General features: G+C 36.0%; 2 protein-coding genes across 2 annotated transcripts; both read right to left on the reverse strand.

Annotated features, from left to right (window-relative positions):
- Positions 1–53,086: 53,086 nt before the first annotated feature.
- Positions 53,087–94,364, reverse strand: ubash3bb (ubiquitin associated and SH3 domain containing Bb). Its single transcript, XM_056474405.1, has 14 exons — positions 93,868–94,364; positions 65,305–65,358; positions 63,507–63,693; positions 63,221–63,419; positions 60,074–60,243; positions 59,744–59,952; positions 57,752–57,896; positions 56,272–56,392; positions 56,074–56,196; positions 55,896–55,988; positions 54,972–55,116; positions 54,781–54,887; positions 54,582–54,691; positions 53,087–53,714 (listed from the first exon to the last, which is right to left on the reverse strand). The coding sequence occupies exons 1-14, from the start codon at positions 93,993–93,995 to the stop codon at positions 53,577–53,579; spliced, it is 1,929 nt and encodes a 642-aa protein (XP_056330380.1). The 5' UTR covers positions 93,996–94,364; the 3' UTR covers positions 53,087–53,576.
- A 771-nt stretch (positions 94,365–95,135) lies between these two features.
- On the reverse strand, positions 95,136–121,117 carry LOC130242143 (uncharacterized). The gene is given in 22 exon segments (XM_056474163.1): positions 95,136–95,410; positions 95,761–95,832; positions 95,977–96,040; positions 99,540–99,608; positions 99,743–99,800; positions 99,870–99,951; positions 99,953–99,984; positions 100,837–100,897; positions 100,975–101,067; positions 101,153–101,172; positions 101,175–101,209; positions 101,371–101,387; positions 101,492–101,552; positions 102,784–102,852; positions 103,004–103,079; positions 103,657–103,766; positions 103,845–103,936; positions 104,353–104,430; positions 104,519–104,549; positions 104,551–104,673; positions 114,830–115,042; positions 120,990–121,117. Coding segments are annotated over 22 exon segments (1,671 nt in total). The 3' UTR covers positions 95,136–95,323.
- Between the last annotated feature and the right edge of the window lie 779 nt (positions 121,118–121,896).

Raw genomic sequence — 121,896 nt, forward strand, 5'->3', positions numbered from 1 at the left:
TTGCATTATTTCAACTTATTTTAAACAGTGGCTAATATCTGGTGAACTGGGAGTTACGGTGAGTAAATAGTGCCAAAAGAGCTTGCAAGGCTTGTCCATTCCCGTGATCCATTGCATATTAAGTGATCACATCTTAAATGCTTTCATTATACATTTGTATCTATAACTGTTTGGTTTTAAGTCAGACAGTCCACAGACTAGAGCCAGATGTTCATTTAACCTGCTTTAAGATCATGACTATTTGATTCATTATCCATACAGTAGGTAGCTTAATAATACAGGGCTAAAACAGAAACCGGTAACCATTGACTTCCATTATTTTGCCTACTGTGGAAGTCAATGGTTACAGGTTTCTAACATTTTTAAAATATCTTCTTTTGTGATCAGAATAAAAAGGAACACATGGGAGATCTCTTTTAGCCAAGTGCCTTAATTAAGAGTCCTGGAGCACTGTCTTTTCCCAGCCCGTTACTATTAGTCTATTCTCATTTACTTTCTAGAATTTTTTTTTTTATGTGTAAGATATAGATTTTAAATATAACTTATGAATCTTTAAATCTGTTAATCAATGGTATGTGCTTCTGATAAAGCCACCTGTTTGCATTATTTCAACTTATTTTGAACGTGTATCAGATTGAGACTGATACATGGGAGGAAAGCCTCAGTAGAAGTCGACCTACCATTTCCCCTACATGTGACCGCTGTAAGTCTGCTGAAGGCTCCCTGACCCATCTCTTTTGGACGTGTCCAAAACTTTATGATTTCTGGTGTGACATATTTAAATCAGAATCAGAAAGAGCTTTATTGCCAGGTATGTTCACATATACGAGGAATTTGTTTTGGTGACAGAGCTTCTACAGTGCAACAGGATCACAGAGACAGGACAAAAAACAGATAATAAATATATATTTTAAAAAATAGAAGTAAGTAGTGAATGCAAGTATACAAATTGACAAGTGTATGTACGTGTTTATTACTATATACAACGTTATATGAGCAGCTGTTATGTGCAAATTGGCATGTAAAGTGTGTTGTTAAATAAGTGTATATGTGTATAAAAGTGTATAGCAAGTAGTGATGTTGGTTCCGCAATTATTATCATCAAGTGTTCATGAGATGGATTGCCTAAGGGACGAAACTGTTTCTGTGTCGGGCTGTTCTGGTGCGCAGTGCTCTGTAGCGTCGACCAGAAGGTAAAAGTTCAAAGAGGCAGTGTGCTGGGTGTGAGGGGTCCAGAGTGATTTTGGCGGCCCTTCTGCTCGCTCTGGATAAGTACAGTTCTTGGGGAGTAGGAAGGGTTGTACCAGTGATTCGCTCAGCAGTCCGAAATGGTTTTCTGATATGTAAAGTATGGTTTTACCCTTACACCCGACCCAGAAATTGCTATATTTGGGTTCTCTCGTTCTCTGCTGGATTATAATGTGTCCATACAAAGCACCATAATTTATGGAGTGATTATTGCTAAGAGTGTCATTCTAAAACTGTGGAAATCATATTCTATTCCTCAATTTAACACATGGCTAACTCACTCAAATATTGCACATGGAAAGGGTCAGTTTTACAATATAGTTTTACAATATATGTCAACCATTTCTTAATCCCCTGGACCTATATAATGTAGATATTGAGCAGTGTCACTTAATATGCTCACTATTGACTGCCTCTTTGTACTTTCATTGAAACCGTTTATATGCCCTAATTGTTTTTTAATAATAACTTAATTTTAATATTATTAATATTATTATCAATTTTTCTTTATTTTAATTATTATTACCATTATTGTCTTTGTATTATCATGCTTATTTCTTATATTTTTTATTGTTGTTGTGTTGTTTGGTAACTATTAAAAATTCATTTGTGGTGTAGGTAATCGATAAAGTAATTGAGTAACTTTTTGAATGAAGTAACTAGTAACTGTAGCTAGCTACTATTTTTCAGTAACTAACACAACATTGTTCCCCTCACAGCCACAACTTGATTCATGTCCTGTAGCATTTTAACAAAACCTGAAAATCCCTCCAGGAAAACCGAACGGAAAAAATGACTTCCGTACCTAACACTGCTGTAAAAGTGGGCGTGTGCTAATGCATCTATACTGCATCAAATCACTCAACGTGTGCTCTGAGTGGACAGAGCCGGGCTGACGAGCATCGCCTCAGATTTTGGTCAAAACTGCGTGTCTGGACGGCTCAGACCGAAGCCTGACACATCTCATCAGAGCTCAGACGCACTAGAGGCTGCTCTAAAAGCATCTGGAGCAAGAGAGAGGAGGTCAAACATTCATTTTACACTGCCTTTACACACACTGACAGATGCTGTCTGCTTTGATCTATCTTTAGCCAATCAGCTCCTGTCTGCGGGCCTCTGTCCGGAAAGCCGCTTAGAACTTGCTGCCTGCCCTATGCCCAATGGCACGGCGTGGTCGAGGGAGCGGGGGGGAAGGGTGATTGGAATTCATTCAAACCAACAGTGCCCGTAGGCGACATCGCCAGGCTTGAAGGCAAATGTGGCGGGCATAAATGGATGAATGCGTGCAGATGCATGCGTAGAGGCAGCGCTGCAGCTAGTGTGCATAATAGCTGCAGCAGCCACAGAGAGAGCAGGAAGAAATCTGGCAGCATGTGTGTGTATGTGTGTGCGCGCGCAGCCTCTCGGAGCACAGCGCGGCCAGGCTGAACCGAATGAACTGCAGAAGAGCGTTTGCTGTGAGGTCAGAGAGTCCAACATTCCTCTAGAGCTGTGTGTTTACACTGCTCTGAGAGAGGGGGATGGCAAGGGGGAGTCAGAGGGGCTTACAGGAAGGGAAACAAATCAAGTCCCGGCCGCTCTCTATGCGCTTCTACCTGCCGCCAGCCCCGTTATATCCATGCTGGACCCCATCACTTATTAAATCACTATAGGCGCTCATCTGCTTGGCCAGCCGGGACGGCACGTACAGTATATCACAGCCTAGTTTTCCGTAATCTTATCCTGCACTTTAAACATGGGAGTCGAGTGTAATTCACGGTAGCTCGATACATTTGCTGACAACAAAGGAGTGCGCATAAAACATGGAGATCTCAAGACGTTTGCTTAGGGTTTTTTTAAATCTAAAAAAAATAAGTATGTATTTTTCAGAAGTGCTTTTGTTCTTTTTGTACTGTCTATATGCAGTCAAAATTAAAGAAATTATTTCAGATACAATTTAAATGAATCATTAAACCCCACAAATCAGAAGTGTTTTTCTCGATGGCTTCTGAACTATCCAGATCATTTCCAGGCTCAAAGGCTTACTGTTGGGAACGGATTAGATTTTTATCTTTATTACATTAGCATTATTCTGCCAGGTTAATGAGATAAAAGGAAACTGTTCTGTCTTTTGTGCTGGTTAAAAGGCAGGCAGCCAACTAACAGAAATGATTCCTGCCCAAAGCGATACTAGCTTTTTAACAAGATATCCAATATAAGACATGATTAATCCTCAGGATCACATTTGCCAAATTTTGGATTAAAAAGATGCTCTACACAGATACTGGCTGACTAATCATAATCATTACGTTAACTGTATATATAATTAAATACATTCATTTTTATCAATACAATTACATGACATTTATTTTTTAATAAAAACAGTGGCATATTTTAGCTTTATCATCTGTAATTCACAAATGTAATGGATCTCTCCATAAAAAAATAGATGAACTAAGATGAAAAGCTACAATCAATAATTAACTGTTGTTTGAATTCAGACATAAATATGCAGAGAAGACTAAGCAACCTGCTTCATTATATCTGAACCTTCATATCATATATATATATATATATATATATATATATATATATATATATATATATATATATATAACAAAAGAAATCAATCTGGATCTGAATTTACTAGTATACCTCAGAGCCAGAGGCTGGTGGGTTTCCAATATGAAAAGATGTTCAGTTTCCTCCCTCTCCTGGCCAAAGATGAAAACTGCACAATGACCATGTGAAATCTAAGTGGTCATCCTGTTTTACACCGAATAATCTGCATATCTTCAGATTTGAACTCGTTTTGTGAGATGATGGGATCATGTTAATTATAAAAAAATGAAGTGAGACACATCTAAACTTCTGTGTGCCAAATACTACATTGCAACTACTAGTTCCTGGATTGCACAAGTCTACTAGTAAAGAAAAACATTTATAAAAATGCTTCAGGTACCTCTGAAGAAATCCATGCAGTCACAATAATTATAATACAGAATTATTTGCGTTTTAATTGACAGAATTCCAGTCTATTTACCCTCCTCTACCCACTGTTTTATAAAATAAAGTGACAATGTCTACTGCCATAACATCTACCTAAATAAAGAGATCTCATAGCCACATTTTTGTCCACCTTCTATCTGGTGCAAATGAGAGAATAAAGTCAACACTAAACAACAATCTTTTACCTGTAAAATTAGTTCTGGTCTTGGTATGACAGGTGGTCTGGGAGATAGAATGTTGGCCAAAATAGAACTGATATCACGTAGACTTTAAAGATGCAGTTCATCAAAAAAATATGAATTCTGTCATTTACATTCTTTCATTTTGCAAAACAAAAACAAAACAAAAAAAAACACAGAATTTTGAAAAATATCTGCAATATTCATCAGTTTGGGCAACCCTAACTTTCACTGTACAAAACAGTCAGAAAACAGTTAGAAAAACCTTTCAGTTTCAGTTTCAAAGCAAGCAGTAAATCAGGTGTGGATCAACATGAAGAGCAGCACTGAAAATCTATCATGAATAATCTATAATGGCATTAAGTTTAAAAATATAACTACCACACAACCCCACCACAAAGTGTGTATTCACCTCTTCCCTAATAAATTGGTCTGAAAAGTTCTGCTGTCTTGATCTCGGTTGAGTCCTTAAAACTTTCTAACTTGTACATATACTTACTTTAATCTATAGACACATTTAGTTCATATTTCTCAAACATTTCTTTAAAAAAAATAGTCTGTAATAGACACAAAGACCTCACACGACCCCCAGATTAATATGCAGTCAGTGTGGTATCTGACAGTCTAGCTTGGTGTCTGAAAAGAGGCAAGATCCAAATACGTCTACCGACTGGATGGACAGTAATAGGATGAAAGAGCGGAAGAACTGAGCAGAAGAAAAAAAAGGTTTTCACAGTGTGGCGCAGCTCTGTTAGTTGTGCTCAGAGCTGGACGGCACCCCGACTCGCAGGACGAGGTGCAGCGGAGCAGCTGCCGTACCTCCGTGCCGCAACCGCTCAACCTCTCTCCATCTGCAGTTTTGGGGCTCAGAGAGACAGAGAGGCCCAGTTTTGGGGGGCAGTGGGCTGGACATGAACACAATAGCTAGCTGTGGCTTTGACAATGGCTTCATCCAGCTCCCGCCCATTCAGTGCAGAGACCTTTGCTCTCTCTCCATGACACCCGCATTCAGCCGGCCAGACAGACAGACAAGGAGGACAAGGACAAAGGCAAGTGCAAAAAAAGAGAAGGGGTGGGGGGTACAAAAGCGTGAACTAGCAAGGGATGATGAAGAAAAAAGGATAAATGGAATGGGTAGATCGACGGACTACGCTCACCTTTTGTCCCGTCTCTCACTCTCTTTTTACGCGTCTCATTCATCGGCAGATTATTTTTCTCCCCTCTTTCATAGTAATCCATCAGGAAGTTTGAAGGACAGAGCAGGCGCTGAGAACACTTTTATCTGCCTGCCTCGCACTCGCTTCTCAGTTTCGGACAGTGTGTGTCCCTCGCGGAGCACTCGGTCCAGTCCAGCCTCGCATTGCCATTCAAGAGACGAGCGCGGCATGGAAAGTCAGCTGTGAGTGTTTTGGTGTTGTATCTGCACTCCTTTAGATATCCCTCCTGCTCATGTACACAGTCGTACCACACATTTATACATCCCCCCCACCTCCCATAACACCACTGGCATTAAAAAAAAAGTATAAAGAACAGAAGTGGCGTATGTGTAGGGTGTGTAGGTGTCCTTGCAAGTGAACTACAAGTGCATGATTCTTTACAGACACAATTCAGGTATGTTCGGCTGCCTGTGTTTGTGTGAACCTGACTTTTCTCGATGTCTCATTAGTAAGGGCATTTTTAGAAGCTCATTAACGGTTCTAACACTAATCTACCCAAGCAATTCAGAAGACAAAAAGGTGGAATGAATGTGTGACAGAAGAGACGCACTTCTCTTAGTGCAGTGCCGCAGGACATTATTAGTCCGTCTCTGCCAGTGACTCACCCATTCGGTCTGATAATGGTTTGTGTGCCGCCTGATGCTGGCGGACTGAGAGAGTGTGCCGCACAAAAATGGCTGAAGGTGAACCTAAATAAACGGACCTAATGACAAAAAGGGTGCAGAATGCTTAATCAGGTTGAGACACAGGAAATGACTTACTGGCAGTGGTTTTAGTAACCAATTACAAATATACTCAAATGACTGTAATTGTGTTTACTTTTTTAGTGCTGTATCGTTACTTTTACTCCACTGTTTTCCTTCAACATGCAGTCACTATTTTTTCCTGTCTACAGGGATTAGACAAATCTGTCCTGTAATTTCTGTCCAATCAAATCGCACATAGAAAGTAAATCGCATCGTAATGAACAACCTCAAGACATTGGGCGATTTATAAATGCAGCAAACTGTTTGAGAGCATTAAAAGTGTTCAAGAAGGTGTAAAAAATCTTTACATGCAATGACCGAGACTCTTTAGACTGCATGTGATGATGAGAAGATGACGGGTGTTTACTGGCTGATGACTGAAATGACCTTAAACAATAACTAAATGCACTACAGGATGTTACACACACAAATTGCTTGTAAACGCATCAGCTTTTTACAGCGTATACTCACTACTCTTGAGTACTTTTAAAAGGGCTAATTTTTACTCTTACTTTGAGTAATATTTATAGTAGATACTTTTACTCTACTTGCACTACATTTTTGGGCAAGTAAGACTTTTACTTGAGTATAATTTTTAGTAGAATTTCCACCACAGAACAGACCGAATCTGCAGACATTTTTTGGGATTTCTGCACAGAATTTTGTAGAAAAATCTGCAGATTTATGCGGAATGATTTTTGGAGTATTTTAACAAAAAAGAAGTAAAATCTTAAATAAAAATAACACCTTTTTAACTTTTAATTAATGTTTACAACGCAAGTCCAATTAGATCCACTTATTTGGTAAACAAAGCAAGTCTATTATAATATCTCATTTCACGAGTTCACACTTGCAATAGTTTCAGAATAAAGCGTATTTGGCGTGCTGTCCGGGAAGATGGGCTCTGAGCTCGGGGAAGACACCCAAACTCGAGTTATTCCTCTTATCAGGAAACAGAGAGGAATTGGGATTCGAGCGAAGTATCTAGCCCGACCCCAGAACGCTCCCCCTGGGATTGTAATGCTTAAGAGGTGAGGTGACGGGGTGGTGGAGAGATGCTAAAGTCGTAAGATGCTGCAGGTAAGACAGCTTTGGTATATATAGGGGTTTGGTCAAGAACTGATTGGATAATAGAATAATTGTCAATGACGTATTTGATACTGAAACTTCTGCGCGTGCTCCTCCCGAAATTTGTTTATAAAACATCACTTAGTAATCTAATGAAAGACAGGAAATATTACTTTACAAACTGTATTGTAAACTTGTGGAGCTGCGCATCGATGGATTTTCTCTTCAGTATTTCAGTGTTTGCTTTTCAGCACTATAGAAATAAACATGAATTGAATTGAATTACTTTACAAACTGTGTGGTAAATAAATCATATGAACATTTTCATATTAGTCAATAATGTTACTGAAATTAATTTAAAAACTGAATAAATATAAATTTGCACACATTTACACAGTAAATAAATAGACTCAATGGGCTAAAAATCTGCGTATTTCTGCAGTGTGGGCCTACTTATTGGGTATAGACAATGTCAAATGACAATGACTGCAATGAGAAAGAATGAATACTGTATATGCGAGTAAGTGTTTGTGAGTATAAGTCACACATGAAGCACAGTTAAATATTTGAATGATTTAACACATGGAGCAGACAAAATATCTTTTGAAGAAAATACACCAAGGCCAGCTGAAGTCTGATTAACCTGAACCCACATTCTTGAGGCAGTCAAGTTAAAGTCGCATTATATCTATGGTATATTTTTAATTTGTCTTCACGAAAAAAGAAGATAAAAAACAACCAAATAATTCAGGGGGCAAATAATTCTGACTTCAACTGTATACAAACTTGCACATATTTGATCTCTTCTAATCCCAGGAGCTAAGCGAGGGTTTGCCGTTTAAGTACTCATATGAACTGATCATTTTAAGATCCGCTTTTATTAGCCTTAATTAAAGATCTACAAACAATTTGTTAATACAACTTGGCTTTGTTGATTTGAATAGTTACAGAATACTTGAATAATTAGTAATAAGTAATAAGATTTGAATAATTACAGAATTTAACCCCCTAAATATTACACTTCAACACGTCACTGTACGTGTATATATTTCATGAGTCTTGTTCTGGGAGACGTGCTATTTCTTTTCTAAGATAAAAACAGCAATCCCTTACAGACTTATAGTGAAGAACTCAAGCCATACTGTTTCAAGAGAGCCGAATATGATAGAAAATGTATGTTTTGACTTGAGCCTGAACCACACAGAACAACCCAGAAACTACAATGTGCATGCTTTCCATTGTATTGAACAACCTTAGTAGCCACACAGCAATGTCCTGGCAACCACGTACAACATTGCAGCATTTTGCCGTACAAAACCCCTTATTTTCCCACAGAAAAGATCAAAATAAATCTTTCAAATAATCATTATGTCCAACAATATTGTGGTCATAACTTTTTAATGTTATGTTTACGAAAATCTAAATGAGGAGGGAAAGAAAAAAGGACGGAGTGAATGGAGAAGGAGGGCATTTAATAGACGATAGGGGAGGGGAGGAAGAAACAGCATGCAATGAGGTGTCTGAAGCACATACCCACAGGAATGGTGCTGCTCGATACTTCTAAAGCTTTCAGTTGTACTAAATGCATTATTCATCTCCCCTCTGCAGTTTGAGATTGAGACGTACCCCTGTTTCGCGGCAGCTACAGAGACAAGCATGATACCGAGGAGCCATTCGGAAAGCACTGAACCTACACAGATGCCTTGCTCTTGCGTAGCACATCATTTATTTCAAGTCAGTCAAATTATTAGTCGTCCATCAACTGATCATCTCATTTCACCCATGTAAATCAGCAAAAAAAATGCAATGGAATAAAAGACGAATATGATGATCAATATGTATTTAACAGATATACCAGTTCCAAATTAAACAAAATAGTTATGCACAATATATATTTTACAATTTAATGATCACTTACTGTAATTTAAAAAATGCTGATAATTCAGTATTGCTGTAATCCTTTATTTCAAAGATCATTTCATAAGCAATGCTAAGGTCATGGGTAGGGCCAGACAGAATCTGCTGACATTTTTTGCTATTTCTGCTGAGAATTTAGTAAAAAATCTGCTGATTTATGCGGAATGATTTTGCGAGTATCGTAACCACAAACTTTATATATGAAGTAAAAAAATAATACATTTTTACCTTTTATTTAATGTTAACAATGCAAATCCAATTAGATCCACTTATTTGGTAAACAAAGCAAGTCTCTCATATAATATATATTTCAATTAAATGCAAGTTGCTTTGGATAGAACTGTTCAGTCATTGTCAAACGTTCCACTGCTGTGATGCCTGTGATGCTGTGATGCTGTGACACTGATTTTAATTTTAATTTATGCATGTAATTTAACTTTTTATTTTTTAAATTTTTCTCAAATCTATAATTTAATGGGATAGCTCACCCAAAAATGAAAATTATGTCATCATTTACTCACTTTCCATTCTTTTTTCTTCTTCTGTCAAACACAAAAGAAGAACCAACAGCAATTGACTTACATATAGGCATAGGTCAGTATAAGTTTCTGACGGTATGATAACCTTTGGATAAAAATACCACGTTTTAACCAAGCGGCAACATACCGCAACAAACATGGGGCTGGCTCTAGGAACTTCAGATGATAACTGACTGCAATGCTAAATTGGCCATTTTTACAGCTGATAAAAAACATGTTTACAGCCTGGTACAAAAGATGGTTTTGATGCATATAGCTAATATTACCCTTCATGACAACTGTGAGGGGGTGAATTTTTTTAACTCATCCGTTTTGTTTATATTAAGTTATATTAAGTTTGCATAATTAAGGGCGTGACCACTTGAGTGACAGCTATAGGTCTCGCTGTTCGCTGTCTCATCACCTCAGCTGATTCCAGCTGATTAGCCTCTGCGCTCGGCATATACATTGTTGTATTTTTGTTTTTTCAATTGCCTTTTGGAGATATTTCCTACAATTATCAGATAATATGGCATGCTGTGTGCACTTAATTGTGCTCACAAACCATTCAAGTTGCCTCCATTTCCCAGGTGAGTGAAATTTTTATATACTTATTATATCATGTTTTATTTAAGATAATTTATCATTTATAATTTTCTTTAGAACATGTACTCCACAATCTGACAGATTGATTAGCTATAGGCTATAAAACAATCATCTGAAATGTTGTCATACAGTTTTATGCCTGGATTTTATAAATAGGCTTGAATTTACTAACACAGACGATTTTTGAAGTATTTGGAAGTAATTTGCGTTTTCCTCCTGTAGACAAATGCCATAAGAACAATGTTTAGTGGCTTAGTTTTTTAAGACTAAAGACTTTATTGATATATTATACAGCCAAGCACGTGTGGTCAGAACACAAACAAATCACAGGTAATGAAGTATTCTCAAAGGAAAGACTGTCTAATCAAAATGCTAGCAGGTATCTGTACCTCCACCTGCCTCTTTGCCCTTTTATGGTAACCCCCGGTCTGTGTGATGATGCGCAAACAAAATGGTGATGGTTGGCCACGCCTACTTGTAGCTTAATTTGAGCTTTTCAGAAACATATGGGGACGTCACGGGTACTACGTTTATATCCTTTACAGTCTATGGTTTTTACGTTTGTGATTGCTCTAAAATAAGTTCTTTTTAAATGTCTGGAGAAAAAAAAAACTTTCCCCTTTGAACACAATTTATTTTGTTTTAAAAAAACATTTATAATATTTCGAAACAGCAAACATGTCAGGCTAAATAGTTTAAATAAATCATTGACTTCTGCTCTCTTTTTTAGTTTCAAAAAACTGATTTTTTTATGACACATCAAAAAAACTTGCATATACTTTGGGAAAAGTATAAAAGAACATTTTAGCATTTAGAATTTTTGCTCCTACTATTTATGTCAATGAATACTTGTTTACAGCATTCTTCAGAATATATTGTATTGCGTTCAACACAAGAAAGAAAACATTAAAAACATTAAATCACAAGCCATAATAGCATTTCAGATTGTGTGACATTAGCACACTCTTAGCACTTCTGCACTACATGACTTCCATTTAATTATAATATCATAAAATGGTTTCTTTCACTACAGTATATGCAACATGGTAAAAGTTCATTAACAAATAAATGAGCAATTCTTATCATTTCTGTCAGAAACACTGGAGAAATAGCAGAATAAACCCAAACCAACATAATCACAACAATAGCCGTCCAACTAAACTAAAACAACATAATGAGTAACTAAACAAGACACAGGTGAGCATAATCAACGAACGAATGCATAACCGTAAAACTAAACTCAAAACAGGAACTAACATTGTCAAAACAAACTAAACTAAACAAATGAAATGTCCAGAGAACAGAAACCAGACACGATCACATGTCATAAATAAATCTCCAATGTACACAGTGTGGACTTTTGTCCAGTTGCAGTGATTATCATGAAAGCAACAAGGCTTTCGCACAGAGACAAGGTTGGATTCTAATTATCGAGATCTCTGCAACTGAAATGGTGTAACGGGGCAGCGTGTTAAATGTTGATCTCAGCAGGGCTGATGTGGGCTGCACAGCTTTAAGTGTCAGCAGTGGGTGAATGACTGATATTTGTGGCCGAGCCGTAGAAAGACGCCAAGCATATCACAGCCCCGTGCTTCCGCTCCATGAAGCCATCAGTCAAACGCCGGTGTCTGGGCTGAACATAAACGAGCAAACTCAGACACACACAGTTACACACGTCACTGCAATGAGATCGATGGAAGAGAAAGAGCAGACTGGCCTTTTCAGAACATTTTCTGCACCTCTCCCTGGAGGAGATTTGTATTGCTTAGAGGTTGCCATATTGGTTGGAGTTGCCATTAGTGAAGTCAGCGCAGTGATATCTTCTACAAATTAAAAAGTTTGAAATCAAACTAAAGTCAGATTATTGCAGTAAATAATGAGCCTGACATCTAAGGGCTGCTTTGCCCTATATAATACAGTATTACTTGGTTTCTTTTTCATCACCCCAGGGTTCTACCATGGTACTAGAGCAAGTACACACATACACATTCTCCAAAAACTACTCTTAAAAAGCTAAAAAAAAAAAAAAAAAAAGTGAACGTGTGGTTTGGGATAACATATCTAGATTGTATTCGATGGTAGCTTGCTTATTATTTGGTATGATTCTACTTCTTTGTCATTGTAACCACCTTTTTAACCCTTATGTGCTGTTGGGGATGTTTTCATTTATTCTGGTGTGATTTTGAGTCTTAATTTGGCCATAAATTTTTCTATATTTCAGCTAGGGGAATGATTTTTGGTGACAAGTCTATATTTAGAGACATATTTTGGAAAAATGCTTTGAAATTTAAAAAAACTCAACAATACACTCTGAGCAATTTTACTACCCTTGGTGTTGTATTAGGGATGAAAACATAGACTAAATTAAACTGCTGTAAAATGCATCAGATTCTTTTTTTTTTTTTTTGCATAAATCTGTTAATAAACCACAGCCCTGAATAAAACTACTGAATTGTTTAGAAAATTACATGATTTTAAGTCTTTAATTGACAAATTCATAAATGATGTCACTGATTTGGTGAAAAAAAAAAAACACACACACAAAATTACTTATTTTTAATATAAAAAGTAGTTGTGGACTGAATTTATATTTACGTTTTATCACAGTCTAAGAAGTGAAAGATTAGTAACAACATTGCCTTTGATGCATTGTTAGTTTTTGTACAGCATAAGATTTTCATTTTTTCTCTCTAATTTACAGTTTTTGCCCACTGACTTCCATTATAACTACATTTTTTGATTGCAAAACCATGAAACCTTATAATCATGCATGTTTGATTGTTGGTGGTTTTCCCTGTTGGGCAGAGGTAAAATTTGTAAATTTTACTGTTGATCATCAGTTGGCACCATTAACGTTTTAGATAGGCCTGTGCAAAAAAGCTTAGTTTTTGGTTTTTATATTGAGTTATATGAAGTATAACAGCAAGTTAAAGTGTGTACATGTGTATCTATGAGTGTGGGAGAGCCCCCTTTATGTACTTATCTTGATGCGTCTTAGAAAATCAAAATATGCATCTCGGCTCTCAGAACTATATGGATTAAACAAAAACAAAGACTGTATTTACGCACCACCTACTTTTGATGTTGAGAAGTGTGGTCAGCCTCTTTTTGAAATGCTTGTGTGACAAAGGTTAACCATTTGTGCATGGGTTTTCAAAAAAAAAAATGAAATTGGTCAAGGTTTTTACAGCATGTTTTTTTAAAATAATTACACTTCTAACTACCTATATCCTGCACTTGCTGCTATTGCACTCCTTGTTAGACCTGAACTGCATTTCATTGCCTTGTACATGTATATGAGTAATGACAATAAAGTTGAATCTATCTATCTATCTATCTATCTATCTATCTATCTATCTATCTATCTATCTATCTATCTATCTATCTATCTATCTATCTATCTATCTATCTATCTATCTATCTATCTATCTATCTATCTATCTAGGGTTAAGAAGAGACTGGTCGTCAACATTTGAAATGGATCAAAAATGATTATCAATTGTCCACTGACAAGAACGTGTGTTGTTTGATAATTTTAAGGCAACTTTGGGGAAAGGATTTTATCCACTGGAAATGTTGACTACTGTATGCTTCTGAATGTAGTTTCAACAGCACAAGTTGGTGATGTAGTTAGCAAATTGTCACTGGAACTGTGTATTTTTTCAGGAACACCAAATCAATGGACTACGTTGGAACCGGAGACTATAACTGGCTTTTAGAAAACATACCATAGTCAGAAATGTTACTATTTTCTTAATATCTGACTGGTTTGACCTTGAACATAAAATGTTGAAAGATGAGAGAATTTGGTTGCATGGATCATTTCGAATGTCCTCGGTAATTTACATATGGTCCTACAGTATATGCTCTTGTTAAATCATAGCTACTAAGATCAGACCAGCCACCTCTGAATGGTGAATAAGTTTACACCCTCATCAGCACAGTATTTTTTTTTATAATCAAAAATTCTGTGAATTTCCCCCCCAACAATTTTAGCATGCTCAAGAGAGATTTGAAATATCATTTTTCTTCAACTTTTAAGTCAACATCTGGGTAGTGTATTGCTCAGGAATGGAAACACAACCCTTATGGGTGATTTACGCCGCTGGGCAAATGGAGGACCTGAGCCACTTATATTACAGCATAGAGTAGACACGTTTTAGAACAAAACTTCTATTCAGTTATGTTTCTGTGAAAGTCAGTAGGGCAGGAGATGAGATGTGCTCATTGAAATGTCTGGACTTATTACTTCATCACGCTCCTGAAACAGACACCACATCAAACCGGGGGCCTACTTAGTGTTATGAACTAACGTGACATTTAATTTTAACATTAAAACATAAAATGCTTCACTGATCACATCATTAGAGAATATTTGTTCAGTTTAACGTAATGACAGTTGGTTTCTATGAATTCTTGAAAAATCATTTAGTTCTACACTTTTCGACTCAATTTCCCTTTCACAGCGAAAATCAAGATGAATCGAGACAAAGCAATCTTTCTTCAGTGCGGGGTGCCCATGATCCTTTGCAGAGGGATCTATACTTTGTTAAATCCGAGCCGACTGTAGGATCTCAGCGCCAGTCAGGACTCATCCCACACCTGGTTTCCTGCACTAATCTCTGTGTGACAGAGCTGCCCCACATAAGCTGCCTGCTCTGCTTACACAGCTCTTTACTATAGTTCAAGAGTAAAGAATGAAATATGAAAGGTTTAAAGAAAGGATGAAAGAAAACAAGCAAAAAAACGTCAGCACAAATGCAAAAAGTGATATTGGTTACCTTCAATAAATAATTGTGAGCTTTTAGACACAATATGGTTAATATTGTCCTTTGGAAAATGGAATTAATGGATTGTTTAGGGTTAAAACAATGATTCAATTATCATTCATAAATCACAAATGTTCTATATAATATGAAGGTAATCCAAACAACATAATTTTGCCATTATGTGATCTAAATTTGTCACTGCTGGATAGTTATAGGAACTTGCCACTAGGCCGGTCCCCTGAGAACTTTTCCTCTCCTTCCATTTTCCTGGTTGGATTAACACCTTCACAAGCAACATTAGAATGATGTATGTCTGCTGACAGTGACATCAAGCAAGGCATTTAATAATAGGGACGTATACTACTAATATAGGTTTAGTAACTAGTCTAAAAGCATAAATCCAGCAAAAGAAAAAACTCTGTGGGTGTGTACAAAAACCTACATTTAAAAAAATTATCTATTAAGAACAGTAAAATTTCCATTATCCAAAGCAGATAATATTAACAATATTGTGTTTAGAAGCTCACAACCCTTTTTTTATTAACCTTTTTTTATTCAGTGATTCCTCTGCCTGCCACTAGAAGGAAGTCTGCATAGTGAGATCCACTGCTGTAAAAGATTAAGAACTCTGCACTTCTGAATATCAAGAATGGTATCACTTTATTTTGACGGTCCCTTTAATGCATTTTGTTGAATTTAAGTTATATTGCATCTAAATGCCAACTAATTCTTATTAGATTATTCGTAGACTGTTAGGTTGGGGTTAATGAGAATTAATTGGCATGTAAATGCAATACAACTTTTAGTCAATTGTACAATATGTACAATAGGGACCATCCAAATAAAGGCCCAATCCCAATTCTACCCCTTAGCCCTTCCCCTTAGTTTTACATGAAGGGGTAGGGGTGTCCCAATTCTCTTTAGCGTGAAGGCGTAGGGCTAAGGAGAAGGGCTAAATAACCCTTCGAACAGAGATTTTTTAGGACCACACTCGAAACCAAGAGGTACAGTAAGAAAATTTCCCAGAATACACCAGCCACAACGGCAGCATAGCTGCACCCGGAAATAAGGAGATCCACAAATTATAATTTTTTTGGCATTATTACGAATTTTTGCCTTCTTTATGCCTTCAGTGATTTCCTGAAGATAAATACCAAAATATACCACAACTGGAATAATTACAGCAGGCGTGATCGTAAATCTCATATGAAGCAAGAGATCGATGACATATGATGACATGTGCAGGTGCTGTAGTGGTGTTCCATTTTTTAGGGGTAAAATTTGTAGCCCTTCCCCTTCACACTCTGTTTCAAGGGCCAAGGGGAAAGGAAAGGGGTAGGGTACAAAAATAGAATTGGGATTGGGCCAAAGTCTTACCTCAAGAACTATTCTAAATAAACTAAGTTTATTGTAAGTTGTAAGTGCTTAAAAGGTTGGGAGGGTATTCCACAATTTTGGGCACACCACTGCAAAAGAGCGATAACCCCATTGCTCATAGCTGGATCTGGAGACCTCCAGCAACAATTGGCTCAGTTTAGAAGATTGACCACAGTAAGCCCCCAAAAGTGTGGCTACATTTTGTAAAAAACAATGACAAAGCTAAGTGTAATGCTTGCTATAAAATAATATGTTGAAAGCATGGTACATATAAGGTTGATATACAGCATTAAATTGAGATAATGCACCGTGTTTGATTCATTGTGCATCTCAAGTGGTGAGAGCCCTTGTTGCAACATAGGCTCATTCTGAAAACGTAGCCCTATATACATTTCTGGAGATCACAAATTATATAGCCAGAAGTACGTATGGTTGCATTACGTCTTTAAAACAAATGCTACGAGGCGGTATGTCGCCGTTCCTTTTCGCGCTTACCAGCTAACCATATGAACGGCTTTCCAGTATTACCAGTTTGTCCAATAGCTCGCCATGTATGTCGGTGGACTTGAGACTGGGTCGATCGGTGCTTTTGAAAACTCTTTTGGTTGGGTTTAAGGAAGGAGGACGGTGGGTCAGTCGATCGATCAGTCATTCAGTCAGTCGACAGCGGCCTCTGGTGGATTTACGCGAGAACAGCATAGCACTTGCGATAGAAATTTCCAAAAGGCGTACACAGCGGCCTCTGGTGGATTTGCGATAACAAAAACGGCAAAAAACATAGTTCCTGTGACGCATTTGCCACTCTCCAGAAATGTATATAGTGGTACATTTTCAAAATGAGCCTGGGTTGCCTTGATTAGCTTCTCTGTTGTCGAGTCATTATCGTTTTAGTAGGTGTTACATTATTAGCTACTGTTTATTCCCAGGGAGATATCAAGGGCGCTCAAACCTAAATACACACTCCTTTCTAGGTCCAGCAGCTAAGTGCTGGCTTTTGTTCATTACTTGTGATAAACATAATTGCACAGAAAATAAACATGTTTGATATACCAAAATTTGCGTGTTTTATTGTTTATTTGTTTTTTAAAAAACTAAATCAAATCAACAGAATCAAAATCGATAAAATTCAAGTGATCGAAAAATCCAACCCTACCTGTCGCCCTACATAGGTCAAGCGAATAGATTTATAGATATGTGGAAAATTGTTGTGAAGTCAAAATAGAAAAAAAAATATGGGGAGCACAAAAAGTCAAAAGAGAGACTAAAACAGAAATACAAGAAAAAAGCTTCTCCTAAAGTTCTGCCCAAGTCCTCGGTGGTCAGAGCTCATCTGCAATGTGCACCTGTCCCCACTCGAGCACCAGGAGCTCAGCTTTATAGTGTGTAAGGAAACCCGATCGGGAAAACAAGGTGAGGCTGTCAGATGTGAGGCTGCAGTCTGTCCTCAGTAAATAAAGTCCTGTTGATTCAGCTTTCACAACTCATCTTACAGCCACAGGGAGCCACTCACACAAAGCCTAGCCTGACCAGAGTCTTTCAACATAGCACAGCTAAATCTAGAATGGGGATGGTCTAGAATGCTTTAGTCAGCAGCTATTTTCAAACATTTCCAGCTTACAATCACATTTAAATTAGATTTCAGATTTCACATCACATAGAAAGAAAGACCAATTTACAGACCTGGCTGTTCTCTCCAGATGCTTGATCCTTCAGAATATGGAGCTGCAAAAACTGGCGAGGGTGAAAAACAAACCCCATCTCCACCTACAAAAGCCACTGTCCTCTAACCAACACTCTTGACTGTCCTGCTCGTGTCATAAAACAGCAGGTAAAGATGCTCACTGCCACAGACAGCGGACATTTCCAGCAGGAAGAGAAGAGGAGGAAAGGGATGCTGAAGGCCAAACAGCTGAAAGCACTGGCCCATATTCCTCTTGCTTTATCTGGGGCGGCTGAACAGAAAGTCATTTGGCAGAAAGGCCCAGAGAGAGCAAGAGAGAGAGAGAGAGTGTGAGAGTGAGAGCTCTGGGTGCCAACACCAGGACTAAAATAATTACCTGTCACACTCGTAACAGTGTGAGCGGCAGACACATTTTGCCCTGTGAAATAATACAGAAAGATTAATAGTTCCCTACTTTCCAACTTTCTCCACTCTACTGGACCTCTTTCGCTCTCTCTACATAACATTGTCCACACAGGAATACTGGTAACACTTTAAAATAATGGTCCATTAACATGAACAAACTGTTAGTAATACATTTAATATGGGATTTATTCATCTTTGTTAAAGTTGTCATATACTGCATTGGCTTAAAAGTTAAATAGTTCTCTGATATCTATATATTAGCTTTATGGCTTAAGTAAGTAAAAAAAAACTCCAGAAATAGTTTTATAAGCTCATTTATTACTCCATAGAATCAGAAGGTACATGATTGACCATATATGGCTCGTGTCATGAATATTAATGAGCTCTGCTTTGACGTGCAGCTCTTGCAGACAAACACACATAGCATGATGTACGCTGAACACAGACATTTATAAACCCAATCAGAGTAACGTTAACCTATTATGCTCACCAGATCTGTTGTGGATAAAGGCTAAATTATAACTAAACTTGACAAAAGAGAGTGATAGAGATGTATGGCATTGTATTTTGAAGCTACAGTCAAAGAAAACACAGCCAGGAATTATTATCAACCTCTGCATAAACAGATGACATTTGAGCAGAGTGTTTGCTGAAACATGCGCATCAAATTTTACAATAAACATGATATATTAACAAAAGATGTAACTAAACATACCTTATGCCTCTTCAGAGTAGAGATGAATAAATGTATAATCTGTAAATCTTGCATTTACTGTTAGTTCATGTTAACTCACTGTGCATTAAATAATATTAACAAGCTTTACACAAAGCTTTTACAAACTTTAATAATTTTAATAATGCATTAGTTAATGTTGAACTATGATTAATAAATGCCTGACAAGATTATTTATGCTTAGTCAATGTTAGCAAACTAATGTACCATTATTCTAAAGTGTTATTGAAATACTGAACATATATTTATTTCAAGTTGAAAAACAGGCACAATAAGACTAAAACTACTGTGGACCTTGAGGATAAAGAATGCAGATAGAGAGCATTGATTATCAGCAAGGACATGCAGATAAAACAGGTTCCAAAGGAGATTTGGAAACAATGTATTAATATAAAAAAGAAATATATGAAATATTTCTTAAAAATTATTCAATTCATCTTATTGTGATAAAAGTTTAATTATTGTATTAAAAATAAAAATATTCTGAAAACTGTGAAGAAAAAAAAATGTTGCCAGATTTAGCTAAGATTAAACATTTGTGTCCATGTGTGCACACATGTGCTTTGATTTTATAAAGTTGAACCTATTTTTACTAGAATTATAACTTTTGCTGCTAAATTATCACTAATTAAATGATCACTAGTTTATAGCTTACAAATACCATTTTATACTTGAATTCATTAGTTGTTTTTCTATATAATGAAGTACTGCGTATTTAGAGAGAGCAAGTAAACAGCAATGGAGAAAAACAACACTTATTTATTGGCGCCATGTGCACTTCTTATTATGTTTCCGAACACTACATAAAAATGAAGCATATCCTAGATCCCTGCTGTCAGGAGCTTTACATGTAAGATGAAAACACATGGAATATTTTGCAATCACTGTGCACGGCTGCTTATGTATATTTAAAAAAAAAGAAAGTGAAGCGGGTGTTGCTGGAGGCGAGTTTAGCTGGGCTGAGCTGAGGTGTGGTGTTCAGAGCAGCTGTGGGGCCCGACCGCAATCATTCTTCAACTCCCTCTGAGACACGTTCAGCCATCACACCCCGTGACAAAACAAACAAGATCTGTGATGATTGGAGCACGGCCAGCTTTTAGGGGAAAAAACAATAAATAAATCGCCCTCCATCAGCCCTCGTCATCCTGCCTAAAAGCTATTAGGGCCCAGAAGAGACGCGCACCCTCTGACTCCTTTCATGGAGGGCTGGCAAATTAAATTAATAAACAGATCACAGGGGGCAGGGTTGGACTCAGGCCCTTCGACCTATTGGACAGTATGTGCCCCCTTCTACCGAGCCTACAGTCATATAATTGTTGCCATATTTCGACAGAGGTTGCGGTGAAATCTCTCTGTCCAGCTTGTAATGCATTCTGGTCATTCGTGTCTCAGGAGAATTCTGGGTAATATGAGTGATTAAAAAAAAAGTTTTGCATAGTAAATGAGAAACAGCTGTTCTGCTATGGACAAATGTGAGGATTGAGATACTATACTAGCATAGCCTGAATGTAACCAAAGAACTATATATTTGGATACAGTATTTTACACTACTACCAGAAGGTTTGAGGTCAGTAAGGTAAAATATACATATACATTCATTTATTTACAACACACAAACGTTTAGGTAACAATTTACAATGAGTATCAATTAGTTAACGTTACAGTAGTTGATGTATTTATTAACATGAACAAACAATGAACAGTGTTTCCAGATACTTTTCCAGACCAAAAGCTGTCCAAAACCCACCCAAACGTACAAAAAAACCACCCAAAATATTAGATTAATATTTCATTTAATTTTAATAGATTTAAATCTAAATTAACCCAGTTACTTTAACTGTCATTATTTTTAACCATACAGCAACCAACACCAGCAGTCACAAAACCACACTCCCACAACATAACCGGATACCATCGAAACACTGCCCCTGTCAACCACACCCTGCACTACCTCGAGTGTGTTTTACTTTCGATATGGGGTATAAATTCGTCCCATCTGCCGTTTTAAATTGTTTTGAACATAATTAGGTGCTGCTTGGCAATCAGACAACGCTTCTATGTTTGTTCTTGCTGTCAGTTAGAAAAAATTATCGATAAAATTGTCATGATAGACCGCTAAGTTTAACTGCATGAGCTGCGTGATGTGCGTGCACGTGAAGGGGAGTCAGATTTGTCCAGGGGTTAAATTTTGATACAACTTTCCTTCACCTCCTCTTGCGGGTGGGTCCACACGGTTCACTACTAACTGAATAGAGTAGGAGCACACAGTTATGTTTTGTTAAATAAGTTGCATTTAAAATGTACATTTCAAGACCACCCAGTTTTTGTCCACCAGCCAATACTATTTTTTACCTAGCAAAATCAATTTCAAAACTGCCTAATTGGGCGGGAAACCACCCAATCTGGCAACACCATAAATGAACAATACATTTATTACAGTAATATTTAACAAGTGCTAACTTAAAATACTGTTGTTCATTGTTAGTTCATGTTCACTCAGAGTGCATTAAATAAGGTTAACAAGCTTTCTTTATAACATAACAAAACATTAAAACAATTGTTAATTTCTTTTACAGAGCGACAGCATACGCAAGCCTTTAAAACTGTTTTTAAAGTACGTTTGCTGTAAAATAAACAGCTGATAAACTGATCAAAAAAAAAAAACATTAGCGGATTATGTTTATTATTGAGGTGATAAATTACTATGTTCGCTAAAATCATGATGGCACGAGCTGATTTGAAGTAGCTGCCAACAAAATGTTCAGGAGAAGTTCACAATGCATGCTATTAATTACTGGCTTATTACCTGCCTATTACTGAGATTTTAACTGTTCAGTAGTAGTTATAAAGTATGATTTTATTCTGCATCCCTAATCCTACCCAAAACCTAAAGCCAACTTCAAGCTTACTAACTATTAATAAACAGCTAATTAGCAGTTTATTAAGCTAGCAGTGTTAATTAATTGTTTGTTAATACCATGTATTGTGACCTAAACTAAAGTGTTTTTGGTTTTTGGTTCGTTTGCTGGATCTGAAAATTTGCATCTAATCCAAAGACATTTTGAAGTCTGGTATAAACCAGATCTGTCCAAATTGATTCTGGGGACACTGTTTAATCAATCCAGACTGTGATATCTTAGGATCTCTGACCAAGCTAACGTAACATCACTCATAACATCTGAGACACTGTGGCCTGATATGTGAGCATGCAACAGAATTCCAGGGTCTGAAGGTGACGACTAACAGTATAAGCAGCATTTAGTCTTGTGTTCTGCGGTTGGGCATTCCCGTCAGTGTCTAAAAAGCACCATTTTCCATTTCTCAGTCTTTACACAAACACAGACCAGGCGGAAAATATGATGAACAACTAAATTTAAGACAATTATCCCAGCAGAGGAAGCAACCGCACACTCAAGTGGGTCTCATGCTAAATTGTAATCGCATAAATCTATCCTTCACTTCCTGCTCTGGCCGGTCACAAAGTGGTACATATATTTCATTTATTTCAGGCAGTGGGTGACAAGAATAATAAACATATAGACCTATACTGTACAATTATCACACATTTCTCCAAATTGCTCATAATTGCAGGCTCCAGTTGTTATTTTAAGCCTGATCCCGTGTTTTTGTAAGTCACACCTATTGAAGTCAAAGGGAAAAAAGGCAATATTAATCATTAAAGGCCCAATTGTGTGCACACTCTGCCTCGGCAAGCACCGAAGATTTGTGGTTGCCATAGAGATTGCACATCATGACAGTAACCCCTGAAAATGTGGCCTCTCTTTGTACGGGGACTGCAAATATGTCATTAAAGGGATAGTTCACCCAAAAAATGACAATTTACTCACTCTTTACTTGTTTCAAACCTGTCTCTTGAGTTTCTTTCTTCTGTTTATCACAAAAGAAGATTATTTTGAAGAATACTGGAAACCACAGCCTATTACTTGCATAATATTCAAACCATAGTTGGGTTTAACGCGTTCCACGGTAACTGTTACTGTATTAGTAATGTAATGAATTACTTTTTAAATTTGTGTAATTTGATTACAATTACTAAAGTCAATGTAATTGCACTACTTACATTACAAATATAGTCTTTAGAAGAAAAAATGCTTTTATAAATCACGTTTTCCACTTTAAAGTCAGTTAATAAGCATGCGCTTTTAAATTGCTAGAGAACGCAATTTAACACACAACAATTTAACTTCAACAATACTCGTCACTAAGGAAGACACTGGCTCCCAAAAACACAGCGGCCCAACTCAGCCAAAACAGGCAAAACTGGATTTTTGTGCAGGATCAGGATGGAAGGTATCTTCTGAATGTGAAGAGAAGCGTATAGCTGCTTATGAGGTCATTCACATCTCGAGTCTTTTTGTCATGTGAAAAGGACTGACCGATCAGCTTCGTACTTCGACAGATTTTGTTAGACTAATTACCTCAGACTATCACAGACCAGCCAAACACTGCAGTGCTTTTTAATACTATGGATGCTAATGGTTATAGGCATGGTACAAGTACAGGTATAATGGTTACAAAAAAAAAGACAAACAAGTTTGGAACAAGTGAATGATTAAGTTTTGGCTGAACTCTTTAAGTCTTTTGAATATGTCAAGTTGCTGTGATCAACCCATTGCTATGAATATGAAAAGAGCTGAAGTTTATTTTGTAGTTTTTATAGATATATTTTATATGTTTTAAAAGTAACTTCAAAGTAAACTGATTACTTTTGACATGAAGTAATTAGTAATGTAATCAGATTACAATTTTCCAGTAGTAGTCAGTAATTTGTAATCTATTACTTTTTTAAAGTAACTTACCCAACACTAATTCCAACATTTAAGTGGACATGGCAGCATTTAATAAAGTGCACTATGCAACAGTCTACCAAATGTTAGTATACAAAGATACCTCTATATTTAATGGCTGAGATAAAACTGACCATTTAGGAATATAAAATGTAAAAGAACTTAAAAATTGCGATTTAAGAATTAGTTTCATATTAGTTTCATTTCCCATATTCTATATGAATGGAGACTTTGCCTCTAATGAAAAACATTTAGACATATTGAAGTCTGGCATAAGAATTCAAATTCCTTTTGGGGCCACGGTTTTAATTGGGGACACTAATCCAGACATAATATACAGACAAATCAGGATTTTACGGAATTCTCTCTGGTATTTATGTTGCTTTAAAGTCATGTCAGATAAATTGTATTCAGAAGATGAAGACGCATGAACAACACTATAAAATCACAATTGCTAGTGTGAAACTCAACGTGTTTTTTTCTCAAAGCCCTGAATTTCTAAGTTTGGGTCGTGTCTGTTAGAAAACATGTCAGACATAATAGATGGAGCATCTGTAGAGAAATTTTTTTTGTCATTTACAAAAAAAAAAAAATAGTTCAATTTGTACCTAAAAAAACTTAGTTTTTTCTTCCAGTTATGATATATAGATTAGAATATATAGTAATATATAATAATTTAATAATATATTAGAATATATGGTAATTCAGAAAATAAGGCAAAACCACTCTTTTTATTGTACATTTAGTAGAGGTATATTTAAAAAATAGTGTTATTAAGAATTCATTAAGAATTTTATTTGTAAAATGAACACTGTTGTCTTGTTCTGATGAATGTGACTTGAACGAACCTTCCAATTTGCCAATTCAGAAATAGAAAATTCTCGTAAGGACTTACGTATTTTTGTCACTCCTATAACTTTGCAGGTCAAGATATTTTAAAAAAATGTTTTATCTAGATCCATTGTACGAAAAACTAAAACACTTTCAAAATGGCTTCATCACACATAATCATCACACAGGTCTGGAATGACATGACATGAATAAGTGATGACAGATATATAATATATCCAGAAATAGCTATATTTGAGTTCTCTTATTCTCTGCTGGATTATAATGTGTCCATACAAAGCACCATAATTTATGGAGTGATTATTGCTGAGTGTCATTCTAAAACTGTGGAAATCATATTCTATTCCTCAATTTAAGACATGGTTAACTCACTCAAATATTGCACATGGAAAGAGTCCATTATGGAGTTATTGATAATCTTGATAAGTTTTACAATATATGGCAACCATCACTTGGACCAATATAATGTGGATTCTGAGCAGCAGTGCTGTGCTTAATTTAAATAAATAAATAATTTATTTTTGATTATTATTATTACCATTATTTTCTTTGTGTTATCATGCATATTTCATGTAATTTTTATTGTTATTGTGTTGTTTAATAATTATTGAAAATAATGTAAAACTGATAAAAAAAAACTTGTTAAAAACAAATATAATAATAAATATACAATAAGTATCACTGTATTGCCCTTTTAAATGCTGCTATGTTAAATTAAAAGCATTTGTGTGCTCTTAAGTGAATCTGGGTAAAACACCAGACTCTGACTTCAAACATTTTAAGTTGTACAGTATGAACTTAAATAGTTAAACAATACCATGGGCATGCAGGGTATGAGTGGGGGTGAGGTCCCATTTGCTAATAATCACCCATAGAAAGGCATTGATCAGTAGACCAGGAACTGACCACAGGTAAGATTAAAGAAGCACACAGAAATGCCTCAGGTCCCCTAGGAGGGCACGGAACGCTACAGTGGGCATCTCACATTTATCCAATATCAGCAGCTGCTGGACCGCCCATGCCCTCCCCTTCACTCCCCTCCCCATCCCGCTGGGGCATTCAGCAGATTTTAATTTCACTTCTAGCTTCTGTTCTGCAGCTTGTGCTTTAGGCACACAAAAGCCTGAGTTTCAAGTTGAACGTGAGAACCACCTCATCTCCTGAACTCTATTAGCATATGAATCCTCCAGCAAAATGATGGAACGGAAAGAGGGATGGAAGGACATAAGAGAGTGACTGAACAGGAGGCAAAGTGTGCCTACAACCCAGTTAAAATCTCTTGTCTTTTTTTTTTGACAAGAAGCCACGAATATGGATCTTTTGTTCTTTTTCAAATATCCTTGGATTACTTAGCGATTCCTTCTGAAAGGTTTACAAGCTTACGACAAGGAATGCTGCCTTTTAAAATGTCCTCTTATGAACAGTTTCCATTTGAAAAAAAGAGATGCTTGAACTCGACCTTAGCGCACTCCTAGTCTGTGCAGGTAAACAAAATGTGCCCATCTGGAATGATCTGTAGCTCTGAAAGGGTTTTCAAAGAAGGTTAGAACTGCTATTTGGCCTGGGTTTCATCCTCACAGATCATTTATTGCCCGAGCAGCTAATCTGCCGGCAAACCCAAGATTGACCCCATTCTTCAGGGTTGATCTGATGGGTCTAGCCGGGGGATATAAGGATGGGGGGGTGGTGGTAGAAATGACAACAGTTGCACTGACCCGATCCGTCTCTCTCAGCATGGCAACAAAGGGCCCCATACTTCTTGTTCTCCTCTCCAGCTGCGGACAGAGAAACACCGCTGTCAGCAGAGCAGAACAGGAGAAAATACACACAGAACAAATTGATGTGGACCCTTGTGACACTCAAATGATTCATGACTGACAGGACACATGGTTTAAAGTGAGCGTGTGAATAAAATGCCCTTCATAAATCCACTGAGCAGGTCAAGCAGTCAAGGACATCCAGAAGAAAAAAAGAATATAGTGAGCCATCTTGAATGAAGCTCCAGCTTTATCATGTTCAGATCAGCATCTGGCAGTATCCCTGCACCCTCAGGCATTTAAAGCTGCACTTTTTTTTATTTTACAGTGATGGTCTCCAGTAACAGGAGGTTAAGACTAACGCATACTCTAGTTTTTGCACCTATGTTAGTGTATCTGTCCGTGGGCAAGTTCAAATTGTATTATAATTCTGCACTTCTGTTTTAAGCCATGCACATTTTGCCTAAAAACATGCACTGTTTTGTCCAAAAGCTTACAAGACTGGTCAAGTCCTTTGTTTCACGGTTGAAAAAGAAACAGGACAATGTTTGGCTTCCCAGCTTTGGAAAAAGTTAAGATCATTTCAAAGTTATTATTGGTTCTTTGGATTTGTCATTTGTATGTACACTCAATGTTAATTTGAGTTGAATTAATGAACTAGTGATGGGTCGGTCTTGAAAGATTCGTTCATTTTGACTCGAGAAAGATGGGAGTGATTCGTTCATTCGCGGATGCGCACATTTGTTCAGGTGGAGTAGAAGATTAGTTCATTTTTCAAGTCTTTTATCAGGTTTGACTCGTCCGTTCATCACGAGAAAGACAGAAGCCAATCATATTTATTTAGAGCCGGAAAAAGATTTGATCCGTTCATCTCTTGAGTCCTCGTTTTGAGTCGTTTGCTCATCACATGAAAGACAGAAGCCAATCATACGCAGTCAGAGCCAGAAAAAGATTTGATCTGTTCATCTCTTGAGTTCTCAGTTTGAGTCGTTCGCTCATCACGTGAAAGACAGAAGCCAATCATACGCAGTCAGAGCCAGAAAAAGATTTGATCTGTTCATCTCTTGCGTTCTTGGTTTGAGTCGTTCGCACATCACGTGAAAGACAGAAGCCAATCATACGCAGTCAGAGCCGGAAAAAGAATTGATATGTTCATTTCTTGAGTCCTCGGTTTGAGTCGTTCGCTCATCAAGAGAAAGACAGAATCTAATCATATGCAGTCAGAGCCGGAAAAAGATTTGATGCGTTCATCTTGAGTCCTTGGTTTGAGTCCTTCGTTCATCGGGTGAAAGACAGAAGTCAATCATATGTATTTTAAGCCGGAAAAAGATATGATCCATTCATTTCTTGAGTCCTCGGATTTGAATCATCTCTTTACATGCTGTCATGTGATGAACGAACAACTCAAAAACCCGAAGACTCGAAATCTAAACTAATCAGGGGTGTTTCCCGCTCAGACTGTACACATTGGTTAAGCTTATATGGGACTGTCAGTGTCAGGTGAACGAACGACTAAAATTTGAAGACATGCCAGAAGAGGTGATCAGAGTTAATCAAAACACAAGGTAAAAAATGAATGATTATTTTCTTTTTTTAGTATAGTAGCATTCTGGACTTGTTTGAAGTATGATCAACATTTGGGCTAGTTGTAGATGTGTTTTGAAGCATCTCGTAACATTTTAATGTTATTTTGGCGAATTAAACAAAATGGTTTGAAAAAAAGATTTGTTCGTTTCGATGAACGAGACTCAAAGATCCGAGTCAGTAAAATGACTCAAACTTCCCATCACTATAATGAACTACTGAAAATGTGATTAAAATGTGAAGATTTAAATCTAAAATATTTTCAAAACTAAGAAAATTTGTCAAAAACATTTAAATTCATGTTTTTTGTAAAGCGCTTTGTACAATAATTATTGTTTAAAAGTAGCTTTACAAAAGGTGCATATTATTGCATTACAATCAAATTAAGTTACAGTTACAATCAAATATAAGTTTTATAATGCAGTTCACCTTTCGCAGTCTTGCAGTTTCGCTGATTTTTTGTGTGCAATTTGACATGCTTTTTTTCTACAGTGCATTGTGTTCCACGTTCTGATTAGCTGTAGACCATTGTCAATCAATCTCTTCCATGCCGTGTCTCCTGTACAGTACAGAATGCGTTTAGCTTGCTAAATTTACATAAATCTTTGATCACTAGCAGTGTGACTCTGTAATGCTGTAATGTATGTTTGCAAATTTTCTTTCCAACAAACCACATAACGTCTACGAAACATTCAATAGTTTAATAATTCCAAAAACTCAGCTCATCTCTAGATCTCCTGCTGGAGAAGGGAGATGGCCAACAGCTGGGCGGGAGAATGATTTCATGGACATTCAAAATCACAGAGTAAAAGAGAAACAGCTTAACTTTCTTTTCACAAGATAAACTACGAACATAAAAACTGTCACAATAGCATGAATAATAAATGACACGGGTAATACCAAATCTAATCTGAAGCTAGATTAGATCTGCATCGTAACAGTAATGCTGTGAAAAGACATCTATAGAGAAAGATGTTTCACAGCACAAATGACAAACTATGTAGATGGCTAAATGTTAGATTTAAAGGGAAGACAAACTAAAGATCTTTGGATGGATTGATGGATGGATAAATTTACATAAATCTTTGATCTCTTGCAGTGTGACTCTGTAATGCTGTAATGTATGTTTGCAAATTTTCTCCCCAACAAACCACATAACATCTACAAAACATTCTGTACTGTCAAAGGCACCCACGGTAGCACCCAAAAGACGTAAGATGCTAACCATCGCACAAAAAGTTGAACTTCTGGACATGCTAAGAAAAGGGTAGAAGCTACACAAGTGTTTAAACAAGAGAAAAAGTTGTGAAAATGGTAATGCCTATCAGAGAAAATAGTGTAGTGTGGGGATTTACATCCTTCAAATATCTATAATAATTGTAAAAAATTAAGCTAACTATTTTGCGGATTTCACCTATTGTGGGCTATTATTAGAATGTAACTCCCACGATTAACAAGGGACCACTGTATATATAAACATAGTTAACCTGCAGTTTTATAGCATATGGGTGATGTCTATGTGTACATGTTTAATGAAGTACATTTGTGTGAAGTGTAATAGCGTTGAAGTGGTCTCTTAATTTTTCAGAGCTGTATACACAATTTTTTGGTTAAAAATGAAGGTATACTCTTGGCTTTACAAAATAAGCTAAAAGACATTTGAAAGAAAAAAAAAAAGAATATATTGGCCAGTTGGAGGCCACTTGCACAATTTATACTACAAAATGGCGTAGAATAGTGCATAAGTATACGATTTGGGATGCACTAGGGCTGGGCGGTATATCGAGTTCTGGGGATATATCGATATGACTCCCCAACGCGATGCGGGATTATCCAATATCTTTCATATCGATATGGTTAGAGGTCACACGTGCGCATTCTGTGCAAAACAGACTACTCCAAGGTAGCACGTGAGCTCCACTTGCACAAATGTGCACATGCGCAAATTAATGATTCACTCCCTGAGTCATACAAAAGATTTGTTAAAAATGAACGAATCTTTTAAGAACGACCCATCGCTACACGCGACATTGAGGAACATGCAGTGCGGGTGTTGAATCGAAATCTGACTCCCTGGACAAATCTGACTCCCCCTCGCGTGCACGCACGTCACACAGCACCTGCAGCTGTTACAGCGGATTATCAGAAACCTTTTATCCATCATTTCTTCCACAACTGACAGCAAGAACGAACATAGAAGCCTCGTCAAATTGAAAAGCAGCACCTGAATGTGTTTAAAAGGTTTAAAAACACCAAAATGGGAAGAATTTATACCGCATTTTGTTCAGTATTTACACGACAGTCTTTTCTTTATATTTACGTTATAACACATTTAGCTCTGCGTTCCGGTCTGTTATTGAATATTGATTTAATTCCGATTATATTCTAATCATTGTATTTATTATTTATTTTTTTTATTTATTGTATTTATTTAATTAATTATTTATTTATTTATTATGTTTAATGGATTTATTTATTTTAGCCCCTTAACTGGAATATGTGATTTGATTTGTGTGTGCGCCTACTGTACAAACGGTTGGTGGCTTAAACGATTATTAAAACTTTTTAAAAAATTATTATTTTAAAAACATGCATTTGTCTACCAAAATTTGTTTCTTTTTTAATATCTCACGTTTGGCTACTCTTTCAACAAATAACCACATACAGTAAGAATGACAATTATAACAATGATAATAACAGGGAGGGAAACCTCTGTGTTTGAATTATATTTTGCTCAAAAACTGTTTAATACAGTTTTAATAAAGGCTTTAACTCTCAAGTAACCATTTATGGGAAAATACCGGATAAATATCATTTGCAGTCATTCCTCCTAAAAATACAGTGATATGATTTTTTGCTCATATCGCCCTAGGACACACTAGGAAACGAACCACAAGAACCAAAGGAAACAAATAAAAAGGCCACAAATATAATACAAATGTTAAAATATAGCAACAAATAAGCATTCATTTCTTAAATACACATTTGTTATGCTCTCAAGAGATAAGCAATGGCATCATCCACTGAAAACCCTACATTGTTCAGCCACTTCTAAGGGGTCAGGGAATATACCGAATGAATCCAATAAATGTGAGACAGCACACATAAAATTGTTGTACCAAGCAGATAGTTGTAGATTTATGATCTGTTATTTTTATCATTGGTGGTCTGCTGGACCATTACACAACACAAAGCGGCATCAATCTCCACTTCTGTCAGGCCATTAATGACGGTGGCGGCCGCTTCCCCTCTCTCTCTCTCTCTCCGCCCGAGTCCGATCAGCCTTTTTGTTCCCTCTTATTTTATAGTGATGAACGACTGATGTTATCGCTGACTGGGAGACGGGCTTTTACAAGCATGGCTTACTTCTGTACATGACCAAAAACTACCACAATATAAGAGGCAGGGAGCATTAGATCAAAGCTCATAGCCTTAAAGCTCTTCATTGTGACGGCAGTCTAGATAAGCACTGCACGTGTAGGAGGATCATATCGTCTAATGTCATCCACAGGACATAATTTATAAAATTTTATATGTCTTTCTCTGTGCGTTCGGAGAGGACTGGGGATGCAGGAGTACAAGACATGAGCAAGGCTCCGAGCAGCTGCCTGTGCCATTATTGCTCTGCACAGCTTTTATCATTCCCATAAATCTGGTTCTGCAGAGCCCCATAAAATGGCAACCTGTGAGTGTCTGGCACTCCGAACACCCCATGGAGAGAGGGAGAGAGAGAGAGAGAGATAGAAAGAGAGAAGGAGGACCGCGGGAGCTGTTAACCTGACTAATGGCAAACTCCACTTGTGCAAAAACCCAGCAGACTCCATGACCGCATTTACAGCTGCTACTGATGAGTAAACAGAGGTGAAAATACAGAAACTTGGGATAATCAGTTTCACAAATGATGACAACAGCACACACTCACACAAGAAACTCAAATGCAGAATAAGTGCTGAGTAGTTTGGACTGGAAAGTTACTACAGGAAAGTTACAAGCACAGTGTTATAACCAGGCACAAAAAAAGGAAAATCAGTTTTTGTTCTAGCCTGATTGTAAATATTTTGTCAATAGCATCCTTCTTTTGACTTAATGTTGATTCATTTATGTGCAGTTCAGTCAAAAACATCTATTTTGTCTATACGGTCCTCAAATTAAACGATCTAATCATTAAAGGTGTAAAGGTCATAACTTAAACTCCAAAGGTTGTGGATTATGTTAATGCATGCAACCCGTCATCTATTATTTTGCAGAGCACACTCTTTCATCTCATCACCTTCAGTTCATTCTGTAATTCTGTAAATTGTGATTAATTAATGCAAAACGCATTTGAGGTCATTTTGATCAAGAAGAGACTCAAAAGATGATAAATGCTGCATAATTTTGCAAACATTTAAATACACACAATTATTATTATTATTTCTCTATTCACATTTTTTACCTTATTTATTTGAACAATTTCACATGTTTAGCTTTTCAATTCACATTTTTAGTCATTTCAGAGCAGATATGTGTGGGGAACCTTTAAGTATTAACAATACTATTGGTTATTGTTTTTGTAAGTGATAGTGTCAGAAAGCTTTTGTAAAATAAATGTAATCTTTTCACCAGATCTAACATGAACTAATAATGAACAATACTTATACAGCATTTATTAATCATAGTTCAACATTTACTAATGCATTATTAACATCTAAATTCATGCTTGTTAACATAAGTTAATGCACTGTGAGTTAACAATAACAATAAACAACTGTATTTTAGTTAGCTAACATTAATAAATACTGCAATAAATGTATTGTTCATTGGTTGTTCATGTCAGTAATTGCATTAATTTACATTAACTAAAACAACTTTATTGTAAAGTCGTACAAATTGTAATGATAAACATGAATAATGTGTGCATCTTGACAAACCATTGTGGAATGAAAAATCCCTTTTTTCATCTAAAGGTGAAAATGTAAATGACAGATCTCTCATCAGTTTTGGTAAAAATCATAGTTTGTTTTGACGTGGTTCATCAAATTTTTTATATTTATTTATTTATTTATTTAAAAATATCTAATATATATATATATATTATTTATTTTTTATTATAATTTTTTATAATAAAAATATAATAATATAACATAATATAATATAATAATTTTAACATTCGATTATTAATGAGATGCTGCTGATCACACACAATATGGCATTATTTAACCACAGCAAAGACATAAACCCACATTTTCACATTTACAGCTTAAGCCTTGTGCTGACATAACTTGTACTGACTGTTTTAAATTATCTTGGTTTTGTTACAAGATGGACACCAGTATTTTTTTTCTAAGGTACATGTATAAAAAAGGTTCTAAGGTACATTGAATTAAAAGTCCTAATAACTAAACTATATCTTAATCCTGGCTTAGTCTGAGCTCTGTCTCTGTGAAACCAGGCCAAACTGTTCAAAACAACACCTAAGGTCCAATATCAACAGAAACACTGCTGCCAGTAGTTGGCCATGTGCTCACACATATGAACAAATCCGGCTTCCACTACAGCATACGCTGTTTTTATCAGCTGATCTCATTTCACACTCAGCCTTCAAATCCATCACAGCGACAGGTAAGATTGCTGAGAAAACAAAGAGCTCAGGAATAATAATGTTTCCAAGAGTAACCACAGCATTTCTATTGTGGGAAAGGAAACACCTCATATAATATTCAGGACATTCTTGAAAATAGGAAAATGACTGCTTTCCTTCAAGGCTCAGTGGCCTTCTGTTGTAGCTTTTAGCGTTGTGTTAACAACTGAACTCTCCCACCCCACACTCAAAACACACAGCTGATGTCAGTGCGATAGCGTTGCGTGAGCAATGACGTGAGTCTGCCAGACCAAACAAAAGATCTAACACATTCAATGTACTTTGGCCCAAAGCGGAGAGAGCTAAGACATCATAACAACAGGTTCAGCCTGCAACCTAATTTTGAAAAAAGAAAAAGAAAAATAATGTTATGCAATGTTATGCTATTCATTAAACGCTGCTTTTCTGCAGAAAAATGCTAAATATTTAATATTAACTCTTCAATACACCAACATCTAGAGGAAAATGTTGATACTACAGGTATGTCTTTTTTTTTTCCAAAAAGAGTACAATATCAATTTCATTAAAATATAGATATTTTCAAATCAAAAGTGAACACTTACAAATCAGAATCTAATTGAATCAGGACATTTGAATCAACTACCACCACTAGCAGTGGCATCCTGGTGAAAACTAGTTGAATGAAGCCTTCATTACAAAATTGTCTAAATCAACAGTTTTCAAATTCAAAATGTTTATTGGACACTGAGTGACCCAACGTATAAATAATAATTTAATTTAATTATATAAATAATTAGCCAAAAAATGACATAATAAAATGTATACAAATAAAAAAGCACAGTTATTATTATTATTAAAATCTCATCAGTTAAAATACTGTAGTAATCAAAATTTGAAGTGGAATAATACCTATTAGTGAGGACAACTTTTTGATCCACTTCAAATGTAGATTACTGCAAAAGACAGGACAAACACAATTCATTTTAATTAATATGTAATGTAATATGAAACGTGTTCGTGTTTATCGAGGGCGAATGCATGTAATACAATATTTCCTTCCTTCAGACCCATTCCTTCATAATGTCTTAGTTTCCACCCATTTAATGCTATAATTTATCATTTAAATTCATAAATATTTTTATGATTGAATAAATTCACCTTTTGGTGGTTGAAAAAGTTTGAATTGTTTTAAATGTAAGTTTTTAATTAGGTCTTAATTTCAGTGTGTTCATCTTTTTTCCCCAGTTATAAGAGTTAGCTTTCTAAAATTGGGATTTATACATAACTGAATAAACAAGCTTTCCATGTATAGTTTGTTATGACAGGCCAATATTTGGTCGAAACGCAACTATTGGAAAATTTGGAATCTGAGTGCTCCAAAAAATCGAATTATTGAGAAAATCACTTTAAAACTGTCAAAATTAAGTTTATAACAGTGCACATTACTAATCAAAAATTGAGTTCTTGTATATTTAGAGTATGAAATTTACCAAAATGTCTTCATGGAACACAGTCTTTACTTTATTTAAAAAAAAATCAACAATTTTCTATTGTATTTTTTGCTATTGCTGTTCCCAAACATTTACCTGTGCAACATAAGACTGGCTATGTTTGTCAGGTTCACAAATGTATATTTAAGAAAGTGTGCTATCCAACAGAAATATACCTGCAGTATTATTTGTGACAAGTGATGTTTTATAAGCAAATTTCGGGAGGAGCACGCGCAGAAGTTTCAGTATCAAATACGTCATTGACAATTATTCTATTATCCAATCAGTTCTTGACCAAACCCCTATATATACCAAAGCTGTCTTACCTGCAGCATCTTACGACTTTAGCATCCCTCCACCACCCCGTCACCTCACCTCTTAAGCATTACAATCCCGGGGGGAGCATTCTGGGGCCGGGCTAGACACTTCGCTCGAATCACAATTCCTCTCTGTTTCCTGATAAGAGGAATAACTCGAGTTTGGGTGTCTTCCCCGAGCTCAGAGCCCTCTCCCCAGACAGCACGCCAAATACGCTTTATTCTGAAACGATTGCAAGTGTGAACTCGTGAACTATTTTAGTTTTATTTAATACAAACAAAATCACTGTCCACTAAATCAGTGTTTGCCCATGAAATAAACACACTCTCCATCATAAGAAAACTCATAAACTCAAAGCAATAAATGTGTATAATGATCTTAGTGCTAGAACAAGTGTTTAAATATGCTTTTTATATGTAGCATTGCATAACAGTTACTTACAAACTGTCCCAAAGGGTGCATTGAAAAGAAAACATATTATAATGTTGTGGGATTTTTTAAGCTGTTGTTTGTTACCAAGCAGCACTTCCCAGATGTGAATTACCAGCATAAAAACATGGGAGGGAGTGTGTCTGATGGGTCTCTATGGCAAAAACAAACAATAGTTTAATAATTCCAAAAACTCAGCTCATCTCTAGATCTCCTGCTGGAGAAGGGAGATGGCCAACAGCTGGGCGGGAAAATGATTTCATGGACATTAAAAAAGACAGAGTAAAAGAGAAACAGCTTTACTTTCTTTTCACAAGATAAACGACAAACATAAAAACACAATAGCATGAATAATAAATGACACGGGTAATACCAAATCTAATCTGAAGCTAGATTAGATCTGCATCGTGACAGTAATGCTGTGAAAAGACATCTATAGAGAAAGATGTTTCACAGCACAGATGACAAACTATGTAGATGGCTAAATGTTAGATTTAAAGGGAAGACAAACTAAAGATCTCTGGATGGATCAAATTCATCATTAAAGTGTCTTTAAGTTCTTCCGTCTATGATTTAACAAATAGAAATAATCTGTGGTCACAAGGAAGTATCAATGGAAATGTTTGGAGAAAATATCTTTGATCTTTAGATAAATTGATAATAATAATAATGAAAAACATTTTCCGTTGAAAAAAGATAAAGTGAAGAAAGCTGAAAACCTGAAATCACTGACTTCCATAGTAATAAAAACAAATTCTATGAAAGTCAATGGTTACAGGTTTTCAACTAGGGCCGGTATAAAGTTCTAACCGTATGATAACCTAAGAAATATCACGGTTTGACAGTGTTGTGATTACTGCTCTAAATTATATTCTTTTTAAATGTCTGTGTAAAAAAACAACTACTTTTTCCCTCTTTGAACACAATATATTTTATTTTGTGAAACATTTAAAATATTTTCAAGCAGTAAACATGCCAGGTCAAATAAATCATTAATTTCAAAAACAGACTTCTTTAAAATTTAATATGGCATCTTTGGATATATTTTCTGTTTGAAATACAGTTGTCCTAAAAAAAAGAAATCCAAAATCTTACACATTAGGAACGGTAAAGCAGAAAAGTTTGCCAGTTTTAAAAGCTTGACTTTTCCAAACCGCGGTATACCTTGAAAACGGTTATCGTCCCATGCCTATTTTCAACATTTTTCAAAATAACTTACTTTGTACACAACAGAAAAGAGAAACTCAACCAGGTGTGTGACAAGAGATGAGTGAGTAAATGATGACAGAATTACAGGGTTCATACACATTTTTACTACTAAAATTCCATGACTTTTCCATGATTTTTTCAAGACTTTCAAGTAAATTTTGATTAGTCTTTGGACTGTGGGGGAAACTGGAGCACCAGGAGGAAACACACGCGAACGCAGGGAGAACATGCAAACTCCACACAGAAATGCCAACTGACCCAACCAAGGCTCAAACCAGTGACCTTCTTGCTGTGAGGCAATTGTGCTACCCACTGCACCACCGTGATGCCAAATTTATATTTATATATAAAATTTATATTGATAATGCTTACACTGCACTAATAATGTGAGAGTATGTGATTGGACAAGGACAGAAAAAAAGTAAAGACAACTAACCTATATTCAAGTATACAGATATCGGTTTTCCATGATTTTTCCAAAACTGTGTGGGTTTTTCCTGTTTTTCCCAAACTTTTCCAGGCTTGGAAAATGCCATGTCAAAATTCCAGGACTATTCCAGGTTTTCCATGCCCGCATAAACCCTGGAATTATCAGTTTTGGGTGAACTATCCCTTCACTATAATTAGACTCTTTAAGTGTAATGAAATCACTTAAATAAAAATAACAAGCAATATAAAGGTGAACTAAAACTACCCATTTAGTTTTATTACTGCCTAAAAAATTCTTGCTGCCTTGCATTATTACTTCAGATGCAGCAGGTGACACATCCGTCAGTGTTCATCACTGCTCAAAACCCCATTCAAACCTTCACAAAATAAGCAAAGACAGCAATCAAACTTGTAAGTGCTAAGAAATCCCAAAAATACAATACAAACTCACACCACTACAAAAACAGACGTTGTGGAACAAATTCAGGCAAAAAAGCACCACATGAACAGCACAGCACTTTGTTAAATCTGCTTTTTTTTCTCCCCTCAACATACCCACGTGGCCACATTCAAGACAAATCCCTTCCGCCCTCCTGTCACAGATATTCAGGCTGAATCACAACAGCCACACATCAAGAGAAAATAAGATGCTTCTCAAGCAGCTAAAACTCAAGAGCTCTCAGAACGCGCACACGTGTGTTCTCACAACATTGCACAAGACCAAACCTCCTATAACCCATAAACAGCAGGCAAACATCCCTCCTGACCTTTCTCTCATACTGCACTGGCTGCCGGCCTGAAGCAAACAAGTCCATTATATCAATCTGAGCTCAACAACACTTTCTTTGACCTCGAATTCTCATACAAGCTTACTTAAAGGACAGAATGCACACAAACACACACACACACACACAAACTAATAAAAAGAGCACGCACTCATCTGTCAATGCCGTCCATCTTTTCCAGCATAATCCACGTTCACCTTTTCCACCGTAGAGTCATGCTGGATAACCAGACACAGAGGAGTACAGCACGAGAATCAGAGCTGAAACTTCCCCAGTTCAAATTTGGGGGCTGGATTTGACGGCAGCCAAGCTCTGAAAGCAAAGGCACACTTTTATACGCACACGACAAGTGATTTCCAGTCCCTCCTCCGCTCCACATCCTCCCTCCTTTCTGTCTGCGAGCTCTACAGAACCCAGGAATGCAACTCAGACCAAAGTCCGGCCTCCATCAGGAGGAGAGGAGTGAAATAGAGCACCCACACACACCCGCCCCCCTTCCAGCCGGATCAATAACCAGTCCAGATGCCCGAGGCCAGTGCTGAAGTTTACCGGCTGCTTGCTTTTCTTTATTGGAGGCAGGTGGCTAAATGGCAAGAGGTCTGCACTGCAAATGGAAGGGAGCTTGTTCCCAGTGCCGGGAGGACGACACCTCACTAACCCCTTGACCCCTTCATCTGGCCCGGGGCATGCCAAAATCACTGGCTTCCCCAACAAAGTGGTTTGTCTACAAAGAAAGGGAATGGGTGAGGTAAAAAGACACCTGAGCAGAAAAAAAAAGCGTTGGACTGGTTAAGTAAGATGTGAAATGCGTACTAGTGTTACCGCTCTACTTACGTTCTCACAAAGAGTCACGCCTCCCTCGGTCAACCCCATGACCTCTACTGAAACTTTAACAGCTTTTAAATTATTGCTTTTTGAGCTACTGAGAAATGTTTGAAAGAAGTCTTCTGTGCTCACAAAGGCTTCACTGAAAAAACTGATGAATGACAATTTATTTGGGCTGAATTTCAACAAACTAATTAAGTTGAACATTACTAAATTTAATTTTTGCAGAATGATTTTTTTCAATGTACACGAATTTGATCAAAAAGGCACTAAAACTGTAAAATTGTTGACAATGTTATTTTTTATTTCTAGTTATTTTATTATTTATTATCATTTCAGTTTTTTATTGTTACATGATCATTTTATCTCAATCTAATGGGCTGATTTAATGATCAAGAAACATGAAACATGTTAGGATAAATGTTAAAAATGGCTGCTGCTTCATATTTTTGTGAAAATTACATTCAAAACTACTTTAAAAGTATTATTTTTATTAATTAAGAGAACATTAAATGAATTAAACATGAAAGTAAAGCTGTTTATGTTACAACAGATTTAAGTTCAAATAAATGCTGTTAAATTGGGTTTTATAGTCAAAGAATAAAATGAATCACAAGTTCACACAAAATATAAAGCATAAAAATATTCACTTAATCAGGACCATTTTTACTGATTGAGAACCACTATTGATTGTTCACAACAGAGCAACAAATCATCATATTAGAATATTTCTGAAGGATTGTGTGACACTAAAGACTTCAGCAATGATAAAATTTCAGGTTTGAATCACAGGAATAAAATACATTTCAAAATATATTCAAATATTTAAAATTGTAAAGCTATAATGTTGCAATACATAATTTTTTTTTTACAGAACATAACATTTTTTTCCTTTATTTAAGATTTATTTAACTATTACATTGTTTAAAAGGATAGTTCATCCAATATTCTGTCTCCAGTTATTGACTTAAATTGTTCCAAATTGTTTTCTTTCCTTTGCTGAATAGAAACAAATAGTCATTCATTCATTTTATTTTCGGCTTAGTCACTTTATTAATATGGGGTCGTTACAGCGGAATGAACCGCCAACTTATCCAGCATATGTTTTACGAAGCCGATGCCCTTCCAGCTGCAACCCAAAACTGGGAAACATCCATACACTCTCACATGCACACACATACACCACAGCCAATTTAGCTTATTCAATTCACCATGTCTTTAGGCTGTGGGGAAAACTGGAGCACCCGGAGAAAACCCACGCTAACATGGGGAGAACATGTAAACTCTACACAGAAATGCCAACTGGCCCCGCCGTGATTCGAACCAGCGACATTCTTGCTGTGAGGCGACAGTGCTAACCACTGTCACTCTTATTTCAAATAAATGCTGTTAATTTGGATTTTATAGTAAAAGAATGAAATGAATCATAAATTCACACAAAATATAAAGCATAAAAATATTCACTTCGCGTGGGTTTCCTCCAGGTGCTTCGGTTTCCCCGACAGTCCAAAGACATTTGGTATAGGTGAACTGAATAAGGTAAAATTGTCCGTAGTGCATGTGTGTGAATGCAAGAGTGTATAGATGTTTGCCAGTGTTGGGTTGCAGCTGGAAGGGCATCCGCTGCGTAAAACATACGCTGGATAAGTTGGTGGTTCATTCCGCTGTGGCGACCCCTGATAAATAAAGGGACTAAGCTGAAAAGAAAATAATTGAATGAATGAATATTCACTTAACACTGCTGATAATCGGGACCATTTTTACTGATTGAGTACAAATAATAATTGTTTATAACAGAGCAACAAATCATATTATTAGAATATTTCCGAAGGATCGCGTGACACTAAACACTTGGTAATGATGATAAAATTTCAGGTTTGAATCACAGGAATAAAATACATTTCACAATATATTGCATTTTATAATTTTACAATATGACTTTATTGTGTTTTTGACCAAGCAAATGCAGTCTTGGTGAACATTACAGTTTTATTTTTATTTCCTATTTTTTGTACTATTCCATTGTTTAAAAGGATAGTTCACTCAAAATTCTGTCATAATAGTTAATATTTTACAATTACTATTTACCCTTCAATGGTTCCAAACTTGTTTTTAATTTTAATTCATTTGTTGAACCGAAAAAAGCATATTTTGAAGAAATCTAGAAACTTGTATGATAATGTGATTTCAGGTCCATTTTCATTTACATACCAAGTAGCCATGCAATAAATGCTATAATGTCATTAACTAAAAAGTAACTTAAGATGACACAAGAACTCAAAATCCTAACAGGGTTTATTTTAAAACCATCCGACTGTACAGTGCCCCTTACATAATCACACAGACTTAATTTCAAGTGCAACACAAAACATGAAAGAGAAATAAGTCACAAAATGGAGCAATTAATTTGTCAAATTATGACTAATTGTTTGCCATCTCAGACTGAATTCTAGTAAAACTCTAGCACTGCTATCATTTACAGTATGCTTTTTTATGCATATCCACCCAAGGGAAGAATGAGACACACCTCCCATGGTGTTTTCCAGCATGCTTTCGCTCTTCTATCTGTGTGCCACTGTCTGGATAACTCTGATAAGAGCCTTGTCTCAGCCTCCATGCAGCTCTATTTGCCGTTTCACTGATCAACCGGATGAGACTTTTTTTGCTCACAGAATGTAGCAAAACAAACCGTTGCTTTCACACATGCATGCACACTTATCACAGACTGTACTATCACAGACAAAAACACGCACGACCCATGGAATCACTGCTTATATTCTCCACAAACACACGCTGAGCTGATAAGAACGAAGAGCAAATAGACTAATTCTAGAAAACATGCTTTACTGGAACAAGCCTCTATTCAGAGAAAATGACAAAACAAATCAAAAAGGGTTTCATTAAATCATAAAAAAATAACACAGGCTGATCGTAAATCTGATAAATACTGCTAAAATCTAAATTTGTCTAAAAAGATTGTGATGAAAAGTGTGCAGGGTGCTTCTGTCGTGCTCGGGCGATTCTCTCTCCTGCCCCAATTTCTCAGAGAATCTGTCTGCATTCAAACCAGGTTGTACAATGAGGACATTAGTCCTTTGAGACATTCTCTCAGCCTCCCTCCAGCTCTCTTTCACACACTCTTTCACTTTTTCTCCCTCCACTCACTTTTTTTTTCTGCCTTTGCTTGATTGTCATCTTACAATGAGAACCCTACCCCATTCTCTGTTATTTCTCTTCCTTTTTAGTACCTGTCCATCATGCAATGTCCCTAGGCACCAAACAAATGCAGGGTTAACGTCTTACCTCCAACACTTTTGGTTTATTTCCTAAAAAGCTGTAAAATTTGCAATTTAAATGGGTTTAAATATACAACATCCTTCATACTTTGGTCAAAAATTAAGTCATAAAATACAAATTTTAGTTGATCAGATGTGGCGCTACACAACTCATTAGATTTTTTTTAGATTAGATTCAACTTTATTGTCATTACACATGTACAAGTACAAGGCAACGAAATGCAGTAAAATAGTGACTGAATATTATCACAATATAAAGTCTGCATGTCTATTTCAATAAATAGTGATATTTTATTATTTTTTTATATTTTATTATATATATATATATATATATATATATACATACAGTGGTGTAGTCCTTGCTATACTCACGTATACTCAGTATGCCTACTTTTTTCCATGACCTGTTTGGGTATTACGACTTATGAGGATCATACACTCGGTATACTCACTTGTTTTGGTGACTAAACATCCCTAATTTATGTGTATTCGCTTCTCCTTTAACGGTACACCAAATGTTTTTTAACTCACATCTTTATTTGTTGCAGTTGGTGCATTTTTGTTTAACTTGCAGTCATTGCGTATAAAAAATTTGTTCCTATTATAACTTATATTATGATAGTGAAATATGTAAATTAGCCTTTAAGTTTTTAATATGTTTATATTTATGCTATTATGCATTATTATTGGCAGTTTTATTTAATACCTGGATAAAAATGTACTTGAGTATAGGCTAGTATTTTTAAATATATATATATATATATATATATATATATATATATATATATATATATATATATATATATATATATATATATATATATATTTTTTTTTTTTTTTTTTTTTTTAAATATATATATATATATATATATATATATATATATATATATATATATATATATATATATATATATAGGCTCATATACATTTAAATACAGCTCAATATACTCAGCCAATCTCCGGGTCTGCTGGGGTCACTATTACCTAAGAATAAATAATTGAATTGGGATTCAAATGAATAAATTTGTTTAAATATTTGTCCTTTTTAAATGAATAGTTCACCCAAAAAAATGAAAATTGTCATTATTTACTCAATCTTTACTTGTTCCAAACCGGTTTGTCTGTTTTATTACGTTGAACACAAAAGAAGATATTTCGAAGAAAGCTGGAAACCTGTTACCATACCTTTTTTTGGAAGTCAATAGTTACAGGTAACTGATGTTTAGTATATATATATATATATATATATATATATATATATATATATATATATATATATATATATATATATATATATATATATATATATATATAGCTAATGAATCAAAGAAACATTGACATTCACTGTTTCTTTGCCTACATTTAAAATTTGTATTGGGTGCGAAATAGTACACCACCTTTTTTTTTAGGACTACACCACTGATATATATATATATATATATATATATATATATATATATATATATATATATATATATATATATATATATATATATATATATATATATATACACACACAATACCTGAATACACACACTGCTGCAAAATCGGGGTTTTTTATCAGTCTTTGTGTTTTATTAGGGATCACCACAATGAAATGAAGCGCCAATTATGCTGGCATAACGAATAAGGTAGAATAAGAAAATTGTACAAGATTTTTTACAACCCAGTGATGGGCAATATTTGGATTTAAAACTATATCACAATATTTTCTGGTATTTAAAGTGATAACTATTTTAATGATGATCATTCATATTTATTACATGGCCTGTAGTAATTCTGATTGGTAGGAAGGTGCGCAATAAAATCATTTAATGCACATGTAATTCCAGTCAGTTTTGACACACACAGCTCGATATAAATGTGCTTCTGTTAAACATTAGTAGTGACAATAGCAACTCGATGACAGTCGCCAAAGCCTTCATTCATCTGTGTGATCTGCAGGACACTGACATGTGCTTCACCATGGAGCCGATGTGGTTCATCCAACAGACAAAAGGCTCAAAAATATTTGAGAAGTGTTAGCTAGCACATGTTATTATGAGCTGTAAGATATGCCCATTTTTTGACTTGCACACAGGTGATCTCTCTCACAGACGCAGTTTTGCTCTCTATATCCGCCTAATGACTGATTCAACAGTGCTGGCAGCACAGTGGCTCAGAGGTTAGCACTGTCGCCTAACAGCCAGAAGGTCGCTGGTTCGAGTCCTGGCTGGCCCATGTGGCATTTCTGTGTGGAGTTTGCATGTTCTCCCCGTGTTCGTGTGGGTTTCCTCTGGGTTTCACCCACAGTCCAAAGACATGCAGTAAAAGTAAATTGAGTAAACAAAATTGGCCGTATAGTGTATGAGTCCGTGTATAAATGTGAGAATGTATGGGTGTTTCCCAGTACTGGGTTGCGGCTGGAAGGGCATTCACTGCGTAAAACATGTGTCAGAAAAGTTGGCGATTCATTCCGCTGTGGAGACAGATAAAAAAGGGACAAAGCCAAAGGAAAATGAATAAATGTAGGAATGATTCAAAAGTGGGAGACCTATGGAGAAATTATGTCAAGTATTGTGCTGCCATGAGAATTGGGACTAGCAGGATAATCAATGGCTTCCTGCGCATTAAAGATTTTAAATGCACTCAGCTTCATGTCGGGTGTTTCCTTGTCTCTGTGTCATGCATTTAATTTCCTTTAGCAAACAACAATCCATTATGGTGAATCCATTAGCATGATTATGCTTTACATATCAAGACAAAAAGTACCATATCTTTAGAGAAAAGTTTTATTTTTTATTTTTACAAAAAAAAAAACATACTGCAAGCCAACAAGGTAATATCTGTTTCATTCTTACTGGACACTAAAAGTGGCCCTCATGCATTAGCAACACATATGCATCACGGAAGCCAAGACATCAACTATCCAGATTGCTGTGGAAATTTGAATACAATAAACAACTGTGGCAATATATAGTTTATTTGTGTTTTTAAAGCCATTCTGGGCATTTTTTATATAAATAAGGTATATTTTTAAGTTTATTGATCTGTATTAAATACGATAAAATAGTATGATTTCTTCCTGATTTCTGCTGTGTCATGAAACCATGTCTGGTCACAAAAAGGAGCTGTTTCAAACACTCGACTGATGTTATGAAATGAATTTAGAGTGTTGCAAGTGTGTTACTGTAGTACATTTACTCTTTGCACAGATCACTTGTGGGTTTTTTTTTTAAGTAAATTCGTATTATGGGCAGCAAGGTGGCGCCGTGGGTAGCACGATCGCCTTACATCAAGAAGGTTGCTGGTTCAAGCCCCGGCTGGGCCAGTTGGCATTTCTGTGTGGAGTTCTCCCCATGTTGGTGTGCTCTGGTTTCCCCCACAGTCCAAAGACATGCGCTATAGGAGAAGCTAAATTGGATGTAGTGTATGTGTGTGAATGCAGACGTGTATGGGTGTTTCCCAGTGTTGGGTTGTGGCTGAAAGGGCATCCGCTGCGTAAAACATTTGCTGGATATGTTGGCAGGTCATTCTGCTGTGGCATTACCTACCGCTACAACAAACCACATTTTTGTTAAACTCAAAAGAAATCCATGGTAAAGGGCACCTATTTTACCCCATTAAAAAGATGTAAGATAAGCCTTTGGTATCTCCAGAATGTGTCTGTAAAGTTTTAACTCAAAATACCCATCAGATTATTTATTATAGCTTCCAGAATCTGCCCATTTTGGTGTCTGAGTACATTGTAGCTGTTTTTGTAGCCTGTGGCTTTAAATGTAAATGAGCTGCATTCATTTGCCCACCATTCCCACGTGTGTCTACTTCTGCGTTACATTCGATAAACAGCACAGTGACAGAGACAGACAGTGAAATACAACTCATTAGTCAAAAGTATAATTTTTTGTTTATTTCTTGTATTTGTGGAGTTTAGTCAAGTCACACACACACACACACACACACACACACATTAGTGTTTACTGACACCATGCAGCCATGGGGATTATAGCGATTAAGAGTTACATAGCTATGTTACTGTCTTTATTACAAACATGCTGTTTTAAAAACGTTGTTACGTCTTTGTTTTGTCACATTGCAGTGGGCCTCAAAATCACTGAAATTTGGATCCTATTTTAACATCAGGAAATTTAAAAAAGAGACTTGTTGTGTTTCTATCACTCCAATATGACAGTGTACAGACTATACCTACACAAAGTTCTGTCCAAACAGCTTACTACAGTTGATTTTCATCATAGGTGCCATTTAAATGAAATAAATGTCATTTGAATTTACTGGATACACTTTTTGATTGCTAAAAATAAATAAGAACTGGAGACCAGAAAGAAAAATTGAATTCTAATATTATTGCTGCTCTTTCGAAACAACCTGCTTTTCCTCAGGTTAGCACATACACACATATTTTGTTTATACTGTATGTATCTGTGTATTTTGTTGCAAGGATTTGGTAAGTGTATATACAGGGTTCATACACATTTTTACTACTAAAATTCCATGAATTTTTCATGATTTTTCCAAGAATTTCAAGCATTTTTATGACCTAATGTTTCATGCAATGTCTACATTTGTGTGGTAAAAAATAATAAATGTTAAAATTTATCACAGCATATCGTAAAACATGCAACAATCTATTTAGTTTAAACTTATATGTATATCTATGTCAAATTTATTAAGTTAATGCTTACACCGCACAAATAATGTGAGAGTATGTGATTGGCCAAAGACAGAACAGAAGTAAAGAGACAACTAACCTATATTCAAGTATACAGATATCTGTATTCCATGACTTTTCCAAAACTTTGTGGGTTTTTCTGTTTTTCTAAAACTTTTCCAGGTTTGAAAAATGCCATGTCAAAATTCCAGGAATTTTCCAGGTTTTCCATGACCATATGAATCCTGTATATAGTTCTTTAAAAAAATGCTGAATAAAAAAATTGATGACAAAAAAATGGAATTCAGAAAAACTATAAGGGAAATTTGTCATTTTTAAACAATTATAATTTAAAAAATCTGAATAAAACTGAATTGGTTGGGTGAGGGTGGATTTAAAGGGCCTTAATTTAGGAATACGTTATCTCTTCTTATCTCACAACATACAAAACACCTCACAAATCTAACATATTTCAAAAGTGTATGTTACGTTGTTTATTCCATTTAAAACTAGTTCATTTGAATTTTAAATTAATTAGCTAATATTACTACCACAATTTCAAAAGTGTTTACACAAAATGTCAGTGTTTTGTCTAAATGAATAGCCTGATTAGTGTAGTGGGTGTCAGAGTGACAACAAAGGAGGGAATTAAACAGGGGAGGACTGCTCCAGATGATTGCAGATCAGTCTTAAAGGTCAAAGGTTATGGGAAAAGGGAGGTAAAATGAGCACTCGCGCTGAGGTGAAGGTGCTTGTCTGACTGGGCAAGAACAAAACGTTGATCTGAGGTGCAGAAAAGGGGGAGGAAGATTGTCATTACCGAGACCACAATAAAAGGTTTAAGCCTATGACCCTTCAAAGCCAAAATAATGCCAATTAAGCTTAAAGAGACCCTAGCATGGGTTCAGCCAGTGGCTCTTAGACCTGCTTTAATGACCACTTCAGCCAGTCAAATAGCTCTTATTGTCCGTACATGAAAAACTACATCAAGAACAAAGGCGGTACATTTAGTGGTTTTCTCAGGTCACGCCTTACCATAACACAGCCGCACTGACCGGCAAGTCAATACCCTGACCCTATGACTTTACCAAGAGAAAGCAAATAAGAGAGTGGTTTAATTCTGAAATGCCTGAAAGACAGCTGTTGCCTGTCTCATTGATGCTGAAAAGCATGTGGTTGTCTGTGCATCATGTGTAAATAAATACAAAGAAAAGACATATTTAAACAGCTAAATCTCAACAAATAAAGTGTGGACTATTTCCATGTTAAGTAAATAAGAGAATAATCCCATTTGTGTGCATTTGCAAAGCCATTAATAACCACAAGAGCCTGCAACAAAGATCTGTGTAAACAGCAGCAGCATTTAACATTCGTTCTGCAAGCAGAAATAATAATATGTATCACATTCAACATATCTGCATTATGGGAAAATAATGATGCTCATTTAAAAAGCTGAAAACAGGGCAGTGTTACCCTCATTGCTATTAGAAATTTATTAAATAAAAATGTATTTATATAGAATTTGTCTCTTTTTTAATATTAATCTGAATGTTTGAAGTCATATTTTAATGTATTCCAGCTGTCGATAAAAAGAAACTGCAATTGTTCCTCACAGTATTTTTTATCTAAAAGACTAGGAGCACCTGCACAACCCCACAATAGACCTTTTGTGTGCAAGTCTGTGTCTAAAAACTGCCCTTGAACTAAATGAGCTTCACAACAAGCGAAAAGTAGAAAACTCACAGGTTCTACATTGTTGCTGCGTGAACCAATGAAGCCGCCGGTTGCATCTCGCCACATGAAGCTCTCCTGCCTCCTGTTGGAAATAAAAGGAAGTTCCTCATGTTTGATTTCATTTAGCTTGATTGGTTTTGTGGTTATTTTCATTCCCTATCGCATTCAGAGACTTTTTGAACACATTTTGAATTCTGAAAAGTAGACAATAATCCCATTTCAAGACCCATATTATAGAATTAATGTATATAACAGAAAAACATTTTCCTTTTCTTGTCTAATAAAGTTTTATTTTATTTTATCTGCTCAACATCTTCACAAAAACAAATACATAAATTAATTAAATGAATAAAAACATAATTTTAAAAAATCACCACATGAAAAATAATTAAATATATATACAAACAAATCATCTACTGTATGTATCCCAACCTGAACATTAATTTAGAAAAAATGACAGACTTACCTGAAATGTCCCGGTCAAAACATAATAAATAATAATCTGTACCTAATTTGCATAAAAATTTCCACTTAAAAGACTACCAAGCCTTTCCATTTCCACATAGTGTGGCAAGCTACGAATGAATAGTGAACAAGCAAATAAAACTATATCAACACTGAGAAGACAGCGTTATTCCAGTGAGACTTCTGTTGGCTCATAAATGGAGAGCCAGCAGCTCAGTGTCTTTACATCCTCTCTCTCTCTCTCTCTGTATGTGTGTGTGTGCGCGTGCTCCTTTCACTCCACGTATGCCTTAGCCATCGGCATTACACTAATATATGTCTTGTCTTTAAGAGGGCACTTCCCTTTTTTCTCTCTTTTTGACTGGAACTGAAATCAATGGTCACGCAATTACAGAATGTGGATTTGTCAAGCGATGTCTGGCTGCTAAAGTGCGTGTGGGGAGCACTATACAAATACCCAATAAGGAGTTCAATAAGAGCAGTAACACTGCTGATTGCCGACTACGGGCCCATCAAAACCAGACGGCCAGTTCCAGGTGTTTTATTCTGTGGAGAGGCAATATTGCATATTGGCAAAGAACATCAATGTTCACTCAGACGTCTCACAGCGGCCTATCGACTCTCCACCAGGGAGCAGAGTCAACCGTTTGGAAGTTATAGCTCCTTTCAAACTGTTTTAAGATAGGAACAAACGTTCAGAGCTGGAAAGTGCTGTCTCGAGAGGCTCCGTCACCGATAATTAGTGATCAATCACGAATTAGTTTAAAAGCTTGAAAAGAACACTGAGAGCATTATTAGATTGCAGAGATTCACTGCTCTCCAATAATGACTTGGATTTTTAGAGGAATGAAACCCTCCAATCGTTTGTCAGTCTCCTCTATTGCCAATCAGGCCCATTAATCAGAAGAAGGTCCAACCGGTCCACATCTGAAAGATTGCAGGTGCCAAACAGAAAGAAAGGGGGGGAAAGGCTGCTTTTACAGCTTGTGTAATTAGAGAACATTAACACACGGAGTCAACTCCTTCAGGTCCTTCTTTGTGTGCTAAGTATACGTTAAGTATTTAATATTGCATTCACTGAGTCATGAAATGCTACCAGGGCTTGAAAGAGTCATCAGGGAGTCATTTACGTCAACTCTGCCACTGGAAGCTAAACAAAAAGGTATTTGCCAATATTGTTTTCACATATTACACTTTAATTTTCAAAGCATACTTACTAGTTTGTGTAGAGGTTTATAATTATGCTTATTTAATGTAACATGTCTAGGATACTTCTATGTCTGAGGACTGAAACACTCAATTTCGAAAGGAGCTGACCTGAATTACCGACTCGCTGTAATTGAACAAATGCATCAATGGAGCATTTATTCAATCTAATTTCAGGATGCTACTAGAGGGGATATTTATCGAAGAGAACAAATATGTCTAATAGGTCTGATTAGGCTACAAATCACAGGTCAAATGAAGACGCCTTACACCAAAGGTTAAACCTGGACTTAAATGAAAGGTTTACTAACGCTGTCCTAAAAAACCCAAACACCCTTTGCTTTTACTTGGTGTCTTGGGGTGCCTTGCTGATTGGGCCATACAGATTCAGTCAGCCATTATATATATATATATATATATATATATATATATATATATATATATATATATATATATATATATATATAACTTTTCAGTTATAACTGTTATTATTAACCCAAAGCCTTCTAAACTTGTTAACATGATGACAGTTTGCTATTGATACACAGACATACACAAACTTTAATGTACTACTGAAAATTGTGACGTAATTGATAAAGGCGCGAAACAACCAAGTAAAGTGTTAACTGTGAATGAGATTCATGATTAAAGGTATCAATTAAGATAAGATTATGGTCTCTTCTGTACTTTAATTTTCAGTGTTTTTAAAGCAGATTTTCTTATGTCCCAAAATGGCTCTTGACTTGATTTAATGGGCTAACTTTACAATATGGAATTATTACCTCATTATAGCATTCGGGGTGATCAATGTGCACTAAAGTTAATGTTTTAAACTCATTTGGTCGCTTTCAGTTTTAAAAGCCACTGAGGTGTTTTGTCGGACATATTATCCAAAGTAAAAACAGACATTAACTTCAATTCTGTGTAGAAACAAACTGTGATGCTCGACTTTTGTCCTGAAGACATTAATGAACCCATCCGTACTTTTAAGTCTGATGAATAACAAATGCCTGGACAAACCATGTCAGGACTAACATAGTGATACATTAAACATCAAATTGGTTGTGACAGGCTGTTATTAAACGGCATTAAGTTGCATTTTGTTGACAGTCATATCGCTATCACTTACCGTCCTTCCCGCGGTGTTTAAAATGAAGTGTAGGGTAATAGTAAACAACGCTAGTTTCCTCCTCTTCTCTGTTATTGGTCGAAAAACATACGCCCCGCCTTAAACTCCCGCCATTAGTTTAGCCATATAGTCAATTTAGCACTAACTTAACAACCCTTAAGCAGCAATATCAAATATTTTTAAAATGAATTTATCAACTTTGAAAAAAAACTCAAAACAATTAAAAGGCAAAAACAGCAAACCATTTAACAGCTAGACTTATACTATATTGTGCTTTAGCAGTAGGCATGATATGAATAAAGTTGCTAGTTGAAATTGCTGAACCGTAATTAAAAAAGCATTAAATACTCTAAAATAGTACAAACCCATATGAATATGGAATATGGATGAAAATGTCAATATTAACAGCTACTTTGCATTAGGTAACTATATGCAGTTAAAGGTTTTCTGTTCGATGTGAGACATATTTGTAACTGAAATATAAAGCTAATGCGGGACATGGAGTAGCCCCTCTCCAATAGTGTTTAGTTTTAAACAGCTGTGTCAGTGAGAGGGGTTGAGTTAAAGCGCAAAAAAACAATAAAAAGCAAGTGAGAAGCATCTTGAAGGGAGGGGGGCATATGAAATATTAAAAACAGTTTGATTGGTCAGAAGTTTTGATGGGAAACTAATGTATGAGATGATATAAAAAATACAAATAGCAAATTGCAAACTTTTGATGTTTATATCGTCTTTGTGAATTGTTTCAGTGTTTTGAAGCACATTAGCTATCTTTAAGACTAACATAAGCTACTAACATTTAAAAAAGTTCATTTTAATTTAAAACCTAATCGTTCAGAATGTGTAGTTTTACTAATGAATAAAAACACAAACTGTTAATGTTTAAAAAAAAGTGTAATTGTTAATAATTCAATATTGTATTTCAAAACTAAGAATCATTAAAAAAAGTTGCTAAATAATGGATACATAATGACATCATCGCTTTAAGCAACCCAGAAAATTAGTTGGCACCACTGTCTGCAGTACCAGTTTGCTCAAATGAACAGAAAAATTAACCACAGAGCTTTTACACCTAAGCTTTTCTACGATTAATTTCAATATAAATATTTTATTTTACAAAGTACACACTTTAGCTTTAATGTAAAGATATTACAAATGCATTTGATATCCATTCAGCTATGCTAAAACAAATATTACACATTTTATGCATTCAAGTTACATTTGCAAGAGAAATGACTCAGACAAGATTGCCTTTAAGCTCTTGAACATCTCATTGCAAATTTGTACATATTTGCATGTCAGGAAGTGATCTGTAATCTACAATAAGTGCTGCATTATGCCACTGTGCATTTAAACATGTTAAAAGTGACATCCAATGCCCTGAGAAAGCCTCTTTAAAGGCTCAGTAAACACTACCGCAAATGTTCATTATTCAGTGCCGTCTGCAAACAAAAACCCTGCCACATCCTGTATCAATATATTATTTGCATAACTCAAACATGAATGTGACAGAAAAATTCTCTCAGTTGTGTGCTTCCAGTGCAGGTAACATTTCAGTCTCTTTTGGACCCTGCAGATGTGCTCATTCTTGCTGTAAGGTTTCTCTCCAGCTGAAGCTGTGGTTTGGCCCATGAGTCAAGGGAAGAATTGGTGGATCCACAAGCTGCCAGATTCCTGAGTCCCCCTGCTCCTCACAGGCACACAAACCCAGGTATGGAATCTAGACGGAAAGACCAGCTTTGAAAAACCCATATTTTAATTTTTTTGTGAGCAAAACAGCGAATCACACAAAAATGATTTTAGCTTGGTAGCTTCACATAAAGGGTCACATATCCTAGCAGCATTTAAAGATAATGTATGTAAGTTTTTGGTTCTTCTAAAGCATAAAAATACCATGCTATGTTTGCAGATATTTAAGAAACATGCTAAGTGAACAAGTGGAACATGTCTGTTGCGTGCTGGAACGCTGTCTTTGTTTTAGTCCCTTTAACCCGCCCACTGCCACTTTAGCCAATTATATTTCAGCACCCTGGGTTGCCTTCAGTGGACAGTAACAGCCCTGAAATGAGACGCAGATTCAGAGTTCCACGTGAGGTAGTTATTAATTAGCAAATAATAACTTGGCTTAACTTGGCTTGCACCGAGACACAGTTAAGTTCAATTTATATGTTTATGGCAATAAATGTAATGCAAAATAACATTCAAACTCACAATATTAGCATTTAACACTGAATAAAGAACGTGGTGTACCTGAGGTTTTCATCCTGTTGTTCACCTGTGAGAAATAGAAGCCGTTTCTAAACTAGAAATTTTAGGTGCTGGTTAGGACACAAACTCCTTTTTGGTCTATCGCATGCCGTTGCTTTTAGTTAGAAAATGGTTCAAATAAGCCTGAAATCAGCTCGATAGTCAGTAACACTCACGTTAATCTGGAAACCTGCGCTTGCGCGTTTTAACCCAGGAGTGCAATACCTAGTTCGACCACTGGGTGTCAAACTTACATACTGCACCTTTAATGTGAAAACAGTGTTTGTGCTGATGCAGCCTGTAAATCTGCCAGTATAATGTTTAAACGGGTGAAACTAACCTTACGGACTACTTGCACAAAGTCTTTAGGATTCTGTGAAGAAAGACCCTGGAGTTGTCGAGTGCAGGCCTCCAGAGAGGAAGCATGTCCCACAAACAGAATATTTTTTCCTGTTGTAAAAAAAGTTCACTATTAGTACATACAGTATTGTAAGAGAATCATGAGCACTCAAGTATAAGCAAATTTTATAATCACTCACCCTTATTTTTGCAGTAGGACAAAATGTCTTTGGTCACCTGGTTGCTGCGACTAATGTATGTTTCATACGCCTCAGAGATGGTTAGTTTGCTGATGGGCACATGAGGTCTGTGGAAATTAAATTGGTAATAAGGACTGAATTGGAAATATGCTCCTACATAGAAAAAAAGCCTATAATCACTCTATTGTTACCTGTATGTTGTGTCTACATTAAGATTGGCCGCAGCAAGATCTGTAGGGGGTATCCAAGCAGGCAAAGATGTTCCCGAGACCCATTTAGTCCACTCAAACAGCCCAGGCTCCACTCGAATGCTTAGTCTGCTATCTTGCTGCATTCCTGGAGAATGAAAGGAATGAAAGGAGCACAGACACTGGGGTGACTTTTCTTCAGAATTCTTTGATTAGAAAGTTCAAAAGTATAGCCTTTACTGTATTTGAACTCTTTTTTTGAGGGAGAGAAAGACACTGATATAATCTCTGAAAACTTTTTGAAGAAATCTTGTTTTGCATGCTATCTTTATCAAATTTGAAATATAAACTCATGAGACACTTGGCTTTCATGGCATATTTTTTTAGGTTATTACATAAATGATTTCATGTGTTTGTATATGTAAAATCAAATATATACACAGTACAATTTTTCTTTCTTGTCATTTCATGATGTATAACTTTTTTTACATGAAACATTCTAGATGTACCATAGTGTCTTCTTTCCAATGATACCTAATTTTTGCTTGTAGCTCACAGGGGTAAAGAACTGTTACTGTTTAATATTAGGTAGGTGAAAATCCCCATAAGTGAGTGCTGGCTAACAGGTTAAAGTGAAGTAACCATGTTTTACAGTGTAGGAATTTCTCTGTAGATATAATTAGCATATTATGAAAAAATAATAATTGTTTTGCTATTTTCTTCTGAAATTATTGTAAACACTTGAATGTTGCACTGGGCTAACTTTAACAAATTGCATCTGCTCATTAAAAACTAAAGTGTAATTCTTTAAAATGCAGGCCAACATTAAACATTACTCAACAGGAAAATTCAACCCTATTTATATCATAGTGACAATCATTTCCACCGCACACTGCTTCCTTCATTTTCCTCACTACAGTACTGTACCTCTGAGGATTTCATGAGCTGTCTGGACACACCGAAGGCTGGGTGAACAATATACAAAATCAATACTGGTATTACTTTCCAGCAGAGCCTCCCCTGAAAATCAGATGACATAAAACAAGCATGATGGACAATTCAACTGGTCAACTTATGTTAACATCAAAACTCTAAGCAGACCTACCCACTATCTTAGCCTGTGTGGATCCAACCACTGTTATAGGAGCATCCATTTCGTAGTCCCTGTGTGTTGCACCCCGAGCAGGCAGAGCTGCGGGCATATTTAGGTTCCTCCTCACGTACCTGCCTAAAGAAAGACAAACTGAGTTCTCAAACTAACTGCACCATATAAGCGCCATCATGACCCATCTGATGAGATTACCTTTAGAGTCAGAACACTGAGAGAGCCAGTGTTTCCCAAAAACTACATCCATTCTCTCTCCGTGCCGACATACAAACAGGGTTCTTTTAGGAGCTCGAGACTGGATGTTAGAGCGAAGGACCTACCATCAACAGCAAAAAAATGTCAAATTATAAGTAACTAAACAAAACAGACTTTTTTTAAATATATATACGCTTAATTATTGGGTAACATTTTAGATTAGGTCATAATTTATCCTATTAACTACAGGCTTATTACCTGCCTATTATTAAGATATTAACCGTTCATTAGTAGTTATAAACAAAGTCCCTTTAAGGCAAGTTATTTCAGCTGCCATCTTTGAAACGCCTCTTGGGCATTATGCTTGAGCATTCTGACTGAATGGGGAAGCATCAAATTCTCCAAAACTGTTTGCCAAGCTTACAATTACATTACATATTTGGAATCACCAATAAAATTAAGCAACAACTATCACATAAGTTTTGTTTCTAAACGTTCAAATCAAACATTATCGCCATTTTTTCAGGTTGGCCAAGCTAATGCGCATGCCCACTTGAAAGGAACGAGATCTTGACACCAGCCTCATTTATGGTCGTGTTACACATTATCATCCTCTGAATAATGCTTCATCAGATCGTGCTGCTCTTCTGAAGTAATTCACAACTTGATGTTGAATCTCCTCCAGAAATGAAAGCAACTCTTTGTTTGCAAGTTTGTAGGAGTTCTTGTAGTTGGTTTCATGTGATGTTCATTCAGGTCTGGAGCAAGCTAAACTGCCGCTCTAGGCAAAGGACTGTCACGTCACCCTCAACCAGTGTTGCCAGATGTAGCCGACTGTTTCCAGCACAGGCATCTGGAAATCACGCCCTGTGGGGGTTAGTTTGCCACCCTCACTATTATCGCCTAGGTCACCTCTATGGATACGCCGGCCCTATGTGCATTTGACAGGACGGACTGTACCTCACGTTCGTTGCATACAGATTACAAAACCAAAAATATTTTGTTTTCATCTGTAGTTGGTTCATTTAAAATGAGAGATTTTAGGATTTATGTGAATATATTTCTTATGTCTGTGAAGTAAGTATTTGCTGAGATTCCAGTGCGTTTGTTGACAACCAAACTGTCATAAAAGCACACGTCTGGTCCGAACTTCTCCACCGGAGAAACGTCAGCCTATATCGATCGATAATTGGCCCCTGTACTAGTAGGCAGGGCTTCATTCACCATATTGACAGTCACACTTTTCACCATTCAAAACTATCTGTATGACATGTCTTATGTATTCTACAGTCTTTGTTATAAAGTATGATCTTATTCTGCATCCCTAATCCTACCAAAAACCCAACTTCTAGCTTACTAACTATTAATAAACAGCTAAATCAGTAATTTATTAAGCTAGTCGTGTTATTTAATGGTTTGTTAATACCGTGAAATGTGACCTAAACTAAAGTGTTACCAATTGTTGTAATGTAATGGGCACCTGCATAGGTTGGCAAATGACACTCAAGATGGCAGACTCTCCCAGCCTGGAGTTTTCAAAGCATCGAATGTTGAGCAACCCATCTAATGCTTTGGTCTCTTTGGAACCCTTTTCTGATGGAGATGTACAGAAGAAGGAGTGCGACCTGTTTAAAGAGCAAGAGAAGAGTTAAGGGGTAGGCATCCAAAAAATGAAAACTGTGTCATCGTTTACTCAAACTGTCATTCTATAAGCATAAGACTTTAATTTGTCTATGAAACCCAAAGAAGCTATTTTAATGAAACATGAGAGATTTCAGCCCTCCACTGAAACTCTGTTAACTAAAAAGTTTTCAAATTGTGCCAATAATGGCAAGCAAATCTAGTGGTTTAATCCCAATTTCATTAAATTTTCACTTCCACATACAGGAATTCAATGCACATTCATGAGACAACCACAAAAGAGGATACAGTATGTGTTATGGTGAACCAAATCTGTCTATGTATGTTTTTATTTATGTATGTTTTTCTGAACATTCTGAAGCTTGAAACTTTTGGATGAACAGAGTATCAATAGTAAAGCTAATCTCGTTCATATTTGATTAAAATGCTTTCAAGAGTTCACACTTAGATATTGCTTGATAATAATAGCAGGTTTGGCATGCTGTCTTGGAAGAGAACCTGAGCTTGAAGATAATTGACCCCAGGGGGTATGAAGTCAGGTAGTTCTCGAGAGCTCCCCCTGGTAAATGAGGAAAAGGGGCGAGATGGGGTGGATGGGGGGATTCTTCAAAAAAACGAAGATAAGGGAAGTAATGCTAGACGGGCTATTTATAGTGAGTTTGGAAAAATCTCATTGGCTTACTGATGATTACAGATAAGAGACCAGCCATGATCAATCATATCACGTGCTCCTCTCAAAATTAGTTTGTGAAACTTCACTTAATTTGTTTTCCCAAGAACAAAATGGCATGGAATGACATGAGGGTGAATAAATGCGTGCAGAATTGAAATTTCTGGATGAACTAAGTAACGCTTGAATTGCACAGCAAAAATTCTACCTGTCCCTCTTTATATGTACTATAAAGATGATGAATTTGGTTCACTGGATCACAAGCAGATGAGAGAGAAGCATTCCCCTTTACATATATCGTTTCATCCTTATTGTTTGACCCCTTTTGATCACTTGGATTTTGACTTCTTGGATGGGAGAGACCAGAATTGTAATTGTTAATCCATAAGCCTAAAATCAAACATTTTCTCAGCATTAATAAACCCTGAGGTGAATTTCTCTCTTCCTTTGAACCCAAAACAAAACATTCTCAAGAATGCCAATTATAGAAGAAATAGAACATAATATAGAAGTCTATGGCTGTGTTTTCCAAAATCTTAAACAGAAACCAGAATTTCACCCAAAAATGAACATTTCCTCACCATTGAGTCTGCTCACACTCAAGTGGTTCTAAACTTTCATGAATTTCTTTCATGTTGAACACAAAGGTATACTGTAGATACTGTATGAAGAACATTGGGAAAGAATCAAGCCATTGATATGATATCCATATAGCAGGAACATAGAAGGCTGCTTTTTTCCCCAAATTTTTCAGCATATCCTCCTTTATGTTCATCAGAAAAAAACCCAAACAGGTTTGGATCAAGTGATGTGTGTAAAGAATCATGGCAGAATTGTCATTTTGGGGTGAAGTATCCCTTTAAACGATTTTAAAACTACTCATTTGTGTCAATAGAAGAAATGTTCATGACTTCACCAAAACATTTCTTGGCCGGAAAATTGAAAATTAAAATTCCATGACTTTTCAGATTTTTTTATGACAGTATGAACCCTGTAACTTATTCAAAAGGATCATCTACTGAGAGAGTGCATGATTTCAGATGCAGACGATGAGTACGTTTTAGCTGATCTCCCCCTTGAACCCTAAGTATGAGCAAGCAATACTAATGAGTCTTGCTGCGAGCTGACCAAACTTATACATCCCACCATTTGGAAACCTACCCATGGAAGACCCACGTGTCCGACTCATCAGCCGGGCTCACATAGTTTTCAGGCAGCAGTCCAGAGATGCCGGTGCCCAGAGACGTGCCGTACACCCAGCCCTCACTAGTGCTCATTTGCTCCAATGTGGATGAAAATATCGAGTCTCCCGGCACCAGTTCCAGCTCATCATCGTTCTGAGGAGTGTAGGGGTACATCACTCGCAACGTCTGAAAATGAAACGGAGGTCAGTTTGCATTAAAGTGCTTTTCATTAACTGATGAAACATTAAAGCTGATAAAAAGAGACTAATGGTTAGTTTAAATGGCATGCGGCTCAATTGCACCTCACCTCATGATTGGCAAATCGTATATCCCGAGAGAAGAGGGCAGCAAGCCAATCGCAACCCAATTTGACCTCAATTCCTTTTGCCAACTTTTCCAAGGAGTGATAATGATTGGTTGGGAAGTGATAGGCCAGAGTCAGATGAAGCTGTTTTTTATGGGGTTCCACATGGACATCTAGAATGATTAGAGACAGACAGATTGTTTGAGTTTGAGTTCTGAATCAGCTTGAGTTCACTTCTTTTATATATAGCTTTAGGAAATTAAACATTAAGAATGTTTTATTCACAGTTAAAAAAAATTCTAAAGCCACATGATAGCTTTATGTGTAGAACCATGTTTATATACTGTATACACACAAATCTATGGAAAATTATTAAGAGACCACTTGAAAATTGAATTTTTATTATTATTATTATTGATTGATTTATTAGATAAAAGTATCCGATGAGTTATGATTGAAAATAAGGATTATAACTCATTTCTAAACTTTTCGGAATTTGAAACATTGATTTTGTGTTGTCTATAAATGAATACAAGTTTAGTTACTTTTCTGAAGATGTGCTTTTATTTAGCATTTTTCTAATTTTAGCATTTCAGCTTCCTTTATTTCTATTTATTTTCTGGTTCTACTCAGGAGAGCTTAGACCAGTGGTAGGGAACCTTTGGCTCTTTGACAAAAAATATGTGGCTCTCCAGCTGTCTCCCTTCAATAATATTTTACGGTTTAAAAAATGATAAGCATCACTAGAACTCAGTTTCCTATTGACAATACAATTGCAATTCCCTTTTTATTGTATTTTTTACAGCAAAATGAATAAGAACTCAGTTAACAATAAAATGACATTTTGACCAATGTGCGTTTGCAGCGCTCTGGATAAACTTGATTTGTGAAACCAATAAAGGGGAAACAACTTATGTTTCTATGGTAACCTCACACAAGTTCAAACAACATTCATGTGGTAATGGCAAAAAGAAAAAAATCTATAAATTGTTCTTTTTTCATTAATGGACCTGCTGAAAATGTGATGCTTCATATTTGTTTATTTTGAGTTGTGCGTTAACATGTACATATATTTTTTTCCCAATTTCTGTTTAACAAAGAGAAGATTTCTTCAACACATTTCTAATCATAATAGTTATAATAACTCATGTAATATAATAACACAATAACTTAAGACACTAGTTTTCAGCTTAAAGTGACATTTAAAGGCTTAACTAGATTAATTAGGTTAACCAGGCAGGTTAGGGTAATTAGACTAGTTATTGTATAATGATGGTTTGTTCTGCAGACTATCGAAAAAATGGGGCTAATAATTTTGACCTTAAAATGGTTATTAAAAAAAAATTAAAACTGCTTTTATTTTAGCTGAAATAAAACAAATAAGACTTTCTCCAGAAGAAAAAATATTATCATACATACTGTGAAAACGTCCTTGCTCTGTAAAACATCATTTGGGAAATATTTAAAAAAGAAAAAAAATTCAATCGGGGGTTAATAATTCTGACTTCAACTGTATATCCCAATGGCTCTTTTAAAAATGTGGGTTCCCAACCCCTGGCTTAGACTAACCAGGACATTGCCAAGTATTTAAGATTTTTTTTTTTATAAATATGCCTTAAAAAATCATCACTGTTGTCCATCTTATTCTTGTGACTAAACAAAGTCAATGATATATTTTAAGATCAGTCAGAGAAAGATTCTTTCAGTTAAAACAGCTCAGAATTGCAAATTAGTCTAGAACCAAGATTAGACCTTGTCTGTGAAACCAGGGTCTAGTGTCCAGCTAGTTAGGTAGCATTTTATTTCAGCTTTTTTTTGATTAGCATTTTTTTTAATTAACAGTAACAGGACCAGAATGGAAATAATTCACTGATGATTAAAGATTTGTGAATGCCATGATTTCACCAACCCAGGCTCATTGTTGATACGTACCCCTATATACATTTCTGGAGATTGCAAAATATGTCCCAGGAGCAGTTTTTGTTTTCGCGAATCCACCAGAGGCCGCTGTTTATGCTTTTTCTATCTCAAATTTCTCTTGAGAGTGCCATTTGCGCCTGCTGTTCTCCCATAAATCCACCAGAGGTCGCTGTCAACTGACTGACTGATTTGATTGACCAACCAACCGATCCCCCCAACAATCCTCTTCCTTATACCAAACTGTCGCAGGTGAGAGATCACACGGACACAGAGAGACAGTGAAAATCCCTGTTTATTAAGGGAGTGGAGCAAAGGATAAGTGCGGGCTGGGATGTGCAGGACAGTAAGTTCTGTGTCCAAAGGGGCCCAGTGATCGGGTGAAGTGAAGTGCCGGTCAGGGTGCCCAGTGAAGATGAAGAAGTCAAATCATCAGGTTCGTACTCTGCTGTCTCCCTCGACGGCGTGTGTTAAATACCCCTCCTACAATAGGCAGCAGCTGTCCCTGATCAGCACGTGAGGAGCGGTGATTGCGGTGAGGGAGTCGTTTCCATGGTGACACTGATGCCACACTGGCAGGTCTGCCACATCAACCGTTTTTTCAAAAGCACTGATTAACCTGCCCACCGACTTCCCTAAACCCAACCGACAGTGTTTTCAAAAGCAATCCAGAAAAAGAAAAGATTTTTACCACATTTTCAGATTTTACCACATTCTCACCCTGTTATTTACTTGTTTATTAAATATTTTGGCTTCTGTTTTTGTTTTACCTGCTTTCTGAAAATGTTCTTCACTGGACTCAAACTCTGTCATCTCCAACTCGTCTCTGCATCTCAAGTTCATTGACGTATGCAACTAGCCACTGGACAAACTGGTAACAACGGTAAAGCTATCCACATTGAGGTAAGCGGTCAGCTTGTAGCACGAAAAGAAACAGAAGCTGTCGGCAGCATCATACCGCCCCATAGCGTTCTTTATTTAAAAACGAAATGCAGCCATGCATAGCTCTGGCTACAAAATGTGCACTCTCCAGAAATGTAAACAGAGGTACGTTTTCACAATCAGCCTGTGTTGCAACATTTCACTGTATGCTAAAATCAGTCAGAACATTCTGCTAAATTTACCCATTTATGTGAAATAAAGTCATGCAGTTTGGAACAGCATGAGTAATGAGGAGTGATTAGACAAAACGTGAGCACCATCTGTGAAAAAGCTCAGCTCACGCCTCCTCACCCGCTTTAGCAGCAGCCTCCACCGCGAAGTCCGCCGCAAACTGCTTGAGCGTCTCTGCCACCTGCTCCTCCACGAACAGGCCGATGAAATTGGTGGAGGTGTAGAGCTCCAGAGGCAAAGGGCTGGGGAAACGTCCTCTCCACTGATTCACAGAAGACTGCAGAGCTTCACACAGAGCCACTAGTTTACTGTCTGGACACTGGACAACACGTCAAAGTAAAAGCATGTAAGATATTAGACAGATTATCAGACAGATTATCTGATTCAAATAGAAAGTGTGACTCACCATAAAGAACTGGCAAAGCGTGATGTGTGGAAATATGTTGTGAGCTTTGTTCTTTCCGCAAGTGAAGCGAGACTGCTGCCAGAAATGAGAAAGCTGGTTTTGTAAAGGCCCACTGGGGCGCAGGTACAGCACATACTCTCTGGGTAAAGAGTCATCTAGGAACGGGTCATCCAAATGAGAGAAAAGCCTATGGAGACACATTTATATCACCATTAACCAGGGTCTTTTTTTAAAATAAAGCTGACTTGAATTTTAAATTAATAAACTATTAGAATATGCCCTGTTTGGACCCTGCATTAAAATGCATTTTGGGAAATTGGAGTAAATAAGAAAGTAAGATTTCCATTCTCATGAATCCATCGCTTTTTAAGAAAAGTGTATATAGACGGTTGTTAGTATTGGCCAACTTAAAAAAGAATGTGAAAGAAGACAACAGCAAACTATGCGAAGAGCAGTAACTTTGTATTCTGCTATGATTCTGCCACAAAACTCAACAGAACGTTGTGGGTTTGTGTTAGAATCAAGATTAGTGAATCAGCATTGTACATTTTTCTTTTGTAAACCAAACTCTACCGAAGTTTAAATCCCATCTGGCTAGCATTTCCAAAATATCTACCTTAATATATAAGAATTAGATCAGTAAGTAAAGAATATCAGGAATTTTGTGGCTGTTTAAGCTGTTATACTTCACAAACAATCCAGCTAAATGTATTTTTGACTATACCTGAGGATTTTGAACTCTTCAAAACCAATTTACACCTGTGTTTTTTGTCATCCACTTGCAAAAATGTTAATTATGTCATCACTTACTCATCCTCCACGTGTTCAAACCTGTTTGGGTTTGTTTCTTCTGTTGAACACAAGGAGGACGTACTGAAGGATGTTGGAAAAAAGCAGCCATTGTCTTCCATAGTAGTTTTTGTTGCTGTTGTTCCTACTATGCATGTCAATGACTGGCTTTTTCCCAACATTCTTCATATATTCCTTTGCTTTCAACAGAAGAAAGAGATTAATTAAGGTTTAGAACCACTTGAGTAAATGATGAGAAAATTATAATTTTAGGATGATTAGAAGTCAGTGATTAGAGATGTCGCCTCACAGCAAAAAGGTCACTAGTTCGAGTCCCGGCTGGGTCAGTTGGCATTTCTGTGTGGATTTGCCTTTTCTCCCCGTGGTCTTGTGGGTTTCTTCCAGGTGCTCCAGTTTCCCCCTCAGTCCAAAGACATGCGCTACAGGTGAATTGAATAAACTAAACTGGCTGTAGTGTATGAGTGTGTATGGATGTTTCCCAGTTTTGGGTTGCAGCTGGAAAGGCATCTGCTGTGTGAAACGTATGCTGGATAAGTTGATGGTTCATTCCGCTGTGGCAACCCCTGATGATAAAGGGACTAAGTCGAAGGAAAATGAATGAATGAATGAATGAATGAATATCCCTTTAAGATTCTGGTGTGAATAGCTGCTGCAAACGATTCAATGTGAATTGTTGTAACGAATCAAATCTAATCTAACTACAACTTTAGAATTTTTTGCAAACCAATTTGACAGACTTTATGAACAGAATGATTCATTTGTGAATCTGACATCGGTATTTATAGAAAAATGTGTTTTGAAAAAAGTGGTTGTTGAAATATTATTAGAGAAAATTATTCTCAAATTGGTATTAACATGAAGATTTATCTCACGTGGATTTTTCTAGAAAGGAATTAACTGAAATGAACCACTAGATGGCAGTGTAAAACCTTAAGAAGTGCCAGTTTCAATCAGGGGAACAATTTAAGGTGAAATAAGAAAGTCTCACCAGTCGCATGCAAGCTGGACACTTCTGCCTCCAGTTGATGCCAGAGCTTTTAGCCTGTAAAGAGAGAATATTTTATAGTTACCAGCTGCTTTGAATTCTTCATTCTGCATCCAAAATCAAAGAATAATATAGCAACAATATCATTATAATTGGAAAATATAGACTATAGTATGGTCATGGTTGCTCAGATAAAAGATAAATGAAAATAAAAAAGTAGATATAGCGTAGCTTTCAAAATACAGATTTACATTTTGCCATTTCTGGTTTACCCTTACAATTTAATTGTGAATTGGATTTTGAATGGTTCAAGTACTAAAATAAACCTTATCTACAATTAAATGACATGGTTATTATAATTACATTTTTATATTAAATCTAATCAGTTTAACCCAAGTGTTTTTGACCCACTTTATTTCATTAATATTACATTGCATGCAAGTACAGTTAAAAATATAGCAGGGTTTTAAGTGCACTTACAAACAGGGATTGGCAAAAATACACGTTTAAAAAATTAAATACCAATTACATCCGTTTTACATGTAGCAAAATAAACTACAGCAGTCACAAATGTATCAAAATAAAATACTTTATTTTGTATTTTGAAAATACTACAAAATACTTTTACAAGGAGGCTTTTTTGCAAACCTTCCATCAGTAGGCCTATTCGATCAATCCCTTCACTGTTAAACTGACTTTCTCTTTCATTTTAGGATAAATTTTCTACAAAATTCACACAGAAGTTCTGTCTTGAAGATGATCTGTTTAATCACTGTAAAACTATGTATTGCAGATAATGAGCTGGAATATAGTACTATATCTCTTCATTGTGTTTTCATCTATTGCGTGGCCAGTAAAACTGCAACAATCTCTTAACAGTCTTATATTAAATAAGGGTGAAATATGAAGAGCTTTTTTTTTTTTTTTTTGTTCAAAAAATGATGTTTTTTTGCAATTGAAGTCTTCAATACCTAATGTAAAAACATGATTTCTGAAAACTACTCCAGTTTTAGTCGTTTCCATAAATCATGTTTTATTTGCAATTGTACTCTTCAGTGCACAACATAAAACATGATATTTCTAAAAACGGAGTCATCTCTTTTTTGCAAATAAACTCTTCATAAACATCCTGCTGCCACCATATAACGGGAGTCTGAAGTTTTTGACCAGTCCATATAGACTGAAGTATTATTAAATATTTGTGTTATACTGTTTTAAATATTTTACTTATACTGTATTGTGCCACTTTGACATCTCTTCATTAACTGTACAGTGCATCTGCAGATTCTCTACTGGCATTTGAAACAGCCATTGAAGTACTGTAGGAATCGCCACTGTAAGACTTATTTGTATGTTGTTTGGCATCTACATCAGCAATCCATCCAATGCTACTATTATTTTTACAGTATACTCATTCTCCCAACATTTTTTCAGTTCTTCTATAACTGGAAGAAGCCCACAGTTTGCCCACTTAGTAAACACCAGTACACCATCTTTAGGTGTCTTATACTTCTAAACATTCTCTGCATTTCCACCTTCAGCACTGAGACTGAGAATGATTATGTGCTGAAGGCTCCTCATCCTGTTCTTATGGACTAATATTTTATTTATTCTCATTTATTAAGCAAAGATACTGATGCCAAATTATACACCTTACTGCCATTATATATTACTGGTTGGGCAGTTTACTATTTTCAATGATTGTTTACTTTTGTTGCTATTTGTCTGTTGTTTTCTTTGTGCATTTTGCATAATTTCCATCCTAACCCCAAACATTGACCACCTACTTAATCAATTTTCTGTTCTGATCTCAAGCTTAGGCAAATAACTGAGAAAGCACCAATCAGAGGCTGCATTTTTATGATGTCATCATGTAGACTTCTCACAAAGTATTTGACAGTATTTTAAAAATACAAAATATAAACCCATTTTCATAAACTCTATCAAATACAAAGTACAAAATACTATTTAGTATTTGAAATGCATGCATCATAAATACTTCCCATCCCTGACTACAGATATTTAACAAATTATCTTTAGCATGCAGTGCTAGCCAGCTGTTTATTGTAAAATTTAATGTTTAAAACCCCTTTTTCTGCTGTGTGTACATGTCCGAAGTATATGGGCCAGATTTAATAAACAGGACAAATTAGTGCAAGCGACAGCATAAAAGCACCGGTTGAAATGTAAAGTTCTGTGTGTGATCTACTGACAATGCACAAAGGAAGAACAGTCGCAGCAGCTAATTTTCACAATGTCAAAAATAATCTTAGACCAGCCTAATTAAGTCAGAAACAAGCAGAGCCAAAGATAGAATAGATGCATGCAATCTACAAACACAGCAGCTAAATAGGTTAAGACATGCTTTTTGGGGCATTAAATAGTAGTGAAAATACCAATACCTCTGCAAACCCTAGTAAACCACCTTGCATGACTCCTTTATGTAATACTCTGCTCCTATTAATTTGCATTTAAAATGGAAACTCCAACAAATGCTTAAGTAAGTGTGATTCATCAGTCATTTCTAATGCTGCTGCAAGCTGTTAATAAATTGAGAGCATGTGTTATTGGTAATGTAATAGATGTTCTCACACTATATATCTTCATGTTGGGAGGTCTGTGACAGCGAAGAGCATGTGTAAAGAGAGATAAGATGAGATGTGATTTTGTGATCTGTATCGTGTGAGAGAGCCGATAAGCTGCGTGGGAGAGGTGATCTTCACACTTCCCTCATGTACACTGTGATTGCTGCTTCAATACTGCTTTAAAAAAGATAGAACTTCTTCAAATGCACTTTAAATAGAACGTGTTTTAGTATTTCAATATTTAATGCAGCCTGGGTCATGTTTTCTTCAATCTTTCAAAGCTTTGGTTCTTGAAAACAAGGGCATCTCTATTTCGATATGCATTCTTTAACATTAACAACAGATATCAGAAGCATTTCCTGTAACATTGATAACCAACTGATACTGTAGTAGTTATGTGCCATTTAACTTTACTTTTTTTCTGCTTTAAGGGATAGTTCATGCAAAAAAATAATAATTTACTCATTAATTACTCTTGGTTCCTTTCTGAATTTCTTTTTTTCTGTTGAACACAAAAGAAGATATTTTGAAGAATGTTAGAAACCTGTAGCCGTTGACTCCCATAGTATGAAAAACAAATAGAAGTCAATGGTTACAGCTTTCCAGCATCTTTCTAAATCTAAAGTGAAGTGAAGGGGTAGTAAATCCGCTTGTTAAGTGTGACGTCACGCAAAGCAGCTTCCGAGTCCAAGCGCTCTATCAAACTGTATGGGGAGGCAGCATATCCATGCATAATATCCGATGGCCAGCAATTGATTCAGTTTTTTATATGTTATTAAAATATTGATGTCTGTGATGCAGCAAGCCCAGAGACAGTTGGGTACACCATGATTATATACAATTTAATGTGTGCTATGACTAAAAAGTGGCCATATCCAAGTATTTTCTCAATACAAATCAGTAGCGGCTTAGAGCTGGAAACAGTATTCCTTAAATCACGACTTAACAAGCAGATGATAGAATTTTCCATTTTTGGTGAACTGTGCCTTTGACAAATCTGTGGCCCATTTTAAGGTAATGATGAATCAATAAATAGACCAGTACACTTCATGTGGCAGACATTTACATTTTATTTAAATTGCAATGGGATGAAATATTGCTATTTTACTGCCATATTACTAATTTTGTAACTTTTTTGTCCTGAAGGCCCTCAATATATATGATTATGCAACCACAAATTAGAAAAAGTTAGGACAGAATGGAAAATGCAAATAAAAACAAAGTAGTGCTTTCCAAATTTACTTTGAATTTTGTATTTCATTACAGACAATATGAACACAAAATATTTAATGTATTGTCTGGTCAACATCATTTCATTTGTAAATATACAGTTGAAGTAAGAATTATTAGCCCCCCTGTTTTTTTCCCCCCAATTTCTGTTGGACGGAGAGATTTTTTCAACACATTTCTAAACATAATAGTTTTAATAACTCATTTCTAATAACTGATTTATTTTATCTTTGCCATGATGACAGTAAATAATATTTGACTAGATATTTTTCAAGACGCTTCTATACAGCTTAAAGTGACATTTAAAGGCTTAACTAGGTTAATTAGGTTAACTAGGCACGTTAGGGTAATTAGGCAAGTTATTGTATAACGATGGTTTGTTCTGTAGACAGTCGAAAAAAAAATTAGCTTAAAGAGGCTAATAATTTTGACCTTAAAATTTTGACCTGAAAAAATATTATCAGACATACTGTGAAAATTTCCTTGCTCTGTTAAACATCATTTGGGAAATATTTAAAAAATAAAAAAATAAAATAAAAAGGGGAGCTAAAAATTCTAAATTCAACTGTACATGCTTACTGTACAGCTCCTGTCATTCAGACCAGCAACACATTCCAAAAAAAGTTTTAGGGCAATTTAGGGCTAGTAATCAGGTAAATTGGCTAAACTATGATGTGATTTGAAACAGGTGATGTCAGGTGATTGTAATTATGATTTGGCACAAAAGCAGCAACCAAGAAAGATCAAGTCCTTTAAGAGCAAAGATAGGATCTCTGAGGATCGCCAAAATAATACATGAGAAAATTATTGAAATGCTTAAATACAATGTACAAGATAGTACAGGTATCTAACTGGCCTGCCTGCAGTCCTGACTTGTCTCCAATAGTGAATGTGTGCACATTTTAAAGCACAAAATGCGACAATTAAGATGCCATGCTGTTGCCCACTTTAAGACTTGTTTGCAGGAAGAATGGGACAAAATTCCACCTGAAACACTTCATCACTTGAGTTCCTAAACGTCTTTTAAGTGTTGTGAAAAGGAATGGCAACATTACAAAGTGGTAAATGCTTTACTGTCCCAACTTTTTTTGAAATGTGATGCAAGATCCGAAATTGGAAGTGTTTATTTTGAAAAAAAAATAAAAATAACAATAATGAGGAACATTAAATAATGTTTGTTGTATTGTCCGTAATGAAATAAAAATTAAAGTACATTTAGATATCACAATTTTCTTTTTTGATTTGCGTTTTCCATACTGTCCCAACTTTTCTGATTTGGAGCTGTAATATAACTTATCAAGATAATAGATTTTTTTAGATATCATTTATTTTATTTAAAGAAACAAAAACTATTTTAGCTTTAGCTTTTAGTTTTAGTTCACTATACCAATTCTCTATATAATGAAAAGGGTTTTATTCTAATAAAGCCAAATATGTGGATTATGTAATATTATATAATACATAATATAATGAGCACTCAACCAAGTATTGTATTAATATAAGCCACATTTTCAGAATATTCCTTTAATATAATATAATATAATATAATATAATATAATATAATATAATATAATATAATATAATATAATATAATATAATATAATATAATATATTATAATATAATATAATATAATATAATATAATATAATATAATATCCTTTAATATAATATAATATAATATAATATAATATAATATAATATAATATAATATAATATAATATAATATAATATAATATAATATAATATAATATAATATAATATAATGATATAATATAATATAATATAATATCCTTTAATATAATATAATATAATATAATATAATATAATATAATATAATATCCTTTAATATAATATAATATAATATAATATAATATAATATAATATAATATAATATAATATAATATAATATAATATAATATAATATAATATAATATAATATCCTTTAATATAATATAATATAATATCCTTTAATATAATATAATATAATATAATATAATATAATATAATATAATATAATATAATATAATATAATATAATATAATATAATATAATATAATATAATATAATATAATATCCTTTAATATAATATAATATAATATAATATAATATAATATAATATAATATAATATGATACAATATGATATAATATAATATAATATAATATAATATAATATAATATAATATAATATAATATAATATAATATCCTTTAATATAATATAATATAATATAATATAATATAATATAATATAATATAATATAATATAATATAATATAATATAATATAATATAATATAATATAAAATCCTTTAATATAATATAATATAATATAATATAATATAATATAATATAATATAATATAATATAATATAATATAATATAATATAATATAATATAATATCCTTTAATATAATATCCTTTAATATAATATAATATAATATAATATAATATAATATAATATAATATAATATAATATTATATGATACAATATGATATATGATATAATATAATATAATATAATATAATATAATATAATATCCTTTAATATAATATAATATAATATAATATAATATAATATAATATAATATAATATAATATAATATAATATAATATCCTTTAATATAATATAATATAATATAATATAATATAATATAATATAATATAATATAATATAATATAATATCCTTTAATATAATATCCTTTAATATAATATAATATAATATAATATAATATAATATAATATGATACAATATGATATAATATAATATAATATAATATAATATAATATAATATAATATAATATAATATAATATAATATAATATAATATAATATAATATAATATAATATCCTTTAATATAATATAATATAATATAATATAATATAATATAATATCCTTTAATATAATATAATATCCTTTAATATAATATAATATAATATAATATAATATAATATAATATAATATAATATAATATAATATCCTTTAATATAATATAATATAATATAATATAATATAATATAATATAATATAATATAATATAATATAATATAATATAATATAATATAATATAATATAATATAATATCCTTTAATATAATATAATATAATATAATATAATATAATATAATATAATATAATATAATATAATATAATATAATATAATATAATATAATATAATATCCTTTAATATAATATAATATCCTTTAATATAATATAATATAATATAATATAATATAATATAATATAATATAATATAATATAATATAATATAATATAATATAATATAATATAATATAATATAATATAATATAATATCCTTTAATATAATATAATATGTGACATAGTGCATTGTGACACTTAATCACATATTGACCATCCCTAAATGTGCAGAAAAAATGACCTGAATACTTCCTATGTGCACTAATAAAGATCAAAAGAGACCGAAAAGGTTCATGATTTAATGAGGGGATGAAAGAGCAGATCCGTTTTTACAGCAATTTGATTTCACGGAAAAAGCTCTTGAAAGCATGAAATATTAACATGCATTTCAAGCGTGAGAGTGAACACATCCCCTCATGAAAGTTTAAAGTAGGTCATGATGGTAGAAGAAACCTTTTTCCATCAAAAAACCAAATATGCCTCAAAAAATCGAGATAAATAAAACTGAGTAACCACCCACACACACGCCTCACTTATAACCTGTCATGTCCTAAGATGTCTTTTTATGTCTTACAAGCTATTTCCAATGGACCGTGTATTACTCACGCACAATTTGCTGAAGGTGCAGTGGAGGAGATTCTTCACTAATTCCAGTAACACATACGATAATGAATTAATTATGACTGTACATACGGAAAGCTGTGATCAGCAATGCCTTCTACTCTCATTTTACTCTATGAATGTGCACATCTTGTGAATTAAAGATTTAGTTCACATAAAAAATTGTATTACTCTCATTCCTCTCTATTTATTTAATCAATTTCTATTTTCTGTTAAAAGAAATATATTTGAATAATTTTGGAAACAACAAATGACAACAAATATCAAAGGCTACTAGTTTCCAACATTCCTCATGTCTTCTTTTGTGTTTTGCTTAATTTAGAATTTTATATTTGTTTATTTATTTAATTTTGCGAACTATTCCTTTAAGCAAAAATGTAGAGATCAGACAAAGGGGGTTGTTTTCATAATTGTATTAACATTCTGACATGTATGAATGACTTCATTTAGTAAACTGCATAAAACTATTTGGTGACAGTTGTTTGAATGCAGTGGTGGAAAGAGTACTGAAAAATCTGACTGTAAGAGGCTAAATTATTATATGCGTTTGTTTACATGACAAAACATGTCTTTTTGACTCAAGAAGGTCCATACTGACTCCAAAGGCAGATACTAATAAGATCAGGGCCTGGTATGTGGACTTTGGGGGTTTTACGATGTGGTCACATGTTGATTGGTCAGTTTGAATGTCTCAACATTTGGGCTTTAGTCACAATGATACAAAATAGGTGGTAAAACGCTGCTCTGTCTCTTTTCTTTTCCTGGCCTGTCTTTTCCTGGTCTGCTTTCCTGCTCTGCTCCTCTCCTCCTCTGGAGTCTATCTTCTCTGACTCTACTGCAATCAGGCTAACTTCTGGGCCTGCTCTCTTTGTCTCTCTCTCCCTCCCCCTGTCTCTCCTTCTACCTCTTGTAACTTTAATTTTACATTTAAGCTGGGTACAATTTATATCATATGTTTTATCATTTCATATTTTATCATTTTATGCAGTTATTTTGTAACTAATTCAGTTGTAACCATAGCAAGTTATTTTCATTAAATCATTTCATTTTCAAGTATTTGTGAATTACTTTTGATTTAACATCAACACTTAACTGTTCCATATTGCATACAAAACAATCACATAATATCAACGCTCTCCCACATTTATAGCTAATAATACTGCCCTTATTTCCGTTTTTGGTATAAGATTGCAGAAGAATGGTTTGACTAGAATGTACAGTTTTTTACCATCAATATTGATAATTTTTTAGTCATTCGGCAGATCTACAGTTCGAACCGCTGTGGTTTAAAACCCAATCCTACAATACTCAAGTAAAAGAACCATTACTTTCAAGTATTTGTTGTAAATATTACTCAAAGTATGAGTAAAAAGTAACCATTTTAAAAGTATTCAAAAGTAGGGAGTTTTAAACTGTGAAAGGTTGATGCATTTTGTGCACCTATGTGAAAACAACATTCTGTAGTGTATTTACTGATTGTTTAGAGCTGCTGTATGTAAGTTTTTGACTCGTTCAAAGCATAAAAATACCATAATATGTTTGCAGCTATTTACTAAACATGCCAAGTGAACATACCTGTTCATCTGAAAAACAATGCTGAAGTCAGTTATTCTGCTTTGAAAATGTGAGTTACGTGCCAGTGTTACGGTTTAACTGGTGACCGTGTTAAAGGTGATTGTCTTCAGAAACATTTGTTGTTGTGCTGGGTAAAAGTCTCTTCACATTCTGATAGTATTGATTAAAGTAAATGATCTAAATGTATTTATATGTATTTTTATATTCTGGGTAAGGCATAAGACTGAAAAATGTTCATTCAATTAAATAGTGTCGGGCCGACATCTCCCATAGATCCGATAAGTAGCTAAAACTGTCAGCAAATGCAGTTTGAACTAATGCGCAGCCGTTTACGTGCAGATCTGCCGTTTGTGCATACACACGCTGGGGGTTCATGTGAGAGAGAGAGAAAGAGCGCAAACGGTAAAAACATGATGAATCAAAACTTTTAAAAATCCTGAATCAATACTGGAGTTACTTTTGCACGCTGGAGGAAGGATGACCCCATAGCTGAAGGATTTCTTTTAAGAAAAGCTGATGTAAATATTGTTACAAATGGGTTATATGCACAGAAGTGTTGTTCAGCCACTGAAATCTTCCTGCGGTTGATTGATGTGACTATTTTCAGTTTCATAAGGGACCTTTTACAGCATCGACAATGTAGATTTTATTTAGTTCAACAACAAAACATCAGTAAATAGCGCTATTCCGCCAAGCCTGCTTTACTGAGCTGAAGTTGGTTTCATATTTACATCACATTGGTTCATTCTTGAACAATGACATTCTGTAATGCACTCCCTATATTGTTTACCATGCTACTCTGAATATTATGCTATGAAATAGCACGTAAGTCGCTGAGTGAGGGTACTGCTTTCATCTTTAAGGTGCGTGCACTTATATTTAAGGAGGCGTGGCTTGGGACGGCAGGGGTGGGACTGTGTTTTAGAGATTTATGCTAGCCGGTTAACATTGTGGCAGATCACCTACTGCACCTTTAACTGGTGTCCCTATCCAGATGTAAGCTATTCACAATTGTAGATTGGCAGATTCGTCACTTTTTCACAGCAACAAAACATGCCTATACCAAATAAAGATTCTTTTTACTTGGTGTCAGTGTCATTGTAAACAATATTGATTTTATTATTTGTGTAGCTCTTATAAAAAAGATCTGGGTGTCATATTAGACAGCAATTATCTTTTGAAAATCATGCCTTCTTTCATCTAAGTCAGGGGTGTCCAAACTCGGTCCTGGAGGGCCGGTGTCCTGCAGATTTTAGCTCCAACTTGCCTCAACACACCTGCACGGATGTTTCTAGAAAGCCTAGTAAGTGCTTGATTAGCTAGCCCAGGTGTGTCTGATTGGGGTTGGAACTAAACTTTGCAGGACACCGGCCCTCCAGGACCGAGCTTGGACATGCCTGATCTAAGTAATATTAAGTTACGAGGTATGCTATCCATTTCATATGCAGAAAAGCTAGTCTATGCTCTAATGACTTCTAGGCTGGATTACTGTAATGCTCTGTTTGTTGGCTGCCCAGCATCCTCTATTAACAAACTACAGCTAGTACAAAAAGAGTTCTTACCAGGTCTAGAAAATATGACCATATCACCCCAATTTTATCCTCCTTACACTGGCTGCCTGTTAAGTTTCGTATTGATTTAAAACATTGCTTCTTACCTATAAAGCTTTAAATAATCTAGCTCCTGTTTATCTAACCAACCTTCGGTCTCGCTACAATCCAACAAGCTCTTTAAGATCTCAAAACTCAGGGCTTCTGATAGTATCTAAAACAGCAAAGTCAAGTAAAGGGGGTCGAGCCTTCTCATTTATGGTTCCTAACCTCTGGAATAGCCTTCCTGATAATGTCTGAGGCTCAGACACTCTCGCAGTTCAAAACTAGATTATAGACCTATCTTTTTAGTAAAGCATACACTCAATGTTTCACTTAGCGGTATGATACATGAATGTGCTCCACGCAGGTTTCTGCATCTCATTTATATACACTGTGAAGAGCAGCTACACTAATTATTCTCTTTATTCTCTATTTCCACCAGGGGATACTCATCCCGAGACCCCAGAGACTATGAAACGCCACTGATGCGATCCAAGACCAGCGATGAGATGATCCCAAGGTTTCCATAATGCTGGATCAGGCCGTATCCTGAGCAGCAGCTGTGGTGGTCATGGAGGAGTGGAGAGCATGAGACTGATTCCTGTGATGCTCCAGGGACAGATGAGTCTCGCTGACGTCCAGCTTCTCCAGCCTCCGGCACCTACACTGCAGCTCTGCACAAGACGTTTGGCCATATGAGAAATGGTTGTGCCCAACTGAGCCTGGTTTCTCTCAAGGTTTTTTTAATTCTTCACTGTCACCAATTAGTGAAATTAAGTACAGTTTTATTAAGAAGTTTTTTCCTCGCCACTATCGCCACTGGCTTGCATGGTTCGGGACCTGTAGAGCTGCGCATCGATGGTTTTGCTCTTCAGTGTTTGGACTCTCAGTAGTGAATATTAAACCACACTGAACTGAGCTAAACTGAACTGAACTTAAACACTGAAAACTGAACTGACACTGTTTCAATTTACTATGATCTTCTATGTGAAGCTGCTTTGACACAATCTACATTGTAAAAGCGCTATAGAAATAAAGGTGAATTTAATTTAATTGAACAGTATATAACCAAAATTAATCTAAAAAAAACCCTATAATTTACATGTTATCAACAGGATTCAAGCTTGTGTAGTCAAAAGTTCAGCACACAAAAATCAACCAATCTAATTTAGCCATTCATGACTACATTTGAAGGGGTCTGTTTTAATATCTTTGTCAGTCAAAATATGTTTTGCTGTGTTTGTGGACTCGTGTTAATTTGTTTCCATAGACTCATGTTAACTTATTTACATGTACTCGCGTTAACATGTTTCTACAAACACTCCCGATGAATTTTCTCAGAATAGCTCAAAATGACAAAACAATGTTTTATCGCAGTTGGTCAAACCATGTTTTTTTCATAGTTGTAGACTCATGTTAACATGTGCTTTTAGACTCGTGTTAACTTGTGTCCAATGGACTTGTGTTAACATTTGTCCCAATGAATGAAAAAATTAATACAATGACGATATTATTATGCAACATATTATGTCTATTATTTTTGATATATATATATATATATATATATATATATATATATATATATATATATATATATATATATATATATATATAATATTATGCAACAGAATATTGAAAATCAATAACATTTTAATGTATTATCAATAACTACGTTTACATCAGTAATCAAATTATTTGCTTTAATCTAATTAAGAGAATAATAAGACTAAGGTGTTTACATGATTCTTTTTGATTGTTACTTTCATGATCCCGTTTTACATTTTATAGCACATAATTAGATTAATGTCTTGCGTCACCACACTATCCTCATTTCCTCCGGAGTTTCATGCAATTTCGGGTGTTTCATTTTTAATTTGTCGACTTTCACTTTCATTCACGAACATTTCATGCACGCCCCCCGTGACAAACAAGATATTGGATGCAACTATGAACTGCTGGAAGATTTTTTTGTAATTCATACTGCATGCTGAATGGAGAAACAAAAAACCTCTGCATTTCACGATGCAGGTGTCTGTGGTCTGCACTGACTGTGTGTGTGTGTGTGTGTGTGGACTATCCTGTCGCACTATGCGGCGAAAAGTCCTACATGACAGCAATAATTCGATTAAGGTGTTTATATGCATCAGCATATACTCCACGTCTTAACTCGATTTCTCTTTAGTTTGATTGTGACCTTAATCTAATAAAGTTTATCAAAAATTGCTGTTTACATGGTTAACTCTCAGTCAGAGTATTGTCTTAATCGCATTAAAATTGAATTTTTGGTGTCCATGTAAATGTAGTCAAGTCAATGTATGGCAACCTGCGCTTGCATTTGTTTTGATCCAGGAATGCAATACCTAGTTCAACCACCGGGTGTCATACTTACAAACTGCACCTTTAAGGCTATTTCAGTCATCATACACTAACATACAGTTTAAACAGTCTCTGGGTCATTGTGTGTAAAGATTTTGGACATCTTCTTGGATACTTGTTATGCTTTCAAACAGTTAGTTGCATTTATGAAGCACCCATGTCTTGCGGTTGTTCTGTATGATGCGATTTAGTTTCTATGTGCGATTTGATTGGACGAGAATCACAGGAGCCAAACCCCACAGAGAAGAAAAACTGAAGTAGTGGCTGCAGGTTGAAGGAAAATAGTGAACTAAAAGTACCAACACAGCACTAAAATGTACTCAAGGGAAAAGTACACATTTTTAAAGCTACTTGGAAAAACTCAATTACAGTAATCTGAGTAATTGCAATATATAACTTTACACCACTATTTTAATGTGGACAGTATTTTATTAGAAATTGTCCGTAGCTTGTGATACACAGGTGATTATTTATGCTTTCAAATTGTAGCTATAATATCTGTTAGAATGTAATGGGATAGTTCACGCAATGCATTTACTTACTTATCACTTGAAAACCTGTAACCACTGAATTCCAGAGTATTATTTGTCCTACTATGCATGTCAATGGTTACAGGTTTTCAGCTTTCTTCAAAATTTTGTTAAAAAAAATGCATAAAGAAATTAATTCAAAGCCATAAGAGTGTGAATAAATGGTGAGCTGATTTAATTTTTTGGGCAAACTATCCCTTTAAACTCAATATTAGTAGTTAAAATAATATACTGTGTGAGTTAGTCATGCAATAATGGTATAAAAAATCATTCACTACTGTTTTTTTCAGCTACAGCTCATTTTGAAGATCGAATGTGTGGCATTTGTGGTATAAAATATCAGTGATCTAAAACAAGATTTGATTTTGCTGTTGAAATTTGGAGAGCAGAGCCTGAGGTTAGAATGACAGCAACCAGCAGCCCTTAAATTAAACAAGACAGACTACAAGTTAAGATTTAACACACTTCCATATCTACTATTTGTGCTTGTGTAACAATGCATCCAATGTTTTTGTTTTTTTTCACAAATCACTCCAGATCATCTCAACAAAGTGTCTTTTCATAATTGTCCAGCTGACCAAACAGGCATGAACACACCTTTCACTCGACTCTTTGGGGAAATCCCACAGCTCAGACCTCAACATCCCCAAATTTCCTGTTTACAGTTCTTCCGTTTTTGCCTGATTCATTGCCAAGACGCTCAAGAGTCACTGCAATGTAGAATAACACTTTAAACAATAATCTCTCCTTCACCTTCTTGGACTGTGTGTAACAAAAATATTTATTTTGAAGGTTTTTCTTTTTTAATGATGCTGTTCTTGTGAACATTATATTCCTTAAAAAGCTTTAAAATGATGTCAGTTTTCACCAAGAACTGTGTTCAGCGTTGATAAAATTAAGAAATTATTTTTACACTGCATATTAGTATGATTACTGAAAAATTATGACACTAAAAACTGAAGTAATCATTTTGACATTTATCTTACTATTGATATTAATGTTTTTACAAGGGATACACTGATAGAATATGCCTAATAATTATATTTTTCATTGAAATGCCTATGAGTTTTTGTTATTAAAATCGATTAATAATTTATTCAAAATTAATTAATTATTTAACATTAATATCTCTTGTTTAACTACGTTATGAACAGCAGCTACGCTAATTGTTTTCTATGTTCTCTATTTCCACCTGGGGATACTCATTCCAAGGTCTTTAGAGATTGTGCAGTGTTATTGATGTGATCCAAGACCTTTGAAGAGATAATGCCAACCATTGAGGACTTCAAGGGGTCTCCATAATCCTGGACCAGACCGTATCCTGAGCAGATGCTGTGGTGGACATGGAGGAGTGAAGAGAATGATACTGAGTCCTAAAAGACCCTCGTGACAGACGAGTGTTCACATTGATCACGTGGGCCAGCCTGTATACCCGCCGGTGAACTACTCACACCTGCAGCTTCTCCACGATGGACGTCCAGCATTCTCCAGCCCCTGGCGCCTAGACTGCAGCTCTGCACAAGAAGTTTAGCCAGAGGAAATTTGGCCATCCCAAACTGAGCCTGGTTTCCCTCAAGGTGTTTTTTCCTTCACTTTCGTCAATTGGTGAAGTTTGTTCCTCGCCACTGGCTGGCTTGTTTTGGGACTTGTGGACCTGGACATCGAGGGATTTGCTCTTCAGGGTTTGGACTTTCAGCAGTGAAATTTAAACCACACTGAACTGAACTAAACTGAACTCTGAAAACTGGACTGACACAGTTTCAATTTACTAGAACTTCTATGTTTAGCTGCTTTGACACAATCTACACTGTAAAAGTGCTAAAGAAATAAAGATGAATGAATGAACAGAATTAACACATACAAGCTCATTTTTAACTGAATATAGATATATAGAGTATAGAATAGGGCTGCACGATTAATCGAAAAAAAGATCGCAATCTCGATTCGACCCTACACACGATCTTAATTTAGCTTTTCTACAATTCAGCCAGTTATAATTTCAGGGTCAGGACAGCCAAGGCGGTTGCACAAGTATTCTCATTGTTCTACATATGCTGCTCAGCAACATGGACACCTAAATGGTGTTAAAAGTGTCACATACTGTATTTATAAGGTATAATTTGGCTAAAAATGTCATTTCTGTCTGATAATGTAATGATGTATTCGTGGCCGCGAAATCACACGTGAGCTGACGTACTGTTTGTTTACCTCAGAGAGGACACGCACTCGTGCACGCCATGTCTACTTTAGTGAACCGAAGCTGCATAGGCTGTGAATAGCAGGTAATAAAGTTGTAAATAACGTTCAGTTTGTTGCACAGATCATTCGTTTGAGAGCCGCGCGGGAAGTATGATTTGCTTGTATGTTTTTTCGCAAAGTGACAGCAGACATGACATGAACGCACGTGGCAGTGAAAGTGCAACCGGCGCACACATCATTTCAACGAGCACAGTTTAGAGTTATGATTACAGCAAGCACTTGATATGTTCTTTGCATGAAAATAAATGTTTACTGGGTCCGTATAACAACTCTAGTCTATATAATGTTGAATATAATGCAAAGGGGAATCTGATAATCACTCATTTTACCAGTGGAAAAAAAAGGTCTAATAATGTTGTCAATGACAGTGACAAGCATATGTCTCAAACATAATAAGTCAACTTTGGAATTATGTATAGTTATATTCTGTCTGTTATATTCTATCTATAGTTATAATCACTTTACAGTGAATTAACAAACTGGACAAATGTAAAGTGTTCAAATCCACCATTCCAAGTCTATACAAAATTTAACATTTTAACCAACATTAGACCTACACACAGGCCTAATATTATTATTGTTGTTTTACCATATGTTTGAGAATAATAATAATAATAGCCTACTCATATTAACCTTTATTTTACATCTACAGAGAAAATCGCGAGCTTGATTTTAAACAAAAAAAAAAATCGTGATTCTCATTTAAGCCAGAATTGTGCAGCCCTAGTATGGAATACACCATTAATACTGTTGTTGTCTGACAAACTACACTGAAAAAAATAATAACTTGTTGACTCAACAATCATTACTTACAAATACATACAAAAAAATTACTTAAGATTTGCGTAAGGATAAAATGAAAAAATTTTAAAAATGCAATGAAATTTGATTGTATTAAGATGAACTTGAACTGGGTACACTCAAAAAGATTGCTCTTTGTAAAAACTACTTACTTTAATTGAGCTGAAAAAACACAATTCTTAAGCTGCGGTCACACTTGACTTTTCCTCCCATAGACTTCCATTCATACGCATGCGAATGCGTCAGACCGGAAACACGGGGTCATGCGTTAAGTTTCGCAGGTTGCTGCGGTGCAAAGTTCAAGCTTGGTGAACTCTAACCTGCTAAATCGCATCACTTGACTGCATGAGACCAATTGAGGATCAAAACATGACCTCTCTGGACAGAAATTTAAAACATGGAGCAATCGCTGGCTTTTTTAAATGTCTAATCATCTTGTTTAATCCCGCCCCTTTTTGCAGTGCCGCACGACAGAATTTCGCACACACAAAGCCCAATGTGACCGCAGCTTTATGGTCTTTGGGGGGACAACTTAACTGTTTTATGTTCAATCCACTTAAATTTGTAAAAACTAGTTAGCTATCTTACTTCCTTTAATAGTGTCCAAACGCAAATCCATGGTACTCAGCATTTATTTACAGTGTAGACACAGATTACTAGTTCCCAGTAAGCTTTGCATCAGGCTGTACAAGGACAATAAATGTTAAAATTGAGTATTATTCTATGTGTTTTTACACAAGATTAACAAAGAGACATGAACTAGACTTTGATGTTGCGATATACAGAGGTTTCTGTTATGTTGAAATTTGGAGAGCAGAGCCTGAGGTTAGAATGACATTGGGCTGGAAAAACATTAAGACTATGTGTGTAATGTATGATCCACAACTATAATCATTAAAATGTATACAAATAGTCTCCTTGATGACTTTTTATGAATGTTAATGAGGGACACTTGTCTGTATGTTTATTAATATGACTTGAATGACACTTAACAGACATCAATATATTGACACAACTTGTATTTACATGATATATTTAATTGTTGTTCTAATTCTTTTTTTAATATAGACCGCTGAGTTAAATTGTATATATAAAAAACAAACGTTTTCTTGTTAAATATACATCTAACTTATAGTTATAGTTTACTAAAAGAGGTAAACACAACACATCATTATTACCAGTATATATTTTGTAATGATTTAATTTCAGATTTTGTATTGTCAAGTATTCCATTGCTTTACCAACAGAAAAAAATTGACATTTTTCAAATCAGTTATTTCATACAGTTAATTCAATCATTATAAAATCAGTCTATAGCAGCCTTATTCATGCCATAGCAATAAGACGATGGTATAATTATGCATCTTTTTTTAAGTACTTTTAAAGAGCCCATATTATACATGAAATAGGGTCATATTTAGGTTGTAAGGGTCTCCAACAACAGTCTAATATGCATGCAAGGTCATAAAACACTTTGATGGTCTTATAACCTGCATTTATTTTTACCTAATTATCCCAACGACTCCCATATGAATCGTTCAGCGATTCATTTGTTCCCAACCCCCTCCTCAGCGCGAAGCTAATCTGCGCTGATTGGACCGATGACAGCCTGCTGCGATTGGTCGACAGTGACAGGCTTCAGCACGAGACAGAGTGAAATGCCCAGCTGGTAATCAACTATATAAAAGTAGTCACAGTGCACACGCGCTTCATAGTGTAAGGCTTTTTTCACACACACACACACAACCCTCCTCAGAAGAACTGGGGAGATCGACGCGAGTCTCTCTCTCTCCCTCTCCCTCTCTCTCTCTCACACACACACACACAACGCTCCAGAAGAACTAGGGAAACTAGGGAAAGCGACGCGAGTCTCTCTCTCTCTCTCTCTCTCTCTCTCTCTCTCTCACACACACACACACACACACAACGCTCCTCAGAAAAACTAGGGAAAGCGACGCGAGTCTCTCTCTCTCTCTCTCTCACACACACACACAACGCTCCTCAGAAGAACTAGGGAAAGCGACGCGAGTCTCTCTCTCTCTCTCTCTCTCTCTCTCTCTCTCTCACACACACACACACACACACACACACAACGCTCCTCAGAAGAACTAGGGAAAGTGACACGAGTCTCCTGTCTCCTAGCTTACGATCGATCGCCATAGCAACGACAAACGGCAGTGGAACGCGAGCTCACAAAAGCCTTTAACGTTAAATCCGTAAACAAAGCGGCACGCGTCGCGTTTTTAACGTGGCTTACATGTGATAAGAGAATATAAAGAGTAACCGCGTGTACTGTACCAGGTTAACAACTCATCTTTGGGTAGAGACTGTCAATATTATCCATCTGAGCACAGCGTGACTTCATTCGACCGGCGGCGTCTGTGTGTGTGTGTCTAGTCTTTTTTCTGTGTTAGTGGGCGGGGCCGCAGGTTTCAAATCTCCCTGGTTTGCGCGCGTAACTACTGGCGAGGCTTGTGTTTCGTGGCTGCGTCATCGCGAAACACCTAATGACTCGTTATCAAGGCGACTCGTTTGAAGCACTATGAGTCGACTCTTTTATAGATGAATCAATAGTTTTAAACACTGTACACTTACAGATTTAAGCCTTAGCTGGATATTTCACTTCACTTAGAGCTGTGTTACACACTACATGGAAGGGCATTTTCAAAAACCCATAATATGGGCTCTTTAAACAATATTTTACTGTGCTATTTATCAAATAAATGCAGTATTTGTGACTAAAAAGATATATATGATACAACTACATCATTATATTTTATGATATTATAGTGTAATAATCATAGTTCAATGAACAAACAAACAATCAGAAAAGGGCTCCTAAAATCCCCATTCCACCAAAACTGTTCTTCTGTTTTGTTTTTACTTTTATTATGAATATGTTAGCTTTAAGGTCAGTGTGCTCTAAAACAATGACATAATTCACATTTACATTATAAGCATTCAAAAGTCAGTCTCTTATTTCTGCCAACACAGACTAACGATTCTGATGACATCACTCTCTTAGCACTTCAGATTTCCTGTTCAACCAAATGCAGCCTAGAATCTGTTGTGCCTCGCTCCCTACACTATATATAGCCACTAAAGCTGCAGTTGAATTTGCTCACTTGTTCACACAGTCACTATTTTCTATATGATGAATGGCACATTATACGAGGGTTAAAATGCTCATATTTAAATATGCTTTCAATTAAGGTGAAATCTGCTTTTGGGTTAATAAGAAGCAAAGCTAAGGCAATCCACCGGCAGTCTGAATTTAACACATAATCAGCACATATCACAAAATGTTTCTGGCCCTTTTGAATTTACACAGAATGCTACATTTTTAACTGCTATGGAGGAAATAATGATGGGAAATGCAGATTCAGCATTATCATTAGGCTATTACATCTCAAACTGCATACTTATGCACTGTTATACACCACTTTGTAGTATAGACAAGTGAAATATTCTTGGGGTGGTCCACTACCATATTTTAAACTTTAGTTGATGTGTAATGTAGCTGTGTTAACATAAACAGCATCTCTGAGCATAATATGCTCAAGTTCAATGCAAAGTGAGACATTGGCTTTTACAAAATGAACTCAACAAAGCCTACAGTGAACGAAGTTTGGGGACTACAAAAAAACACATCGATGTTAGTGAGGTCACAAGTGCTTCAGGTTACGCGCATTCAATTCACCATGCGCACACACCCCGTGCAGCGAAAGAGGCGTGGCCAGAGGTGCTGTAATTTTATAGCAGAGTAAGCTAAAATGCTGCCCAAATGCTGCTGTTTCCACAGAGCTTCTTCTGTTTCAGTATTTGGGCTTCCAAAGGACACGACACAAAGAGAGAAGTGCTTACAATTTAATTTTAATTATGTTCCAGAAAATTATAAAAAAGATATAGCTAGCATTTGACAAAGGACAACTTCCAAAATCTCTCCCAGTTCAGCGCTGGATTAGGCTAAAAACTATGAAGGAGCAGCTCCTCAATGAAGGAGCAGCTCCAACCATAACAGACAAAGCTGTGGATTGTGAGCCACAACCTGTAAGTATTTTTATTTGTTGAAATTGATCAATTACATGCATAGTTTCTAGCGTTAACGGTATGTTGTAGCACCATCGGTATGTTGTAGCAGTCATCAAACCCCTGTAAACAGCCATAATCTTCAGCAGCGCTGCAGTGTCTCTCTATGCAGCCGCTTTCCCTTCGTTATACATCTCAAATAACGAAATGATCGCAAATGATATGTGAACGTTTCATATTACTAACACATGCTCATAACCAGAATATATATGAAAGACACTTGTCAGATTTTTTTTAGAGAGCAGGCGTGAAGTTCAGCTGTGTCCTCTTCATTTTCTGTCTAATTCAGGCTCACACTGACACGGCTACACTGACAGTTTTTACACAACACACCGCATTCTATTAGAGGCGTGACTGGACGTGATGCTTTTCCTGATGATGTGGAGCCAATCCACGAATCACAGTACATTGCGTTAGCTGACAATCAGAGCCTCTTAAGGACAGGTCTTTGGAGGAACTATAAATATGATAGTCGTTTTCGTGTTAGCTGAGTAGCAGTTTATAATCAAAGTAGGATATATGAAAAAATAACATGATTTTTTTACAAATGAAGCATGAGCACACAATGCTTTGCATCTTATAAACACAACCAAGCCTTAAAAATACACTTTGGACCACCCCTCTGAAAATTAATAAGTGCACTTTAAATTCCCAGATGATTCAACCTATAAAAAGAAGCGTGGAATGTTCAACTCTTCACACACTCAACGGTCACAACTGTGCTCAAGTAGCGGAAGGGGAGGAGCTATTGGCCAATGTTGTTGGATTATTTTATTTATTTTTGTACTGAGCAAGAAAAATCCCCTCCCACATATTTTGGTCATTTATTTTTATTAATTTTCCAACCGTCAAACCTCGTCTGAGAAATGGTTTGAATTTCAGTTTAGTTAAAAAACGACACTAAACTCATACACGTTGGTTGAGCGTCTAAGTGCGTAAGTGTATAGTCCATAAGTGCATAGTGTGTGCCATTTGGAATACAACTTGTATATGAAGTCATAAGCTCAAATCAAGTCAAATATGGCTGTAATGAGTGAACTATCATGTAAACAAAATGCTATGAGCTATTTTTGAAAAGAAAGGTTGGAGCTGCTTATTATGTCCCGCCCTGTCATCCTGTTTCAGGTGAAATTACATTGACACCCACACAATAATGCAATAAATGATTCAAGGTACTTCATGGGACCCTTAAATGTACAATCCTATCCCACAAAGCCCAGACAAACACAGCACAAGGTGGAGCTGTACTCTTGTGTATCTTCCAGAGTCTCAGCAGGTGGGTGGAAGGACACTCGCATTTGGACACACGTCTCTCATTTTGGCAGTGGCTCAACCGCCACAGATGGTGGACTCACAAATGAGAGAACACACACTGATACAATAGTGAAGGAGTGCAAGTGTAGGCTGACTTTATAACAACTGCCTTTGTAGATCCCACTCCTGCACCGCCGCTGTGTTTTTTTTCAGCAGTGGACCAGAAAGGTTCACTATTGCTAGCCTACATCTGTTTCCTTCATCCAGCAGCAGCCACCGAGGGAGCTGAGCCAAAGAGGAAGAAGAAAAAGATACGATTGATCTCACTGACGCCCCGAAAGTGCAACAAACAGACGCCATCCCACAAGCCCTGAGGCCTGAGAGTACCAGCTGTCATCCTTGCCACACGGGAAGACTGGCGAAGGGAAGAGCGCACAGCTGTCCATCCCAAAAATACAGCCCGCCAACACCTGCAGGCCTGGCGGCAAATGTGGCCAGACTGCAGCAGACAACAGGGACAACTGACGGCCCACTTGTTTCCTTCACAGCGCAAACACGAAAGTCACCCTCACAGACTGTGAGGGAAATAATGTGGCCTTTTAATATGGAAGATGAAGAGGATCTCGGTGTTTATGCAGTGAATTGATGGTTGATATCTCATCTGCGTGTCATATTTCAGGAAGGAAGTAGATGACATTTACAAAGCGTGACCCTGAGAGAAACCACAGTGATGCTGCATTAATATATGCACAGACTCACTACTGTTAAAAGCTACGTTATGACAACACAGCAACTGTGATAAATGGATGAGCAAGAGAATAACCAGAAGGACTGGTTAGTGCGGTCAGACTTAACGGTACACCCAAAAAATTAGTCGTAATTTTTAACTCACCCTTTTTAACCGAAGTTGTTTCAGACCAGCATGACTCTTTCTTCTGGGAATTTGTGAAGAACATTGTTACAGTTTTATTATAAAGAAAGAAAAGATAAAGAAGAAAAAAATCACTATAAATGTATCATAAAATTGATTCAAATGACTAATGAGCTGCAAAATTGGGTTGTTTCTCACTTAAAGTCTTAAAATATTTTTGAATTGAAACTGTCATAAACGTGTTAAAAGAGATGTCCAATTTGAGAATCAATCATTCTTGTGAATCTTTTCGTAGTTTGTTCATCCAGATTACAATGACTGTACAGATCTGAATGATTCTGCTGTTTGGACTTATTTTACCAATAGAAATGATTATTTTAATGATGAAATTATTCTACTAATTGGAATGATTCTGCTGGAAGAAATGATTCTGCTTTTTAGAATGAAGCTACTGTTTAAAACAACCCTTATTCTGAAAATGTACCTCTATATACCTTTCTGTAGGCTGCCAAATATGTACCAGGAGTTACGATTTTTTGCAGTTTTTGCCGCTGTGTACGCTTTTTTAAAATCTCAAATTTCTCTTGCGAGTGCCATTCGTGCCTGCTGTTCTTGTGTAAATCCTCCAGAGGACACTCTTGACTGACTGTTTGACTGACTGAAAGCCTGACCGATCGATTGACATTGTTATTGTTTGACCTGCCCATTCACTTCCCTAAACCCAACCAACAATTTTTTAAAAGCAATTCAGAAAAAGAAATGCCCTCATCTGATATTCACCACATTCTCAGATTTTACCACATTCTCACCCTGTTATTTACTCATTTATTTAATTTTTTGTATTCTGTTTTTGTCTTACCCACTTTCTGAAACCGTTCTTCACCAGACTCGAATACCGACGTCGTGGTCAACTCCTCTCTGCATCTCAAGTCCGCCGACATACATGGCGAGCTAATGGGACAAACTGGTAACAGCGGGAAATCCGTCCATACGGAGGTAAGCGGTCAGCTGGTAAGCGCGAAAAGGAACGGCATCTTACTACCCCGTATCGTTCATTTTAAAAATGAAATGCAGCCATACATACTTCTGGCTATATAATTCACGATCTCCAGAAACATATATAGGGCAACGTTTTCAGAATTAGCCTATACTGTATGTTGGTTTAGAATGATAATGATCAGAATGATTTTACTGATCAAAACGATTCTCTAGAGAGAAGAGATTCTACTGACCTGATAGATACTGATAACAGGATGCTACTGATCGGAATGATTCTCCAGATAGAAGAGATTCTATTGACCTGACTGACACTGATCAGAATGCTGCTACTGATTTAAACGATTCTCCTAATAGAAGTGATTCTGCTGATCTAAATGATTCTCCAGATAGAATTTATTCTGACCTGATGATACTGATCTGAATGATTCTCCAGACAGAAGAGATTCTATTGACCTGATTGACACTGATCAGAATGCTGCTACTGATTTAAACGATTCTCCTAATAGAAGTGATTCTGCTGATCTAAATGATTCTCCAGATAGAATTTATTCTGACCTGATGATACTGATCTGAATGATTCTCCAGACAGAAAAGATTCTATTGACCTGATTGACACTGATCAGAATGCTGCCACTGATTTAAACGATTCTCCAAATAGAAGTGATTCTGCTGATCTAAATGATTCTCCAGATAGAAGTGAATCTGCTGATCTGAATGATACTCAGTTTAATTCAATTCATGTTTATTTGTATAGCACATTTCACAATGTAGATTGTGTCAAAGAAGCCTAACATAGTTCTAATAAAGTCCAGATTTTTGAAGTTCAGTTAAGTTTAATTTAGTGTGGTTTAAGTTTCACTGCTGAAAGTTCAAACACTGATGAGCAAATCCACCACAGCTCCACAAGTCCCGATCAAGCATGCTGGTGGTGATTGGAATGATTCTACTTATGAATATTGGAATGATTGGAATGATTCTACTTTTCAAAAGATGTGTTTCCCAAAAGCAGTGAAAGCCAACTGCAGTCTTACGTTCTGTTGTAATCCAACATAATTGGTTTTCTGTTTCCTGAATCTATAGAGCTCTCCCTCTGTTATTAGATGTAATTTCTTCTTTATTTGACATATAAATAAAAAAACACACTTGGCAAAAATCTAAAATGTAGTACAATATAAGTAATAAGCAGCAAGTCAAGTGATATTCTGGAAAAAGCATTCGCGAATAATAAGAATGATTCTACTGATAGCTAGGAAAGGTTCTCCTAATAGGAATGATCATAAAATAATATTTTACTAATGGGATAAGATTGATCTGAAAGATTCTTCAGATAGTAATAATTCTACTGACTTAAATTATCTGCTAGTTGGAATGGTTTGGATCAGAATGATTCTCTAATCATTTAAGTCATCCACTCGCAACAGTAGCAAGGTTATCAGTTGAATACTGCCATACTGGCTTGGTAGTTTGGTGGTATTAGTCTTCAAAAATTCACCTATTGTATTTCACTGAATAAATAAAGCCGCATCGTTTCAAAACAGCATGAGGGTGAACACAACCCAGATAAACACCACTGCGATCACTTCCAAGCGCAACAGAAGCAAATGAATAAACACCAACCACAAAAAAGAACCAACCTTCCCACACAAGCATGAGCACACATTGACTGCGTAGTTTAATTTTGAACAGCTGCATAGTCTTGGGTTTTCTTGTATATGCGCCAAAATAAGAATGGAACAAAAAACCTTGTGACTTACAAATCATTCATGGTGTAATGAGCACAGATGTTCCTTCTCATTATACTATAGGATGCATTCATTGTCTTTTTCCATTGACTGAGTTAGTATGATGATGGTCTTATCTGATCTCAGTTGGTTCACATCAAGGCAACAAACAAATCTGATATCTCTTACTCTGAAAGAGGCCTTTACAGGAAATCAGGACAGTTGACTCTAATAATATGGGTCAATACATACATAAAAGAGACAAAACAAAAGTATATTAACTCCATGACTATGCTTGGAACACACTTGCTGATACAAAAGAGTGAGTGCCTTTACAAATGACTTTTATCGTCCATTTCTTTCTACTACCCAAAGGCGTACTGTAGACCCAGACAGAACACACTATTTGCCAGGTCATACCATCTGAAAAAATAATATATAAAAGATCCAAGATTTTTAACAGTAAAACATACAAAGAAAAACATCTTATTGATAATAATCCAGTTGTTGTACTAGCATAGGTAATAGATCAGTAAAAGTTTCATAGATATGCTCATGCAGAATAAGCAGTTCAAGTGTGCTTTAAAAGTAGTGATATAAAGCTGATATGCTAATAATATGCTAATAAGCAAACTAGTTGTGAAATGTGCGTTTTCTATAATCAAAACTGTTACAGTTTTAATCCTATAGTCTAAGTTACAATGCATGAAAAAGAAAAATACACTCAACGGCCACTTTATTAGGTACACCTGTCCACCTGCTCATTAAAGCGAATTTTTAATCAGTCAATCACATGGCAGCAACTCAATGCATTTAGGCATGTAGACATGGTCAAGACAACCTGCAGTTCAAACTAGGCATCAGAATGGGGAAGAAAGGTGATTTAAGTGACTTTAAACGTGGCATAGGTGTTAGTGCCAGAAGGGCTGGTCTGAGTATTTCAGAAACTCCTGATCTACTGGGATTTTCATGCACTGCCATCTCTAGGGTTTACAGAGAATGGTCAGAAAAAGATAAAATATCCAGTAAGTGGCAGTTCTGTGGGCACAAATGTCTCGTTGATGCCAGAGGAGAATGGCCAGACAGGTTCGAGCTGAAAAAAAGGCAACAGTAACTCAAATAACCACTCGTTACAATCGAGGTATGCAGAAGAGCATCTCTAAATGCACAACATGTTCAACCTTGAGGCGGATGGGCTAGAGCAGCAGAAGACCACACCGCGTGCCACTCCTATCAGCTAAGAACAGGAAACTGAGGCTACAATTCTCACAGGCTCACCAAAATAGGACAACAGAAGATTGCAAATGTTGCATGGTCTGATGAGTCTCCTTTTCTAAAGAATTATTTTTTTGGCTATTTTGCCTTTATTAGATAGGACAGTATTTATGACAGGAAGCGAAGTTTGAGAGAGAGAGGGGGGTAGGGTAGGGAAATGTCCTCGAGCCGGGATTCGAACTCGTGACGCCCTGACGTGCTACTGCACCATATGTCGACGCGCTAACCACTAGGCTATTGCGCCGACGATGAGTCTCCTTTTCTGCTGCGACATTTGGATCATAGGGTGAGAATTTGCCGTCAACAACATGAAAGCACAGCTCCATCCTGCCTTGTATCAGCAGTTCAGGCTGATGATGGTAATGTAATGTGTGGGGGATATTTTCTTGGCACACTTTGGGCCCATTAGTACCAATTGAGCATCGTGTCAACGCCACAGCCCACCTAAGTATTGTTGCTGACAATGTCCATCCCTTTATGATCACAGTGTACTCATCTTCTGATGGCACTTCCGGCAGGATAATGCGCCATGTCATAAAGAGCGAATCATCTCAGACTGGTTTCCTGACAATGAGTTCACTGTACTTAAATGGCCTCCACAGTCACCAGATCTCAATCCAATAGAGCACCTTTGAAATGTGGTGGAATGGGAGATTCGCATCATGGATGTGCAGCAGATAAATCTACAGCAACTGCGTGATGCTATCATGTCAATATGGACCAAAATCTCAGAGGAATATTTCCAGTACCTTGTTAAATCTATGCCACGTAAGATTAAGTTAGTTCTGAAAGCAAAAGGGGGTCCAAGCCAGTACTAGTAAGGTGTGCATAATAAAATGGCCGGTGAGTGTAGATACCACTTAAAAATGACAACTGGTCAAAATCTTGGTATTGCTTTATTTTGATGGTCCCTTTTGAACATTTGTTTGACGGCAAGTTGTATTGCAAATGCAGGCAAACTAATTTTCAATAAAGTATTATTATACTGTTTGTTTAACTGACTATAAGAAACCTTGCAAGTACATGTCAACTTACACTAATCTTTATCTTACAGTCGACTAATAGGAATTAGCTGATATGTAGTAGTTGCAATGTAACTTATTATCAACAAATTGTGTTAAAAAAGGACCATCAAAATAAAGTGATACCCAAATATTTTCACGTGTTACTCGTGACTGATAAATATAGGGTTTATTTTAACAAGTATTGATTACTTAACCCTTCTAATAATACTTTCATTTTAGGTTTGGAATACATGTCATCAGATTCACTACATATAAATCTAGAGACAAGTATTTTCAGGTGGTTTCTTTATATGTGCGTGTTGTGTGGCTTTTTGACACAATTACCAAAAATAGCTTGTAGATTTAGTTGTGCGACTGCGATGCTTAATGTGGCTTCAGCAACACACCACTGACCTTAATTACAAGCAATTAAAAGTCTTGCTGCTGCGAACGATATTGCCGGATAACCCTTATTGTTCATGCCAGAAAATGACTTTATGCTCACTTGAAGCTAGAGCACTACATTTTAATAATAACTGCCTGCATTTTGAAAAAAACAAACAAACGTTCAAATATAATTGTGTTTGTAAGAAGCACCCCATAAATAATAAATAGGCTATGTCACTTACGCTCTCTGCTGAGGGAAACCCATCGACAGCAGCACGTCCAGATTGGATCCATGTTTGACAGAGACGCAACTATTCTGTCTCAGTCTGCGCGGAATAATCTTGGAGTAAAGATCCTCCTTTGCTGCCATACTTCAGTCCCATCAATTGATACCGACGACAGTCTAAGACGGCACGTCCACATCTGCTTATTTAACGAATTACACTATGACTAACGTTATGCGCGCATAATCGGTCCCTCCTCCTGACAGCGGCAGCGTCTGTTTGTATACAGTAGTAGTATCCTACAGTACATTAACGAGCTACAGATAATGGCCGTGCCTCAAAACCTAAAGGGGCTGCCTATACATACTACACAAATATTGTTAATCACAGGCGGACTCCAAGTCAGAAAATTTGAGAAAAACGCCCGCATGCTCAAAAACGCTGTCTAAGTGGGCAAGTCACGAGGTTTTGAGACAGCCCAAGCGCGTGCCAACCCAGCAGAGAGAGGCACGTTCACTCGTATTTCACACTAAACAGCTTTAATTAGTCTAATTTACCTGAAAGTCCAAAGCTGACAGCCTTTTTGTTTTAATGTTACACAGGACCTGCAATAAAAGCAACACAACAAATTAAAGATTATTACACACACTTGCATTGCTATCAAAACTATTTATTTTATTAATTCACATAAAACAATAGCCTATAAGACAAAAGGAGAAATTGTAGCAATTTATTAACATACAGATTTAATTAAATAATACTTTCCAGATGCAATCACCTCTGATGCAATCTTTAAAAGATTTAAGCTGCAAAGTAATGCCATAATATTAATTATTGTTTCCTCAAGAACATTTCATTGAAAATTAAAAAAAAATCTCATTTTATTAGCGTGAAGAACATTTTAATAAGCTAAAAAACACAATAAAGAACCATTTGTACTAGCATGAGAGGATCCCATTCCTTTAAAAGGTTCTTTATATAACCATCGGTACATATAAAGAACCTTTAGTTTTAAGAGTGAGGAATTCTGGCTTTTGGCTCTGCAGAAAAACATCTTTACAACACAAGAACAGGATGGGTGTGAAAGGCTTCCAATGCATAGTCAATTGTTTCTCATTTCTATCTGAAACGCACAACAATTGGAGCCCCGCCTAGGGACTAGGAAAACACTGATAAGTTCATTTAAACAAGTTCAAAACTTCTGGGGAGACACAAAAGGAGACGTTTAGAATAATGTTGGTAAAGAGCAATATTTGCTACCTTTCCTTGAACCCAAAAACTGAAAGTCTCAAAATAGATTAGATTTATTTTCCACAGAACAACGACAGACATACAGTTTGGGGACAACAGGAAAATGTATAAATGATGACCTGATTAAGATTTTGGGCAGTATGTTCTGCTAGCAGAGCCTTTACAACACATCTTCTTTGTGAGAGAAAAAATAATAATAAAATAAAAGCTTTCCTCTGGGTAATCAGTTCTGACCCTGTACTGATGGGTCGTAAGGCACGATCAAACAAAACACACATCCTGCCTCTTGGAAAGCCCTCTTCATCTCCATCTAGTGGGGAATAAAAGAGATTTATATACATTGGTTCAGAATTATTACCATTTTACTACTGCAGAGTAGTCAACATTTCATTTGATCAAATTAATTTTGATGTCTTAATATGAAAAAATTTCAATTAGAAAACAAAGACACAATGTTTTAGCATTAGTAAATAGTTGATGTTGCTAGTTACTAGGTGTGCACAAATAGCTCTCAATATAATACAATTTTAGCTCTCAAATAGATTTCTCAATAGAATCTAGTCGAAGTTGTTGTCTCCTAATTACTATAATCAAGTGAAATTAAATTACAACTAAGCATCATATTAAAGTCAACAATCATTATATTAAAATCCGCCATACCAGTCGCTCATGATCCATACACAAGCCCACAACTGCACCCCCACTGCCAGGCAACTTCACTGCAGATCCAAACTACAACAAGAGAATCATTCAGACCTGTTGCTTCTTTTTCAGAGGTCATAATACTTCTAATTTATATAGGGGTGAATTTTTTGAATAACTCAAGGTTGACTCAGTTACTTAAGAGAACATTTAGTTAGATCCTGATTTACTTACCTGTCTTGCAAGCTGTACCATTTTTAGATTTCCAGGCCCCAAGCAGTCATCAGTATAGACCGACCTGATGGAAAAATTGTAACTTCAATGGCAACCTGTTTTCAGGCATTTAGATATAATAATTAAAATGAAATTTACTGAATGAACAATTCACTCAGCCTTGACTTGTGAATTTCTTTCTTTATTTTTTTAAACACAAAGAAAGATATTTTGAAGAAAGCTGTAAACCTGTAACCATGGACTCCCACAGTACTTGCTTATCCTTTTATGGAAGTCAACTGTTACAGTTTATCAGCTTTCTTCAAAAGATCTTCTTTTAGGTTGTAGGGGAGAGCGGGGCACAAAGTAACACTTTTCGGTTTTGGTCAAATAATGAACAAAGTAATGAGGTTAGACAAACCATATATTTTTTTACCAATAATACACAAGCCTCTTCTACAAATGAGCACTGGAAATATGATCGCCGGACATGTGGTTTCTGTGCAGTATTGCCCAAAGTGCCAGGATTAAAAATGGTACTATTTACCCCACCTGCGGGGCAAGTTGTAACAGACAGAGGGTTAGTTGTAACACATGCTAACAAAGGCAGATTTTACACAGTTAATTTAATTTCTGTTTACTTTAAATAGTAGCTATATTTCCTCAGTAATTGCCTCATTTCTTTTTTATTATACATTATTATAGCACAGTGTGTTTATGTATTTATGTGTTTATTGGATAACATTTGAATCTATTTGCATTATTATCCATTTATCCATTATTATACAATGCATTAGCATTAGCAATAAAATATTTTTTTTCTATTAAAACAATATTTTCATTAAAAAAACATTTTTATTTAAAAAGTTTTTAACGTTACACTCAAAATTCAAAAGTTATTTTGTTTGTTTAATTGGTGTCCAACAGTATTTGGCTTAATTGAAACACCTTGTTACAACTAACCCCGCTGTGTCATGTTTTCCTCAAAACTGGCTAGCAGTCACTGTGTTTCTTACATCTTTCAAAATGATTCCATCTTTTAGCCTAGAAGACGGTAATCACAACAATATACGATTTTACTGACACAGATTTTTTTTAATAAAAAATATCAACTGTAATAAAAACTTTTATGCTGCAAAATGGTTTCTCCTGTGTTTCTTATCCAAATTTCGCCAAACTTTTTCAATAATTGGCAGGAAGACGTCTGCCGAAACTGTGGTGTAAACCTCGGAAGCATGCCATGGTTAACCCTGAGCAAATACATTTAACCCTGCGTTACTTTGTGCACAGCGCTCCCCTATTAAAGAGGTCATGAGCTACCTTTTTATTATTTTGTACTGTTCTTTTTTAAATTAAAGGTCCTGTGAAGCGCTTTGAAATGTGCATTTTGTATTTGATGTTTGACGTAATCTCCACTGGAAAAATGAAAAGAGGGCGGAACATAGATTAGCTCCTCTCCCTTTTAAAAACAGCCAGTAGGGTTTTGTTTTTAATCACAGCTCTGCCAATTGAGTAGTTGAGCTCAAGCATGTCAAATGAAAAGCAAAGAAGTGACATGAATTGAGAAGCTGGACATGGAAGATACTAGAAAGCATTTAATTGGTCGAGGCTTGATGAGAAACTGAAGTATGAGGGCATGTGAACAAAAACTGTTGAGCCATTTAGGCTGAACTGACAAATTGCAAGCTTTGGATGTTTATATCAGTTTATATTTTCTGAAGGCAAATTTTGTCTATGTTTTAGCGCACATTAGCTCATAGATATCCTTAAAACTAATGTTAATTTCACTGGACCTTTAAAAAAACAATAATTTAGAAGTAACAGTCCATTTTGTGTCATCAGAACAAAGTGTATAAAGAGATGTGGCAGATTGTAGACTCACTAGTGTCCACTGGTGTGATTGACAGAGATTTAGCATATTTATAAATCTCAACAGGACAGCTGTATGTCCAGCAATAAAAACTTGTGTATGCATGTTTGACAGCCTATATGCTTCAGAGTTGAATACTGATGTATTTAATTAAACAAAATGCATAAATACTGAGTACATGTCAACTTCTCTGAAGTAACAGACAAGTTAAATTACTTTATAATTAAATAATTACTCACATTTGTAAGTTACAACATTACTGTCAGATCCCATTTAGGCACAGCATGGTTTCCGCTACATTCATTCTTCCATGGTGGGGCGCCACTGCTACATTACAGCTTCTCATTCAAAACATTCAGTTGTTGTTGTTTTTTTTAAATAGCGGGTTATAATTGCACCAAAATGTATTAAAAGGTACGAGAATTATAACAGAGCGAACATTTCTGTACCCGTAGTAGTGGTGTGTATTAATTGTTTAACCCTTTAAGGTGATTTGCTGACTGACTGACTGACTGACTGGCAGGTGCGTGATGCATGAGGCCAGCAAACATGACGTAGCTTTCAGTTAAGATGAACACAGTTTCCATAATTATACTTTATAGATAAAGGTCTATGGCTCTGCATAGTGACTTTATCTTGCTGGATTTTATAGCCATTTCACTTTACTTCAGGATGCAATCATGCTGCTTTGTAGGTCTATTGGAGACATTCATAAATAATTCTAGCAAATCTAATAAATGTTGGAGACATACTTGTTACATAAACACACTAAATTGCACTTCAGCAGCGTTTATTTGAGAGCGCACAAGAAAGTCTGCACTTGAACAATGCATATTTGAGGGGGCGCAAGTAGTTTGTGCATGAGGAAATCGGCGTGCAAGCAAACAGATTCGCATGCTCGTATTACATGAATGCGATCTTGACTTGTAATATTGCGCTCACAACATTTGTCATTGAAATAACGCCATATGTAGTTGGTAGATCTGTGTAAAAGGCCTGCCGCCACAGCTGAAAAAAATCCTAGAGGAAACACTGCACAGGACTGCTTTACTTGCATCTTACCTTTCCAAAAATTCCAGAATTGAATTGTGCTTCGTAAATAAATTTGTGGTAAAATTTTGTCAAATAGTTCCTACTGAAGCAGCCTGGAACTCCATTAAAAATAAGCTGCAACCACCATTTCTTTGTTAGTGGAAACAGAAAGAAGGCAATGCAAAGACTTGATGTCACAAGCTACATTTCCATTCACCTATTTTATGCGCATTTAGGATATTCACATAAAAGCATATGCGCATAACTGAGGAGGATACATTTTTTATTCGATAAGAAAAGATGCGCATAAACTGCGATGGAAACTCTTTTACCAAACAAATTGAACTATGCACATAAAAAAAAGTCATGTGACTTTGTTATAAGAGATCATGTGATGATAAAAATGTGTGCGAATGGATAAACCAGCAGACTGAGCACATTGTAAAACATCTGAGTTGTTGTTTCGGTCATTCTAAAATGCCTTACTGTATTAGTGTTATTATATTATTAATGACCTCCAGAATCAAGAGCATCTGTGCTCTACGTCTGACACCTTCAGACACCACCGCACGTTCACTACTTGTCAGGATTGCCTTCTGAATTTAGATTTTTCATTTCATGACCTCTTTAAAATAAACAATGTTTACTTGGACAGTTTAACGAATGGATTAAATGATCATACCGCCGTAGCTCAAAGTTTTCATCCATGAGTTGTGCAAGTCTGGCCCAGTCCTTACACTGGAAGGCTGCCCTGCAAAGCCACGTTTAAAGAACTTTCAGTAACAATCATCATCTATTTGTAATGAGCTAAAAGCTATGGCTAAAAAATACATTTAAATGTAATGCTGCAATGACTGAAGGATGAATGCTCAAAGATGAACGAACCGAGATTGGTCTGTGAGTTCAGCAAATGCTTTCATAGCTTCGACAACAGCAGGTTCACCTGTCCAGAAAGAAGATGACCTAGGAAAAGTTGAATTTTACATGAACCATGACATAAAGCAGGACTTACCGTTTAACCAGCGCTGTCTAACATTGCTGTGAATCCTTCCAGAATCACTTGGATCGCTCAAGTAAGCCAGCCAGAACATGGGGAAGATCACGCATGTCCAAGGGAATGTATCTCCTATAGAGTACAACAATTTGACATGCAATACAGAAAGTTAAAACAAAAGGCAAATACACAACCATTTAAAAGTTTTGGGGGGAAAAGAAAAGTAATGATAACAGGAAGAAATTACATATAAAGTATTAGAATTGAAACCTATTTAATAACTTTTAATTATTTTATTATGTAACATAGGTTTATGAAGCTTTATGACTTTCTTAATGCCTTTTTACGACCAAGCAAATAAAATGCAATGAATAATTTGAAGTAAATAAAATATATCATGCTTTTTTAATAATACAATTCAAACAATACATTTTGTAAATGTATTATGTAAACTTGTAGTGAGCAAACAGTTGCTAAGCAACAATTTAAAAACATTTGTATTGATTACTATTTTTTTAATTAACTTTACATAAAAAACAGATGAACATTGGAATAACTCTGCCCAAACATGAAATATTATGCCATTCCTCTCTCTTTTTTTGTGTACAAATGTTTAAATATTTATAAATCAATATCAGGCAGTGAGCTCAACAACTCAAACAGAAAAGTAGCTTTCATGCCCAACTCAAAGTCTTGTTTTAAAGCATAAACTCACTCGTGTGATTTATCTTCTCCGAAAACAACGCTTAATTTGCATCTCAAGTAAAGTATCTTATTTTTAAGGATGTTTGTAAATTTGTATTAAAAAGCATAATATGGATGAAAATATTCTTGAGGTGTGTGCAGCATTTAATGCACAATTAATGTAATTAAGGCCTTCTGCTTTGATGAATTGTGGAAGGGTAAATTAGACTTCTAAGAGTAAGACCTGCAGAAATCCTCTATTTATATTGGCCAGAATCATAATTAGGTTTAAAGACTGTACCGTAACCACGCTCATCCATAAGCTGTTTGCTGAAGTCCATGTAAACCAGGCCCTCATAGACCTATTAGAATGTTAAAACAGATGGAGTCATGATGTAATCAGTGTCAGAGGAGTCAAAATGAATAAGACTACACATACCTGCACAACTCTGTCCTGTAGACCAGCTGTGATGAACAGCTCATCGGTCTCTACATTGAGGATGAAGTTGGCTCTGATGGGTTGAGGAAGATCCTGGAACATGATAAAGTACATGTAATCTTTCAGCATAAAATAGAAGTTCTAAATTGATCCCGTGTTTGGTGAACACTGAACATACATTGTCTGTGATGTTGTAAACTTCATCAGGCACTTCAAGGTGGCAGACACAATAGCACTACACAGAAAAACACTTTCGAATTATTCATTCGAATAATACTATGGCAAATCAAACATCCGCTTCAAGTGCATTGGATTCTGAATAATGATTATAAGCTTTGTTAGGCTGTAAAGAACCTGACTGTTAACGTTCATTGATGTATTTAATGTTGTGCTTACCTACTGCCAGCTAATCCCTAGAGGTGATAGAAGAAATGTAGTATATTGTAAATGTATCAGAAGACATGAATAGAATTTTATATCAAGAAAAGCAACTTCAAATAAAAGAATTAAGTCTCACCACTTGTCTGGGAATGTTTGTGTCATACTTAAGAGTGAAATTCTGCTTGGACAGAGCAATTCTGTAAGCATTAAAAAATGAAGTTGAAAATTAAGCAGATCCTTCTTGATTACTGTAATTTACATTCAAGAATCATTGACAAATCACAAAATAAAAAAATAGAAGGTTGGAGATTTGAGCCACTTTACTAGTAGGAGAAGTCCAGAACAAGTCATCAGAGAAAAGTATGACATCTCTTTGAGTTGAGTTTTCATTTTATTTTGATGTTCAATTTTAGGATGATATTACTACAGATAACTGCACCTATGTCAACTAACTTGCATAAGAGTATTAGTGAACTGTTAGGTTAGTGTTAATATTAGTAGTATAATTTGGTATGTACAGTTGAAGTCAGAATTATTAGTCGCGCTTTGATTTTTTTTCTTTTTTAAATATTTTCCAAATTGATGTTTAACAGAGCAAGGAAATGTTCACAGTATTGTCTGATAATATTTTTTCTTCTAAGAAAGTCTTATTTGTTTTATTTCGGCTAGAATAAAAGCAGTTTTATTTTTAAACATCGATTTTAAGGTCAAAATTATTAGCCCCTTTAAGCTATTTTTTCGATAGCCTGCAGAACAAACCATCGTTATACAATAACATGCTTAATTACTCTAATCTACTCTAGCCTTTAAATGTCACTTTAAGCTGTATACAGTGTCTTGAAAAATATCTAGTCAAATATTCTTTACTGTCATCATGGCAAAGATTAAAAAATCAGCTATTAGAAATGAGTTTTCAAACTATTATGTTTAGAAATGTTGAAAAAATCTTCTCTCTCTGTTAAACAAAATTGGGGAAAAAAATAAACGGGGATAATAATTCTGACTTCAACTGTAGTTACAAAAATTTTATAGCCAGTAGAATGTCAGTAGAGGGACCATCGAAATAAAGTGTAACTAATAAAATGTAGCTTCAAAAATACAAAAAAAACATAATTGTTGGCACTGATAGTCTAGCGGTCAGTAGCCGACATATAACAAAACTGCAATGCGTGTGACAGAGTTCAAGTTCCAGCTCATGGACATTTCTCAATCCCATCCCCATGTCCCTCTCTCCAACTTCACTTCCTGTCAATATATCTACAGTCCTATCATAATAAAGGCAAAAATCATGAAAAATATACCTGTAATATACCTGTGCATGTCATGCACATAGACGTGATCTGTCATTTCAGACGTAAACTGTCATTTCACCCTATTAGGAAAAAGTATTTATTACGCTAAGCTTATTTGACTGAATTATTATCTTACCCTTGTTCTGAGCAGAATTGGTAAAACTTTTTACAGGTGGCTTGCAGAAGTCTCAGACCTCCCAAATACCTAAAGGAAAGATTGAGAGAAGATAAATAATAGACAGAGAGACAGACAGACAGACAGACAGACAGACAGACAGACAGACAGATAGATATTCATTAAGTCAATACAAAACACATTTTGAAAAGTGAGACAAATACTAGATGACTGGACAAACCCTTCTTTCCGGCTTATCCGAAAGAGATCCTGCAAGCCTCCAAATTCTGTGGGGTCGTTTAGAGGATGAGGAAAAGAACCTTAATAAACAAAGTGAGGTGAGTAAAGAACAGTGCATTCCTCATCGTCTTAAAGCCATTTCACACCAAGAACAATTGCTATAATTATAACTATATTATGATGAATTTATTATCATCTACATCAGGACACAATATTGTTCTGTTTACTATGAAAGCTCACAGCATCTTTCACATCTACCACTAAAATTTTGCCAACCTATTAAAGCAGAACAGACTCTGACTGCAGGGCTAGACAATGCAACCATTTTGCTCACATTTGCGACTAAAATAGATTTGTGCGAACTGGAAAATGTACATTTTGTGTACATTTACATTTTGGAAAATTGTGTACATTTATTAGGCAAAACACTTTTATTTATATATTTTCACTGTGCACCGAAAATTCTTTAATGTGCTCCTAAGTTGCATGTGCTCCTGCTGAAAAAGTAAGCGTCAAGCCCTGGAATGTCTTTATTTCTCTGTGTCATTATTCATTCAGCTGTGGTGGGGACTCTGCTAGTGTTTTAGAATCACAACTATACCTTCATTGTAATTGTTAAAGTGCGAACAGACCTTTATCTCAGTCTGTTCTAATTTACCAGAGTCTGGCTCTCTATGAGCGTAACCTCTGCCCAGAAGTTAGAGATGCTCATAGCAATAGTTTTCCCATTGAAACCATCAGACGGGTTTCCCATCAGGCCAACCCTGTCAAAACACAGACCATGTATTGATATGAAACACAGGTAAATATTTTGGGGTACAATTAAATGTGTTCTGTCTGACCTGGCATACGAGCGGCATGTAATGGGTTTAGATGGGGACAACTGCTGCTTTGACGAGTAGTGAGCGAGCCATTTTGTGTAATCAGACAAACCCTGAAATAACAAATGTTAAAATTCTGAACCTTAATTTATATAAAACGCATGTTTATAATAATGTGGTGTACACTAAAGTTCAAATATTGTAGTCAGTAATATTAATTTATTTATAATTGATCCATCATTTAGCAATTAGATCGTTCTAAGTAGCAGTAAAGACATTTATAAATCTATATAATTCTTTAAACTTTCTATTCAGCAACATTTCTTGATATAATAATGTTTTCACCAAAAAATAGCCCTTTGTTAACACTTAAACAACAAATAATATTTTTTTTTTAAAGCAGCAGTAGTAAACATAAACCAATTCTTTCTAGACATAAGCAAACATTAACCAACCCCAAACGTTTCAAATATACCCAATAAAAACATTTACACATATAAAATTGATCTAAATAAACAAGCATACCCACCACTTGTCCAATTAGTTGAAATCCTGTTGGTAACTTCATTCCGTAAACAGGAACTTTCTCCTCATTTACAAGCCATTCCTACATCCAGTACAATCATATCGAAAATGTGAAGAATAAAAACACATTGATATTACATATTTTAATTCAGGGTAATTTAAACACTGACCCAAAACTTGCCAAAGGTTCTGTCTTTAACATGGGTGTTTATTGAGGAATTCGGAGATGTACGTTAATGACTCCTTGCGCAGACAGTAGAAAACCACACTGGCAAGACGAGATGCTGTGACGCCCTCCTGTGGCTTCTCGAGGAAACGCGTCACCCTAGTGAAACATGTAGGTTCAGAAGGCTGACAAAAACACTAACATACACAAATGACCATTAAAACTTTAGAGAGAGATCCAATACTCGAAATTAAGGGTCAGTTATATGCGCCTTGTTGTAAAAAAAATTAATTCTTATTTTTGTTGCTAGAAAAATGATATGATTATAAATATGAATTCAGATTCAAAGACAAACATTTCCACAAAACATATCATATACAGTACACACAAGCATGCAAAACATGAAAAGAAGTCAATTTCCATGTTTGGGTAGAACTTTTATTTAAATGTTTTTATTAAAAACATTAGTCCATTGTGGTATATTTATTTCATGATTATGTATATTTATGTAATAATCTGTATATATGCAATTTCGATAATGTCAAAAAGATATCTGGCTAATTTGATCATATCTTGCGTCACCACACTATCCTCATTTCCTCCGGAGTTTCATGCAATTTCGGGTGTTTCATTTTTAATTTGTCGACTTTCACTTTCATTCACGAACATTTCATGCACGCCCCCCGTGACAAACAAGATATTGGATGCAACTATGAACTGCTGGAAGATTTTTTTGTAATTCATACTGCATGCTGAATGGAGAAACAAAAAACCTCTGCATTTCACGATGCAGGTGTCTGTGGTCTGCACTGACTGTGTTGTGTGTGTGTGTGGACTATCCTGTCGCACTATGCGGCGAAAAGTCCTACATGACAGCAATAATTCGATTAAGGTGTTTATATGCATCAGCATATACTCCACGTCTTAACTCGATTTCTCTTTAGTTGATTGTGACCTTAATCTAATAAAGTTTATCAAAAATTGCTGTTTACATGGTTAACTCTCAGTCAGAGTATTGTCTTAATCGCATTAAAATTGAATTTTTGGTGTCCATGTAGTCAAGTCAATGTATGGCAACCTGCGCTTGCATTTGTTTTGATCCAGGAATGCAATACCTAGTTCAACCACCGGGTGTCATACTTACAAACTGCACCTTTAAGGCTATTTCAGTCATCATACACTAACATACAGTTTAAACAGTCTCTGGGTCATTGTGTGTAAAGATTTTGGACATCTTCTTGGATACTTGTTATGCTTTCAAACAGTTAGTTGCATTTATGAAGCACCCATGTCTTGCGGTTGTTCTGTATGATGCGATTTAGTTTCTATGTGCGATTTGATTGGACGAGAATCACAGGAGCCAAACCCCACAGAGAAGAAAAACTGAAGTAGTGGCTGCAGGTTGAAGGAAAATAGTGAACTAAAAGTACCAACACAGCACTAAAATGTACTCAAGGGAAAAGTACACATTTTTAAAGCTACTTGGAAAAACTCAATTACAGTAATCTGAGTAATTGCAATATATAATTTACACCACTATTTTAATGTGGACAGTATTTTATTAGAAATTGTCCGTAGCTTGTGATACACAGGTGATTATTTATGCTTTCAAATTGTAGCTATAATATCTGTTAGAATGTAATGGGATAGTTCACGCAATGCATTTACTTACTTATCACTTGAAAACCTGTAACCACTGAATTCCAGAGTATTATTTGTCCTACTATGCATGTCAATGGTTACAGGTTTTCAGCTTTCTCAAAATTTTGTTAAAAAAATGCATAAAGAAATTAATTCAAAGCCATAAGAGTGTGAATAAATGGTGAGCTGATTTAATTTTTGGGCAAACTATCCCTTAAACTCAATATTAGTAGTTAAAATAATATACTGTGTGAGTTAGTCATGCAATAATGGTATAAAAATCATTCACTACTTTTTTTCAGCTACAGCTCATTTTGAAGATCGAATGTGTGGCATTTGTGGTATAAATATCAGTGATCTAAAACAAGATTTGATTTTGCTGTTGAAATTTGGAGAGCAGAGCTGAGGTTAGAATGACAGCAACCAGCAGCCCTTAAATTAAACAAGACAGACTACAAGTTAAGATTTAACACACTTCCATATCTAGTATTTGTGCTTGTGTAACAATGCATCCAATGTTGTTGTTTTTTACAAATCACTCCAGATCATCTCAACAAAGTGTCTTTTCATAATTGTCCAGCTGACCAAACAGGCATGAACACACCTTTCACTCGACTCTTTGGGGAAATCCCACAGCTCAGACCTCAACATCCCCAAATTTCCTGTTTACAGTTCTTCCGTTTTTGCCTGATTCATTGCCAAGACGCTCAAGAGTCACTGCAATGTAGAATAACACTTTAAACAATAATCTCTCCTTCATCTTCTTGGACTGTGTGTAACAAAAATATTTATTTTGAAGGTTTTTCTTTTTTAATGATGCTGTTCTTGTGAACATTATATTCCTTAAAAAGCTTTAAAATGATGTCAGTTTTCACCAAGAACTGTGTTCAGCGTTGATAAAATTAAGAAATTATTTTTACACTGCATATTAGTATGATTACTGAAAAATTATGACACTAAAAACTGAAGTAATCATTTTGACATTTATCTTACTATTGATATTAATGTTTTTACAAGGGATACACTGATAGAATATGCCTAATACTGATATTTTTAATTGAAATGCCTATGAGTTTTTGTTATTAAAATCGATTAATCATTTATTCAAAATTAATTAATTAATTAATTAACATTAACATCTCTCGTTTAACTACGTTATAAACAGCAGCTACGCTAATTGTTTTCTATGTTCTCTATTTCCACCTGGGGATACTCATTCCGAGGTCTTTAGAGATTGTGCAGTGTTATTGATGTGATCCAAGACCTTTGATAATAATAATGAGGTCTCCATAATCCTGGACCAGACCGTATCCTGAGCAGATGCTGTGGTGGACATGGAGGAGTGAAGAGAATGATACTGAGTCCTAAAAGACCCTCGTGACAGACGAGTGTTCACATTGATCCCGTGGGCCAGCCTGTATACCCGCCGGTGAACTACTCACACCTGCAGCTTTTCCACGATGGACGTCCAGCATTCTCCAGCCCCTGGCGCCTAGACTGCAGCTCTGCACAATAAGTTTAGCCAGAGGAAATTTGGCCATCCCAAACTGAGCCTGGTTTCTATCAAGGTTTTTTTCCTTCACTTTCGTCAATTAGTGAAGTTTGTTCCTCGCCACTGGTTTGCTTGTTTGTTTTGGGACTTGTGGAGCTGTGCATCGATGGATTTGCTCTTCAGGGTTTGGACTTTCAGCAGTGAAATTTAAACCACACTGAACTGAACTAAACTGAACTCTGAAAACTGGACTGACACAGTTTCAATTTACTAGAACTTCTATGTTTAGCTGCTTTGACACAATCTACACTGTAAAAGTGCTAGAAAATAAAGATGAATGAATGAACAGAATTACCACATACAAGCTCATTTTTAACTGAATATAGATATATAGAGTATAGAATAGGGCTGCACGATTAATCGAAAAAAAGACCGCAATCTCGATTCGACCCTACACACGATCTTAATTTAGCTTTTCTACAATTCAGCCAGTTATAATTTCAGGGTCAGGACAGCCAAGGCGGTTGCACAAGTATTCTCATTGTTCTACATATGCTGCTCAGCAACATGGACACCTAAATGGTGTTAAAAGTGTCACATACTGTATTTATAAGGTATAATTTGGCTAAAAATGTCATTTCTGTCTGATAATGTAATGATGTATCGTGGCCGCGAAATCACACGTGAGCTGACGTACTGTTTGTTTTACCTCAGAGAGGACACGCACTCGTGCACGCCATGTCTACTTTAGTGAACCGAAGCTGCATAGGCTGTGAATAGCAGGTAATAAAGTTGTAAATAACGTTCAGTTTGTTGCACAGATCATTCGTTTGAGAGCCGCGCGGGAAGTATGATTTGCTTGTATGTTTTTTTCGCAAAGTGACAGCAGACATGACATGAACGCACGTGGCAGTGAAAGTGCAACCGGCGCACACATCATTCAACGAGCACAGTTTAGAGTTATGATTACAGCAAGCACTTGATATGTTCTTTGCATGAAATAAATGTTTACTGGGTCCGTATAACAACTCTAGTCTATATAATGTTGAATATAATGCAAAGGGGAATCTGATAATCACTCATTTACCAGTGGAAAAAAAGGTCTAATAATGTTGTCATGACAGTGACAAGCATATGTCTCAAACATAATAAGTCAACTTTGGAATTATGTATAGTTATATTCTGTCTGTTATATTCTATCTTAGTTATAATCACTTTACAGTGAATTAACAAACTGGACAAATGTAAAGTGTTCAAATCCCCATTCCAAGTCTATACAAAATTTAACATTTAACCAACAGTAGACCTACACATAGGTCTACTATTATTGTTGTTTTACCAAATGTTTGAGAATAAAAAAACAATAGGCTGCTCATATTAACCTTATTTTACATCTACAGAGAAAATCGCGAGCTTGATTTTAAACAAAAAAAAAAATCGTGATTCTCATTTAAGCCAGAATTGTGCAGCCCTAGTATGGAATACACCATTAATACTGTTGTTGTCTGACAAACTACACTGAAAAAAATAATAACTTGTTGACGTCAACAATCATTACTTACAAATACATACAAAAAATTACTTAGATTTGCGTAAGGATAAAATGAAAAAATTTTAAAAATGCAATGAAATTTTGATTGTATTAAGATGAACTTGAACTGGGTACACTCAAAAAGATTGCTCTTGTAAAAACTACTTACTTTAATTGAGCTGAAAAAACACAATTCGTAAGCTGCGGTCACACTTGACTTTTCCTCCCATAGACTTCCATTCATACGCATTGCGAATGCGTCAGACCGGAAACACGGGGTCATGCGTTAAGTTCGCAGGTTGCTGCGGTGCAAAGTTTCAAGCTTGGTGAACTCTAACCTGCTAAATCGCATCACTTGACTGCATGAGACCAATTGAGGATCAAAACATGACCTCTCTGGACAGAAATTTAAACATGGAGCAATCGCTGGCTTTTTTAAATGTCTAATCATCTTGTTTAATCCCGCCCCTTTTTGCAGTGCCGCACGACAGAATTTCGCACACACAAAGCCCAATGTGACCGCAGCTTTATGGTCTTTGGGGGGACAACTTAACTGTTTTATGTTCAATCCACTTAATTTGTAAAAACTAGTTAGCTATCTTACTTCCTTTAATAGTGTCCAAACGCAAATCCATGGTACTCAGCATTTATTTACAGTGTAGACACAGATTACTAGTTCCCAGTAAGCTTTGCATCAGGCTGTACAAGGACAATAAATGTTAAATTGAGTATTATTCTATGTGTTTTTACACAAGATTAACAAGAGACATGAACTAGACTTTGATGTTGCGATATACAGAGGTTTCTGTTATGTTGAAATTTGGAGAGCAGAGCCTGAGGTTAGAATGACATTGGGCTGGAAAAACATTAAGACTATTGTGTAATGTATGATCCACACTATAATCATTAAAAATGTATACAAATGTCTCCTTGATGACTTTTTATGAATGTTAATGAGGGACACTTGTCTGTATGTTTATTAATATGACTTGAATGACACTTAACAGACATCAATATATGACACAACTTGTATTTACATGATATATTTAATTGTTGTTCTAATTCTTTTTTTAATATAGACCGCTGAGTTAAATTGTATATATAAAAACAAACGTTTTCTTGTTAAATATACATCTAACTTATAGTTATAGTTTACTAAAAGAGGTAAACACAACACATCATTATTACCAGTATATATTTTGTAATGATTTAATTTCAGATTTTGTATTGTCAAGTATTCCATTGCTTTACCAACAGAAAAAAATTGACATTTTTCAAATCAGTTATTTCATACAGTTAATTCAATCATTATAAAATCAGTCTATAGCAGCCTTATTCATGCCATAGCAATAGACGATGGTATAATTATGCATCTTTTTTTAAGTACTTTTAAAGAGCCCATATTATACATGAATAGGGTCATATTTAGGTTGTAAGGGTCTCCAACAACAGTCTAATATGCATGCAAGGTCGTAAAACACTTTGATGGTCTTATAACCTGCATTTATTTTTACCTAATTATCCCAACGACTCCCATATGAATCGTTCAGCGATTCATTTGTTCCAACCCCTCCTCAGCGCGAAGCTAATCTGCGCTGATTGGACCGATGACAGCCTGCTGCGATTGGTCGACAGTGACAGGCTTCAGCACGAGACAGAGTGAAATGCCCAGCTGGTAATCAACTATATAAAAGTAGTCACAGTGCACACGCGCTTCATAGTGTAAGGCTTTTTTTCACACACACACACAACCCTCCTCAGAAGAACTGGGGAGATCGACGCGAGTCTCTCTCTCTCCCTCTCCCTCTCTCTCTCTCACACACACACACACAACGCTCCAGAAGAACTAGGGAAACTAGGGAAAGCGACGCGAGTCTCTCTCTCTCTCTCTCTCTCTCTCTCTCTCTCACACACACACACACACACAACGCTCCTCAGAAAAACTAGGGAAAGCGACGCGAGTCTCTCTCTCTCTCTCTCTCACACACACACACACGCTCCTCAGAAGAACTAGGGAAAGCGACGCGAGTCTCTCTCTCTCTCTCTCTCTCTCTCTCTCTCACACACACACACACACACACACACAACGCTCCTCAGAAACTAGGGAAAGTGACACGAGTCTCCTGTCTCCTAGCTTACGATCGATCGCCATAGCAACGACAAACGGCAGTGGAACGCGAGCTCACAAAAGCCTTTAACGTTAAATCCGTAAACAAAGCGCACGCGTCGCGTTTTTAACGTGGCTTACATGTGATAAGAGAATATAAAGAGTAACCGCGTGTACTGTACCAGGTTAACAACTCATCTTTGGGTAGAGACTGTCAATATTATCCATCTGAGCACAGCGTGACTTCATTCGACCGGCGGCGTCTGTGTGTGTGTGTCTAGTCTTTTTCTGTGTTAGTGGGCGGGGCCGCAGGTTTCAAATCTCCCTGGTTTGCGCGCGTAACTACTGGCGAGGCTTGTGTTTCGTGGCTGCGTCATCGCGAAAACACCTAATGACTCGTTATCAAGGCGACTCGTTTGAAGCACTATGAGTCGACTCTTTTATAGATGATCAATAGTTTTAAACACTGTACACTTACAGATTTAAGCCTTAGCTGGATATTTCACTTCACTTAGAGCTGTGTTACACACTACATGGAAGGGCATTTTCAAAACCCATAATATGGCTCTTTAAACATATTTACTGTGCTATTTATCAAATAAATGCAGTATTTGTGACTAAAAAGATATATATGATACAACTACATCATTATATTTTATGATATTATAGTGTAATAATCATAGTTCAATGAACAAACAAACAATCAGAAAAGGGCTCCTAAAATCCCCATTCCACCAAAAACTGTTCTTCTGTTTTGTTTTTACTTTATTATGAATATGTTAGCTTTAAGGTCAGTGTGCTCTAAAACAATGACATAATTCACATTTACATTATAAGCATTCAAAAGTCAGTCTCTTATTTCTGCCAACACAGACTAACGATTCTGATGACATCACTCTCTTAGCACTTCAGATTCCTGTTCAACCAAATGCAGCCTAGAATCTGTTGTGCCTCGCTCCCTACACTATATATAGCCACTAAAGCTGCAGTTGAATTTGCTCACTTGTTCACACAGTCACTATTTTCTATATGATGAATGGCACATTATACGAGGGTTAAAATGCTCATATTTAAATATGCTTTCAATTAAGGTGAAATCTGCTTTTGGGTTAATAAGAAGCAAAGCTAAGGCAATCCACCGGCAGTCTAATTTAACACCATAATCAGCCCATATCACAAAATGTTTCTGGCCCTTTTGAATTTACACAGAATGCTACATTTTTAACTGCTATGGAGGAAATAATGATGGAAATGCAGATTCAGCATTATCATTAGGCTATTACATCTCAAACTGCATACTTATGCACTGTTATACACCACTTTGTAGTATAGACAAGTGAAATATTCTTGGGGTGGTCCACTACCATATTTTAAACTTTAGTTGATGTGTAATGTAGCTGTGTTAACATAAACAGCATCTCTGAGCATAATATGCTCAAGTTCAATGCAAAGTGAGACATTGGCTTTTACAAAATGAACTCAACAAAGCCTACAGTGAACGAAGTTTGGGGGACTACAAAAAAACACATCGATGTTAGTGAGGTCCACAAGTGCTTCAGGTTACGCGCATTCAATTCACCATGCGCACACACCCCGTGCAGCGAAAGAGGCGTGGCCAGAGGTGCTGTTAATTTTATAGCAGAGTAAGCTAAAATGCTGCCCAAATGCTGCTGTTTCACAGAGCTTCTTCTGTTTCAGTATTTGGCTTCCAAAGGACACGACACAAAGAGAGAAGTGCTTACAATTTAATTTTAATTATGTTCCAGAAAATTATAAAAAGATATAGCTAGCATTTGACAAAGGACAACTTCCAAAATCTCTCCCAGTTCAGCGCTGGATTAGGCTAAAAACTATGAAGGAGCAGCTCCTCAATGAAGGAGCAGCTCCAACCATAACAGACAAAGCTGTGGATTGTGAGCCACAACCTGTAAGTATTTTTATTTGTTGAAATTGATCAATTACATGCATAGTTTCTAGCGTTAACGGTATGTTGTAGCACCATCGGTATGTTGTAGCAGTCATCAAACCCCTGTAAACAGCCATAATCTTCAGCAGCGCTGCAGTGTCTCCTCTATGCAGCCGCTTTCCCTTCGTTATACATCTCAAATAACGAAATGATCGCAAATGATATGTGAACGTTTCATATTACTAACACATGCTCATAACCAGAATATATATGAAAGACACTTGTCAGATTTTTTTTTAGAGAGCAGGCGTGAAGTTCAGCTGTGTCCTCTTCATTTTCTGTCTAATTCAGGCTCACACTGACACGGCTACACTGACAGTTTTTACACAACACACCGCATTCTATTAGAGGCGTGACTGGACGTGATGCTTTTCCTGATGATGTGGAGCCAATCCACGAATCACAGTACATTGCGTTAGCTGACAATCAGAGCCTCTTAAGGACAGGTCTTTGGAGGAACTATAAATATGATAGTCGTTTCGTGTTAGCTGAGTAGCAGTTTATAATCAAAGTAGGATATATGAAAAAATAACATGATTTTTTTACAAATGAAGCATGAGCACACAATGCTTTGCATCTTATAAACACAACCAAGCCTTAAAAATACACTTTGGACCCACCCCTCTGAAAATTAATAAGTGCACTTTAATTCCCAGATGATTCAACCTATAAAAAGAAGCGTGGATGTTCAACTCTTCACACACTCAACGGTCACAACTGTGCTCAAGTAGCGGAAGGGGAGGAGCTATTGGCCAATGTTGTTGGATTATTTATTTATTTTGTACTGAGCAAGAAAAATCCCCTCCCACATATTTTGGTCATTTATTTTTATTAATTTTCCAAACCGTCAAACCTCGTCTGAGAAATGGTTTGAATTGTCAGTTTAGTTAAAAAACGACACTAACTCATACACGTTGGTTGAGCGTCTAAGTGCGTAAGTGTATAGTCCATAAGTGCATAGTGTGTGCCATTTGGAATACAACTTGTATATGAAGTCATAGCTCAAATCAAGTCAAATATGGCTGTAATGAGTGAACTATCATGTAAACAAAATGCTATGAGCTATTTTGAAAAGAAAGGTTGGAGCTGCTTATTATGTCCCGCCCTGTCATCCTGTTTCAGGTGAAATTACATTGACACCCACACAATAATGCAATAAATGATTCAAGGTACTTCATGGGACCCTTAAATGTACAATCCTATCCCACAAAAGCCCAGACAAACACAGCACAAGGTGGAGCTGTACTCTTGTGTATCTTCCAGAGTCTCAGCAGGTGGTGGAAGGACACTCGCATTTGGACACACGTCTCTCATTTTGGCAGTGGCTCAACCGCCACAGATGGTGGACTCACAAATGAGAGAAACACACACTGATACAATAGTGAAGGAGTGCAAGTGTAGGCTGACTTTATAACAACTGCCTTTGTAGATCCCACTCCTGCACCGCGCTGGTGTTTTTTTTCAGCAGTGGACCAGAAAGGTTCACTATTGCTAGCCTCCATCTGTTTCCTCATCCAGCAGCAGCCACCGAGGGAGCTGAGCCAAAGAGGAAGAAGAAAAAGATACGATTGATCTCACTGACGCCCCGAAAGTGCAACAAACAGACGCCATCCCACAAGCCCTGAGGCCTGAGAGTACCAGCTGTCATCCTTGCCACACGGGAAGACTGGCGAAGGGAAGAGCGCACAGCTGTCCATCCCAAAATACAGCCCGCCAACACCTGCAGGCCTGGCGGCAAATGTGGCCAGACTGCAGCAGACAACAGGGACAACTGACCGGCCCACGTGTTTCCTTCACAGCGCAAACACGAAAGTCACCCTCACAGACTGTGAGGGAAATAATGTGGCCTTTTAATATGGAAGATGAAGAGGATCTCGGTGTTTATGCAGTGAATTGATGGTTGATATCTCAATCTGCGTGTCATATTTCAGGAAGGAAGTAGATGACATTTACAAAGCGTGACCCTGAGAGAAACCACAGTGATGCTGCATTAATATATGCACAGACTCACTACTGTTAAAAGCTACGTTATGACAACACAGCAACTGTGATAAATGGATGAGCAAGAGAATAACCAGAAGGACTGGTTAGTGCGGTCAGACTTAACGGTACACCCAAAAAATTAGTCGTAATTTTTAACTCACCCTTTTTAACCGAAGTTGTTTCAGACCAGCATGACTCTTTCTTCTGGGAATTTGTGAAGAACATTGTTACAGTTTTATATAAAGAAAGAAAAGATAAAGAAGAAAAAAATCACTATAAATGTATCATAAAATTGATATCAAATGACTAATGAGCTGCAAAATTGGGGTTGTTTCTCACTTAAGTCTTAAAATATTTTTGAATTGAAACTGTCATAAACGTGTTAAAAGAGATGTCAATTTGAGAATCAATCATTCTTGTGAATCTTTTCGTAGTTTGTTCATCCAGATTACAATGACTGTACAGATCTGAATGATTCTGCTGTTTGGACTTATTTTACCAATAGAAATGATTATTTTAATGATGAAATTATTCTACTAATTGGAATGATTCTGCTGGAAGAAATGATTCTGCTTTTTTAGAATGAAGCTACTGTTTAAAACAACCCCTTATTCTGAAAATGTACCTCTATATACCTTTCTGTAGGCTGCCAAATATGTACCAGGAGTTACGATTTTTGCAGTTTTTGCCGCTGTGTACGCTTTTTTAAAATCTCAAATTTCTCTTGCGAGTGCCATTCGTGCCTGCTGTTCTTGTGTAAATCCTCCAGAGGACACTCTTGACTGACTGTTTGACTGACTGAAAGCCTGACCGATCGATTTGACATTGTTATTGTTTGACCTGCCCATTCACTTCCCTAAAACCCAACCAACAATTTTTTAAAAGCAATTCAGAAAAAGAAATGCCCTCATCTGATATTCACCACATTCTCAGATTTTACCACATTCTCACCCTGTTATTTACTCATTTATTTAATTTTTTGTATTCTGTTTTTGTCTTACCCACTTTCTGAAACCGTTCTTCACCAGACTCGAATACCGACGTCGTGGTCAACTCCTCTCTGCATCTCAAGTCCGCCGACATACATGGCGAGCTAATGGGACAAACTGGTAACAGCGGGAAATCCGTCCATACGGAGGTAAGCGGTCAGCTGTAAGCGCGAAAAGGAACGGCATCTTACTACCCCGTATCGTTCCATTTTAAAAATGAAATGCAGCCATAACATACTTCTGGCTATATAATTCACGATCTCCAGAAACATATATAGGCAACGTTTTCAGAATTAGCCTATACTGTATGTGGTTTAGAATGATAATGATCAGAATGATTTTACTGATCAAAACGATTCTCTAGAGAGAAGAGATTCTACTGACCTGATAGATACTGATAACAGGATGATATGATCGGAATTGATTCTCCAGATAGAAGAGATTCTATTGACCTGACTGACACTGATCAGAATGCTGCTACTGATTTACACGATTCTCCTAATAGAAGTGATTCTGCTGATCTAAATGATTCTCCAGATAGAATTTATTCTGACCTGAGATACTGATCTGAATGATTCTCCAGACAGAAGAGATTCTATTGACCTGATTGACACTGATCAGAATGCTGCTACTGATTTAAACGATTCTCCTAATAGAAGTGATTCTGCTGATCTAAATGATTCTCCAGATAGAATTTATTCTGACCTGATGATACTGATCTGAATGATTCTCCAGACAGAAAAGATTCTATGACCTGATTGACACTGATCAGAATGCTGCCAATGATTTAAACGATTCTCCAATAGAAGAAGTGATTTCTGCTGATCTAAATGATTCTCCAGATAGAAGTGAATCTGCTGATCTGAATGATACTCAGTTTAATTCAATTCATGTTTATTTGTATAGCACATTTCACAATGTAGATTGTGTCAAAGAAGCCTAACATAGTTCTAATAAAGTCCAGATTTTTGAAGTTCAGTTAAGTTTAATTTAGTGTGGTTTAAGTTTCACTGCTGAAAGTTCAAACACTGATGAGCAAATCCACCACAGCTCCACAAGTCCCGATCAAGCATGCTGGTGGTGATTGGAATGATTCTACTTATGATATTGGAATGATTGGAATGCATTCTACTTTTCAAAGATGTGTTTCCCAAAAGCAGTGAAAGCCAACTGCAGTCTTACGTTCTGTTGTAATCCAACATAATTGGTTTTCTGTTTCCTGAATCTATAGAGCTCTCCCTCTGTTATTAGATGTAATTTCTTCTTTATTTGACATATAAATAAAAAAACACACTGGCAAAAATCTAAAATGTAGTACAATATAAGTAATAAGCAGCAAGTCAAGTGATATTCTGGAAAAAGCATTCGCGAATAATAAGAATGATTCTACTGATAGCTAGGAAAGGTTCTCCTAATAGGAAATGATCATAAATAATATTTTACTAATGGGATAAGATTGATCTGAAAGATTCTTCAGATAGTAATAATTCTACTGACTTAAATTATCTGCTAGTTGGAATGGTTTGGAATCAGAATGATTCTCTAATCATTTAAGTCATCCACTCGCACAGTAGCAAGGTTATCAGTTGAATACTGCCATACTGGCTTGGTAGTTTTGGTGGTATTAGTCTTCAAAATTCACCTATTGTATTTCACTGAATAAATAAAGCCGCATCGTTTCAAACAGCATGAGGTGAACACAACCCAGATAAACACCACTGCGATCACTTCCAAGCGCAACAGAAGCAAATGAATAACACAACCACAAAAAGAACCAACCTTCCCACACAAGCATGAGCACACATTGACTGCGTAGTTTTAATTTTGAACAGCTGCATAGTCTTGGGTTTTCTTGTATATGCGCCAAAATAAGAATGGAACAAAAAACCTTGTGACTTACAAATCATTCATGGTGTAATGAGCACAGATGTTCCTTCTCATTATACTATAGGATGCATTCATTGTCTTTTTCCATTGACTGAGTTAGTATGATGATGGGCTTATCTGATCTCAGTTGGTTCACATCAAGGCAACAAACAAATCTGATATCTCTTACTCTGAAAGAGGCCTTTACAGGAATCAGGACAGTTGACTCTAATAATATGGGTCAATACATACATAAAAGAGACAAAACAAAAGTATATTAACTCCATGACTATGCTTGGAACACACTTGCTGATACAAAAGAGTGAGTGCCTTTACAAATGACTTTTATCGTCCATTTCTTTCTACTACCCAAAGGCGTACTGTAGACCCAGACAGAACACACTATTTGCCAGGTCATACCATCTGAAAAAATAATATATAAAAGATCCAAGATTTTTAAACAGTAAAACATACAAAGAAAAACATCTTATGATAATAATCCAGTTGTTGTACTAGCATAGGTAATAGATCAGTAAAAGTTTCATAGATATGCTCATGCAGAATAAGCAGTTCAAGTGTGCTTTAAAAGTATGATATAAGCTGATATGCTAATAATATGCTAATAAGCAAACTAGTTGTGAATGTGCGTTTCTATAATCAAAACTGTTACAGTTTTAATCCTATAGTCTAAGTTACAATGCATGAACAAAGAAAAATACACTCAACGGCCACTTTATTAGGTACACCTGTCCACCTGCTCATTAAAGCGAATTTTTAATCAGTCAATCACATGGCAGCAACTCATGCATTTAGGCATGTAGACATGGTCAAGACAACCTGCAGTTCAAACTAGGCATCAGAATGGGGAAGAAAAGGTGATTTAAGTGACTCTTAAACGTGGCATAGGTGTTAGTGCCAGAAGGGCTGGTCTGAGTATTTCAGAAACTCCTGATCTACTGGATTTTCATGCACTGCCATCTCTAGGGTTACAGAGAATGGTCAGAAAAGATAAAATATCCAGTAAGTGGCAGTTCTGTGGGCACAAATGTCTCGTTGATGCCAGAGGAGAATGCCAGACAGGTTCGAGCTGAAAAAAAGGCAACAGTAACTCAAATAACCACTCGTTACAATCGAGGTATGCAGAAGAGCATCTCTAAATGCACAACATGTTCAACCTTGAGGCGGAGGGCTAGAGCAGCAGAAGACCACACGCGTGCCACTCCTATCAGCTAAGAACAGGAAACTGAGGCTACAATTCTCCCAGGCTCACCAAATAGGACAACAGGAAGATTGCAAATGTTTGCATGGTCTGATGAGTCTCCTTTTCTAAAGAATTATTTTTTTGGCTATTTTGCCTTTATAGATAGGACAGTATTTATGACAGGAAGCGAAGTTTGAGAGAGAGAGGGGGGTAGGGTAGGGACATGTCCTCGAGCCGGGATTCGAACTCGTGACGCCCTGACGTGCTACTGCACCATATGTCGACGCGCTAACCACTAGGCTATTGCGCCGACGATGAGTCTCCTTTTCTGCTGCGACATTTGGATCATAGGGTGAGAATTTGCCGTCAACAACATGAAAGCACAGCTCCATCCTGCCTTGTATCAGCAGTTCAGGCTGATGATGGTAATGTAATGTGTGGGGGATATTTTCTTGGCACACTTTGGGCCCATTAGTACCAATTGAGCATCGTGTCAACGCCACAGCCCACCTAAGTATTGTGCTGACAATGTCCATCCCTTTATGATCACAGTGTAACTCATCTTCTGATGGCACTTCCGGCAGGGATAATGCGCCATGTCATAAAGAGCGAATCATCTCAGACTGGTTTCCTGACAAATGAGTTCACTGTACTTAAATGGCCTCCACGTCACCAGATCTCAATCAATAGAGCACCTTTGAAATGTGGTGGAATGGGAGATTCGCCTCATGGATTGTGCAGCAGATAAATCTACAGCAACTGCGTGATGCTATCATGTCAATATGGACCAAATCTCAGAGGAATATTTCCAGTACCTTGTTAAATCTATGCCACGTAAGATTAAGTTAGTTCTGAAAGCAAAAGGGGGTCCAAGCCAGTACTAGTAAGGTGTGCATAATAAAATGGCCGGTGAGTGTAGATACCACTTAAAAATGACAACTGGTCAAAATCTTGGTATTGCTTTATTTTGATGGTCCCTTTTGAACATTTGTTTGACGGCAAGTTGTATTGCAAATGCAGGCAAACTAATTTTCAATAAAGTATTATTATACTGTTGTTTAACTGACTATAAGAAACCTTGCAAGTACATGTCAACTTACACTAATCTTTATCTTACAGTCGACTAATAGGAATTAGCTGATATGTAGTAGTTGCAATGTAACTTATTATCAACAAATTGTGTTAAAAAAGGACCATCAAAATAAAGTGATACCCAAATATTTTCACGTGTTACTCGTGACTGATAAATATAGGGTTTATTTTAACAAGTATTGATTACTTAACCCTTCTAATAATACTTTCATTTTAGGTTTGGAATACATGTCATCAGATTCACTACATATAAATCTAGAGACAAGTATTTTCAGGTGGTTTCTTTATATGTGCGTGTTGTGTGGCTTTTTGACACAATTACCAAAAATAGCTTGTAGATTTAGTTGTGCGACTGCGATGCTTAATGTGGCTTCAGCAACACACCACTGACCTTAATTACAAGCAATTAAAAGTCTTGCTGCTGCGAACGATATTGCCGGATAACCCTTATTGTTCATGCCAGAAAATGACTTTATGCTCACTTGAAGCTAGAGCACTACATTTTAATAATAACTGCCTGCATTTTGAAAAAAACAAACAAACGTTCAAATATAATTGTGTTTGTAAGAAGCACCCCCATAAATAATAAATAGGCTATGTCACTTACGCTCTCTGCTGAGGGAAACCCATCGACAGCAGCACGTCCAGATTGGATCCATGTTTGACAGAGACGCAACTATTCTGTCTCAGTCTGCGCGGAATAATCTTGGAGTAAAGATCCTCCTTTGCTGCCATACTTCAGTCCCATCAATTGATACCGACGACAGTCTAAGACGGCACGTCCACATCTGCTTATTTAACGAATTACACTATGACTAACGTTATGCGCGCATAATCGGTCCCTCCTCCTGACAGCGGCAGCGTCTGTTTGTATACAGTAGTAGTATCCTACAGTACATTAACGAGCTACAGATAATGGCCGTGCCTCAAAACCTAAAGGGGCTGCCTATACATACTACACAAATATTGTTAATCACAGGCGGACTCCAAGTCAGAAAATTTGAGAAAAACGCCCGCATGCTCAAAAACGCTGTCTAAGTGGGCAAGTCACGAGGTTTTGAGACAGCCCAAGCGCGTGCCAACCCAGCAGAGAGAGGCACGTTCACTCGTATTTCACACTAAACAGCTTTAATTAGTCTAATTTACCTGAAAGTCCAAAGCTGACAGCCTTTTTGTTTTAATGTTACACAGGACCTGCAATAAAAGCAACACAACAAATTAAAGATTATTACACACACTTGCATTGCTATCAAAACTATTTATTTTATTAATTCACATAAAACAATAGCCTATAAGACAAAAGGAGAAATTGTAGCAATTTTATTAACATACAGATTTAATTAAATAATACTTTCCAGATGCAATCACCTCTGATGCAATCTTTAAAAGATTTAAGCTGCAAAGTAATGCCATAATATTAATTATTGTTTCCTCAAGAACATTTCATTGAAAATTAAAAAAAAATCTCATTTTATTAGCGTGAAGAACATTTTAATAAGCTAAAAAACACAATA

The sequence above is a fragment of the Danio aesculapii genome, chromosome 15, assembly GCF_903798145.1.
Source record: "Danio aesculapii chromosome 15, fDanAes4.1, whole genome shotgun sequence".
Taxonomy (NCBI): Eukaryota; Metazoa; Chordata; class Actinopteri; order Cypriniformes; family Danionidae; genus Danio; species Danio aesculapii.

Coding starts and splice junctions, on each gene's coding strand:
- ubash3bb (XM_056474405.1), bottom strand. CDS start 93,995: ATGGCAGCAAAGGAGGATCTTTACTCCAAGATTATTCCGCGCAGACTG. Junction 60,244..63,220: donor GGAGGCTGCTGCTAAAGCGG/GTGAGGAGGCGT, acceptor TAATCATTCTAG/ATGTCCATGTGGAACCCCAT. Junction 55,117..55,895: donor AGCTCATGAAATCCTCAGAG/GTACAGTACTGT, acceptor TTCATTCTCCAG/GAATGCAGCAAGATAGCAGA.